This window comes from Aegilops tauschii, chromosome 2 (genome assembly GCF_002575655.3).
Source record: "Aegilops tauschii subsp. strangulata cultivar AL8/78 chromosome 2, Aet v6.0, whole genome shotgun sequence".
NCBI lineage: Eukaryota > Viridiplantae > Streptophyta > Magnoliopsida > Poales > Poaceae > Aegilops > Aegilops tauschii.
Genome location: NC_053036.3, coordinates 598935783 through 599079961, shown reverse-complemented (window position 1 = coordinate 599079961; position 144179 = coordinate 598935783). Strand labels below are relative to the sequence as shown.

Genomic DNA, 144179 nt, shown 5'->3' with positions numbered 1-144179 from the left:
TTAGCCTTGCTGTTTCTTGAGAATCATGTGGGGAGGATGACACTACACTCTTTAAACGAGTAGGGCGTCTCACAGCAACCCACTCGGGTGACTGTCTCATCATAAGTGATTGACGAGGGATACAAAAGAGCATTAGTTTGATGTACGAACATGGTTAATAGACATATGTAGTATGTATCAAAAATAGGAAGGCATGTCATTATCAAAGGTATAATGTGTAAACTAAGCAGATGCAATTTAACCAAATTGGAAGCAATACAAGCTAGACACCATATGCAACATGCAACCACATTTGACAGCACGAAGTTAAAGCAAGCACCTGGGATGGTTGTGTGTGGCAATTGAGATCATCAACTGCAGAGCTATGTTTACTGTCTCCAACTGCTGACACTGCACCCATTAGAGCGCTAAAACGCTTATGCTTATCTTCGAATTACACTGGAGCGACTTCTGTCTTTTCTTTTCTGCATTCATCAACACTGCGTCAGAGTCTGAAATACCCATGCATAAAAAAACAATAGTGTGAGTATGGGTGAAGTGTGTGCACAATTAGTACAGTGTAAAGGTAGCAGATAGCAGGTCGGTGAGAAATAAATGACGGGAGACATATGATAGCTCTACAACATGCATGGCACACTAAATTACTACAGGATTATATGAAAATAACAGTCGACTGAAAGCAAATAGGTCAGTCCATTTTTTCTGCACTGTCCGATGTACAAAGAACGGGCAGATCGCCTTCATCTACCTCCAGCCAGTCAGTGTTGACGATCTTCCTCGAAATGCCAGCGACCACCGGCCCAGTATTCCTCCCCTGCCTGCACCCTCCCCTCGACTTCACCGCACCGTCGTGCTTGGCACCGCCCCTGGCCATCCATTCAAGCCCCGCCGACCTCCAGATCAGGTGCAAGCAGCTCCTGCGCCCCACACCCCTATGATAGACACCGATGTGCCGCTTCCCTAGGGAACAGGCGGACTAGGTGCTCTGCGCGCCTAAGCGGGTGCTGCTTCTTTTAATTGCGGTTACTGACCCTGAATTGAAATCCAAGCGGGCTACTGACCTCTAGCAAAGGTGAAATAGTAAAAGGGAGGAAACCTTGTGCATTTAGTATCATGAAGAAGATGCAGTAAGAAGCGCTCAACTAGTTTCTTTCGTGGGATGAATACGGTGTGAGCGGAGACGTAAGATTTGCACGAATAAGGGAAGAGGAGTACCTCTTTCTGCTGGCAGTGCTGTGTCCTCCTTCTGTTTTTCCAATGATCTTCTTGTGGTTTGCCGGAAACCAGAAGTTGTGGAGGACGGTGCAGCCTTAGATGAACCCATGGCCAAGTTGTTGAGTGTGGTGCGGTGGCCGTCTGTCGGCGGCGGGGAAGCAGATCTGAGGCGGCGAACGACGGCGTAGCGGGAACAGCTCCGGTGTGGTGGACGGTTGCGACAGTGGAGCCGCAGCAGTGAGGCGCAGGACGGCGTGGTCGGAGTGGTTCTGGTACGGTGCACGTCAGCGTCGGCGTCGTGGAGGCAGCTCTGCCTTGGCTTCAGCTGCTAAGTCCTTGAGGGTGTTGCTGTTGCGGTTGCGTTGGACGACGACGTCGGGGTACCGGCTCCGGCGTGATGGAGGAGGGCGGCGGTGGATTGGCCGCTATGGGGTGGAGGACAGAGGAGGCTGGGGTTTCGCGGCTGGTGGAGAGGGCGTTTTCGCACCCACGGAGTATGAATGGGGAAACGAAGGGAGGCGGGGAACTAATGGGGAACAATGTTTCAGTTTGAGACGCGCTTGTTTGAAATTTGGGGAAAGTTACAAACTTTGCCCCCATCTAAAATTCCGGACGTATTGCGGGTTGGGGTAGGACAGTCATGTCAGGTGTCCCAAATGTGGGTGGGATAGATTTCGGCCGAGCGCATGGGTGTTTAGGCGCCCACGGCGTATGAATGCTTCTCGGAGGCGGTTGAGACTGGCGTCTTGGTGAAGTTACAAACCTACCCCGGTTTAGACCTTTGGACATTGGGCCGATAGGCTACACGGGCCAGAGTCAGGACAGTAATTTCCTACCACCAAACATTAGTCTCGCGCGGTTTCGGGTGACCAGAGGCCTATTTGGCGCTTCGTTCAATATTTGGGAGCAGAAGCATTAACATTGTTGGTTCTCTTGAATTGAACTTTCAGGATTTGTCAAACTTCACAAATCTTTACTCTTGAAAATCCTAAAGCTACGATTATTTTGGAATGGAGGGGGTACATTTGAATATACATTGTACACAAGTATATATTAAAAAAATATGCAACTTACCTCAGTTCATGCATGGTTCCAGATATAAACTCCTTGGTTGCAAAAAAAAGTTAGATATGCGTATGAATATATATATAGCATGTTCAAACTCACAACAAAGATTGATGCCCCCTTTTACATCTGATTTACAAATGCCATTATCTCGGGTTCAAATAGATGAATGCACTTCCTATGAATTCGAATCTTCGAAACCCCCTTTATGTTGAATTCGACATGTATTCTATTTCGTAGCTAGCAATTTGGAATGTATCCATGCAAGTGACAAATGTATAAAGTGCTTCACACTAACAACATGGAGTGCACTAATTAATGTTTATATATGAATTGCAAAAGCATCCATTGCCTGTATTTCAAACCGCTCTCACTCTATGGATCGATAATATGAAATAAACACATGCACATGCTAGAATTCAATAGAGTATGGGTGTCTGATAGACCGATTTTCGTCCATACGCAATTTGCAAAATTCATGATCTCATCCAAAAATAATAATGCCATTCATATTTTAATTTAATGCGTAGAACCACCTTTTACACGTAGATGTACTATGCCTCGGCCCGTTCTCACAAACGCGTTATATATCTCTCTATCTAACGCATAAGTGCACACACTTTATATGCATCGGCATTTCTCTTTCACACATGCTCACAATCTCTCTCAGGGTGTCGGGGTGTCTCACACACATGCTCTCTCTGTTTCTCTCTCTCTCTTTCTGACTACTATGTACCACACTTTTCACTAATCTTAGTTGGAAAACACTATTTCTCTCACATGCATATATACACACGCGCGGTCTCTACTAGCCCTCTATATGCTGTTGGGGAACGTAGCAGAAATTCAAAATTTTCCTACGTGTCACCAAGATCAATCTAGGAGATGCTAGCAACGAGAGGGGAGGAGTGCATCTACATACCCTTGTAGATCGCGAGCGGAAGCGTTCAAGAGAACGGGGTTGATGGAGTCGTACTCGTCGTGAACCAAATCACCGATGATCCTAGCGCCGAACGGACGGCACCTCCACGTTCAACACACGTACGGAGCGGGGACGTCTCCTCCTTCCTGATCCAGCAAGGGGGTGGAGAAGTTGATGGAGATCCAGCAGCACGACGGCGTGGTGGTGGAAGTAGCGGGATCCCGGCAGGACTTGCCAAGCGCAAGTGGGGAGGAAGAGGTGTCACGGGAGGGAGGGAGGCGCCAGGGCTTGGGGTGCTGCTCCCATGCGCCTCCCCACTATATATAGGGGTGGAGGGGGCTGGTTTCTTGCCCTCCAAGTCCATTGGGGCGTTGGCAAAGGTGGGCAAAAGAAATCCCATCATTTCCCTTCCCCACTGATTGTTATCCCCCTTTTTAGGGATCTTGATCTTATCCCTTCAGGATATGATCTTATTCCTTCTAAGGTGGGATCTTGGTGCGCCTTGACCAGGGGTGTGGGGCCTTGCCCCCACTACCCACGTTCATGTGGGTCCCCCCATGCAGGTGGGCCCCACTTCGGAACCTTCTAGAACCTTCCCGGTACAATACCGAAAAACCCCGAACATTTTCCGGTGGCCAAAATAGGACTTCCCATATATAAATCTTTACCTCCGGACCATTCCGGAACTCCTCATGACGTCCGGGATCTCATCCGGGACTCCGAACAACTTTCGGTTAACCGCATACTAATATCTCTACAACCCTAGCGTCACCGAACATTAAGTGTGTAGACCCTACGGGTTCGGGAGACATGCAGACATGACCGAGACGACTCTCCGGTCAATAACCAACAGCGGGATCTGGATACCCATGTTGGCTCCCACATGTTCCACGATGATCTCATCGGATGAACCACGATGCCGAGGATTCAATCAATCCCATATACAATTCCCTTTGTCAATCGGTACGTTACTTGCCCGAGATTCGATCGTCGGTATCCCAATACCTTGTTCAATCTCGTTACCGGCAAGTCACTTTACTCGTACCGTAATGCATGATCCCGTGACCAAACACTTGGTCACATTGAGCTCATTATGATGATGCATTACCGAGTGGGCCCAGAGATACCTCTTCGTCATACGGAGTGACAAATCCCAGTCTCGATTCGTGCCAACCCAACAGACACTTTCGGAGATACCTGTAGTGCACCTTTATAGCCACCCAGTTACGTTGTGACGTTTGGTAGACCCAAAGCATTCCTACGGTATCCAGGAGTTGCACAATCTCATGGTCTAAGGAAATGATACTTGACATTAGAAAAGCTCTAGCAAACGAACTACACGATCTTGTGCTATGCTTAGGATTGGGTCTTGTCCATCACATCATTCTCCTAATGATGTGATCCCGTTATCAATGACATCCAATGTCCATGGTCAGGAAACCATAACCATCTATTGATCAACGAGCTAGTCAACTAGAGGCTTACTAGGGACATGTTGTGGTCTATGTATTCACACATGTATTACGGTTTCCAGTTAATACAATTATAGCATGAACAACAGACAATTATCATGAACAAGGAAATACAATAATAACCATTTTATTATTGCCTCTAGGGCATATTTCCAACAGTCTCCCACTTGCACTAGAGTCAATAATCTAGTTCACATCACCATGTGATTAACACTCAAAGTTCACTAGAGTCAATAATCTAGTCCACATCACCATGTGATTAACACTCAATGAGTTCTAGGGTTTGATCATGTTATGCTTACGAGAGAGGTTTTAGTCAACGGGTCTGCAACATTCAGATCCGTGTGTGCTTTACAAATCTCTATGTCATCTTGTAGATGTAGCTACCACGCTCTACTTGGAGCTATTCCAAATAATTGCTCTACTATACGAATCTGGTTTACTACTCAGATTCATCCGGATTAGTGTCAAAGTTTGCATCGACGTAACCCTTTATGACGAACTGTTTTACCACCTCCATAATCGAGAAAATTCCTTAGTCCACTAGATACTAAGGATAAGTTCGACCGCTGTCATGTGATCCATTCCCGAACTACCCCTTGACTAACTCATGGCAAGGCACACTTCAGGTGCGGTACACAGCATATCATACTGTAGAGCCTACGTCTAAAGCATAGGGGACGACCTTCGTCCTTTCTCTCTCTTCTGCTGTGGTTAGGTCTTGAGTCTTACTCAATACTCACACCTTGTAACACAGCCAAGAACTCCTTCTTTGCTGATCTATTTTGAACTCCTTCAAAATCTTGTCACGGTATGTATTCATTTGAAAGTACTATTAAGCGTTTTTGATCTATCCTTATAGATCTTGATGCTCAATGTTCAAGTAGCTTAATCCAGGTTTTCCATTAAAAAACACTTTTCAAATAACCCTGGATGCTTTCCAGAAATTCTACAACATTTCTGATCAACAATATGTTAACAACATATACTCATCAAAAATTCTATAGTGCTCCCACTCACTTCTTTGGAAATACAAGTTTCTCATGAACCTTGTATAAACCCGAAATCTTTGATCATCTCATCAAAGCGTTCATTCCAACTCCGAGATGCTTACTCCAATCCTTAGAAGGATTGCTGGAGCTTTGCATACTTGTTAGCATCTTTCAGGATTGACAAAACCTTCTGGTTGTATCACATACAACCTTTCCTCAAGAAAATCGTCGAGGAAACAATGTTTTGACATCCTATCTGCATTTCATAAATAATGCAGTAACTGCTAATATAATTCTAACAGACTCTTAGCATCGCTACGAGTGAGAAAGCCTCGTCGTAGTCAACTCCTTGAGCTTGTCGGAAAACATCTTAACGACAAGTCGAGCTTTCTTAATGGTGACATTTACCATCATTGTCCGTCTTCCTTTTAAAATCCATCTGCACCCAACAACCTTACGACCATCAAGTAGTTCTTCAAAGTCTACACTTTGTTTTTATACATGGATCCTCTCTCAGATTTTATGGCCACGAGCAATTCATCGGAATCCGGGCCCACCATCGCTTCTCCACAGCTCATAGGTTCATCGTTGTCCAACAACATGACTTCCAAGACAGGATTACGTACCACTCTGAAGTAGTACGCATCCTTGTCGTCCTATGAGGTTTGGTAGTGACTTGATCTGAAGTTTCATGATCACTATCATAAGCTTCCACTTCAATTGGTTTAGGTGCCACAGGAACAACTTCCTGTGCCCTGCTACACATTAGTTGAAGTGACGGTTCAATGACCTCATCAAGTATCCACCATCCTCCCACTCAATTCTTTCGAGAGAAACTTTTCCTCGAGAAAGGACCCGTTTCTAGAAACAATCACTTTTGCTTCCAGATCTGAAATAGGAGGTATACCCAACTGTTTTGGGTATTCTATGAAGATGCATTTATCCGCTTTGGGTTTGAGCTTATCAGCCTCAAACTTTTTCACATAAGTGTCACAGCCCCAAACTTTTAAGAGACGACAGCTTAGGTTTCTGTAAACCATAGTTCATACGGTGTCGTCTCAACGGAATTGCGTGGTGCCCTATTTAAAGTGAATGCGGTTGTCTCTAATGCCTAACCTATAAACGATAGTTGTAATTCGATAAGAGACATCATGGTATGCACCATATCCAATAGGGTGCAGTTATGATGTTCGGACACACCATCACAATATGGTGTTCCAGGCAGTATTAGTCGTGAAACAATTTCCACAATTTCTTAATTGTGTGCCAAACTCGTAACTCAGATATTCATCTCTATGATCATATCACAAACATTTTATCCTCTTGTCACGACGATCTTCAACTTCACTCTGAAATTACTTGAACCTTTCAATAATTCAGACTTGTGTTTCATCAAGTAAATATTCTCAGCATCTACTCAAATCATCTGTGAAGTAAGATCATAACGATATCCACTACGTGCCTCAGCACTCATTGGACTGCACACATCAAATGTATTACTTCCAACAAGTTGCTCTCTTGTTCCATCTTACTGAAAACGAGGCCTTTCAGTCATCTTGCCCATGTGGTATGATTTGCATGTCTCAAGTGATTCAAAATCAAGTGAGTCCAAATGATCCATCTGTATGGACTTTCTTCATGCATATATACTAATAGACATGGTTCGCATGTCTCAATCTTTTCAAAAACGAGTGAGTCCAAAGATCCATCAACATGGAGCTTCTTCATGCGTTTTATACCAATATGACTCAAGTGGTAGTGCCACAAGTATGTGGTACTATCATTACTATCTTATATCTTTTGGCATGAACATGTGTATCACTACGATCGAGATTCAATAAACCATTCATTTTAGGTGCAAGACCATTGAAGGTATTATTCAAATAGACAGAGTAACCATTATTCTCCTTTAATGAATAACCGTATTGCGATAAACATAATCCAATCATGTCTATGCTTAACGCAAACACCAAATAACAATTATTCAGGTTTAACCCCAATCTCGATGGTTGAGGGAGCATGCGATGCTTGATCACATCAACCTTGGAAACACATATCGTCATCTCACCTTTAGCTAGTCTCCGTTTATTCCGCAGCTTTTATTTCGAGTTACTAACACTTAGCAACCGAACCGGTATCTAATACCCTGGTGCTACTAGGAGTACTAGTAAAGTACACATTAATATAATGTATATCCAATATACTTCTGTCGACCTTGCCAGCCTTCTCATCTACGAAGTATCTAGGGTAGTTCTGCTTCAGTGACCGTTCCCCTCATTTCAGAAGCACTTAGTCTCGGGTTTGGGTTCAACCTTGGGTTTCTTCACTAGAGCAGCAACTGATTTGCCGTTTCATGAAGTATCCCTTCTTGCCCTTGCCCTTCTAGAAACTAGTGGTTTTACTAACCATCAACAATTGATGCTCCTACTTGATTTCTACTTTCGCGGTGTCAAACATCGCGAGTTGCTCAAAGATCATCATGTCTATCCCTGATATGTTATAGTTCATCATGAAGCTCTAATAGCTTGGTGGCAGTGACTATGGAGAATCATCACTATCTCATCGGGAAGATTAACTCCCACTCGATTCAAGTGATTGTAGTACTCAGACAATCTGAGCACATGCTCAACGATTGAGCTTTTCTCCCTTAGTTTGCAGGCTTAAGAAACTTCTCAAAGGTCTCATACCTCTTGACGTGGGCACTAGTCTGAAATCCCAATTTCAGTCTTTGGAACATCTCATATGTTCTGCGACGTTTCAAAACCGTCTTTGGTGCCACAATTTTAAACCGTTCAACATTACGCACTGAACAATCACGTAGTCATCAAAACATGTATGTCAGATGTTCGCAACATCCACAAACGACGCTCGAGGTTCAGCACACCGAGCGGTGCATTAAGGACATAAGCCTTCTGTGCAGCAATGAGGACAATCCTCAGTTTACGGACCCAGTCCGCATAATTGCTACTATCATCTTTCAACTAAATTTTCTCTAGGAACATATCTTAGTAGAAATAAAGCGTAAGCTACGACATTATTTGCAAAGACCTTTTGACTATGTTCATGATAATTAAGTTCATCTGATTATTTAATGAACTCCCACTTAGATAGACATCCCTCTAGTCATCTAAGTGATACATGATCCGAATCGACTAGGCCGTGTCCGATCATCACGTGAGACGGACTAGTCATCATCGGTGAACATCTCCATGTTGATCGTATCTACTATACGACTCATGTTCGACCTTTCGGTCTCTTGTGTTCCGAGGCCATGTCTGTACATGCTAGGCTCGTCAAGTCAACCTAAGTGTTTTGCTTGTGTTCCGAGGCCATGTCTGTACATGCTAGGCTCGTCAACACCCGTTGTATGCGAACATTAGAATCTATCACACCCGATCATCACGTGGTGCTTCAAAACAACGAACCTTCGCAACGGTGCACAGTTAGGGGGAACACATCTCTTGAAATTTTAGTGAGGGATCATCTTATTTATGCTACCGTCGTTCTAAGCAAATAAGATGTAAACATGACAAACATCACATGCAAATCATAAAGTGACATGATATGGCCAATATCATCTTGCGCCTTTTGATCTCCATCTTCGAGGCGCGGCATGATCACCTTCGTCACCGGCATGACACCATGATCTCCATCATCGTGTCTTCATGAAGTTGTCTCGCCAACTATTACTTCTACTACTATGGCTAACGGTTAGCAATAAAGTAAAGTAATTACATGGCGTTTTTCATTGACACGCAGGTCATACAATAAATTAAGACAACTCCTATGGCTCCTGCCAGTTGTCATACTCATCGACATGCAAGTCGTGATTCCTATTACAAGAACATGATCAATCTCATACATCACATATATCATTCATCACATCCTTTTGGCCATATCACATCACATAGCATACCCTGCAAAAACAAGTTAGACGTCCTCTAATTGTTGTTGCATGTTTTACGTGGCTGCTATGGGTTTCTAGCAAGAACGTTTCTTACCTACGCAAAAGCCACAACGGTGATATGCCAATTGCTATTTACCCTTCATAAGGACCCTTTTCATCGAATCCGATCCGACTAAAGTGGGAGAGACAGACACCCGCTAGCCACCTTATGCATCAAGTGCATGTCAGTCGGTGGAACCTGTCTCACGAAAGAGTACGTGTAAGGTCGGTCCGGGCCGCTTCATCCCACAATGCCGCCGAATCAAGATAAGACTAGTAACGGTAAGCAAATTGAACAAATCGTCGCCCACAACTAATTTGTGTTCTACTCGTGCATAGAATCTACGCATAAACCTGGCTCATGATGCCACTGTTGGGGAACGTAGCAGAAATTCAAAATTTTCCTACGTGTCACCAAGATCAATCTAGGAGATGCTAGCAACAAGAGGGGAGGAGTGCATCTACATACCCTTGTAGATCGCGAGCGGAAGCGTTCAAGAGAACGGGGTTGATGGAGTCGTACTCGTCGTGATCCAAATCACCGATGATCCTAGCGCCGAACGGACGGCACCTCCGCGTTCAACACACGTATGGAGCGGGGACGTCTCCTCCTTCTTGATCCAGCAAGGGGGAGGAGAAGTTGATGGAGATCCAGCAGCACGACGGCGTGGTGGTGGAAGTAGCGGGATCCCGGCAGGACTTGCCAAGCGCAATCGGGGAGGAAGAGGTGTCACGGGAGGGAGGGAGGCGCCAGGGCTTGGGGTGCTGCTCCCATGCGCCTCCCCACTATATATAGGGGTGGAGGGGGCTAGTTTCTTGCCCTCCAAGTCCATTGTGGCGTTGGCAAAGGTGGGGAAAAGAAATCCCATCATTTCCCTTCCCCACCGATTGTTATCCCCCCTTTTTAGGGATCTTGATCTTATCCCTTCAGGATATGATCTTATTCCTTCTAAGGTGGGATCTTGGTGCGCCTTGACCAGGGGTGTGGGGCCTTGCCCCCACTACCCACGTTCATGTGGGTCCCCCCATGCAGGTGGGCCCCACTTTGGAACCTTCTAGAACCTTCCCGGTACAATACCGAAAAATCCCGAACATTTTCCGGTGGCCAAAATAGGACTTCCCATATATAAATCTTTACCTCTGGACCATTCCGGAACTCCTCGTGACGTCCGGGATCTCATCCAGGACTCCGAACAACTTTCGGTTAACCGCATACTAATATCTCTACAACCCTAGCGTCACCGAACCTTAAGTGTGTAGACCCTACGGGTTCGGGAGACATGCAGACATGACCGAGACGACTCTCCGGTCAATAACCAACAGCGGGATCTGGATACCCATGTTGGCTCCCACATGTTCCACGATGATCTCATCGGATGAACCACGATGCCGAGGATTCAATCAATCCCATATACAATTCCCTTTGTCAATCGGTACGTTACTTGCCCGAGATTCGATCGTCGGTATCCCAATACCTTGTTCAATCTCGTTACCGGCAAGTCACTTTACTCGTACCGTAATGCATGATCCCGTGACCAAACACTTGGTCACATTGAGCTCATTATGATGATGCATTACCGAGTGGGCCCAGAGATACCTCTCCGTCATACGGAGTGACAAATCCTAGTCTCGATTCGTGCCAACCCAACAGACACTTTCGGAGATACCTGTAGTGCACCTTTATAGCCTCCCAGTTACGTTGTGACGTTTGGTACACCCAAAGCATTCCTACGGTATCCGGGAGTTGCACAATCTCATGGTCTAAGGAAATGATACTTGACATTAGAAAAGCTCTAGCAAACGAACTACACGATCTTGTGCTATGCTTAGGATTGGGTCTTGTCCATCACATCATTCTCCTAATGATGTGATCCCGTTATCAATGACATCCAATGTCCATGGTCAGGAAACCATAACCATCTATTGATCAACGAGCTAGTCAACTAGAGGCTTACTAGGGACATGTTGTGGTCTATGTATTCACACATGTATTACGGTTTCCAGTTAATACAATTATAGCATGAACAACAGACAATTATCATGAACAAGTAATAACCATTTTATTATTGCCTCTAGGGCATATTTCCAACATATGCACATATATGTGCCTATGTGTCTCCCGCATGCACATTATCTTTAGGCCTCTCTCGCACACATTGTTCCCCCCAGACACACCTCTCTCTTAGTAGTTGGCAGATATGATTTCGTCATATCATTCGGTAGGATATCCCTGGCTATTAGGCTGGATGGTAATACGAGGCAAAGTTTTACCCTAGTTCGGATCGGACCCTTGCAGTTGAAAAAAGATCCTACTCCTGGTACTGTATATTAGTGATAGGGGTGTGTACAAAGTACACGTGAATACCAGGCATTGTGCGTGTGTGTATACTATCGACGAACTAGCCCCCAAGCTTGTATAACATACTGGGGGCCTAGGGTTACAAATCATATATAGTCGGCTTATCACCAGTGGGAATAGAGTCCTCCGCGACTCTAGTAGCTTCGTGTTGTACGCCGAGTCCTCCACATGGGTCTTCGTATAACATGTCTCGGTCCAACCTATATGTGGCGCAGGATGGAACCGACCCATGAGTCTTCATGTTGACCCACCACAACAAGAAATGATGTGCCCACCACACCACACATGCAATCGGACACTAAGAAAATAAGCATATACAATAGTACAACGGTACCTAGCTCACGATACGTCTCCATATTTTGTTGATGACACCGACGGACTTTGCATTTGATGCGTGCTCCGTATTTTGTTGACAACACTTGCGGCCATTGTATTTGAAGCGAAAGCACGATATGGTCACTGGACTTCAGAATAAGCTCATCACGGTCACCACATACATTTTGTCGTGCTAACCAACATGTGGTTGGATGGTTAGGAGGATAGTGGTTTCTCGAGCCCACCAAGGTTAAAGTCCCGGTGCTCGCATTTATCTTGTGTTAATTTCAATATTTTCCGGCGATGTACGTTCAGTGGGACGAGACGTTCCACTCGACTACGAGGCACCTATGGTGACTTCGTAAAATCTCAGGATCATATATGCTGGCCCACTCTCTCGAAGGTGCTCATAGGGGTAGGGTTCGCGTGTGTGCGCTTATAGCGGCGAGTGCTTGCGCGTATATATGAGCCCTTGCGTCTGTACCGTGTTAAACAAATACATGTCATGATTATACGGCCACTGGCTCACCCGTACAACTATGTATTTTGTTGATGACACAATCAATTGACCAGTCAAACGTTCCACGCGGCATAACTAGTGTTGCACCATCGGGGCACGTAACCGTGGGGCCCACCTGTCAGCCCGTATATGAAAGAAAAAAATGGTAGTTTGAGTCTGTACTGTGTTAATAAAATAGGAGTACATTTTAGGGTGATCATACGGTCATTGGCTCACCATACAACTTCGTAATTTGTTGATAACACGATCAATTGACCAGTCAAACGGTCCACGTTCAGCAGCACACATTACCATCGGGCCCACCCGTCAGCGCGTATATGAAGGACAGAAATGGTAATAAATTAGTGGTCGGTGGGTATTCAAAGTCGTGAGACCTCTGGTTGGCAGTCGCCGGCGGTTGGGGGCATTGATTGGGCGGTGGGGTGGGGATCGGCGAAGAAAAAGCTCGGCACGGGGGGGGGGCTAGAGGGATGGCCGATGTGGCGGCGGACCGGCGGTGGGGAGTGGTTTCGGGGAGGGCGGCGCGGCGCGGGCCGGCAGCGGGCGGCGGGGGCTGGCGGTTCGGCCGGTGGTGGCTGGTGGCTCAGGGGGGTGGAGTTTGATGATAAACTGGAGGCCCTTGATTTCATATCCAACGGCTGGAAAATCTAATGACCAGAGATGAAAAAGTCAGTCGACTGACGTGTAGCCTCACCCCGCACGTACACATGCACGCACGCAAGACACGCACGCATGCAGGCATGCAACACTAACACATACACATAACGTACACACGCACGCATGCTGGCGTGCAACACTGACACGTACACATGCACTCACGAACACACGCACGTATGCACCCATGCATGCAACACTGAAACGTACCCTTGCACGCATGCAACACTCGCACGCCTGCATGCACAAAGCACACTTCGCAAGACACACGCTCAACCTATACGTGCATGCACCCTTTGTTAAGGACATGGATTGTTACGGGTATTAATCAATCTTATCTGTGATAAGAAGAACATTGATGTTTGCAACGGTCTTTATGAATCACAACATATCAAACGGGCTATCAACGTAGTAGGCTTATCTACATGAAAAAGATGATGTCACACTCAATGAACAATGATCGGTTTATGAAATGCCCGCTTCTGACTGCCCTGGCCCACCAAAGGTTCCTCTGTTGTGCGTTGCCTGCGTTGGGTCACTGACATGCAGGCCATGTACCCAAAGAGCCCACTCGTTAATGGTAGAATGGCGTGGTGTCCTAGGTTAGAGTCGAGGGCGCCACTCGCTACACGCCCGGCTAAACACGCCTCCTTGCCGCATTCAAACACCTCCATGAAACCTGCCCATGTGGAAGCCGTGAAATCCACTCTGGACACACGTCCGTTCATGACCGGGCTGGCATTAAACGCAAGGCCGGCCGAGCTCCTCCCGTCTGCCGTCTATTTAATCTCCTATTTAAATGAGGCCAAACGCCGGCCAAGAATCGCACACCTCCGCCGCTCCCCTATCTCCTCCACCATTTTGTCCACTCTTACAATGGCTTACGAAGAGTAGTTATTCCGCATCCAAGCCGGCTGGGTAGCCCGCCGGATATGAGCTATGCAGCTCCCTGATCCACCTCCCTCCCCTCGCCCGACGGAGCCAGTTGCCGCCCTAAGCCGACGCGCGGTTCAGCAACTCGCCGCCCCAGGCCAGCTCGACGAGGAGCGGCGCACGGGCGTCGTTGCTGCCGTCCACGCCGCCGCCTCATACCGCGTCTCCCGTTTCTGTGGCCGAGACTCCCATGTTGGCGGCCGCGCCATGCAAGCAGCAACAGAATCCGGGTGCGCGGAGAGCGACGAGTCGGTGGCCAGCACCTCCGTGTCCACCGCCATCATCGAGGAGAAGTAGAACACGAGAGTCCGCCGTCGCTAGGGTCCCATGAAGGCCACCGCGGAAGCGACGCCGGCGTACACAACAGGTGTCTTGCCGGATCCTTTTGTTGCGAGGACCTTCGTCGACCCCACATGGGCTCCACGGAAGAGGGGAATGTTAGGATGAACTCGAGCCGGTGCCGGCCATGGCGAAGTAGTGGCCGGTGATGAACTTGAACCGGTGCCGGCCACCATCATCTTCGGCACCAGCCAACGATATTAGTTGGGTAGTGCGGAAGCGAGCCGTCCTTTGCGCTGAAGCATATACCTCCGGGGCTCCCGGCAGTCTGGTGATCGTGCTGCCGGACATGAGGAACACAAATCGATCGGCGGGCGACCATTTAGGCCAGGTATTATATACCTGTGTGTTGGAAATATGCCCTAGAGGCAATAATAAAAGGGTTATTATTATATTTCCTTGTTCATGATAATTGTCTATTGTTCGTGCTATAATTGTGTTATCCGGAAATCGTAATACATGTGTGAATACATAGACCACAACATGTCCCTAGTGAGCCTCTAGTTGACTAGCTCGTTGATCAATAGATGGTTACGGTTTCCTAACCATGGACATAGGATGTCACTGATAAAGGGATCACATCATTAGGATAATGATGTGATGGACAAGACCCAATCCTAAGCATAGCAAAAGATCATGTAGTTCGTATGCTAAAGCTTTTCTAATGTCAGGTATCCTTTCCTTAGACCATGAGATTGTGCAACTCCCGGATACCGTAAGGGTACTTTGGGTGTGCCAAACGTCACAACGTAACTGGGTGGCTATAAAGGTACACTACGGGTATCCCCGAAAGTATCTGTTGGGTTGGCACGAATCAAGACTGGGATTTGTCACTCCGTATGACGGAGAGGTATCTCTGGGCCCACTCCATAGGACATCATCATAATGAGCTCAATGTGATCAGGGAGTTGTTCACAGGATGATGTGTTACGGGAATGAGTAAAGAGACTAGCCGTAACGATATTGAACAAGGTATCGGTATACCGACGATCGAATCTCGGGCAAGTATCGTACCGATAGACAAAGGGAATTGTATACGGGATTGATTGAATCCTCGACATCGTGGTTCATCCGATGAGATTATCGTGGAGCATGTGGGAGCCAACATGGGTATCCAGATCCCGCTGTTGGTTATTGACCGGAGAGTTGTCTCGGTCATGTCTACGTATCTCCCGAACCCGTAGGGTCTACACACTTAAGGTTCGGTGACGCTAGAGTTGTAGAGATATTAGTATGCGGTTAATCGAAAGTTGTTCGGAGTCCCGGATGAGATCCTGGACGTCACGGGGAGTTCTGGAATGGTCCGGAGGTAAAGATTTATATATAGGAAGTCCAGTTCGGCCACCGGGAGAGTTTCGGGGGTCACCGGTATTGTACCGTGACCACCGGAAGGGTCCCGGGGGTCCATCGGGTGGGGCCACCTATCCCGGAGGGCCCCATGGGCTGAAGTGGTGTGGGAACCAGCCCCTGGTGGGCTGGTGCGCCCCACCCAAGGACCCAAGGCGCCTAGGGTTGGAAACCCTAGGGGGCCGTTGCCCCCCAAGGGGGCATGCGCCCCCCTGGTTGGAAACCCTAAGGGGGTCGTTGCCCCCCGAGGGGCCGCCCCCCCCCCCTCTAGATGGGATCTCCAAGGGGGGCATGCGCCCCCCTAGCCCCTATATATAGTGGAGGGGAGGGAGGGCAGCCGCACCCTAAGCCCTGGCGCCTCCCTCTCTCTCCCGTGACACCTCTTCCTCCTCCAGTAGCGCTTGGCGAAGCCCTGCTGGAATCCCGCTGCTTCCACCACCACGCCGTCGTGCTGCTGGATCTCCATCAACTTCTCCTTCCCCCTTGCTGGATCAAGAAGGAGGAGACGTCTCCGCTCCGTACGTGTGTTGAACCCGGAGGTGCCGTCCGTTCGGCGCTAGGATCATCGGTGATTTGGATCACGACGAGTACGACTCCATCAACCCCGTTCTCTTGAACGCTTCCGCTCGCGATCTACAAGGGTATGTAGATCCACTCCTCTCTCTCTCTCTCTCGTTGCTAGATGACTCCATAGATTGATCTTCGTGATGCGTAGAAAATTTTAAGTTTCTGTTACGATCCCCAACAGTGGCATCATGAGCTAGGTCTATGCGTAGTTTCGATGCACGAGTAGAACACAAGTTGTTGTGGGCGTCGATTTTGTCAATTTACTTGCCGTTACTAGTCTTATCTTGATCCGACGGCATCGTGCGATGAAGCGGCCCGGACCGACCTTACACGTACACTTACGTGAGATAGGTTCCACCGACTGACATGCACTAGTTGCATAAGGTGGCTAGCGGGTGTCTGTCTCTCCTACTTTAGTCGGATTGGATTCGATGAAAAGGGTCCTTATGAAGGGTAAATAGAAATTGGCATATCACGTTGTGGTTTTGGCGTAGGTAAGAAACTTTCTTGCTAAGAAACCTATAGCAGCCACGTAAAAATTTGCAACAACAATTAGAGGACGTCTAACTTGTTTTTGCAGCATATGCCTGTGATGTGATATGGCCAAAAGGATGTGATGAATGATATATGTGATGTATGACATTGATCATGTTCTTGTAATAGGAATCACGACTTGCATGTCGATGAGTATGACAACCGGCAGGAGCCATAGGAGTTGTCTTAATTTATTTACGACCTGCGTGTCAACATAAACGTCATGTAATTACTTTACTTTATTGCTAAACCATTAGCCATAGTAGTAGAAGTAATAGTTGACGAGACAACTTCATGAAGACACGATGACAAGGATCATGATGATGGAGATCATGGTCTCAAGCCGGTGACGATGATGATCATGGTGCCCCGAAGATGGAGATCAAAAGGAGTAAAATGATATTGGCCATATCATGTCACTATTTGATTGCATGTGATGTTTATCATGTTTTTACATCTTATTTTCTTAGAACGACGGTAGCATAAATAAGATGATCCCTCATTAAAATATCAAGAATTGTGTTCCCCCTAACTGTGCACCGTTGCTAAGGTCCGTTGTTCCGAAGCACCACGTGATGATCGGGTGTGATAGGTTCTAACGTTCGCATACAATAGGTGTAAGCCAGATTTACACACGCAATACACTTAGGTTGACTTGACGAGCCTAGCATGTACAGACATGGCCTCGGAACATAGAAGACCGAAAGGTCGAACATGAGTCATATAGAAGATACGATCAACATGAAGATGTTCACCGATGATGACTAGTCCGTCTCACGTGATGATCGGACATGGCCTAGTTGACTCGGATCATGTATCATTTAGATGACTAGAGGGATGTCTATCTAAGTGGGAGTTCAATAAATAATTTGATTAGATGAACTTAATTATCATGAACATAGTCTAAAACTTTGCAATATGTCTTGTAGATCAAATGGCTCACGCTAATGTTGCCCTCAACTTCAACGCGTTCCTAGAGAAAACCAGGCTGATAGACGATGGCAGCAACTACACGGACTGGGTCCGTAACCTGAGGATTATCCTCATAGCTGCCAAGAAAGCATATGCCCTTGATGCACCGCTAGGTGAAGCACCTGTTTTTCCAGCAACTCAAGACGTTATGAACGCCTGGCAGTCGTGTAGTGATGATTACTCCCTGGTTCAGTGCGGCATGCTTTACAGCTTAGAACTGGGGCTCCAAAAGCGTTTTGAGCAGCACGAAGCATATGAGATGTTCCAAGAGCTGAAAATGGTTTTCCAAGCTCATGCCCGGGTCGAGAGATATGAAGTCTCCGACAAGTTCTACAGTTGTAAGATGGAGGAGAATAGTTCTGTCAACGAGCACATACTCAAAATGTCTGGGTTGCACAACCGCTTATCTCAGCTGGGAGTTAATCTCCCGGATGATGCGGTCGTTGACAGAATCCTTCAGTCGCTCCCACCTAGCTACAAGAGATTTGTGATGAACTTCAATATGCAGGGGATGGAAAAGACCATTCCTGAGGTATATTCAATGCTGAAATCAGCGGAGGTAGAGATCAAAAAGGAACATCAAGTGTTGATGGTGAATAAAACCACTAAGTTCAAGAAAGGCAAGGGTAAGAAGAACTTCAAGAAGAATGACAAGGGAGTTGCCGCGCCTAGTAAGCTAGTTGCCGGGAAGAAGCCAAAGCATGGACCCAAGCCTGAGACTGAGTGCTTTTATTGCAAGGGAAACTGTCACTGGAAGTGGAACTTCCCCAAGTACTTAGTGGATAAGAAGGCCGGCAATACCAAAGGTATATGTGATATACATGTTATTGATGTGTACCTAACCAGCGCTCGTAGTAGCTCCTGGGTATTTGATACCGGTGTGGTTGCTCATATTTGTAACTCAAAATAGGAGCTGCGGAATAAGCGGAGACTAGCGAAGGACGAGGTGACGATGCGCGTCAGGAATGGTTCCAAGGTCGATGTGATCGCCGTCGGCATGCTACCTCTACATTTACCTACGGGATTAGTATTAAACCTCAATAATTGTTATTTAGTACCAGCTTTGAGCATGAACATTGTATCTGGATCTCGTTTAATGCGAGATGGCTACTCATTTAAATCTGAGAATAATGGTTGTTCTATTTATATGAGAGACATGTTTTATGGTCATGCCCCGCTGGTCAATGGTTTATTCTTATTGAATCTCGAACATGATGTTACACATATTCATAGTGTGAATGCCAAAATATGTAAGGTTGATAATGATAGTCCCACATACTTGTGGCACTGCCGCCTTGGTCACATTGGTGTCAAACGCATGAAGAAACTCCATGCAGATGGACTTTTGGAGTCTCTTGATTATGAATCATTTGACACGTGCGAACCATGCCTCATGGGCAAAATGACCAAGACTCCGTTCTCCGAAACAATGGAGCGAGCAACCAACTTATTGGAAATCATAGATACTGATGTGTGCGGTCCAATGAGCGTTGAGGCTCGTGGTGGTTATCGTTATGTTCTCACCCTCACTGATGACTTAAGTAGATATGGGTATGTCTACTTAATGAAACACAAGTCTGAGACCTTTGAAAAGTTCAAGGAATTTCAGAGTGAGGTTGAGAATCAACGTGACAGGAAAATCAAGTTCTTACGATCAGATCGTGGGGGAGAATATTTGAGTCACGAATTTGGCACACACTTAAGGAAATGTGGAATTGTTTCACAACTCACGCCGCCCGGAACACCTCAGCGTAATGGTGTGTCCGAACGTTGTAATCACACTCTATTGGATATGGTGCGATCTATGATGTCTCTTACCGATCTACCGCTATCATTTTGGGGTTATGCTATAGAGACTGCCGCATTCACTTTAAATAGGGCTCCGTCAAAATCCGTTGAGACGACACCGTATAAATTGTGGTTTGGGAAGAAACCTAGGTTGTCATTTCTGAAAGTTTGGGGATGCGATGCTTATGTCAAGAAACTTCAACCTGAAAAGCTCGAACCCAAATCGGAAAAATGTGTCTTCATAGGATACCCTAAGGAAACTATTGGGTATACCTTCTACCTCAGAACCGAAGGCAAGATCTTTGTTGCCAAGAATGGATCCTTTCTAGAGAAAGAGTTTCTCTCAAAAGAAGTAAGTGGGAGGAAAGTAGAACTTGATGAAGTATTGCTTCTTGAACCAGAGAGTAGCGCAGCTCAAGAAAATGTTTCTGTGGTGCCTGCACCGACTAGAGAGGAAGTTAATGATGATGATCATGAAACTTCAGATCAAGTTGCTACTGAACTTCGTAGGTCCACAAGGACACGTTCCACACCAGAGTGGTACGGCAACCCTGTCCTGGAAATCATGTTGTTAGACAATGGTGAACCTTCGAACTATGAAGAAGCGATGGCGGGCCCGGATTCCAACAAATGGCTTGAAGCCATGAAATCCGAGATAGAATCCATGTATGAAAACGAAGTATGGACTTTGACAGACTTGCCCGATGATCGGCGAGCCAGAGAAAATAAATGGATCTTTAAGAAGAAGACAGACGCGGATGGTAATGTAACCATCTATAAGGCTCGGCTTGTCGCTAAGGGTTATTGACAAGTTCAAGGGGTTGACTACGATGAGACCTTCTCACTCATAGCGAAGCTGAAGTCTGTCCAAACTATGTTAGCAATTGCCGCATTCTATGATTATGAGATATGGCAAATGGACGTCAAAACGGCATTCCTTAATGGTTTCCTTAAGGAAGAATTGTATATGATGCAGCCGAAAGGTTTTGTCGATCCTAAGAATGCTGACAAGGTATGCAAGCTCCAATGCTCGATCTATGGGCTGGTGCAAGCATCTCGGAGTTGGAACATTTGTTTTGATGAGATGACCAAAGCGTTTGGGTTTACGCAGATTTATGGAGAAGCCTGTGTTTACAAGAAACTGAGTGGGAGCTCTGCAGCATTTCTCATATTATATGTGGATGACATACTATTGATGGGAAATGATATAGAACTCTTGGAAAGCATAAAGGCCTACTTGAATAAGTGTTTTTCAATGAAGGACCTTGGAGAAGCTGCTTACATATTAGGCATCAAGATCTATAGAGATAGATCGAGACGCCTCATTGGTCTTTCACAAAGCATGTACCTTGACAAGATATTGAAGAAGTTCAATATGGATCAGTCCAAGAAGGGGTTCTTGCCTGTATTGCAAGGTGTGAGATTGAGCACGGCTCAATGCCCGACCACGGCAGAAGATAGGGAAAAGATGAGTGTCATCCCCTATGCCTCGGCCATAGGGTCTATTATGTATGCCATGCCGTGTACCAGACCTGATGTAAACCTTGCCGTAAGTTTGGTGGGAAGGTACCAAAGTAATCCCGGCATGGAACACTGGACAGCAGTCAAGAATATCCTGAAGTACCTGAAAAGGACTAAGGATATGTTTCTCGTTTATGGAGGTGACGAAGAGCTCGTCATAAAGGGTTACGTTGATGCTAGCTTTGACACAGATCTGGATGACTCCAAGTCACAAACCAGATACGTGTATATTTCGAATGGTGGGGCAGTCAGCTGGTGCAGTTGCAAGCAAAGCGTCGTGGCGGGATCTACATGTGAAGCGGAGTACATGGCAGCCTCGGAGGCAGCACATGAAGCAATCTGGATGAAGGAGTTCATTACCGACCTAGGAGTTATTCCCAATGCGTCGGGCCCGATGACTCTCTTCTGTGACAACACTGGAGCTATTGCCCTTGCCAAGGAGCCCTGGTTTCACAAGAAGACCAGGCATATCAAGCGTCGCTTCAACTCCATTCGTGAAAATGTTCAAGATGGAGACATAGAGATTTGTAAAGTGCATACGGACCTGAATGTCGCAGATCCGTTGACTAAACCTCTTCCACGTGCAAAGCATGATCAACACCAGAACTCTATGGGTGTTCGATTCATCACAATGTAACTAGGTTATTGACTCTAGTGCAAGTGGGAGACTGTTGGAAATATGCCCTCGAGGCAATAATAATAGGGTTATTATTATATTTCCTTGTTCATGATAATTGTCTATTGTTCGTGCTATAATTGTGTTATCCGGAAATCGTAATACATGTGTGAATACATAGACCACAACATGTCCCTAGTGAGCCTCTAGTTGACTAGCTCGTTGATCAATAGATGGTTACGGTTTCCTAACCATGGACATAGGATGTCATTGATAACGGGATCACATCATTAGGATAATGATGAGATGGACAAGACCCAATCCTAAGCATAGCACAAGATCATGTAGTTCGTCTGCTAAAGCTTTTCTAATGTCAAGTATCCTTTCCTTAGACCATGAGATTGTGCAACTCCCGGATACCGTAAGGGTACTTTGGGTGTGCCAAACGTCACAACGTAACTGGGTGGCTATAAAGGTACACTACGTGTCGTGGTTTTGTCACGGCAGATGTCCTCATGAAAGAACTTAGTCGTGGAGCCATCGCTACGGGTTAACTCGAAGGGGTTAAAGCGGACAAGGGACGCAAGAGAGTTTATACTAGTTCGGCCCCTTCGATGAAGGTAAAAGCCTACGTCTAGTTGTGATGGAATTGATGGGGTTTCGATGACTAGGGAGCCAATATGCTTCGCCTAGGTCTCGAGTTGTTGTCTGTCCCTGAACCGCCACCGGGTCGTCCCTTTATATACAGAGGTTGACGCCCGGCCGGTTTATGGAGTCCCGAGGCCGACTCATACAAGTGTCCGGCTCGGTTTCCCCCTTTCCCTAACTTACAATGCAAGTTATACAAATATTGCGGTTTATAATTACGGGCCCTAATCCGCCTTTGGGCTCTGGGCCTCTAAGCTTCTTCGGTAAAGCGCCATCTTATCTTCATGGGCTTCTGTGTAGTTGAGCGTGAACCGGACCCTCCTGGCCGGTTTACACTCTGTAACCATATCCTCAATATTAGGCCCCAGATTGATTTGAACTTGTTCATGTTAATCTTCAATACTTAGAAAAATTCTATGAATGTCTTCTAATGATTCTCCGTAAACCACCATGTTGTCTTTTCCTTGTGAACTTTGGTGAACTGCCGTGACGTCATCTTGTGTCACTGCAGTAAATCGTCATGATGTCATCTCCGCATAAAAAGATTCCCTGCTCTTAATTAATTCCCGAAGATCGAGGCGACAGCTGCACCCTCTTTTGCTGCTCCAGGCTCCTTGATTCTCGCGCCTGCCATTTTATCCTCTTTCCTTTATAAATAGAGTCGGGGGGTCTTTCCATTTTCCCCCCTCGCCTCTCGTCTTCCTCCTCGCGACCCGAAGAACTCAAGTGCCGCCGCTGCCGCCGTCAATCCTCGAATCTGCACCGACTAGGCCGCTGCATCACCCTATTCGTACCAGAGATCCTGCGATACTCCTCTGCTGCTGCGTGGCCCTGGTAAGCTTTCTTCCTCAGCTTTGTCAAATCTGCATTAGGGTTTCGAAGGTCTTCAGTGTTCATTCGCATTCCTCAGAACCCATCTGCTTTTCCTCAACCTCTGATTGAATCTTATTAAGCTTGATAGTTTCTTTTTGCGGTAGATCCACAGCCTTAATCTGCTGCACTACGGCATCTTGCTGTTCCTGGAAAAATCCCATCTAGAACTTCTCAGTTCTGCTTAGCACCATTATAAGGCTCAGAAAAATTTCTTTACTGAACCACGGTAGATCCAAAATAATATCACTATTTTGTGAAACCTGTTTCCGTAATACTTAGTAGATCTCAAATCTGCCTCTTTTGTTTAACGGCGGTTTAACCTTTAGTAATTGATAATCCGCCATATACCATTAGCCCTTCTGTTTAAACCACCATCTTGACTTGAGTAGTAATCTTCGGTTTAACTCATACGTGTACCGTAATTCAATTCTCCGGTTTAAGACCGATTAATGCATATCAATCTTCAATCGTAAACCGGCCTTTACTTTCCTTTTACAGTTTATTTTCCAAAATGGCCAAGCAATTCGTCGCTTGCAACTGGGTTCCTTCTCGAATTACGGAAACGCAAATCAATGGATATGTTCTGACTGGCGCTTTAGCCTCAAAATATGTCCTTCATTGGCGAGTCCCTGGCCCTGAGTGCCCTCCTAAACCTCAAGATGGAGAAGTAATTGTATTCATGCAACATCTAGACTGGGGATTCAGCCCTCCCGGATCAAAGTTTTTCCGGGATGTGCTTGCCAGCTTCCAACTCCATCCTCAGGACATTGGACCAAATTCTGTGTCCAACATATGCAACTTCCAAGTGTTCTGTGAAGTTTATCTTCAAGAGGAACCAACTGTTGAGCTCTTCCGGGATTTCTTCCACTTAAACCGCCGAACTGAGTTTTCTGACGGCCCCAATACTGAACTTGGTGGTGTGTCGATTCAGAAAAGGAAAGAAGTTGATTTTCCTCACGCAACACATCACAGTCATCCAAAAGACTGGAATCAAACCTGGTTCTACTGTCGGAACACCGCTCCTGCTGATGAAAACCCTCTGCCGGGTTACCGCGCTCACCGGCTCAGCAACGGCCATCCACTGCCTCCTCGGCTTACTGCCAGAGAACGACAAGCCTATGCACCTCAACTTGCTAAGCTCCGGGCCTTCCTACCAAACGGTTTAACCGGCGTCGATCTTGTTCGCTGCTGGGTTTCATGGGGCATCTTGCCTTTAAGCCGCCGCTCCAGGTTGATGCATGAGTATACCAGCAATGTCAAGGATCCTCAACGGTTTCATGAAATAGAAATAACTGAGGATGAAGTCGCCGAAGCGGTCAAGAAAATGCTGGATGAGCCGATTGCTAAATGCAGCAGAACTGGACTGCCTCCTTTTTACGCCTCCAACAAACCGCCTGCGGTAAGGATTTTAACTTTGTACCTTTTTTTATCCGCCTCCGCTTTAACATTGCTCTAATAAACCTTTGTTTAATTTATCTAGGCCAACAACTCCTTCTGGAAAAGGAAAGCTTCTGACAAACCGCCAAGGGTTCCTCGTGCAAAAAGCAAAGTCACAAAGAGAGCAGCCAAGAAGAGAACCGCCGAGTCCTCTGATCCGCCCAAAGGTGTCGATGAATCGGAACAAGAGGTAAAACTTGATTCCCTTGGCTCACTTTCATACACCTTATTAACAATGACCATTATCAGGATGATGCGGAAGCCAGTCGCGCTGATCACGTTGAGGTAATCTCCCTTTCTTCCGGTTCAGATCATGTGCCGGTTCAAAAACTTCGCCGTGCAGTTCACAAAGTAAAATACTCTCACACTCTTGCTTATTTGGATCCACAATCTTCTTTGAAGACATAGCAACATGAAGGTCGCCGCACAACCCGGCACAGTGGCCAGCAAATTACTTCTTCCGGTTTACCTGATACTCCAAACCGGAAACGTCAATCCAGAGGTTTCTTGCTTTTTCAATAAACCTTATCCCTTGGCGGGTTGCTTCTGATACCCACTTAATCCATCTGATTCGAATTATCAGGTGTCTTCCAATTCATCTGGCGGCTCATCAACCACTCAGCTGCCTCCCCTCAAAACTGTCCCTGGGTAAGTATACTACCCTTCAAGTTTTTCCTTCATCACCGGTTTATCATATTAACCTTATGTGTTTTTGTAGCGCCAAAGCCCGTCTGAGCAAGAAAGCCAAAACCAATGCCCCCACTGATGTTGAAACATAAGGGACCCCAGAATGTGCTGGTGGAAGTACTGAATTTGTCATGGATGATTATGTTCCAAAAGACCCAAACACTGATGCTGATCCGGCTATTCACATTGATCCATCGAGCCTGCATGCTACTCCTCCAAGTCCGGCTGCTGATCCGCCCAGCCCCGCTGCTAATCCGCCAAGCCCAGCCAAGGATACCGCCAATCCGCCAAGCCCGTAAAAAGGTGGTAATGATGATGTAATTATCACTGGTACAGGTCACACCAGCCCAGGCAATCCGGTTGCCTTATCAAAGCATACTGCCAAGGATGAATTTGCTGTTATGGGCAAAGGGAAAGGAAAGACAGATTTATCCAACTATGTTAACTTTTCTGCCCAAGAGCTTCATTCCAGATTCCTGAACCGCCTATACACCAGCCGAGATTATGAATCCGGTTTGGTGACCATGATGAAGGAACGCTTTGAGGTAACTTTAAACATTTCCATCCTTGTTCTGTATATCTGCATTGCAGGCCCCAAGGGTCGGTTTGTCTCTTGAAGATAAACCAGGACTTTTAAGATAAAGAACACTTCAACTAAGTAGCCCCCAAGGGCCGGTTTGTCTCTTAAAGATAAACCGGGACTTTTATGCTGTCAGCTGCATTTTGCCAACTCCTTTGTCTTTGTACTTTCTGATCAAATATGCATTAGCCCCCAAGTGCCAAGATTAATACTTGTATTGAACTTTGGAACTTTTAAATAACCTGTAGGAAAGAAGCATTCCGCATTAGCCCCCAAGTGCCAAGTGTAGAACTTGTTATACGCTTGGGACTTTTGAGAAAAACATCATAATCTTCATCATCTGACTTTTGCAGACTGACATAAACAACAAGGACGCCCAAATTGCCGATCTTCACAAAAATATCAAATCCCAACAATTAGAAACCTCCAAGGCCAAAGATGAACTGAAAACCGCTTTGACAGCCATGGAAGAGCTAAAGGAAGGGTTCAAGAATGAACGTGCTAGCTAGGAAACTGAAAAATCTGCATTGTTAAAGCGAACTGAAGACGCCGAATCAGCCCTGAAACCGGTGGCAGAAGAGCTAACCGGGTTGAAGCGCCAAGTAAATGCCATGACCTCTGCAATATTTGGTAAGCATTCTCGTCAAGTTTTCTTGAATAACCATCCTTAAAATTGTCGGTTTAACATCAAAGTCTTAAATCGTTATAGGTGGCCGTGTTGCTCATCTGGGCTCTGACATGCGGATGAAGCTGAAGGCAGCATATACGTTAATAGAGCAACTGTATACCGGCGCCCAACGGGTTATCTGTGTAGCCTCATACAACAAATCGACACCAACTTTGATCAAGGACACACTAGCAAGGTTATCAATGACACCGGCACAGATAGAAGAGATGAAGCGATCCGCTGCTAGGGCTGGCACTTTGTTGGCACTTACTCGGGCCAAGGCGTGGATATCTGACTTGGATCCAGCTGATATCGCCAAAGGCTTTCCGGATGAACAAGCAGATGGGTCAGCATTTGATAACGAAGCCCTCAAAGTTCTGACAAAGGAGATGCGTCCGCTGTCAAGCCAACTAGCTGAAGAAGCTAACTTGACTGTTCATCGGTCCTTCTATGATGAAAATAACCAACATGTTGACACTACTGTGACAGAAACACAGAACCTTATCCCGCCAATCCGTAAGCACACTTACGCCCCTGATGTTGAACCGTCCAATCTTATAAGTGACGAGGCTGTCTTTCAGGCTTTAGCCCGGATTGACTGGACCACCATTGACTTCCAGCCACTGGGTGGAGAGGAGGAGGGTGAACCGACGCCAGATGATCCATCAACTTCACATCAGCCTGGTGATGAATCTTGATCCGGCAACCGGGTTGATGTTCACAAACTGTGCTTATGTAAGAAGCAATCATTATTATGTGCCTTAAAGCGCCTTGTAATAGGCTAGTTGACATTCTTTCAGCTGGCATCGTGCGCTGATATATGACTATGTTTGATCCGCATGATATTGGTGGCGCTGGTTTATATATCGTCATAATATTATGCAATCCTTGTATCTGCAGAACAAAAGATCTGTCCGGGCGGTTTACCGCCGGACGGGTCATAATGCCCAAAACAAAACTTGGTAGGTAACCAAGGTTGTAAAAATAGCAAAAATAAATCATACCTGTCATATGAAATGATGCTGTCGGTTTACCAACTTGTTTGTATGAAGGGTGAACACCCAACTCTTGTAATGTTCCTAACTTCCTCCATACAGTGCTGGTATGTATCAAGTCACACCGGGTTGTAATGAACACCGGATGATCATACTGGCATCATGTAATCAAAGCCAGGCTGGTTTGAAAGATGCCGGTTCACCATTGAGTATATGCTTAATCAGATGACAACTGTAAGCCACACCGGGTTAAGAAACACCGGTTTGAGATGAAGACATAGTCTGGCCGGGCCGAAAGAGGCTGGTTTACTTTAAAAGTTTAAAAAGATAAAACTTGGAAAAGCAAAAGCAAATAAGACTTGTAGTCGAGGCTTTTCGTGGGCTGCCAGGCCACTGAGTTAAACCATTTGACAGAGCCTTTTAAGATGGGCCTCCAACTAACCAATCGTCGTTTTAACTTTGACAAGTTCAGGGTCTCAAGGAGAGTAACTTGTCAAACGTTCGGCGGGTCGTGCCAGGATTACCTGGATAGGAGTGGCTTACTTGATGAAGGCAGGTTAACCCGGGGTTTTAGGTGAATACACCAGGCTTCCAAGCCGTGGGTCGATACCCAATTACAAGGGTCCTTTCAAACTCTTTGTTACTTTACACAAAGAGCCCCCAAGTAACTTTGTGAGATGTGCTCAATGGGTGCCTATGTTTGAGTCATGCTTGTAGCAACAGAACTCTCTTTGGCCCCTTGGGTGTGAAGCTCCCAAGCTGTATGATGGCATGATAGTCGGTTTAATGAACAAATCGGGTCATCGCTTTGAAAGCAGAAGCCCCCTTGTAACCAAGAAGTATTGGGGAAAAAACGACAGAGGCCCTGCTTATAGCAAGGATGCCGGTTTATTATATTGAACATAATATATACATTGTCATAATATATACATACTGAGAGCCTATGGCTCAGGTGTAGTAAGGCCGAAGGAGAGCTATGTTCCACGGCCGCCGGGTCTCCTCCTCAGAACTACGTGAGTTTTCTCAAACGTCAATGAGGTAGTATGATCCGTTGTGCAGATTCTTGCTGACCACAAAGGGCCCTTCCCAAGGTGGGGATAACTTGTGCATGTCGGTCTGATCCTGGATGAGCCGGAGCACTAAGTCGCCTTCTTGAAAGGTTCTTGTTTTAACCCGACGGCTGTGATAATGCCGCAGGTCTTGCTGATAAACCGCCGAACGAGCCAAAGCCATGTCCCGTTTCTCATCTAACAGGTCCAGTGCCTCCTGGCGTGCTTGCTCATTGTCTGCTTCAACATAATTGGCAACCCGGGGCGAGTCGTGACGAATATCACTTGGGAGGACGGCCTCTGCCCCATAAACCATAAAGAAAGGTGTATACCCCGTAGATCAGTTTGGGGTGGTGTTGATGCTCCATACCACAGATGGTAACTCCTCCACCCAACAACCCGGCGTCCGCTTCAAAGGAACCATAAGCTGGGGCTTGATACCCTTCAAGATTTCTTGATTAGCTCGCTCAGCTTGACCATTAGACTGGGGGTGAGCCACGGACGCTATATCAAGCCGGATGTGCTCTCATTGACAAAACTCCTCCATCTCACCTTTGGAAAGATTCGTGCCATTATCTGTAATGATGCTATGTGGAAAACCAAACCGGAAGATCACCTTTTTGATGAATTGAACCGCCATGGCTGCATCACATTTGCTTACTGGCTCCGCTTCAACCCACTTAGTGAACTTGTCAACCGCCACCAAAATGTGGGTCTTTTTATCTTTGGACCGCTTAAAAGGACCCACCATATCAAGCCCCCAAGTAGCAAACGGCCAAGTTATTGGAATCATCCGTAGCTCTTGAGCCGGGACATGAATTCGGCGAGAAAATTCTGACAAGCATCGCACCGCTTTACCAGGTCCTCCGCATCAGCATGAGCCGTCAGCCAGTAAAAACCATGACGAAAAGCTTTAGCAACCAAGGATTTTGAACCCAGCATGGTGACCACAATCTCCTTCATGGATTTCACGCAAGATGTCTTGGCCCTCCTCAGGAGAAACACAACGTTGGAATACGCCTGAAACGCTGCAACGGTGTAATTCGCCATTATGAATAACCATGGACTTGGACCGCCTGACTATCTGTCTGGCCAGAATTTCAGCTTCTGGTAACTCGCCCCGGTTCATATACGCCAAGTATGGGACCGTCCAATCCAGAATAGCATGTAAAGCGGCCACGAGTTATGCCTCCGGATCAGGAATGGCAAGGTCCTCCTCTGTAGGCAACTGAACCGACAGGTTATGCAAGATATCTAGAAAGGTATTAGGTGGCACCGGTTTACGCTGAGACCCCAGCCGGCTTAAAGCGTCAGCTGCCTCATTTTTGCGCCGATCAATGTGCTCCACTTGATATCCCTTAAAGTGACCAGCAACAATATCCACCTCTCGTCGGTAAGCCGTCATGAGTGGATCCTTGGAATCCCAAGTACCTGAAACCTGCTGGGCTACCAGGTCTGAATCTCCAAAGCATCTTACACGGCTTAAGTTCATCTCCTTGGCCACTCGAAGACCATGGAGTAAAGCTTCATACTCAGCTGCATTGTTAGTACAAGGAAACATTAAGCGAAGAACATAACGAATTTTATCACCTCGAGGGGAAGTAAGGACAACTCCAGCCCCCGAGCCCTCCAATTGCCTGGACCCATGAAAGTGGATAGTCCAGTAGGTGCTGTCCGGTTTGTCTTCTGGTGCCTGCAACTTGGTTCAGTCATTGATGAAATCCACAAGAGCCTGGGACTTAATAGCTGTGCGAGGCATGTACTTCAAACCATGTGGTCCAAGCTCAATAGCCCACTTAGCAACCCGGCCAGTTGCCTCCCTGTTCTGAATTATATCCCCCAAAGGAGCAGAACTGACCACTGTGATGGGATGGCCCTGAAAGTACTGTTTAAGCTTCCTGCTTGCCATAAAAACCCCATACACTAGCTTCTGCCAATGTGGATATCTTTGCTTTGATTCAATTAACACCTCACTGATATAATAAACCGGCCTTTGAACCGGATATTCCTTCCCAGCCTCCTTGCATTCCACCACAATGGCTACACTGACAGCCCGAGCATTAGCAGCCACATATAATAACAGGGGCTCCTTATCAACTGGAGCGGCAAGGACTGGCGGTTCAACCAACTGGCGCTTCAAGTCCTCAAATGTCGTATTAGCCGCATCACTCCAGACAAAATTGTCTATTTTCTTCCACATCTGATATAGAGGGGTCGCCTTCTCTCCCAAACGGCTGTTAAACCGGCTTAGAGCTGCAATCCGACCTGCCAGTCGCTGAACATCATTGATACACGTCGGTTTAGCCAAAGACGTAATCGCTTTGATCTTTTCCGGATTAGCCTCAATACCTCTGTTAGACACCAGAAAGCCTAAGAGCTTGCCTGCCGGAACAGCAAAAACACACTTGTCCGGATTAAGCATCATTTTATAAACCCGAAGATTGTCAAATGTCTCCTTAAGATCCTCTATTAATGTCTCCTCTTTTCTGGATTTTACCACAATATCATCCACGTAAGCATGAATGTTGCGTCCAATCTGAGTATGGAGACAATTCTGCACACAACGCTGATAGGTTGCCTGAGCACTCTTGAGCCCAAAAGGCATAGACACATAACAGAAGGCTCCAAAGGGAGTTATGAAGGCTGTCTTCTCCTGGTCCTTAACTGCCATTTTGATCTGATGATAACCGGAATAAGCATCCAAAAAACTCAAATGCTCACAACCCGCCGTAGCATCAATGATCTGATCAATACGCGGGAGAGCAAAAGGATCTGCTGGACAAGCCTTGTTCAAGTCTGTGTAATCTATACACATACGCCAAGTGCCGTTCTTCTTAAGCACCAGCACCGGATTGGCCAGCCACTCCGGATGAAAAACTTCGACGATAAATCCAGCCGCTAAGAGCCTGGCTACTTCCTCTCCAATAGCCTTGCGCCTTTCTTCATTGAACCGGCGGAAAAACTGCTTCACCGGTTTATACTTAGGATCAACATTAAGAGTGTGCTCAGCGAGTTCTCTCGGTACACCTGGCATGTCAGAAGGCTTCCACGCAAAGATGTCCCAATTCTCACGGATGAACTCGATGAGCGTGCTTTCATATTTCGGATCCAAATTTGCGCTGATGCTGAACTGCTTGGACGAATCGCCAGGTACAAAGTCGACAAGCTTAGTTTCATTAGCCGATTTAAATTTTAGGGCCGGATCATGCTCTGTTGTCGGCTTCTTCAACGAAGTCATATCTGCTGGGTCAACATTATCTTTATAAAACTTCAACTCTTCTGCGGCACAAACCGACTCAGCATAGGCCGCATCACCTTCCTCACACTCCAGGGCGATCTTGCGGCTTCCATGGACTGTTATAGTTCCTTTGTGACCCGGCATCTTAAGCTGCAAATAAACATAACAGGGCCGTGCCATGAACTTAGCATAAGCCAGCCGTCCAAACAGGGCGTGATACGGACTTCTGATTTTCACCACTTCAAAGGTCAACGTTTCTGATCTTGAGTCATGATCATCTCCAAAGGCCACCTCCAAAGCTATCTTACCAACGGGATATGCCGATTTGCCAGGTACTACGCCATGGATCACCGTATTGGACGGTTTAAGATTTTTATCAGTTAACCCCATGCGACGGAAGGTTTCATAGTACAGAATATTGATACTGCTCCCTCCATCCATGAGTACCTTGGTGAACTTATATCCTCCCACCTGAGGTGCCACCACCAACGCCAGCTGACCCGGATTATCAACCCGGGGAGGATGATCCTCTCTACTCCAAACAATTGGCTGCTCAGACCAACACAAGTAGCGGGGCACTGCCGGTTCAACGGAGTTCACGGCCCTCTTATGAAGCTTTTGATCACACTTGTCCAAACTGGTGGTGAAAACATGATAATGTCCACCGTTTAACTGTTTTGGGTTGCTCTGATAACCCAACTGTTGTTGATTTCCCTGATTACCCTGTTGATGGTTACCACCTTGGTTATTCTGATTGCCCTGATTATTCTGAAACCCTGAGCTTGAACCGCCACCACCGTAACCCGTACCGTGAAAGCCTGGACCGGAACCACCAGATGGACCTTGATCATACCGGAAAAGATCAGAATTTTTAAATTCCCTCATGATGTGGCAATCCTTCCAAAGGTGTGTGGCTGGAGCCTCCTTTGTCCCATGCTTTGGGCAAGGCTGGTTTAACAGGCGCTCCAGATTCATTCCTCCACCGCGCTGGGGCGGTTTACCCTTACGGCGTTGCATATTACCCTGCATGCTAGTGTTAGCCACAAAATCAGAATTGTCCGCTTTACGCTTACCATTATTTTCGTGGCCCGCCTGGTTATGCTGTCCCTCTGAACCGACATTCTTCTTCCCCTTCTCCTGTTTCTCCTCATCAGAATCGGGGTCCTTGGTATTATCAGAATCAGCATATTTAACCAGAGCCACCATGAGTGTTCACATATCATTGCAGTGGCGCTTGAGCCGTCCCAACTTCATCTTTAGTGACTTAAACCGGCAATTGCCCTCCAACGTCACAATTGCTGTATCCGGATTGATGCGGCCGGATGAATGCAAAATTTCTGAAACCCGGCGCACCCAATGGGTTGTTGATTCATTCTCTCCTTGGACACAAGCCGCCAGATCCACAATAGACATAGGCTGCTTACAGGTATCTTTGAAGTTTGTGATGAACTTGGCTTTTAACTCATCCCATGAATTGATCGAGTTAGCAGGCAGGCTCTTCAGCCAGGTGCGAGCTGTGCCTTCTAACATCATGGTGAAGTATTTTGCACATGCCGCTTCATCCACATCTAGCATCTCCATTGCCATCTCATAACTCTCAACCCACGCCTCGGGGGGGGGGTGATCAGCGGTATAATTAGGCACCTTGTGTGGCCCTTTGAAATCCTTGGGCAACCGCACATTACGGAGAGCCGGGATGAGACACGGTACTCCCAAAGAACTGAAGGCAAGCCCTGTGCCGCGCTCTACTCACGCCGCTGGCTGAACCGGGGCGGGTTGATGACGACCCGCGTGCTGCGCCGCCAATGCAGCCTCCCTTCGCGCTCTGCCATTATCCACCACATCCTGAGCATTCAAACCGTCGTTCGCCGGATTAGGTCCTCGAGGGGCATCACGACGCCGCGCACTGCTTGACATGGCCGGTTCGTCCATGTGCCTGCTATAACTCTTGCTCGGACGAGGGGTTGAATGTATTCTGTCTCGGCTGTAGGAATAAGCCTGTTGCTGAACAATGGCGGTTTGAAGAAGATCCCTGGCTCGTCGAGTCTCAATTGCTGCTAACGAATCACCCTCCATCGGAATAGCCGCCAAACGTGATACTGCCGCAATCATATTATCCAGGGGGCTGGAAAAGTGACCCGGCGGTGTTGCTACATACTGCGGCGGGTTGTCCGTCCGTCGAGGCGGGTCCATCGCCCGTGGCTGATCCGGCGCTGCCCCAGGTGCCTCGGTCCGGTTTACTCCTGCCGGATTGCTGGGCCCAGCTCCTGGTGTACCGAAGAGATTCAGACCGTCATAAACTTGCGGCAGTCGAGATCGGTATTTCCTTCTCATAACGTCGTTTGACGCGTTCTGATCCAACATAAGCCGGTAATGCGCCTGGATCCATTGTGATTGGGCATCCAAAGCGGCCCGCTCTTCATCCATCCTGACCTCCTCAGCCGCTAAATCTGCTTTGGCTTGAGTTATCTGGTCCCTTAGCTTCGTGACATCCGCATTGTGCTGGACTTGAGTCTCCGGAGTCACCGCTGTGGTCAACAATGCCGTCAGATCGTCCAGTAAACCGGCAAGAACTTGAGCCGGCCGGCGCACCGGGCCTCCTGCCACGGCTGCCGATCCAGAGACCATTGCTGCTGTAGATGAAGATTGCACAGTGGGCTGTGTGCCGACCATGAAGATCGCAACCCGGTTTGTTGTTTCAAAGGAATCCGGAATATTGTCACCATCGGAATATCCCTCAATCCGGCCATCTTGCAATTGGTATAATGACTCTTTCGCCAGTGGACGATTCGTCGCCGGAATAAACGACGGTCTCACCACCTGATTCTGATCTATCCTCATACTCCCCTCCATGGATGACTCCCACGAAGGCACGCTTCACGGCCGGTTTGACCCGGGCGGATCGTGCACGCTGAGCCATTTCGACGAGGTCGGTGCAGCTGTCCGGCTCAGGGCCCGGTTCGGCGATCTTGCCAACTAAAACATGTATGCCACCAAAGGGGACCCGGTACCCGTACTCGATTGAGCCAGCCTCGGGGCCCCACCCTGCATCGTTAATGTAGAGCTTGCCGCGACGACTCTTAGTCATCCGGCCCACAGCGTAACCCTTGAGTCCTTCGAAGCTGCCCTCCAAGAACTTGAAACCATCGTGCGATAGCCCCACGGTGGGCGCCAACTGTCGTGGTTTTGTCACGGCAGATGTCCTCATGAAAGGACTTAGTCGTGGAGCCATCGCTACGGGTTAACTCGAAGGGGTTAAAGCGGACAAGGGACGCAAGAGAGTTTATACTAGTTCAGCCCCTTCGATGAAGGTAAAAGCCTACGTCTAGTTGTGATGGAATTGATGGGGTTTCGATGACTAGGGAGCCAATATGCTTCGCCTAGGTCTCGAGTTGTTGTCTGTCCCTGAACTGCCGCCGGGTCGTCCCTTTATATACACATGTTGACGCCCGGCCGGTTTACGGAGTCCCAAGGCCGACTCATACAAGTGTCCGTCTCGGTTTCCCCTTTCCCTAACTTACAATACAAGTTATACAAATATTGCAGTTTATAATTACGGGCCCTAATCCGCCTTTGGGCTCTGGGCCTCTAAGCTTCTTCGGTAAAGCGCCATCTTATCTTCATGGGCTTCTGTGTAGTTGAGCATGAACCGGCCCCTCCTGGGCGGTTTACACTCAGTAACCATATCCTCAACACTACGGGTATCCCTGAAAGTATCTGTTGGGTTGGCACGAATCGAGACTGGAGTTTGTCACTCCGTATGACGGAGAGGTATCTCTGGGCCCACTCGGTAGGACATCATCATAATGAGCTCAATGTGATCAAGGAGTTGTTCACAGGATGATGTGTTACGGGAACGAGTAAAGAGACTTGTCGTAACGAGATTGAACAAGGTATCGGTATACCAACGATCGAATCTCGGGCAAGTATCGTACCGATAGACAAAGGGAATTGTATACGGGATTGATTGAATCCTCGACATCGTGGTTCATCCGATGAGATTATCGTGGAGCATGTGGGAGCCAACATGGGTATCCAAATCCCATTGTTGGTTATTGACCAGAGAGTTGTCTCGGTCACGTCTACATGTCTCCCGAACCCGTAGGGTCTACACACTTAAGGTTTGGTGACGCTAGAGTTGTAGAGATATTAGTATGCGGTTAACCAAAAGTTGTTCGGAGTCCTAGATGAGATCCCGGACGTCACGAGGAGTTCCGGAATGGTCCGGGGGTAAAGACTTATATATAGGAAGTCCAGTTTCGGCCACCGGGAGAGTTTCGGGGGTCACCGGTATTGTACCGGGACCACTGGAAGGGTCCCGGGGGTCCACCGGGTGGGGCCACCTATCCCGGAGGGCCCCATCGGCTGAAGTGGCATGGGAACCAGCCCCTGGTGGGCTGGTGCGCCCCACCCAAGGGCCCAACCCGCCTTGCAATGCCGAAGACAAAACTGCGCGCCGGACTCATTGTCATTGAAGCCTGGTTCAGGGGCTACTGAGGGAGTCCTGGATTAGGGGGGATCCGGACAGCCGGACTATATACTTTGGCCAGACTATTGGAGCGTGAAGATACAAGACTCAAGACTCCGTCCCGTGTCCGGATGGGACTCTCCTTTGCGTGGAAGACAAGCTTGGCGATCCGGACATTATATTTCCTTCCTTGTAACCGACTCCATGTAAACCCTAGCCCTCTCTGGTGTCTATATAAAGCGGAGAGGTTGGTCCTTAGAGGGACGATCACAATCATAATCATCATAGGCTAGCTTCTAGTGTTTAGCCTCTACGATCTCCTGGTAGATCAACTCTTGTACTACTCATATCATCAATATCAATCAAGCGGGAAGTAGGGTTTTACCTCCATCGAGAGGGCCTGAACCTGGGTAAACATTGTGTTCCTTGCCTCCTGTTACCATTAACCTAAGACGCATAGATCGGGACCCCCTACCGGAGATCCGCCGGTTTTGACACCGACATTGGTGCTTCCATTGAGAGTTCCTCTATGTCGTCGCTGCAAGGCTTGATGGCTCCTTCAATCATCAACAACATGGTCCAGGGTGAGACCTTTCTCCCCGGACAGATCTTCGAGTTCGGTGGCTTCGTACTGCGGGCCAATTCGCTTGGCCATCTGGAGCAGATCGACAGCTACGCACCTGGCCACCAGGTCAGGTTTGGAAACTTGAACTACACGGCCGATATCCGCGAAGACTTGATCTTCAACGGATTCGGGCCTGCGCCAAGGGCGCCGGACAGTCACGACAAGCACGGCCTAGACCAGCTGTCGGATAATGCTCGGGATATCGCCCCTGCAGGAGCCCCGGATCTAAATCCGGAGCAGACCGCGTTGCCTAAGGATGGGTAGATGGACCCCGCCCCGCAGGCCGCACACTCATCGGCGGTAGAGCCGAACACAGGCCTCGCCCCTAAAGAAGCCTGTGACACTGGACCGCCGGACTCGTATCCGGCTGTAGGTTCCAGTCCGCACGCTCGTGAGCCCGCCGAATCTGGCTGGGCTCCTGTAATGGAGTTCACCGCAGCGGATATCTTCCAGCACTCGCCCTTTGGCGACGTGCTGAACTCGTTAAAGTCTCTCTCCTTGTCAGGAGACTCTTGGCCGAACTATGTCCGGCTCGAGTGGGAAGCAGGCGACGAAGGAATTCGTTGCCCACCCACCACCCACTTCATCGCCACGGTCGATGACTTAACCGACGTGCTTGACTTCGACTCCGAAGACATCGATGGTATGAACGATGATGCAGGAGAAGAACAGGAACCACCGCTCACGGGGCGGTGGACAGCCACCTCCTCATACGATATATATATGGTGGACACTCCGAAAGAAACCAATGGCGATGAGGCAACGGAGGACAACCCCTTAGGGAAGAAAGCAAAGCATGGGCGTCGTCGGCGCCGCTCCAAGCCCCGCCATAGCAATACCGGCACAGGAGACGAAAGCAATCTGGAGGGTGCCGAAGATGAATACAACCCCGATGAGCCTGCCCTTGAGCAGGCCGAACAGAAAGACGGGCAGATCTGCCCAGACGAACAGGCGACGGACGGGTATCCGGAGGAGGACAACTACATGCCCCTCTCCGAGGATGAGATCAGCCTCGGCGACGACGAATTTGGCGTGCCTGAGGACCCCGTAGAGCAGGAGCGCTTCAAGCGCCGGCTTATAGCCACTGCAAGAAGCCTGAAAAAGAAGCAGCAGCAGCTCCAAGCTTATCAAGACCTGCTCACAGACAGATGGACTGAAGTCCTGGCAGCCGAGGAACATGGACTCGAGCGCCACATGGCTGACCGGCCACCTCGCGGCCGGGATAAAATGGCGTATCAGCCCGAATACCAGTCCGCACCCCCACGCCAATACACTACGGACTGGGGCAACAGGCAGGACCTGCGTGATATATTGGAAAACAAGGAAGGACAGCCAAGATCGATCTACGGATCACGGGGGCGCGCCCAGACACGTGACGATACTCATCATGCCAGATACACTACCAACAAGTCCGGCCGGGCCGAACACAGCCATCTAGACTCATTCGAACTGCGTAGCCACATAGCCCGGCATAGAGGCGCCGCACACCCCCTCTGCTTCACTGACGAAGTGATGGATCACGAATTCCCAGAAGGGTTCAAACCCGTAAACATCGAATCATACGATGGCACAACAGACCCCGCAATATGGATCGAAGATTTCCTTCTCCACATTCACATGGCCCGCGGAGACGATCTACACGCCATCAAGTATCTTCCCCTTAAGCTCAACGGACCTGCCCGACATTGGCTAAACAGTCTGCCGGAAAACTCCATGGGAAGTTGGGAAAACCTGGAAGACACGTTCCTCGACAACTTCCAGGGCACGTACGTGCGACCACCGGACGCCGATGACTTGAGCCACATTACTCAACAGCCCGGAGAGTCAGCCAGGAAATTCTGGACTCGGTTCCTAACTAAAAAGAACCAAATAGTCGATTGTCCGGGCGCCGAAGCCCTGGCGGCCTTTAAGCATAATATCCGTGACGAGTGGCTCACCCGACACCTCGGCCAGGAAAAACCCAAGTCCATGGCCGCACTCACGACACTAATGACCCGCTTTTGCGCGGGCGAGGACAGCTGGTTGGCTCGTAGTAGCACCACGCCACATTCCGGCGCCTCGGATGTCCGTGACAATAACGGCAAGCCACGGCGCAACAGACACAAGCGACGGAACAACGGCGACAATGCTGAAGACACGGCAGTCAACGCCGGATTCAGCGGATCTAAATCCGGTCAGCGGAAAAAGCCGTTCAAAAGAAACAATCAGGGACCGTCCAGTCTGGACCGCATACTTGATCGCTCGTGCCAAATTCATGGCACCCCGGATAAACCAACAAACTATACTAACAGGGACTGCTGGGTGTTTAAATAGGCCGGTAAAATAAATACCGAAAACAAGGACAAGGGGCTGCACAGCGATGATGACGACGAGCCCCGGCATCCGAACACGGGAGGACAGAAGAAATTTCCCCCCAGGTGAAAACGGTCAACATGATCTACGCCACCCACATTCCCAAGCGGGAGCGAAAGCGAGCACTGCGGGACGTCTATGCGATGGAGCCAGTCGCCCCAAAGTTCAACCCATGGTCAGCCTGTTCGATCACCTTTGACCGTAGGGATCACCCTACAAGTATCCGTCACGGCGGTTCAGCCGCATTGGTCCTAGACCCAATCATTGACGGATTCCACCTCACGCGAGTCCTTATGGACGGCGGCAGTAGCCTGAACCTGCTTTATCAGGACACAGTGCGCAAAATGGGCATCGACCCTTCAAGGATCAAGCCCACCAAAACCACCTTCAAAGGTGTAATTCCAGGAGTGGAGGCCCGCTGCACGGGCTCCATAACACTGGAAGTGGTCTTCGGATCCCCAGATAACTTCCGAAGTGAGGAGTTAATCTTCGATATCGTCCCCTTCTGTAGTGGTTATCATGCACTGCTGGGACGGACCGCATTCGCTCGATTCAATGTGGTACCACACTATGCATACCTCAAGCTCAAGATGCCAGGACCTCGCGGGGTCATCACAGTCAATGGAAACACGGACCGCTCTCTCCGTACCGAAGAGCACACTGCAGCCGTTGCGGCAGAAGTACAAGGCAGCCTTCTTCGGCAAACCATCAATCCGGCGACAACAACCCCGAACACCGTCAAGCGAGTCCGGAGTACATGACAACGGGAGTGCGACTAGAAATCCAGCCTCCGCCCCAGTCCTATCACGGCAGCATTCGTGCCACGCGTACACAATTACGCACTTAAAATACCATGCGCATAGGCGGAGGCGCAATAGTACTGCAGTCCATAGTGCGGTTCAGCCACAACGTATCTTAATAACCCCCTTCATATTTCAGGAACCTGCATTCGGGCAGCCTCTTCGGAGAGCCAGATCACTGGATTCCTTACAGAAGGGAAAACCAAGGAGGCAAAAGGCTTTGCGCACAAAGGGAATTCCAGGTGGTGTCTGTCATTGATAGTTATACCTGTTTTATGTACCTGTATGCGGCCCGCCCTTGGGCAGGACATGTCAAATAGTCCTATTTTTATCTTGCTTAATGCATCAATTGTACACATACGCTTAGACGTATTGTCTTACAATGGGAAACAATATATAGCGTCGGCTTATTATTACTATCCTCACATTTTTTCCTATAAATGTTTATTTAATATCGAATTCGTACATCTTGGTACATTCATTCTGCCAGGGGCTTCTTATGGCGCCCCATAAATATGGCAAGTTAAGTCCGAACACTTTCAACAGTGCGGCACCCCGAACTTATAGCACTATATGCATCAGCTCCGAATCATGTCTTGGGTCAATAGTTGGGTTTGCCCGGCTCCCTTCTTTTGGTACCTTACGTTCCGTTATATCGGCTAAGGTAGCGCAGGGAGAACTACTGCAATTGTGTCCCGGTTCTTCCAGACGAGCACCTCAGTAGAGAAAGCCGAAAACTGACCGGCATGATGCGGCGAGAGCTGGTCGCTGTTCGAGAGGTCTTAAAATCCTTAAAGATTTTTTCCGCTTCAGGCGAGGAATTAATCGGCTTCGCCCGATTTAGGCGTCTATAGCGCCCCAATTCGGCTCTCCGAATTCTAGGGGCTTCGCCGAAATTTAAAATTGTAGACTTCTATGGCTAAGTGAAAGTTATAAAGCCGAATAGTCCGATTGCCTTGTTCTCTGCGCCGAATACCTCCTTAAGGGACCAAAATTTGGATAAAGAGTATCTGGGTTTTTCCAGGAACACCCCGGTACTAGTTGCGTGGGGGCGGAAGCCGACGACTGGCCTACTTTCAGAATTCTATAAACAGCCGCACAGAAGGTAATATTTTAAATCAAAACGCGCTATATAGCGCAAATAACTTTGTCTTTACATTACAAAAACGACAGAAGTACATTCATTCAAAGATCGTGTTCTTGATACATTCCTCGGCCACAAGACGAGCGCCCTTCATAACGCCGTCATAATATTTCTCGGGACAGCGATGCTCCTTGGCCTTCGGCGGCCCGTCCTTCACCAGCTTCCCCGCATCCAGCTTGCCCCAATGCACCTTCGCACGGGCAAAGGCCCGGCGGGCACCCTCAATGCAAACGGATCGCTTGATCACTTCAAGCCGCGGACAGGCATGTACCATCCGCTTGATCAGGCCGAAGTAGCTAGTAGGCAAGGGCTCACCAGGCCACATCCGGACTATGAAATATTTCATGGCCACTTCGGCCGCCCTGTGGCGTTCAACCAACTGCTTCAATTGGTCACTCAGAGGCATTGGGTGTTCGGCTCCAGCATACTGGGACCAGAACAGCTTCTCTGTTGAGCTCCCCTCTTCGGCACGGTAGAACTCCGCGGCATCCGATATGCTGCGTGGTAGATCTGCGAATGCCCCTAGAGAGCTCCGAATTCGAGTAAGTAAAAGAAACGCCTCCTCCAGATGCTTGCTTTGCATAAAAAATGTCTTACCCGCCGCTATCTTCTTGGCCGCCTGGATTTCCTGCTGGGCCTTTTCGGCTTCGGCCTTGGCGTCTTTCATGCTCAACAGGGCCTTCGCAAGCTCAGACTCTTCGTCTTGAAGTCACGCTCCAAGGACTCGAACTTCTTTCCGAGCTCCTGGAGCTCTTGCTGCACCTCGCCCACTCTAGCATCTTGCTTTTCGCGCTCCTTGCGCTCCAAGGCCGCCTTGTCTTCGGCCTCGGACAGCGTTTTCTTCAAAGACGCTTTGTCGTTAGAATACCAAATTTTGTATATCCTTTATTACATGAGAATGGGGAATCACAAACCTTTGTTCTCTTCGAGCTGCCTCTTCGTGAGGCCGAGCTCTCCCTGCGCCTACTCTAGGTCCCGTTTGAGTCCGACGACCTCGGCCGTGCGTACAGCCGCGGCAAGCAGCACTGCCTGCTTATCCACAGGCACACCTAATATTAGACTCCTGCGGATTTTAATTGACCCTCTGTTTGGCTCTTCTTTCCGAACACCAAACAGAGTATCAGGGGCTACTACCTATCGGGTGGTAATTTTACATATTTCTTACGTCAAAGCCTATCAGGAGGCTGGTGCAGGCTTCGGTCAATCTGCTCTTGGCGGACCGAACCTTCTGAATCACCGCACCCATAAGGGTACGGTGCTCTTCTTCCATGGAAGCGCCGCGTAGCGCTTCCAGGAGACTGTCCGGCGCCTCTGGCACAACGGAAGTCATTGGCACGGTCGGCTCGCCCTCCTTAGCGAGGGGCCGCCTGCCCAAATCCGGAACCCTTCAAGGTACCGGTGCGGTGTCCGGTTGAGAGTCCGCCTTGCTGCGGCTCTCGTCGGCATAACCCGAGGGGATCTTACGCCCCGTGTGCCCGGCGTCTGGAATTTCGCCTTGGAGCGTCTCCAGAATCGCCTCCCCCAACTCTGGGAGCCTTTGGGACAACACCTCTGTGTCATCCACAGGCCGAGGGGAAGTGGCCGTTGGGAGCGAATTCATCGCCGAATCGCTCAAAGACCCGTCCGAAGAGGATACCTTGGGATGGACCCTGGCCGGACTGCACATATGTGTTCGGCGTTACAACAAGTTATGAAGCTAAGTCGCACTAAAAATATAACAGAGTGCGGACACTTACGATCTTGCTAGGGGCTTCCCCCTGGGCAGCCACTCCTCCTCGCTATAGGCGGCCGTGGTGGAGTGGCCCGGAAGGGACACCTTCCCCTTCTTCGGCGTCCCAGCCTCCCCCTGTGGGGCGGCTTTCCTTTTCTTCTCCTCCCCCATGGGGGGAGGGGGCATTCCTTCATGTTCCTCCCCATCTCCATCCGCCTCGCCGTCTTCTGACGACGAGTCTATTACGACCTGGCGTCGGGAACCTTTCCTAGTTCCCACGGCCGCTTTCTTGGACCCTTCGGCCTCCCCTGATGGGGTGGCCCTCTTCCTCTTTTTCTCCTCCCCCTCGTGGGAGGAGTGCGTCTCGTCGTCTTCAGACGAGGTGTCCGGTGCGACCTCGCGCCGGAGGCCCTTCCTGGTCCCCGTGGCCTTCTTTTCGGCCTTCCTCTCCGGCACCTTATACGGCGCCGGAGTCAGCATCTTCGTCAGGAGTACGGTCGTTGGATCTTCGGGCAGCGGAGCCGGGCAATCGATCTGCTCCGCCGTCTCCACATACTCCTGATCAAATACACACAATGACTTAAGATTCCCCCATGAGTACATTGGGAGAAACCGCATCCGGTTGTAGTCATAAAACTCACCGGACGGGGTAGCCGCGTGGCGTGGAGTCCGCGGTCCTCGGATGTGGGAGGAGGTACTTCGAAGGCCTTGAACAGAACCTTCCTTGCGCCCTTGTGCGTCATGCCGTAGAGCTTTTGAAGCGTCTGGTGTTCGGCCGGGACGAACTCCCACAGATTAAAAGCCCGTCTTTGGCACAGAAGGATCCGGCGGATAAGCATGACCTGGACCACGTTGACAAGCTTGATTTTCTTGTCCTTCATATTCTTGATGCAGTTCCGGAGTCCGATCAGCTCCGCAGGCTCGCCCCAGGCCAGGCCCTTCTTTTCCCAGGAGGTGAGCCGCATGGGGATTCCGGATCGGAATGCGGGGGCCGCCGCCCAGTTGGCGTCGCGCGGCTCGGTGATGTAGAACCACCCCGATTGCCACCCTTTCACGGTCTCCGCGAAGATGCCGTCTTGCCAAGTGACGTTGGGCATCTTGCCCACCATGGCACCTCCGCACTCCGCTTGCTGGCCGCTCACGATCTTCGGCTTCACGCAGAAGATTTGTAGCCACAAGCCGAAGTGAGGCTCGATGTGGAGGAAGGCCTCGCACACGACGATAAACGCCGAGATGTTGAGGACGAAATTTGGGGCTAGATCATGGAAATCTAGCCCGTAGTAGAACATGAGCCCGCGGACGAAGGGATGAAGTGGAAATCCCAGTCCACGGACGAAGTGGGCGAGAAACACGACCCTCTCGTCGGGTTCCGGAGTTGGAATGATCTTCCCTTCGTCCGGTAGTCAGTGCGCGATGTCTGCGGCCAAGTATCCGGCCGCCCGGAGCCTCGCGATATGCTCCTCCTTCACGGTGGAGGCCACCCACTTGCCTCCTGCTCCGGACATGTTTGGCTGTGCGGAGAAGGCGTGAACTAGGGGCGCTGGAGCTCGAGGGTGTAGGAATGGATAAGCAGAGGAGGAAGAAGGCGTGGGTGAGAATGGGGAATCCTTGTCCCTTTAGAGAGGCGACGGACGGTGCGTCTCCCCACTTTCCCGTTGAAAATCGCTTATTTCCCAAACGCCACGATTGATTGCGCGGTTGGGTTACCCACACCCGTATTGATAGAAATCCCGTAATAAGGGGACATGATCTCTGCTGTGACAAGACGTGCCAAGAAAACCGCCTCGCAATATGCGCTACGGCTGGTTATGGAAAAACGGTTCGAATAATGACCCGACTGTCGTGTCATGTCACTTTGTCTAAAGTTGTCAGCAGGTTATATTTTGTTGAATATCATCCTCTCTACGGTGGTATGTGAAGAGCATCTTGCGGATCCGGACACGGTCTAAAGTGTTCGATAACTACTTTGGAGTATTCGTAGATGGAACCCGCCTTGCAATGCCGAAGACAAAACTGCGCGCCGGACTCATCGTCATTGAAGCCTGGTTCAGGGGCTACTGAGGGAGTCCTGGATTAGGGGGGATCCGGACAGCGAGACTATATACTTTGGCCAGACTATTGGAGCGTGAAGATACAAGACTCAAGACTCCGTCTCGTGTCCGGATGGGACTCTCCTTTGCGTGGAAGACAAGCTTGGCGATCCGGATATTATATTTCCTTCCTTGTAACCGACTCCATGTAAATCTTAGCCCTCTCTGGTGTCTATATAAAGCGGAGAGGTTGGTCCTTAGAGGGACGATCACAATCATAATCATCATAGGCTAGCTTCTAGTGTTTAGCCTCTACGATCTCGTGGTAGATCAACTCTTGTACTACTCATATCATCAATATCAATCAAGCAGGAAGTAGGGTTTTACCTCCATCGAGAGGGCCCGAACCTGGGTAAACAGTGTGTTCCTTGCCTCCTGTTACCATTAGCCTAAGACGCACAGATCGGGACCCCCTACCCGAGATCCGCCGGTTTTGTAACCGACAGCCGTTGCCCCCCGAGGGGGCATGCGCCCCCTGGTTGGAAACCCTAAGGGGGCCGTTGCCCCCCGAGGGGCCGCCCCCCCCCCTCTAGATGGGATCTCCAAGGGGGGCATTCGCCCCCCTAGCCCCTATATATAGTGGAGGGGAGGGAGGGCAGCCGCACCCTAAGCCCTGGCGCCTCCCTCTCTCTCCCGTGACACCTCTTCCTCCTCCAGTAGCGCTTGGCGAAGCCCTGCTGGAATCCCGCTGCTTCCACCACCACGCCGTTGTGCTGCTAGATCTCCATCAACTTCTCCTTCCCCCTTGCTGGATCAAGAAGGAGGAGACGTCTCCGCTCCGTACGTGTGTTGAACGCGGAGGTGCCGTCCGTTCGGCGCTAGGATCATCGGTGATTTGGATCACGACGAGTACGACTCCATCAACCCCGTTCTCTTGAACGCTTCCGCTCGCGATCTACAAGGGTATGTAGATGCACTCCTCTCTCTCTCGTTGCTAGATGACTCCATAGATTGATCTTGGTGATGCGTAGAAAATTTTAAATTTCTGTTACGATCCCCAATACTGTGTTGTCCAAAACTAGCACCGCGTAGTTCATTTGAATGTAATGAAATCCGTCATGTTTGTATGAAAATCCAGTATTTTATATGATTTTCGTCGTTGTTATATGAAATATCAGTTTGTCTACGTGTTTGCGTGAATTTCATCCGGTTGGTTGAGTTGCTATCATAATGTGTGCGGCTACGGTTGGATGGCATAATTTGCGGGTCGCCGGTCGGTCTGCGGGCGGCTCGGGCGGCGTTGTGGGACAAAAAAACACAGCTCGTGTGAGCTCGTCTCCATCGTGCGCGCTGGAGGATGCATGACAGCATGAGCACCCGAGCCATTCCTCGTTCATCGGTGGCAAAGGCACCGGTGGACAAAAGGGTCGCCAATATTTTGGCTACCCCGGGCAAGATCCAAACAGCCCCTCCCAACAGATTCAAATCCCTCGTTCGCCGTGGAATTTTGCCATGTGTTGTTTTCATGGACTAGCAAGATTCCTGTGCATTGCACGGAACATCAAGATGCATTTTTTACAAACTCCCGCATGCATGCAAGGAATAATTAATGTCCTCCTTTGCTAGTACCACGAGGCAAACACCATTAATATTGCGTCGATTAGTGTTAGTGGCCTTGTATATCTGCAAATTTTAATTTTGATAGTGGCCCCTTGTATATAAAAATGGAGGGAGAAAGATGAGAGATAAGGTGAGGAGGAGTGGGGCGTGGTGGTGACTGGTGGTCGGACTGGGCGGAGGCATGGGGATGGACGGCGCATTATGTCTAGGTTTGTAACTCTCTCACACACACCCACGTAGGTGGGGGACGTGCACGAAGTGAAGAGGTGCACGCACGGCGCATGTACTCCCGTCTCTTTCCCAACCACACTCGCGTGAGTACACGGTGGAGCTCATTTCTGTACGAAAAGGTAGCCCACGTGGTAATTTGACACGTGTACTTGTTGTCCACTTGGTGGAGGGAGGATTGTCTACCATGGGTGAACAAACAAATTGCGACGTGACGTGTTATGTTAAAAAAGAGGCAAACCATGTGGGGCCTACCTTAGAGGCAAGGCTCTATACACTGGAGTACTTTTGATGTGTCCCGTCAACTCACAGAACGAGGAGAAGCTTGCTTAGTATGCCGTCTCCCCCACCCACGGGTGCGGTGGCTCACAGGATGAGGTGAAGCTTGCTTGCGAGTAGTAGTAGTACTCCTACTACTGTACGCCTTACGCCCGCTCCCTCGCCCACGCGCGCGGTGGCTCGCAGCACAAGGAGAAAATTTTACTACTCCCTCCATTTACTCCTCGTCCCTACTACGTACCTTGGTTAGTACTCCCTCCATTTACTTATACAAGGCCACTATAAAAAAATACATTTTGCATCTATACAAGGCCACAAATAGTAATCGAGACTAAAGTTACTACTCCCTCCTTTCCAGTTTATGGCTCAATTTCAAAATCTCTCCAACCAAGGTAGACGGTGAGTGGTCGAATTAATTTCGTAGTTTGCACAAGTAATTAGTACGCTCGTTTTTCTCAAGAAGTTATGTTTACCGAGGCATTAATTAGAACGAATGCATGAATGACCACTAAATTTCCATGAACTTCTACATGCATTGGTTAGTTTCCTCTTGACACTGCTTGCGTCGGGTGATCTAACGCACCTCGAAATCCAACATGTAATGGTACTACTACTAGTAGTAGAATTGAGACTTATCAAACGGAAAAATGAATGTTTTTTAGATGAGCCCTATAAACCCTAGTGGGTACGTACTCCGTAAAAACAAATTTTTCCAAAACTAAGCCGCTCCCTTTCATGAATTCTGTAGTATACTCCTCCGTCGACGCTCCCTTTCATGAATTCTGTACTTCCTGTCGCCGACATGTGGGACATATAGCAACCGGGTCAACGTGTCAAGCACCAAATAACAGTGCAGAACAGCAGCGGGGACGCACCCCACTCGTACCGGCCCAGTAGTAGTAATGAGCAATGACACGTCAAATCACAATGCCGCACCTTCCCAGACGGACGAAGCAACCATTATTTCACACTTCGGTTCGCCATCATCTCAAACCATGTAGTATTGCTTCTGCCTCAAGAGGGACACGCGCATCGCCTTGGTACATCATGACACGTGGGACCGCATGACAGGCCATGCCCCCCCGCCGATCGCTCGGTAAAATCACCTCATTTTTACTATACATCCTCCATATCGGTTTACTACATGGCATGCACGTCGTTCTAGGTTGAGAATTTAACTGGCTATATATGTGATGAACAGTACTCTAGCCTTCTAAAAAATGTATACTTTTAAAAAATGAGGTTTCTCCAGTTTATGGTACGAAGGATGAACCATGGATCCTGCCAGGGTCAGCATTGAAGGCTGACGAGAGGGTAGCAGCCGATTCTTCTGGAGGTCGAAGGGGTTGCCTACAATGAGGCCTATCCGACCCAGGACTTCTTTATCGTTCGTAAAGTCTACAGTAACGAATTTGACTAGGCTGCTCTCGAGGAAGTTCTTAAAATCCAGGCATTCAACGTCGGCATGGCATATGTGGTAGACCAAGCATAAGTCATGCACACAAACCTGGATCACGGCGGGCTTCTTCCTCTCTTCGTCCTTTAGATCCTTCTCTCGTCCCAGGACTGTGGTGTACTCAACATCTAGCCCAACGACCCACTCATCATCTGAGTTTTCGAACATGCTTCTGAAGCGAGAAAGGCATCCTTTCACCATCGCGGAAGAACGGGTGTAGATGACGTTGAACTCATGGCCGGTGATGGTTCTAACCTTGTACTCACCGCCGATCGTGGAGATTTGGGACACCATGGATTTGGGAGGAGGGTTAGGATTAGTGGAACTGCCGTAATGTGAAAGGACGGGACGACTAGGAGCGAACCGCCGTAGTATTGAAGGACGTGCGGGGACGAGTAGGAGCGAACTGCCAGCGTGCGAACGGAAGGGTAGTGGCTTTCCATTCTCCCATGATACGGGCTTCCGAGAGCCCTTGGATCTGAGATCGAACGGTTGCATGGCGTGATTCTAGACCTATGGGTGAATATCCTATCCTGGAGGGTTATTCTGCAAATTTTCAGCAACTTAGCATGCGACCGTTTGATCTCAGATCCAAGGGCTGCCAGCAGCCCATATCATGGTCGCGCCTACCACGACCGTCGCGTCGCTCACACGGTCGCACCCTTGGAGATTTAACACGGTGCGTTAGGCTATCTGATGTTGGCATGTCATACATAGTCATCACTTAGTCACTCATACTACAACAAGGTTAGCTATAAGGTTGGCTATAAGTGTATTTTTTTCTCTATCTCTTTCTTCGTACTCCCTCCGTCCCATAATATAAGAACGTTTTTGACACTAGTGTAGTGCCAAAAACGTTCTTATATTATGGGACACAGGGAGTACTAGTATTTATTGCATTTGCCAAGGAGTGACCTCTTCCAATGAAATGGTGTGCTTATTAGTTTTTTGTTGCTAAGTTTGCTTCATTTAATTAGCTATAGACTCAAAATTGTCTTTTCACCTAGGTACATGCGCTTAGCACCGTTTCTTCCTTGGGTCACCAAACTAGTCTCTCTCTTCTTGATTAACTTGCCACATCAGACTTTATGCCTATGTGGCAAGCTTAGCACCTGTAGGAGCAAGTAAGTACAATAGTGCGCTTTACATGGCATTTTTGCATATGTGGAGGAAAGAGAGGCAAGGAAAAAGTGGAGAAGTGGGCTCTCATGCAAGAGCCAGCCTCTACTACATGGTGGAGCATTGGGAGAGGCACCTGTATGGAGGTGGTCAGGAATCAGGAGACTCACGCTGGTCGTAGCACCGCAGTAAAAATGATAATGGCAAGTCAAATCACGGGGACCCACCTGTCCAGCAGTAACTCGCTGTCAAATCACACAGCCCTACGTTTGCAGCAGCCTACTCCCTCGTCTTCTCGCGTCTCTGTCAAACCGACTAGGCGGAACTGCCCCGCCTACCGCATAGGAAAAGCCCCACCCTCAACTTTTAAATACAACTACATCCGCTTAAGAATCCAATGATATACTTTTTGTGAAATAGTAACTCATATTTAGTTAGTCAAATGGATGACCTAGAACTACGTGCAGGCCCTATAAACCGAGACGCCTAAAAATAAAAAACCGAGACAGAGAGGGTAGTACAGCACGTATCTTTTTAGATCAATATAGTCGGGATTCACCAAGGAGCAACACCAAGTGGTAGGTTGCTCCTGTCGTGTTGGCGTAGCAACTCAAGCAGGGTCAGTCCGCACACGAAATGGCAACACACTTAACAAGACCCCTTCGGCCGACATGTGGCTCATCCACCATCTTGTTCCACGTGCGATGCACCAAATTACAGTTCGGAGCAGCGGTTGGAATTGGAGGCACCCCGGTCGTAGCGCCGCAGTAGTAGAAAATGAGCGATGAGGGGTCAAATCACAAAGCCCCACCTTTCCCGCATTAAGATGGACGGACGAAGCAACCATCATTTCACTCTAGGGTGCAAGAGCATAAAGAAAAGAGAAAACAATGATGCGTGCGGCAGTTACCTAGGGCACCCTAGGGTAGGGGTCTCCACTACAGATCCTTTTTTTTGAAAGCGCCTCCACTACAAATCGCCTTCTCCCTCATCCTCTTGAAGAAAACCGATGATGAGTGCGGCGGTAGGGTTTGTAGGAGTACTACGGCGTGCGGGGCCACGTCGTAGTAAACGGGTTCGAGTCGACGCCTTAAATATGTGTGGGCCGCTTGGTTTTACGAGAACGAGGCAGCATTTTGGGTTCGGGGACCAGTGGAGATATAGTACGTACAAAATATTGTGGACGTAGGTTCGACCGAAAGGCAATGATGCATGGGCCCTGCATTTTGATATACCTGGGGCCGCGTGAAATTTGCTACTCTACTCAAAACTAGTAAGGTACACATGTATTGAACGCATGAGATTTCAAAACCAAATTATGAATAAATACACACTATAGCATGTAAAGCTTTGAGTCATATATGCATGATGTAGATGTTCGTTTAGTTCTTATAGTTCATCTCATTCAAAATCAATTAGTTTTATAAAAATGTTAAGATTCATGGGGTTGTGCATTGTAAAGCATAAAGTAAAAAACAAATAATGGCAATTCATTTAGAAAAAAATAATCAACTATGATACAGAAGATTCTAGAACAAAGGAGAAGTGCTTGTGTTTTGAGGTTTGTGCATTATGCTTAAGTACAACCATGGAGTCTTCTAAATTGTACATGTGGCAGATCTGGTGGAATGTTGATGATATCCAACGGCCAGTAGTGCTCGGATTTGCCTATCTCTGCACTATCGGATTAGCTTCATCGAGCGACCATCTTTCAAAGTTATTGGCACACTATATAGTTCTTGTGCCATAGTTGCATGTTTTGGAAAAAAGCTACTAGTGGGTTGTACTATCTATTTAGGAATAGAAGATGTATACATGGAAGTTGTAGGGAAAGAGATGACATGGAGCATCTCAATTCCTATGAGTAGGGATTGGAAAAGAGATGTCATTTGGTTCACATCATAGGAACTTTTCTATTGAATCTAGAGATGACATGTATCTCAATTCCTATGAGGAGGGATTAGAAAAGAGATGTAATTTGGTTCATATGATAGGAACTTTTCTATTGAATATACGCTAATGTTTATTTTCCTTTGAAATTAAGGGAGTATAGGAATCCATTCATATGAACCAAGTGGCTGTAAAGCTATAGAAATGATATCATGTTTATTTCCTTTGAAATGTGGAGTATATGAATCTATTCCTATGAACCAATTGGCTCTAAAGGAAAAAATCCTATAAAAATCATATCATATAGAGTTCCTATGATATTCCTCGACACCAAAGGATGGTTGAAATTGCTGCGGGTGATACGATGGTCTTTTGTAGACTCCTCCCCCATCTCTATAGTTACCTCTCGAAGATGAATGAAATGATATATACAGGGTATTCTACATGTGCAATTTGGTACACGAAAACTCGATAAAAGTTTGCGAGGTTCGAATTTTCAATAAAGCTATATGCACTGCATTTTGGAACGGAGGGAGCATACGGCAGTTGCTAACACTCACGTGGAAGATTTGTGTGTAGGAGGAGTGGCTGTTCTGTTAAATGACATGGCAAAACTGACACTGTCGGATGCCGATCTAACGGTTCTTACGGCGTTCGTTAGGAAAAGGCTTGTGGTGAACGTTTGTCAGATAATGATTTACGGACACATGCATTGCATTGATACGTGTCCCCCTCTCTCTCATGCACACGCACCCTCACGAGTCACGACTCTCCCGAGTCCTATCGCAGACTCGCACGTCGCACCCACCGTCTATCTGCAGGTAGACGTCACACACATATGTGCTCTTCACACCCTACCCTCAGAACTTCTAAAAAACAAAAGACATCGTGCACATTTTATTTTAGCTCACACGTCACACACTTATACTATTACTCTTGCGGCGAACGTTCTTTGGGCATAGTATATTGTACTCTCACGAAGAGAAGCGGTGCACGCACGCACTAGTTCTCTCACACCCACTCGCGGGTACACGTAGGAGCGCATTTTTTTGAAGCTGGTACAACAAAATCACTCCACTATATATATAAGCAGGAGCCTTAGCGCTTGCTTTACAAGGGTTCCTCTCGTTCACTCTCTCATGCTCTCCAGATCTAAGCAAGACATAGGTGGCCACACACACTCTCAGCTCACGGCTGGTCACAAATCCGGCCGGACAACCTTGACCGGGGCAGGGGTGTAGGTGCATCGTTCACGCTGTCGGCGGCGGCGAGGGAGGAGACCAACGGCTGCCCGCGTGTCCCGATCGGTGGCCGTGCCGTTCTCTCCGAGAGAGCGCCGGCTCGGGAGGGCCTCCGACCCCTTCTTCCTCCTTGCGGTATTGTGGCCAACATGCGGCCTCCCGACACCGTCTTTGCCACATGCCGACGACCCTCAGGTATATATTCCTTCGAAACCTGCCTTGCTCTACCGCCCCAGCTCCCTTCGTGTGGATCCTTTTCTACTTCCGTCCGCTGTTCCAAAGCCACCTAGACTTTTACTATTATTAGAGGTAAAGCTAGTTCATACAGTCGACTCTAAGCGTTGGTTCAAACAGGGAAGAAAGTGGGAAAGCTGTAGCATGAATCTAGGACTTGGTTCTAAGAGGAAACGGGGGAAAGTAGTAGATACTTGCTGTCCTACGCCCATATCGCTACCGTTAATGTAAAATCACATGAAGCATTAAGCAATGCCACCTAATGTCACTATAAGTAATGGTCTAGTGCCGTCGATAAATTGAAGCAATGCCACCACCATTTTATGAAGTGCTTCCGTCTTGCTTTATTTCCCATGAATTGTGTTTTTGCAGTTACACTTAAATCTCACACCGCTAACATTGCTTCATCCCAGTGGAACTGCACAAATTTGATTGCACATTTACTGACCATGTGCTACTCTCATGACAGTAATACTAATGCTATTGTTCTGCATGTTAATCTAGTGGCATTGTTGATGTGATGTGATGCTAGTTACTTAAGGACTCTTCATACTGTCAATCTAGTGCCAATTATAACACAACATATGCTGTTGTTAATCATACGCCACTGCAAATATCTATCACTGTTTAAATAACCGTATTTCGTATTTGCGCAAACAGGGATGTCTGTCTCCATATCTTTTCGGGATGTCTGTCTCCGTATCGTTTCTATCCGCGCAATCAAAAGCACACACCTCAGTTTTAGTACAACTGCGCAAAATGAGATGGCTATCCCTCATTGCCGTCATCTAACCTCCCGTCTTCAAGGTATCCCTACATTGGTAGTAACTAAGGTAGAATGACCAACGCAATCTAAAAGAAGCTGATTCGTACGTTTTACTTCCTGATTGCAGTGCAGGGACGAGCGAAAACAACTGCATCCTAGTCTGGAATGCACTTTCTACCAGTTCATCCATGGACCGAGGACTAGCTGGTACGGCTGCACGGCAGTTTTTTGGACAGGTGCGCGGACAAGAGGCATTGTGGTCTCCTTATTTCTACAAATAGCGGTGCTTAAATTTAGTGGAATGCACAAGAATTTTACCTGGTCAGTACACTGCATGGTTCAGTTCAGCATTCCAGCTGAGACCACAATTATAATTGGTTATTCTGGAATGAGAGAACCTAACCCTGGATGGTGGCAACAAGAAAAAACCAGAGTGAACTCGAGGACATTTAAGCCTGCCGGGAGGCCCTTTGCTCAGAGAAGCCTTGCTTGTTTTTTCCTGATTTGTAAACCTTCTCACAACTTTGTCTTTTGTTGTGAACTAGTATATGTTTGTTATGTTCTATGAATCATTGAGATGTATAAAATTGCTTAACTTATGCTTTTCAAGTTTTTTATGAAGACGAGTTTAATGTGACTGTTCCACATGAGCGCTGGACTAGCATGTAAACGTTTGGAATTTATTACATTGTGGCCTCAGTTAACTGCATGAACCACTGTAACAAGATACATAGTTGCTTATATGTCAGACAGCAGATTCTTGATTGTTAGCTGGTCGATAGCCTAGTGTTGAAGCGAGCTGAGCCAATGTGCCGTGTTTTGCACAGCTGCTTACAAGTGGGGTAGCACCAACAGTGTTTACAAGTACTTATGTATACGTCAGCGCACAGTTCTCGAACAAGTGCTCTATTTCATCAAAACACACACTGCTCGTATGATAAACCGTGACAACTTATGTCTTACCATGAAAAAACTAGTGAGGACGCATCTGTTTCGGCAACAATTACGATGGTTCTCACATGATTCACGGGCACACAAAAGTAGCAGCAGTTCCCATAGACGGATTCAAACAGAGTACTAGCCCAGAGGGGTCGATAACAGGCAAGGTTCGGATAATTAGACACAATCCAAACTACTATTAAACACTAGCTGGGGCAACTATTTCATGCCTCGATCTAATTTGGGCTGGACACAAGACGGACCTTGCTATGAACATCATCGAGGACGTCCCGCAGCAGCTCAATCCTGTGAACCTTCATGAAGACAACCTTGTGGCCTTTCCACTGATAAACTTGTTTGTGGAGGCATGCCACGTCATCTTCCTGCGTAAGCTTGACAAGAACAGTATGCCTCACAAACGAAGGAGTATCTTTGAACTTCTTGTGCTTCAGTACACCCTGGACAACACGCCTGACAACGGTGAGGCTGGAATACAACTCTTCATTGGTATAACCGCAAATGGCTTCCAGGATCCAACAGCCTAAGAGCTCTGTTTTCCCAGTGCGTATATTCAGGTCATCCGCCTCATAGCGAGTGACATATACAACCACACAATCCTTGTCTGCATCAGGGCTCTAATTGAAGCAGAAACAAATTCTGAATTACTTTTCAGTATAAGAAACACAAGTTATTTAAACCACTATGTATAGCATGGCATCGAAGCTAATAAAATTTGGCATTATTAATCACCGCATACTTAGATGAAAACCCACAATCAAGATCGGCAAATAAGAAAATCACCTTGGGCAGCTCAGCGGGGGGGACACATCCTCGAAGGGGGAAAACTGCTCCTGCAGTGCCACGGGGGCTGTAACCTCAAACGGGGTGTTGACCATCTCAGTAGTGGCCGTGAGCGTATCTGGGGTCGGCTCGGTGGCTGCCTCCATCTTCTTGGAGCTCTCTGTCTCGTGGGGATCAGCCTCCCGCGTCTGCTCCAATATCGGCAGATCTTTGCCTGGTTCTCCTTGGTCCATCATGAAATTGACGAATACTAGGAGACCACTGAAAGGAAAACACAATCGCAATGACAATGAAACAAAAAAGAGAGTGAGGATCGGTTACTGCTTTGCAAAAGTTCTTCTTTTTCTCTGAACGAAAATATACCAATATCACAGATCCGCTTACCTTCCCTTCGTTGGGAGAGAAGAACAGTGGCAGATGCGATTGTTGCCTTTCTTGAAGACGGTGAGGGAGAAGGGGATTCAGCGAAGAGTGAAATGATGGTTGCTTCGTCCGTCAAACTTAGACTGCGGGGAGGTGGGGTTTTGTGATACGACGGCTCGTTACTGCCGCGCTACGACCGGGGTGACTCTCCGCCTGCATACTGCCTTCTAATTTGGTGGATGGTATTTGGGCCCGCGCGCTGCATGGCCCGCATGTCGGTGAACAAAATTATAACGGCATTCAGTAGAGGGAGACGTTTCAATGACCTAGGAGGAGCCAGAAGCGGTAGAGTGTCTCCACTGTACTAGTAGGAATTGTTTTTCTAGGTAGCTGTAGAGTGTCTCCACTCTACTAGTAGTAATTGTTTCTCTGGGCCCAAGACAAAACAGCCCATCCACACTAGTAAATAGTAAAATCAATTCAAAAGCCCATATATTTACTGAATGAGAGGCGCTACCCACACCCAGCACACCGCCCCCCCAAAAAACCTGGGTGCTCTTCTTCCTCCTCGCTCCCACCCACCTCACATTAGCTCACTCCACTCGTACCCCCAAATTCCTCACCTCACTCCTACAAAAAACCCCAGCTCCCCTTCTTCCTCACTCCTACAGAAAACCCCGAGCTCCCCTTCTTCTTCACTCGCACTACAACTAGGCTCGTCATTCATTACTCTGCTCAAATCCGTGAGCGCGACGCGACGCCCTCGAGGAAAATGGAGTCGGCTGACCCCAGCACCAAGAAGATGAGGCTCCCGCCAGTGGCGACGCCTGTTGTGGATCCCGCACCCAGCAGCGCGGGGAGAAGCGGCGACCCCGCCCCCACCAGATCCCAGGAACCCGTAGAATCTCGGGTGGACTGCATCACCGATCTCCCGGACGCTGTCCTTGGGGAGATCATCTCGCTTCTCCCCACCAAGGATTGCTGCCGCACCCAAGTCCTCTCAATTCGGTGGCGCCCTCTATGGCGCGTCGTGCCCCTTAATCTCGACTGTCGTCAGCTATCTCTCTTCAATGATTTTGAAATCCCCAGAGCCATCATCTCCTCCCACCAGGGCTCCGTTCAAAGCCTCTGCATCCCGTCATGCTACCTGAGCAAGCATACCATGCCCTGCACGGTGGACGCCTAGCTAAAATCCCCTGAATTCACAGAACTACAGCTGCTTGAGTTCTACTATTCCCCTGGAAATCACATACCACATACCGAACGCCATGAACTTGTGCCCTCACCACCGATGTCCATCTCGTGGTTTTCCTCCTCTCTCCACACCGCCGCCTTTGCGCTATGCTACCTACCAGACTGTAACACCCATGATGCGGCTATATCTCCCATGTGTCGAGGCACGACTTAGAGGCATAACCGCATTGTAGGTATTATCGCAAGAAGGGACATCTTCACACAATCCCATGTAATGAACAAGAATGGGATAAAGAGAGTTGGCTTACAATCGCCACTTCACACAATACTTAAATAAGTTCATACATCATCCAAAATACACACATGGACCGACTACGGTCAAATCCAAAAGAAAAGAAGATAAACCCCAAATGCTAGATCCCCGATCGTCCCAACTGGGCTCCACTACTAATCATCAGGAAACGAAACATAGTAACGACCACGGTCCTCGTCGAACTCCCACTTGAGCTCGGTTGCGTCACCTGCATAGGTATCCTCGGCACCTGCAACTGTTTTGGTAGAATCTGTGAGTCACGAGGACTCAGCAATCTCACACCCGCGAGATCAAGACTATTTAAGCTTGTAGGTAGGAAAGGGGTAATATGGTGGAGCTGCGGCAAGCACTAAGCATATATGGTGGCTAACATACGCAAATGAGAGCGAGAAGAGAAGCAACGCATCGGTCGAGAAGCTAGAAGTGATCAAGAAGTTATCCTGAACTCCTACTTACGTTCATACATAACTCAGACCGTGTTCACTTCCCGAACTCCACCGAGAAGAGACCATCACGGCTACACACGCGATTGATGTATTTTAATTAAGTCAAGTGTCAAGTTCTCTACAACTGGACATTAACAAATTCCCATCTGCCTCATAACCGCTGGCACGGCTTTCGAAAGATAATACCCTGCAGGGGTGTCCCAACTTAGCCCATTATAAGCTCTCACGATCAACGAAGGATATACCTTCTCCCGGGAAGACCCGATCAGTCTCGGAATCCCGGTTTACAAGACATGTCGGCAACGTTAAAACAAGACCCGCAAAGCCGCCCGATGTGCCGACAAATCCCGATAGGAGCTGCACATATCTCGTTCTCAGGGCAACACCGGATGAGACATCCTACGAGTAAAACCAGCCCTCAAGTTTCCCCGAGGTGGCCCCGCACTCTACTCAGTTCGGACCAACACTCGAAGGAGCACTGGCCCGAGGGGGTTAAATAAAGATGACCCTCGGGCTCGCGAAAACCCAAGGGAAAGGCTTAGGTGGAAAATGGTAAAACCAAGGTTAGGCCTTGCGGAGGAGTTTTAACCAAAGCGAACTGTCAAGGGGGTCCCATAAATCACCCAACCGCGTAAGGAACGCAAAATCAAGGAACATAACACCGGTATGACGGAAACTAGGGCAGCAAGAGTGGAACAAAACACCAGGCATAAGGCCGAGCCTTCCACCCTTTACCAAGTATATAGATGCATTAATTAAATAAGAGATATTGTGATATCCCAAAACATATCCATGTTCCAACATGGAACCAACTTCATCTTCACCTACAACTAGCAACGCTATAAGAAGGGCTGAGCAAAGCGGTAACTTAGCCAAACAACGGTTTGCTAGGATAGGATGGTTAGAGGCTTGACATGGCAATATGGGAGGCATGATAAACAAGTGGCAGGTAGCGCAAGCATAGCGATAGAGAGAACAACTAGCAAAGCAAAGATAGAAGTGATTTCGAGGGTATGGTCATCTTGCCTGCAAAGTTCTCAGAGTTGTCGAAAGCTTGATCCTCGGTAGCGTACTCAACAGGTTCCTCGTTCACGAACTCGTCTCCCGGCTCTACCCAAAGCAAGAACACAAGCAATGGAACCACAATCAATCACGGTGCAATGCGCAAACAACATGATGCAATACATGGCATGATATGCGAGATGTGATATGCAATGCATATGCGTGCTCCGGAAGGAAATATGATGAACAAGGCATCAACTTGGCAAACCAAGTATGCCGCTAGAAAGATGAGATGATTTTGGTTGAAATCGATATAAAGATCACCGGAAACGGATGCATGGTTTGCAAATGGCAAGCAACACAAGAATGACATAAATCTGCGGTTAACAGCATGATAGCACTTAGAATACATCAAGAAACTATGCTACAGCACCCCAACATAGCAACAAAGCACATGGCAGTGATCTACAGGAGATGCTTGACAAAAGATTAACACAGAGCTATTACTAGATCACACCATAACAGCTTCAAACAAGCATGGCATGATTCTACTCAAAGCATAGAGCAAAAGTCCCTTACTGACCATGAGCCAAAAAGGATCAGAAGATATGATGGCACCCATGTAAACATAGCATGTTTTGTTAACAGATTCAGACTTGGCAGAAAAACAGAGCATGGCATTAACAGAATTATGATAACATCTTTGCGAGCTCGATTCACTCATCGCAAAGCATTGCATGACAAAACAAGCATATCACCAGCAAGATGACATGTTCATGAAGCTAACCATGGAAAGAGCAAGTTCATAGCATGCTTGGATCACTAGCAACAACCATGGCAAAATTGAATATCATGTTAACATTCTGCCAGGAACATTTTATAGCAAAAGTAGAGCAAGATTTAGATATGCTAGGGCACTCCATAATTGCAAACAGTGGAATGGATGGATGGAGCATAACCATATGTCCAAAATATCCTTACTGAAGTATCTCAAAATAAGCATGGATCTCTCTGTAGCATCAAGTTTACATGGCATCAAAATAACAGCAGGTAAAGGACTTAGCAAAATCCTGTCCATGAAATCAGCAACATTGCGATGCCTAGTTTGCATGCTTGTGCTAGTCACCACATTGATCACAAAGATACATGTCAAGCACCTCTATAAAGATGGCATGGCATATCTCAAAACACATGTAGAGCTCATGCTCATAAGATGCACACAATAAATGTAGCAAAAATGACAAATCATCATATTCTGATAAGTAACAGCAGTAAATATCATATAGCACTCTTGCATCAGAGATTTGGGCATCAAGCTGAACTCAAATGAGCATGCCACAATGGAACGAAATGAAGAGAATCTCGTGATGAACATTTTGATATATCACACGCACGAAACAGAGCAGTATGCCAGGAGATATGATGCGATGAACAGAGCAACATATCACAAGATTTTCGGGACTTAGAGAAAAACGAGGGGGGAAGAAAGTCAACCGCTCAGATCTGGATCGGGCTCGTCTCTCGAGGAACGCCGGAGTGTGCTCGCCGGAGCTGCGGGAGGAGGCCGCCGGAGGGAGGGGAGGCCGGATCAGGCCGGCCCCTCGCCGGATCTGCGTCGGCGGAGGCGGTGGCGGCCGGGGCGGCGCGGCGCGGCGAGAAGCGACGGGCGGCAGGCCGAGGTCGCCGGAGGGAGGCGGCCGGCGAGGCGGAGGCGGCGGCCGGCGGCGACTCAGGCCGAGAGGCGCGGGAGGCGGCGGGTGGCGGCTCGGGCCGGGAGGGCCGACCTCGGGCCCCGGCGGGCTGGCGGCGGCGCGGGCGACCGTGGGCCACGTGGCGCCCGCCCGTTGGCTGGGGCGGCGGCGGCGGATGCGTCCGGCGCCGTCGGGACGTGTCCGGCGTGCGGAGGGAGCGGGGCTAGGGTTTCGGGACCCGGAATTTTGGAGGGGTGCACATATTTATAGGTAGAGGGAGCTAGGAGACTCCAAATGAGGTGCGGTTTTCGCCCACACGATCGTGATCGAATGACCGATAGCATGGAAGTGACTTAGATGGGTTATTGGGCTGTTTTGGAGGGTGTTGGGCTGCATTACCAAAAGAGGGCTTTGCGGTTACCCGGTTAACCGTTGGAGCACCAAACGACCTCCAAATGGCACGAAACTTGACAGGTGGTCTACCGGTGGTGTACCAAGGCCACTTGGCAAGGCTCAGTCCATTCCGAGAACGTTTGACACCTGCTCACGAAAAGAGACAAGAGGGGTGCGCCGGTGCATGTGGGAGTGTCGGATTGCAAAACAGACAACGGGGAAAATGCTCGGATGCATGAGACGAACACGTATGCAAATGAGATGCACATGATGACATGATATGGAATGCATGACATGAACAAAACCCAAAACAAAAGACAAAACCCAACCACGGAGGGAATATCATAACACATAGCCGAAAATGGCAAGAGTTGGAGTTGCAAATATGGAAAGTCACATCCGGGGTGTTACAACACTCCACCACTACAAGGGGATCTCGTCCCGAGATCTAGGACTGGAATAACTCCGGATATTCGGAACGGAGGTGGTCCTTGCGTTCCCAGGTGGCTTCTCGGTCGGAATGGTGTGACCACTTCACTTTCAGGAATTTGATTGACGTGTTGCGAGTCTTGCGCTTAGTTTCTTCAAGAATAGCAACGGAGTGCTCATGGTAGGACAGATCTTCTTGGAGGTCAATCTCTTCGAAGTTGGTGGTACGCTCAGGCGGCTTGAAGCACTTGCGAAGCTGTGACACGTGAAACACATCATGCACATTCGCGAAGTTTAAGGGAAGTTCAAGTTGATAGGCGAGGTCGCCTCTTTTGCCAATGATCTTAAAGGGACCCATGTATCTAGGGGCAAGCTTCCCTTTGATACTGAAGCGACAAGTGCCTTTCATTGGAGAGACGCGGAGGTAGACATGGTCTCAGATTTCAAAGGCCACATCACGGTGCTTGTCATCATAATAGCACTTCTGGCGCGATTGTGCGGCTTTGAGATTCTCACGAATGACTTTGCACATTTCTTCAGCTTCTGTGATCAAGTCGTTGCCAAGAAGTTGGCGTTCACCTGTCTCGGACCAATTGAGAGGAGTACGGCACTTCCTGCCATAGAGAATTTTGAATGGGACCTTGCCGGCACTTGCTTGGAAGGTGTTGTTGTAGGAGAACTCGGCATATGGAAGACAATCTTCCCACTTCATGCCAAAGGAAATGACACAAGCCCTGAGCATATCTTCAAGGATTTGATTGACTCGCTCGACTTGGCCACTTGTTTGAGGATGGAAAGCTGTGCTGAAACGAATGTTGGTGCCCATGGCCTTCTGGAAGGAGTCCCAGAACTTAGAAGTGAAGATGCTTCCACGATTTGAAGAAATCAATTGTGGAATGCCGTGCAAGGAGACAATTCTGGAGGTGTAAAGCTCTGCCAACTGAGCTGCTGTCATAGATTCTTTGATAGGAAGAAAATGAGCCACTTTTGTAAGCTTGTCAATGACAACGAAGATAGCATCATTTCCACGCTTGGACTTAGGAAAACCAATCACGAAGTCCATCTCGATATGATCAAACTTCCATTCTGGAATAGCAAGAGGTTGGAGGAGACCAGCTGGTCGTTGGTGTTCTGCTTTCACCCTTCTGCAGACATCACATTCATTCACGAATTGAGCAATTTCTCGCTTCATTCGAGTCCACCAATACGACTGCTTGAGGTCATGGTACATCTTCGTACTTCCAGGATGAATGGATAGAAGTGAATTGTGTGCCTCGTTCATAATGACTTTTCTCAGATTGCCTTTAGGAACCACAATACGATCCTCGAAGAAAAGGGTATCTCTGTCATCAATGTGGAAGCACTTATATTTGGAAATTCCCTTGTCGATACCACGTTTCACCTTTTTCACCATGGCATCCAGGAGTTGAGCCTCACGAATTTGGTCTTCCAAAGTTGGAGTGACTAGGAGGTTGGCAAGAAAACCTTGAGGAACAACTTGAAGATTGAGTTTGCGGAAGGCTTCACAAAGATCCGGTTGAAAAGGCTTGAGAATTAAACTGTTGCAATAAGCCTTTCTGCTCAAAGCATCTACAATCACATTGGCCTTGCCTGGAGTATATGCAATGCTTGGGTTGTACTCCTGAATCATTTTGACCCATCGAGTTTGCCTGAGGTTGAGATTGGGTTGAGTGAAGATATACTTGAGGCTCTTGTGATCGGTGAATATGTCCACTTTCCTTCCCAACAAGAGATGTCTCCATGTTATCAATGCATGGACAACTGCCGCCAACTCAAGATCGTGAGTGGGGTAGTTCTTTTCGTTGGGCTTCAACTGGCGAGAGTTATAAGCCACAACTTTCTTCTCTTGCATCAACACAGCACCGAGACCTTGAAGAGAAGCATCACAGAAAACTTCGAATGGCTTGGATTCATCAGGAGGAGTCAAGACAGGAGCTGTGACAAGCTTCTCTTTGAGGGTGTTGAAAGCAACGTCACACTCAGGCGTCCAGACATACTTGACATGCTTCTGGAGGAGGTTGGAAAGAGGCTTTGCAATCTTAGAGAAGTTCTCAACGAATCTTCGGCAATAGCTTGCAAGACCAAGGAAACTGCGGAGCTGCTTGACATTCTGAGGAGGTTCCCAATTCACAACTGCAGACACCTTCTCGGGATTAACAGCACTGCCCTTGGCAGAGATGATGTGACCAAGGTAAAGAACTTCATCAAGCCAGAACTCACATTTGGAAAACTTCGCATAGAATTGATGCTCTCTGAGCTTGTCAAGCACCAATTGCAAATGTATGGCATGATCCTTCTTATTCTTGGAGAAGACCAAGATATCATCAAGATACACCAGGACGAATTCATTTGTGTAGGGGTTGAAGATGAAGTTCATCATTCTAGAGAATGTTGGAGGAGCATTGACAAGGCCGAAAGACATAACAGTATATTTGTAAGAACCAAAGCTTGTTCTGAATGCTGTCTTGGGAATATCTTGTTCACGAATGCGAATCTGATGATAACCCATACGAAGGTCAAGCTTGGAGAATACTTTAGCACCCTTTAGCTGCTCGAATAGCTCATTGATGTTGGGAAGTGGATACCTGTTCTTGATTGTCATCTTGTTCAATGGACGGTAATCGACGCAAAGTCGGTCCGTGCCATCCTTCTTCTGGACAAAAAGAACTCCACAACCCCATGGAGAAGAACTCTGTCTGATCAAACCCAGACGCTCTTGTTCATCGAGCTGTTTCTTCAATTCTTTCAGCTCCTTGGGTCCAAGCTTGTAAGGACGCTTGCAAACGGGTTCGGTGCCAGGCTCAAGATCGATAACGAATTCGACTGGCGGTGAGGAGGCATGCCCGGAAGCTCTTCTGGAAAGACATCTTGGTACTCACAAACGACTAGAATTTGAGAAAATAGCATCCAACTCGCCCTTCTCATTGAGAGAAAACAACTGAATGGTTTCATCACGAGCGGCATAGATGATAACATCCCCAGAAGGGTGTGTCAATTGAATTTGTTTGGCAGCACAATCAAGCTGAGCCTTGTGCTGAGAAAGCCAGTCCATCCCGAGAATTAGATCAATATCAGAGTCGCCAAGAACAATTGGTTTAGCCAGAAATCTATAGTCGCCCATCTTGATAGAAACATTGGGAGCAACCAAACTAGAAGTCATAAGCTTTCCCGGAGAAACAACTTGCATAACTTTGGACAAAACCTCTGTGTCAACATTGTGCTTCGATGCAAAAGGATATGACATGAAAGAATGCGATGCACCGGTATCAAATAAGACTTTTGCAGGAATATCATTAACTGGAAGATTACCCATTATCACGTCAATAGATTCCTCCGCTTGCGCTGCATTCATCATGTTCACCTTTGCAGACTTGGAATTATGTTTGACCACTGCATTGCTTGCTGAACGAACAGGAGGAGGAGGCGGAAGGCGCCTTTGGTTGAAGCACTTGTTCGCATAGTGACCTTTCTGCTGACACTTGTTGCAAGTCACCTCTGAGAGCGAACGATGATAAGGAGCACTTGACCTTGGAGCTTGGTTCTGAGACTTGTTCTGATGAGCTGGGTTGGGTGGGTGGGAAGATCCATGGCCACCTTTGATCTTTTGCTAGAAAGGCTGACGAAACGGAGGAGGAGGAAGCCAAAACTTCTGTTGCTTAGCAGCCACTTGACAAGAAGAAGAAGAAGATTGAACTGCATCCCTGATTCTCTTCTTAGAAGCCTCACACTTGAGCTGAGCACCTTCTTGCTTGAGGGCCATGTTATAGAATTGATCAAACTGAGTAGGCTCAACAAGAACGAGAGCTAACTGCAGATCCTCTCTAAGGCCACCTCTGAAGTGATAGATCATGCTCTTTTCATCAGGAACGTCTTGTTTAGCGAAGCGAGCAAGTTTCTGAAACTGGATGTTGTATTGATACACAGACATGTTGCCTTGTTTCAGATTGCGGAACTCCTCACGCTTGCTCTCAACAACACTTGTAGGAATATGGTGAGCTTTAAAGTCCCGACAGAAGTCAGTCCAAGTGATCACATGACCTCCTCTGGAATCTTTGTATTGTTGATACCAATCAGCAGCTTGGTCTTTGAGTTGAAAGGAAGCGAACTTGACATAGTCCTCGGGCCTGACATTGCTACATTCAAAATGCTTGTTGATATCCACGAGCCAATCATCGGCGTCTGTGGCTTCGGCACAGTAGCTAAAAGACTAGGCTGGTTTGCAAGGAACTGGTTGAGGGTAGCGAACTGAGGCTGATGGTTGTACTGCCCTTGACCTTGATTCCCTTGATTGCCTTGGCCTTGGTTACGCTCTTGCATTAGCTGAATCAGCAACTGAGCATTGGCGTTTGTGGCTGCCATCAAAGCTTGCCATGCCTGCGGAGGCGGAGGTGGTGGCGGAGGGTTCGCTTGACTCTCATCATTGCGATCCGAATTCTGACGCGTTGGCGGAGCCATCCTGAAGAGGGTGACATCCGTTAGCATCTTGATAGACAGATAGACAAGTTGAATCAACGGATAGAAATTGCAACATATAGTCTTCACAATAAACATTCGAACAAGGATGAATGAATGAATTCCAAAGCTAACATCACACGTCCATTAAGGTGAGAAGCCACTTAATAAAAGATTGATGAATGAAATAACAAGGTGCAACTGGAACAAATAAGTGGTAAGGATTACCCAATCAGAAACCAAATATCTGCGGGAAGAAATGCTAAGAGCTACTTGAATCCCACCTATAAACTCCCGAAACTTTCTGGTTATGCAATCTGGTGTTGGGGATACAGGGGACACAAAATATATCACCCAAACTAGCAATCCCAAGATCCAGCTGTATCCATCCGTCAACACATAACCAAGAAACCTTCGGAAATTGTGTACCTCAACCTTCGAAAAGCATCCGTTATACGAGTTATGGCAATACTCCCGAACTCCCGCCCCAGTACTGGGTGGCGTCGAGGTGATCTCACCAACAACTGCATAAAAGAGATTTTCGATGTCGGTGAAACTCAGGTATTCCAGAACTGCAACGATAAAATTCTGACGACAACACCTCGGAGCTCAACTCCCTGGGACACTGCCACAACCCCTAAATGTCAGGAGGCACCAAGAACAATGTTCTCGTCACAAAACTATCGAAACGATTCCAAGATACCCGCGTGATCCTAAAAAAAAAATTAGTGAAATTTGAGGAGAGAAGAGTCAAAACTTCTACGTCAGGAGACCTGACCAGAGCAACGAAGGGACTGAGGAGTAAAAAGAATCCTACTCTCCGATATATATAATCCTAAGACTCAAAACATTTTTGTTCTAGACTCAACAACGCCAGCGATTCGATCAAGCAGGGGGCTCCTAAGTCGGGGATGGCTCTGATTACCAACTTGTAACACCCACGATGCGGTTATATCTCCCACGTGTCGAGGCACGACTTAGAGGCATAACCGCATTGTAGGTATTGTCGCAAGAAGGGTCATCTTCACACAATCCCATGTAATGAACAAGAATGGGATAAAGGGAGTTGGCTTACAATCGCCACTTCACACAATACTTAAATAAGTTCATACATCATCCAAAATACACACATGGACCGACTACGGTCAAATCCAAAAGAAAAGAAGATAACCCCCAAATGCTAGATCCCTGATCGTCCCAACTAGGCTCCACTACTGATCATCAGGAAACAAAACATAGTAACGACCACGGTCCTCGTCGAACTCCCACTTGACCTCGGTTGTGTTACCTGCATAGGTATCCTCGGCACCTGCAACTGTTTTGGTAGAATCTGTGAGTCATGAGGACTCAGCAATCTCACACCCGCGAGATCAAGACTATTTAAGCTTGTAGGTAGGAAAGGGGTAATATGGTAGAGCTGCGGCAAGCACTAAGCATATATGGTGGCTAACATACGCAAATGAGAGCGAGAAGAGAAGCAACGCATCGATCGAGAAGCTAGAAGTGATCAAGAAGTGATCCTGAACTCCTACTTACGTTCATACATAACTCAGGCCGTGTTCACTTCCCGGACTCCGCTGAGAAGAGACCATCACGGCTACACACGCGATTGATGTATTTTAATTAAGTCAAGTGTCAAGTTCTCTACAACCGGACATTAACAAATTCCCATCTGCCTCATAACCACGGGCACGGCTTTCGAAAGATAATACCCTGCAGGGGTGTCCCAACTTAGCCCATTATAAGCTCTCACGGTCAACGAAGGATATACCTTCTCCCGGGAAGACCCGATCAGTCTCGGAATCCCGGTTTACAAGACATTTCGACAACGTTAAAACAAGACCAGCAAAGCCGCCCGATGTGCCGACAAATCCCGATAGGAGCTGCACATATCTTGTTCTCAGGGCAACACCGGATGAGACATCCTACGAGTAAAACCAGCCCTCAAGTTTCCCCGAGGTGGCCCCGCACTCTACTCAGTTCGGACCAACACTCGAAGGAGCACTGGCCCGGGGGGGTTAAATAAAGATGACCCTCGGGCTGGCGAAAACCCAAGGGAAAGGCTTAGGTGGCAAATGGTAAAACCAAGGTTGGGCCTTGCTGGAGGAGTTTTAACCAAAGCGAACTGTCAAGGGGTCCCATAAATCACCCAACCACGTAAGGAACGCAAAATCAAGGAACATAACACCGGTATGACGGAAACTAGGGCGGCAAGAGTGGAACAAAACACCAGGCATAAGGCCGAGCCTTCCACCCTTTACCAAGTATATAGATGCATTAATTAAATAAGAGATATTGTGATATCCCAAAAAATATCCATGTTCCAACATGGAACCAACTTCATCTTCACCTACAACTAGCAACGCTATAAGAAGGGCTGAGCAAAGCGGTAACTTAGCCAAACAACGGTTTGCTAGGATAGGATGGTTAGAGGCTTGACATGGCAATATGGGAGGCATGATAAACAAGTGGCAGGTAGCGCAAGCATAGCGATAGAGAGAACAACTAGCAAAGCAAAGATAGAAGTGATTTCGAGGGTATGGTCATCTTGCCTGCAAAGTTCTCAGAGTTGTCGAAAGCTTGATCCTCGGTAGCGTACTCAACAGGTTCCTCGTTCACGAACTCGTCTCCCGGCTCTACCCAAAGCAAGAACACAAGCAATGGAACCACAATCAATCACGGTGCAATGCGCAAACAACATGATGCAATACATGGCATGATATGCGAGATGTGATATGCAATGCATATGCGTGCTCCGGAAGGAAAGATGATGAACAAGGAATCAACTTGGCAAACCAAGTATGCCGCTAGAAAGATGAGATAATTTCAGTTGAAATCGATATAAAGATCACCGGAAACGGATGCATGGTTTGCAAATGGCAAGCAACACAAGAATGACATAAATCTGCGGTTAACAGCATGATAGCACTTAGAATACATCAAGAAACTATGCTACAGCACCCCAACATAGCAACAAAGCACATGGCAATGATCTACAGGAGATGGTTGACAAAAGATGAACACTGAGCTACGGCTAGATCACATCATAACAGGTTCAAACAAGCATGGCAAAAGTGCAAAAGATATCAGCATCACAGACTTAGTGAAAATACTAACATGCCAGAAATAACATCAGGAAGCCATGTTTAGAGCAGGCAAACAGCATGCTACAAGAACTTAACATAGCAAAACAAGGCACGGCATGATTCTACTCAACGCATAGAACAAAAGTCCCTTACTGACCATCAGCCAAAAAGGATCAGAAGATATAATGGCACCCATGTAAACATAGCAAGTTACGTTAACAGATTCAGACTTGGCAGAAAAACACAGCATGGCATTAACAGAATTATGATGACATCTTTGCGAGCTCGATTCACTTATCGCAAAGCATTGGATGACAAAACAAGCATATCACAAGCAAGATGAAATGTTCATGAAGCTAACCATGGCAAGAACAAGTTCATAGCATGCTTGGATCACTAGAAACAACCATGGCAAAATTGAATATCATGTTAACATTCTGCCAGGAACATTTTATAGCAAAAGTAGAGCACGATTTAGACATGCTAGGGCACTCCATAATTGCAAAAAGTGGCATGGATGGATAGAGCATAACCATATGTCCAAAACATCCTTAATGAAGTATCTCAAAATAAGCATGGATCGCTCTGTAACATCAAGTTTACATGGCATCAAAATAACAGCAGGTAAAGGACTTAGCAAAATCCTGTCCCTGAAATCAGCAACATTGCGATGCCTAGTTTGCATGCTTGTGCTAGTCACCAAATTGATCACAAAAATACATGGCAAGCACCTCTATAAAGATGGCATGGCATATCTCAAAACACATGTAGAGCTCATGCTCATAAGATGCACACAATAAATGTAGCAAAAATGACAAATCATCATATTCTGATAAGTAACAGCAGTAAACATCATATAGCACTATTGCATCAGAGATTTGGGCATCAAGATGAACTCAAATGAGCATGCCATAATGTAACACAATAAAGAGCTTCTCGTGATGAACATTTTGATATATCACACGCACGAAATGGAGCAGTATGCAAGGAGATATGATGCGATGAACAGAGCAACATATCGCAAGATTTTCGGGACTTCGAGAAAAACGAGGGGGAAGAAAGTCAACCGCTCAGATCTGGATCAGGCTCGTTTCTCAAGGACCGCCGGAGTGCGCTCGCCGGAGCTGCGGGAGGAGGCCGTCGGAGGGAGAGGAGGCCGGATCCGGCCGGCCCCTCGCCGGATCTGCGCCGGCGGAGGCGGCGGCGGCCGGGGCGGCGCGGCGCGGCGGCCACCGGGGCGACGCGGCGCGGCGAGAAGCGACGGGCGGCGGGCCGAGGTCGCCGGAGGGAAGCGGCCGGCAAGGTGGAGGCGGTGGCCGGCGGCGACTCGGGCCAGGAGGCGCGGGAGGCGGCGGGCGGCGGCTCGGGGCGGCTGGGGCCGGGAGGGCCGACCTCGGGCCCCGGCGGGCTGGCGGCGGCGCGGGCGGCCGGGGGCCACGTGGCGCCTGCCCGTTGGCTGGGGCGGCGGCGGCGGATGCGTCCGGCGCCGTCTGGACGTGTCCGGCGCGCGGAGGGAGCGGGGCTAGGGTTTCGGGACCCGAAATTTCGGAGGGGTGCACATATTTATAGGTAGAGGGAGCTAGGAGACTCCAAATGAGGTGCGGTTTTCGCCCACACGATCGTGATCGAACGACCGAGAGCATGGAAGTGACTTAGATGGGTTATTGGGCTGTTTTAGAGGGTGTTGGGCTGCATTACCAAAATAGGGCTTTGCGGTTACCCGGTTAACCGTTGGATCACCAAACGACCTCCAAATGGCACGAAACTTGACAGGTGGTCTATCGGTGGTGTACCAAGGCCACTTGGCAAGGCTCGGTCCATTCCGAGAATGTTTGACACCCGCTCATGAAAAGAGAACAGAGGGGTGCGCCGGCGCATGTGGGAGTGTCGGATTGCAAAACGGACAACGGGGAAAATGCTCGGATGCATGAGATGAACACGTATGCAAATGAGATGCACATGATGACATGATATGGAATGCATGACATGAACAAAACCCAAAACGAAAGACAAAACCCAACCACGGAGGGAATATCATAACACATAGCCGAAAATGGCAAGAGTTGGAGTTACAAATATGGAAAGTCACATCCGGGGTGTTACACAGACAATCTGGTACTAAACCTTCGACTCCCATTTCTCAAGAAACTTTCACTTGTACGGGTTCGTATATTGGAGGCCTCATTGCACAGCATCATCCACTACAGTTGCCCTGCCCTGGAGTGCTTGGTGCTTGTTTTCACAGTTAGAATCGGTTGTCTCCAAATAAAGTCGCCTAACCTTGTAAGAATTGGAATTTCTTTTAACGGAAGGCAGCTCATCATCCAAGATGCCTCTTCACTTCAAAGGTTGATCCTTGATTCTAGTTATTCACCGTTGCAAATAACCGTCCTCTCTGCGCCTAAACTGGAGACCTTGGGTGTAATACATGATCTATGTGCTCATTTCAATATGGTGTTTGGCTCCACAGTTCTTCAGGTACTTTATATTATCATCTACACTTGTAACCATAAGCTGCATTTTAAATTTCTGCGTATAAGTTATATATCATCTTGGAGTACACATTTTGTACTAATATTATGTTCTATGCTCAATGAAGAGTTTCTCCATGGATGGCCTATCAATGGTGCTGGATTGTGTCAAGATCTTATATATCCAAATGAATAGTTTTGATCTGAACAAGATTATTGGCTTGCTGCAATGCTTTCCATGTCTGGAGAAGTTGTATATAAAGGTGATAATTTCACGCACATTGGAAGCCCGCATATAGTGTACTAGAATTAACCGTTCAGCTGTTGCTCTTTGGACACTCTTCTTTTAGACCTTAACTATTTTCAATCTTCATGACTATTTAGGCAACAGGACGGGGTAAGAAAGTTATAACCAATCGGTGGATTTGTAAGCATCGAGATTTTATCACTTCTCATGAGATTCGATTGAAGACAATAACGCTAGAACGATATGTAGCCAACCGTGCAAACACTAGATTTGTCACATTCTTCCTGCTGAATGCGAGGTTACTATTGTCCATCAGGCTTAAGTTTATCAGCAGCATCGTTTTGACGGATGGGTATGTCGAAGAGCAAAAAAAAGGAGTTTCAGGTGGGCAAAAGAGCTTCTGAACGTGCCGGGCTTCTATTTACAACATATTGGGTCATAATCCAGTAAATTTACGACCCAGGATGTTCATTGTATGGACCTGACCGATCCATTTGACTGTGACTGACGAAAACAGTGCTGGAGTTAGATGTTGTTGCCCTTTTCAACCTGGGTTTTTTTGTAAACCTGATGAACAATTAACCCTTGTGCTTTTGTACAGTTTGTAAGCTGGAGTTACATGTTCCTGCCCTTTTCAACTCGGCTGTGACTGTCATATTTTCTTTGAAACAAGGCAAATGGCTTGCCATTCGTTTAATTTAGAGTGAAATATTGTAACAAATCCCAACCAAGGGAAATAACATCACTCTCGCCGGCTGCTTGAGCTCACTGTGCATTACGGAAGCCAAGTGATTAGCCCCCACCAGCACCCAGAAACTTATTTCGAACTAGCACATCAAATGGGCTGTAAATTTTCATAGGAAAGGCTGCATGACCGTGACAGATTTGGATTCTGACATTTGGGACCCGCGAGGAAATAGCCTATCCAATGTGGTGTCGACTTACTAGCCAGTCAACAAACGATTCTGCCTACCAGCCGTTGGATTGACATCCAACATCTGTCGTGTATCTTCTATCTCTTGTCTTCTTCTTCCTCCAGCCGCCCAAACCAAACCACCCCGTCGGCTCCGCCTGCTCCCGCCTCCCATGGCTGGCTGCGCCTCCGCCGCCCTACCGTACGTACCCTCCAACGTTGGCCAGTCCCTCCCTCTATTCCCCCACACGTCCTGTTATTCTCCGGCGACGTCAGCCCCAACATGTACCCGCGCCCGAACCAGTCAACCCTCGTACTCCCCTCCGCCTGCGACTGGACCGGCGCATCTTCCACGGCTCCTGTTCGTTCTGTCCGAGGCCTCGCCGTCGTCCTCCGCCTTGCGGCCTTGGTTCGCTCGCCGTGCGCGGTGCGCCGCCCTCTTGCGTTGTCAACATCGTCAACAACTGAGAGGAACAAGGAGATGACTACGTGGAGAGGATGACAGTAGGGACCCACCAGCATCATGGCAGTACGCAAGCAAGTGCCTCTATATTACAAGCCCAAAAATATGGTTCCTCCTAATGGTTGGACATCTGGGGCTCACGCCATTGTCAACATAGTCAATAAACGAGAGAATTACACTACGAGCGGCTGACACCAGGGACCCAGCAGGTCACGCAGTTTTTTTTTTGAGGAACAAACAATTGTTATTTATACTAGTTTTAGCGACGGATCGGGGTAACAACGGGGCTGTGCGGGGGCTGTGGCCCGTCTAGCCAGGGTTTTATTTATGTTTACCACATCCTGAGCCCAGTTGTGTTTTTTTCTTGCTGAAAATGGCTACCCCAGTTCTATTTTTTTAAAGAAATACCCAAACAAGGCCTACTTGCTTTATCGGCCCTGCTGGGCTGCAAATCTTTCAAGACAAGGAGAGTTTCATTCGGTTTTCCCAGAAATGGGCTGTACATTTTTAAAACACATCAAACCGGGAATTAGTTTCAATTTTTTTTCATTACAAGATTTTAAATTCCATTGATTTTTATGCGTGGACAATTATTTGGATTTTATATTTATATAAATTATTTTTCAAAATAGTTTGAATGTGAATCGATATTTCTGGATTAAAAATAGTTGACCGCACCGGAATATGCAAAATTTCATATACTTTTTAACCGTGGCCACAATATGGGGTGTAATGCTAACAAAAAGAAGATGGGCTCCAAAAAAATTCTTAAGAATTAGGAAATGGGCTGTACATTATTAGAAATAATGGCAGATGGGTTGTATGCTGTTTTCCACAGATTTGAGGCTGACTTGTGCGCCTACTACAGGTTGACGCGTATGCTTTCATAAAAAAAGGTTGACGCACACGCAACACCCTGTCAACTTAGTCAACACACGAGAGCAGTGACTGTTGGATGTCCATCCAACGGCTGTCGTGCTTCTTCAATCTCTGCTCTTCATGCTCCAGCCACTCAAACAAGCACCGGCGGGACTGCCTGCTCCCTCCTCCTGCGGCCGGCTATGCTGCCGCGCAGGCCTCACGGCCCCACCGTACTCCCATCGCTGGCCTAGCCATCCCTCTACTCACCCACACATGCTGTTATTCTCTGGGGACGGCAGACGAACCAGTAAACCCTCGTACTCCTCCGCGTGGGAAACAACTGCCGAGTATTCCCTGGCTCCGTGTTGTTCCCTTCCTAGGCCTCGCCGTCGTCCACCGCCCTGGTGCTCTCGGCGCGGCCTGGTCAACGTGGTCAATGAACGACATCCATCGGAAGTGGACTGTACGTGGAGAGGCTGACAGCTGGGTCCATGGCCGCACACAAGGAAATGCCTCCTTATTACGCACAAAATAATGATTCCTCCACCAGACAGCTAGGACCCACAGGAAGGGCCTCTGTATTTTGCAAAAAAATGTTCCCCCCGCTGACAGGTCGGACCCACCAGCTATATCTTCGCACGCAAGGAAGTGCCTCCTTATTACGCCCCAAAAAATGAATACCCCCTGCTAGCTGGGACCCACCATATTGTTGGGCTGACTTGTGGGCCTACTAAGTTGACGGGGACGGAGGGCTTTGTCAACTTAGTCAATACTCCAGTGACCGTATGATGTCCATCCAACGGCCATAGTGCTTCTTCAACCTCTGGTCTTCTTGCTCCAGCCGCCCAAAGCAACGCCGGTCGTGCCGCCTGCTCCTGCCTCCCGTGGCCGGCTGTGCTACCGCGGAGGCCTCACCGCCCCCATACTACTCCCACCACTGGCCAGGCCATCCCTCCACTCACCCACACCCCCTGTTATTCTGCGGCGACGGCAACCTCACACCGCAGCCGAACCAGTGAATGCTCATACTCCTCTCCGCGTGGGCATCCACTGCCGCGTCTTCCCCGACTCCGCGTCATCCCCTTCCTAGGCCTCGCCATCGTCCACCGCCGTGGTGATCTCGGCGCGGTGTGGTCAATGTGGTCAACGACCGACTTCCATCGGAAGAGTATTGTACGTGGAGAGGCTGACAGCTGGGTCCACGGCAGCCGCAAGGAAGTGCCTCCTTATTACGCGGAAAATAATTATTCCTCCACCTGACAGCAGGGACCCACCGGACGGGCCACCAGTATTTTGCAAAAAAAACGTTTCCCCCTGACTGCTGGGGCCCACCGGACGGGCCACCGTATTTCACAAAAAAAGTTCCCCCAGCTGTCAGCTCGGACCCACCGGAAGTGCCTCCTTATTACGCACAAAAAATGAATACTCCCCCGGCTAGCTGGGACCCACCTTGGTGGGAGGCTGACTTGTGGGCCTACTAAGTTGACGGGGACAAAGGGCTTTGTCAACTTAGTCAATATGAACGATTCTAGCTCCAGTGACCGTACGATGTCCATCCAACGACCGTAGTGCTTCTTCAACCTCTGGTCTTCCTTCTCCAGCCGCCCAAAGCAGCGTTGGTCGTGCCGCATGCTCCTGCCTCCCGTGGCCTCACCGCCCCCTACTATTCCCACCGCTGGCCAGGCCCTGCGGTGACGGCAGCCTCACACCGCATTCGAACCAGTGAACCCTCGTACTCCTCTCCGCGCGGGCTTCCACTGCCGCGTCTTCCCCGGCTCCGCGTCGTCCCCTTCCTAAGCCTCGCCATCGTCCACCGCCATGGTGCTCTCCGTGCGGCGTGGTCAACGTGGTCAAGGAATGACTTCCATTGGAAGAGTACTGTACGTGGAGAGGCTGACAGCTGGGTCCACGGCGGCCGCAAGGAAGTGCCTCCTTGTTACGCGCAAAATAATTATTCCTCCACCTCACAGCAGGGACCCACCGGACGAGCCACCGTATTTCGTGAAAAAAACGTTTCCCCCCTGACTACTGGGACCCACCAGCTACACCTTCGCACGCAAGGAAGTGCGTCCGGGCAAAAAATACGATTCTGCCCCCTGACTGCTGGGACCCACCAGCTACATTTTCGCACGCAAGGAAGTGCGTCCGGGCAAAAAAAACGATTCGCCCCCTGACTGCTGGGACCCACCAGCTACATCTTCGCACGCAAGGAAGTGCGTCCGAAAAAACGATTTGCCCCCCTGACTGCTGGGACCCACCAGCTACATCTTCGCACGCAAGGAAGTGCCTGACAGTCGGGACCCACCTGGTTGAAGCGTACGTAGCATTGTCATTCTGGTCGCGAACGTGTACGTACATACTGGTGGATGTAGAGGCGCGCACGTGTCATAGTAGAGGCGCGCACGTGTCGTAGTAGAGGCGCGCATGTAGCATGTACACGTACGTACAACGGCCAGGGTGCAAGAAAGAAAATACGGCCACGTACGTACATACGGGCGGGGTCTCGAACGCCTACTCGCGCATACGTACGGCCAGGGCTCGTGTACATGGCTGGGTCGGAACGGAGAAACAGCGTCTTCGTCGTGTTCATGGGCAGGCAACGCAATGCGTCGTGTTCATCAGGAGGCAACGGAACGCGTGGGAGCCAACCGGCTTGGATGGAATAGGCGATGGAAATGAGGCCTGGCGTACCGCAGAATGGAGGTAACGGCCTTGTGTTCGACCGGCCACGTTCGAAACGGGGTCCTGTTCATCGGGAGGGGTCTAGCGTACCGCAAAACGGAGGAAACGGACCTCCTACAGTCGAAACGGGGGTCCTGTTGATCGGGAGGGGTGTGGCGTACCGCAAAACGGACGAAACGGACTTGTGTTGGAGTGCTACGGTCGAAACGGGGGTCCTGTTCATCGGGAGGGGTGTGCCGTACCGCAAAACGGGACTCCACGAGATACTGTTCATCTCCATCGTCGACCTCCTCCAGCCTCCACGGGCTACCGTCGACCTCCTCCAGCCTCCACGGGCTCCTCTTCATCTAGCCTCCACCGTGCGCTACTCCACCGGCTACTGTTCAACCACCCCTCCACGGGCACCCCTCCACCGTCTACTATTCATCCAACCCTCCACGGGGTCATCCTATTCATCCAGCCCTCCACGGGGTCCTGTTCATCCAGCCCCAACCGGCTCGATCGAGGCAACGCCACGGGGTCCTGTTCATCCACCCCCACCGCTCACTGTTCATCCAACCCCCCCCCCCCCGCAACGCTCACTGTTCACCCAGAGAGGCAGCATCGATCGACTTCAGTTAGCAGCAGTAGCGAAGGACTCGCTCGATCGGGTTTAGTTAACAGCCATCGATCAATCGCTCGGGTTCAGTAACGCGTAGCCTGCAGTGCAATCGCTCGGGTTCAGTTAGAGCCCAACGCCTCACTCGGGTTCAGTTAGAACAAACACCTCGCACACACGCGCGTACGTGTACGAGAGAAACGCGCATCGCTCGGCCCCTGACCACCCACCGTAACTGGGAACTCCCCGAAATTTTCCTCGCCCTCGCTTCTACCATGGTTTTTTCCGTCATGGACGGCCCAAAGAATGTCATGCAGCTGCGTCTCCGGCCCGCCCAGGACGAAAAGCCCATTTTCTGTCATGATTTTTTGTCATAGAAGTAGGATCCCACCACATCTATGATGATACCGGGTTTTGTCACAATTATCGTCATAGAAGTGTCATAAGTATGACAGAAAAAAAATGTTCGGCCCAAAATGTCACGGATGTGTCTTTTTTTTGTAGTGGACCCATGCGTCCGCCAACACACTTTTGTGCATCTAGAAGGTTGATACCCATGCCTGACGTCCCCGCCTATAGAGGCTTCATACATATACATATACATATATTGCGTTGTACTCTCTTGGATGGGTACCTGTGGTGCCACGCGCTAGTGACTCTAGAGACTTCACAACCGTTCCTATCTATCAGGTATGTGGACGGATGCCTCTGCTACCATATTCTTGTGCATGCAGAGGGTTAGTACCCGTGCCTCGAGAGGGTCGACGTGCGTGCCTGTAGAGGCCTCACTTCATGCCTCCGGTGCCTGCATCCACGTGCCTGTAGTGGCTTGGGTCCTGTATCTTTTTTTAGCCAGTGTCACTACACTAAAATTAAAAAAATGGTAGCGTTCCACCGACTAACATAATATGCTAGCAAAAAAAAACCACAGCCAGGCAGCACGAATATTGATGCTCAAATGGATGGTCGAAGATTAGAGACGATCGAAGTTTAGAGATGGTTGCTGCATGCCTTATTATTTGTCACGCCCGTGCTTGTGTGGTGTTAATTGACATGGAACAGTTGAAAAAACTGCCGTTGCTGTTATAGCTTTGATTGGATCATTTTTATTAGCTTACCGAGGGAGAGACGGTGTGAATCTAACTAGGTGAGGCACGGATCAGTTTTGGCCTTCGTATCTAAGGTGTACAGTAGGCTCTTTGTTTGCCTCATTGGGTTCTTCTGTCAGTGGTCTTTGTTCAATGGAAAAATTTATGACCGATGTGACGGCTGTTCGATGTGACTATTCGGTGTGTCAGTTACCGTAAAATAAAGTTAGAGGCTCCTCGATTTCTCCACGACATCAAATATTTTTGCACAACCGTGACTTTAGGAAGTGCATGGTTTCACGAGATGCAGAAGCACAACTGTCTATTTGTTGTTCCTAGTTCACATGTTAATGCGCATGGTAACTGAAACATCCTTCGCCAAGGTTAAATATTGGCCATGTTTTTGAGGTCTCCACATCGCATTGTAGCCACAGAACATCAGGCAGTTCCACCGTCCTCACCACTCCCCAACCTCGTCGTAGAGTCTCAGGAATCTCCATTGGCACCTTGCTGCTCGCTGCCATGGACGACTTTTTGAACACCACCGAGTACCATCCGATAGTTGCCGATGGTAACACCAAGCTCGACGTGTGGTACATGAACGAGCCTTCCAAGGTGGAGGAGACCATTGCCTTGTACGAGGACTGGTTGCGCGAGGAGAAGTACAAGTTTTTTGGTCTTGGCATGGAGTACACACGAAAGGATTGTTATGGGCGTAGAAAAGTCGCCGTCATGCAACTGGCTATGCAGAATCATGTTTTGGTCTATCACTTCTGCAAGGCCAGGACGGAGTGCCCTGCCCTGAAGGATTTCCTTGAGAATAGAGGTATAACTTTCTCTAGTGTGGACATCAGGAATGTTAGAGATGCTCTTTTTCAAGATTTTATCATAATTCCAGAAGAGTACCACATCGACATCCAAGAGAAATTCATGATCAAAGGCGGCGAAGAAAGGGACTCCATGGAGGACTTAGCAGGAGCCATCATTGATGAATCTTACTCGAAGCTGGAGTCCTCTTTTCCAGAACTTTTGAGTCACTACTGGGATTGGAAGCCACTTACCTTTGATCACCTGAAATATGGAGCTACTGTAAGTGAAGATTTCATTTTCGTTAGTTTCTGCCTTTGTTGCAAGAACAGTATGTTTTTTGTATATTTATGTTTTCATTTGCTTTTCCTTCAGGAAGGGTATGTGAGCTATGAGCTATACCGCCGGTTTCTGTCGATGAGGGACATCCTGCATCGTCGCTGTCTTCCTGATCTTAGATGGCGAGGACGTTTCTAAGCAGGATTCCAGGTGGAAGTGTTGCGAAGATGGATTGTTTGATGAATTGGTTAATTGATAGTTATTGTATGGGGTAATATTACATCGACTGATGAATTATAATTGTGGTGGTTTTATTTTGAACCGGATGGAGTTGACTAGTTTGGAAATTTAAGTTTATTTTTGTTCTTTATGTTTTTCTTGTTTGGATGCTTTCAAGAATATTTTCCCCTATGATTTGATGGTACGCGTTGGTATAAGATGAGATGTATTAAGAGGATCACTCAGATGTGCACGTTCGTGTATCTAGGCAGCGCACGGTCGTCTGCTCAGGGAGGCATTGTCCTTGTTTTAGGCAAGGCACGCTCTGGTGTTATTAGTAGGCACGGTCGTGGGTTTGTGTTCCTATTTTATTAGCTGAGTCGTCTATATCAGTGCGGATTAGAAGTGTGTGTTTTCATCCGTGGTTTAGATGGCTAGCTGCTTCAGTTCTTCTCTCAATATGGTCACACGGACAGGTAGGGGCGTTACTTTCACTTTGTGTTCGTACTGTGTTTGGCACGGTTGTTTCTATATCGAATATACGTTTGTGGTTGTGTGTTTGAATTTTTTTATGCAGGGCTTGAGTGTGTTTAAGATTCTTCAGATTTCCTCTCTGTGTTGTCTGTTTCAATATATGATGTCTTTTTTAGGGACAGTTATCCAGTGTGAGAGTTGTTGTGGGAGTATTGTGTTAGCAACGGTTGTGTTTCTGTGTTCCAATTGTTGTGGTGGTACTTTGATTGGGAAAGGCACAGCCGTGAGGGTAGTGGATGCACTGCCGTATGTTTGGCAGAGGCGTTGTCCTTCCTTTGGGTACTAAATTCGGAGAGGCACTGCGTTATGTTAGTATGAGTTACTGTCATGGTTGTATGTTTTGTAATATTTCTAGTTAGTCTGCTAGTGGAGTCACGTCTGTCGAGTTAGTGGAGGCATGTCCTATGTTATGTAGGGTCAGAGTTCTGTCTGTCATTCGCAAATGCTTCCTCTGACACGTTCGCTCGGAGAGGCACGTCTACAATGTTATTCATGGCATGGTCGTGCCTTTCTTTTGAAATGTTTTCACTCACTGCTTTGCTCAAAGAGGCTCATCGGTGAAACTTGTGAGGTCACGGACCTTTTACAATTGAAGTCACAGTCGTTCTTCTGTTTTGGTATTTTTTTAGTTTAGTCGTCTATCCTAGAGGATGGATCTTCTTTCGTAACCTTGAGTCACGGCCGTGCTTCCCTGACTCGTTGGCTTGGAGAGGGACCGGTGTTAAGCTATCGAGGGGACGGTCCTGTGTTAACTGGTGGTGCACTCGTGTGTGTGTGTTGTTATTTTTTCAGCTTAGTTGCCCATGTCAGAGAGGCACGTTCTATGTGGATAAGAGGCACTGTCATGCCTCTGTGACCCGCATTATTGGAGGTGAGTCATTTACCACCTTCGCCAGATGCTTACGAACAGATAGTATTGTTCCTCTCTGTTACAATTGTTTCTTTTATTATGTCTAGTCGAAGTGAGTGATGTTCTAGTGCAAGGAAATGATGTCTTGAGTATCATGTTTACAACTTCTTTTGGAAAAATATGATTTTTATTTATAATGTTTGTTGTTCAGGATTTGAAGACTTGAACATTTGAACGCAGATCTGTGTTTAATGGGATCCATAACAGATATCTTGGACCGACATAAACATAGCTGAAACACTTTTGTGATTACATGAGTCAAAATAGCTGAAACAATGTTCGGATGGCTACAACTAAATTAAGGCAGAGTTATGCAGTAGTCATCTTCTTCCAACTCTTCTTCTTTCGCGCCGGATATTGTGCTTCTCGAAGACGATGCTCGGTGCCTCAAATACAGGGCCTGTGTTGTAGTTGGATGTTATCATTTTGAAAGTTAGTTGTTCTCTCATCGGTTTCACATAGATCTGCAAACACATAACCGTACAAACTAATAAAATTTATTGTAAAACATAATGTAGAACTGGCTCGGATGAACGTATGTTGATGTCTTGTCAATGAGAGTGAACTTACATTATTGATAAAAATGAATTATTATTCAAATTAATGAGTGGCATCAAATGCATGGTGTAAATAACACTGTCATCCCTGAAAATTGAGAGCATTATGTTAGTGATTAGAAGGTGAATAGTAGATATGGGGTATGTAGTGGAACAAAAAATGATGGTGAGGTAGAGCTACAGTTACAAGAAACTCACTCTCTGTCTGAGTTACATACACTCTGCACAGGTTTAACACGAAAGGAGGCTATGGTCTGCGGATGGGTGTTGTAAGCAGAATGGTAAGCTCTCTTGAAGTTTTCGATGACAATGTCTGGGTGTTCCTTTATACCGTCGCAATTGATAGAAGGACGCTTCTGTAAGTTCTAATGTGAGGATACTATATGCTTGGGAAAAAATGTTGGCGGTCCGTGAAACTGTTCTTTCATCAGCAACGCTGAGTAAGCATCAACGACGAATGAGTTAATATATCCGTAGATCTTCATCGACAAACCTAAAGTTTGATGATCGGCCCAGCGTCGTTCGACGAAGAATATACTCTTGCTGCCAAAAAAATAAATGCCTTTTAAACCGTATGATTTTCTTATTTAACATTAGAGGTGATGAGTATTCAATTATAGTAGTAGAAGAATCGAGCTGAAACACTTGAATATGATAGCTTCAGGCAGAATACATTAGAGTAGAAAAAGAAGGGACCAAAACTTTACTGTAACAGGAACAACCAATTCATTACCTATAATTTTGACCGATGCCTGGCGTATTGTCGGCGATTGTTTCATACACGTCTTTTTCCTCCATTGTAGAATCTCTTATTTCCAAAACTTGGCAGTGATCTTGATGGTCATTCGCTTGGTCAGTGAATTGAGTCTGTTCTAGCTGAGAATGATGTTGATGAGGCTGGAAGACATGACCACCGGAGTTCATTTGACCATTACTAAGTTGCAGATGTCCCTCATTATAATTGTTGTTTCTTTGGACCATTAGGCATTGTGGTTGGTGCTGCATGTGTAGTTCTAATGTTCTGATAGTTGGATGACCAGTTGAGCTCGAAGGAATATCTGTTGGAAAATGCTGTAGAGGATGGTCGGAATACCACATGCTGTTGAACTATGGTTCTAAGGTACTGTAACTTTGCCCATGAGACTCGCCTCTGTGTGGTTGCTGATGGTTCTGCTCTTGAGGTTGGTGTTGTTGGCACCGTGTACCGCTGTTATTCTGAACATCATTGTGTTGGGAGTAGTGGACATTAGAGACAGGGGTTTGTTGCTGGTACTGTTTGTGACTTTGGTTGTTCATTGCATAAGGTGAGTGCTGGCTGTTGTTTGAACCGCTGTTATTCTGAGCACTAGGACATTGGTAGAAGTGGGTTTTGAAACTAGGAGCTGGCTGGTGGTAGTGTTGAGACAAAGCAGTTGCTGGAAAACTTTTGGACAAACAGTTTGAGTTAAACATATAGAGTATGACGTATCAAAAGCCTGTGAGAGGTGGCTACCGCTTGACATTGAGCCTGATCTGCTGGGCATAGGTGGCTCTGGATAGTTAGAAAGGGAAGATCTTGCCGACGAGCTTGAATTCTTGGCCAAGTGCGAGACAATATCAGGTTGGCATTGTTGGGATGCTACTTGGTTTTGAAAGGGTTGCTTCTTCTTTTCTTCAATGAATCTGTCAAATTGTTCATAGATAGATGGATCGCACCATATTTTATCATCATCAATGAATCCACAATCAAGGAGGCCTCTACGGTTGTCAGCATGTAGAGACTTATTGGTTGCAGTTTCTGTTGAATTATGTGGAGGCTCTAGTATCCTAACTCTTTTCTTAGGAGGCGCCGTACTCCCGTTTCCTGGATCTTCTGACTGTTGTAGGGATCTCTTGTGAGCTTTCATTTGTGCTTTCGATTCTGGAGAATGTGCGCTTGTGGTAACAGGTACGCGGTCTATGGGATCAATATGTGCTTGCTTGGTACATTGTTCATGTTCTTCTGCAATGATATTGTCTTCCGCATCGATAGATGCGGCAGCAATGAATGGAGCATGACTAGTGGATGGAATTTCTTTTCCTATGTCCGGTACCGTGCCAGAACCGCTGCCAGAATCACTGGGGATTCCTACTGTAGGAGCAAGGGAGGAACTGGCTTTGGAGCGTTCGGTTTCATCAATGTTCTTCTCATCTCTCAAAGTTGAAACAACATGGACCTCAGCTTCCAGCAGCGAAGAAGAACGTTGTTCGGTAACAATGTGTAACTTTTGTGCAGGTTGGGATACAGTAAGGCTCTTTTTGTTGGTTGAAGAGTTGTTTTGAGCGCTATCAGAACCACTGGACCGTGCAGTAGTTGCTGACATTTTCCCAATCAGATAAACAGGTGCTTCAAGTGTATCGTTTGAGATTGGATCAGTCAGTAATTGTTTGTCAACCGTAGAGTGTGAGGTTGATGTTTCAGTTGCAGTAGGTTTTGCTGTTTCCTCCAAGAGCTTCTCCAGTGGGTTTGTCAGATAGTTGTGGTCTGCAGATCCTCCAGCAGAATTTTGGGCTTCAGTCGGTACAGAACACTAAGTCAAATTTTCACCTGTTAGTATAATTGCCCCGCTCTCCAACATATTAGATGTTGGCACGAAGGGCTCAAGAACCGGCAAGCCATCAAGGCAGTTGTGCAGATGGTTATGCACTTTATCCAGATGAATCTTGGCTTGTTCATCAATGTCCTCTTTGTTGTGGTCGATCTCGTTCACCTCCAGTAGCAACTTAATCTGAGTTGATGATTTTAGGAGTGAAGATAGATAAATTTGGGACTGCTCCTTGTCGTACGGATTCTGTGAGTCTGGGTTAGGGGTATCGCAGCAACCCTTTGAATCTTTTAGGGAGTATGATGTGGCGTGAAGGACAGTGGTCGAGCCACTGCTGGAAGAACTTTGACTGCTAGTTTTGCTAGAACTTGGAAGCGTAGAATATGTTGAGGGGAGTGATGAAAAAGTTTCTTTTTCATTCGAGTTGTCCTATTGCAAGTTACAATAAACGCCCCGGTCGCAGGTCTTGATTTCTTTTGCACTAAGATCCCTACCAAGAGAGAGGAGCTTCTCCAATTTCTGCTCGAGAACTGGTTGAAATAGTGAGAAAAGTTATGTGTACATCTCATTAATAACTTTGGCAATTTTCACCTTGGCCTGGAATTGAAAAAAAACATCAGAAATTATTAATACCGAAAATGAAAAATGGGTCTTTTACATCTATGTCCCTAACTCAAACCCACTACTCAGATTTTCCCCTAATTTCGAAGTCTGCTCAAATTTGCCCCTCTGCCGTTAGGTGCCATTATAGAAATGCCCTTCTGTGCCGTTTCCGTCCGGTCAAAGGGCTTTGACCGCTATCTGGTCGTTTCTTTGACATTTTTGCCCCTGTGTCCCATGTGCCACTTACTGGTGGGTCCCACTCTCAGAAAAATAAAATGAAAAACACTTTCTCTCACCCCTCTCTCTCACACACACTTACATGTGGGCCCCCTCATTCATAGAAAAATAAAAAGGAAACACTATCTCTCTCACCTCTCTCTCCTCCCCCTGCCGAACGACGGGTCGACGGCCACTACCTCTCAACTCCGGCGAGAGTACTGAACGGACACCGCCTCTGTCACTGGCCTCCCCTGACGTCGTAGTCCTCTGTACCTCATGCTCTCTCCGCCGCCCGCCCTCGTTCCTCTCCCGCCCTCTCACGCAAGCACGCCAGCGAGTGCCCCGTCGCCGGCGTCAGTCAAGGACGTGGCCAACGGCAACTTGAAGCGCCGCTACCTCGCCAGGAAGATCATATGCCATGACCTTGTCCAACCAGCTAACGATTTTGACGAGAGATGTCCAGCACAGAGCGCCACAATGCATCTTCCCCGCCTCTGAGCTCGGACCGCCGCCTTCGATTCGACTCCGTTGAAGCATGTTGGCCGATCCCGGCGGCTCCTATGGCATCCTTATGCACCACAGAAGACTTGGGAGTCCTCCATAGCAAGCTCCATGACCTCGGGTCGTCTTCCCCATGAGCTCCGAGCTCTTCCATGGCCGCCATCGTTGAAGTCATCGCTTCGGTCACCCCTGAGCCCCAGCGGCGTCGACGTCGTGCTCCAAGTGTGCTCCCTATTGTCACACAAACAGTTCCCCTCTCTCTACCCCTCGCATGGTTGCTGCCCCACTTACGTTGCCCGGAGCCCCCGCGGGAATGGCCGCCGCCGTTTGCTCCGGCGACCATATGGTCCGACGACCACATCCCTGGATGTGGTAGAGCCATGCCTATAGCCTGGTTCCCTCGGCCGTCCTCCTCGCAGCATCCCGGCGTGCCTCCGCCGCGGGATTTGGTCGCTGAGGGAGTCCTGGATTGAGGGGTCCTCGGACAGCCGGACTATATACTTTGGCCGGATTGTTGGACTATGAAGATACAAGATTGAAGACTTCGTCCCGTGTTCGGATGGGACTCTCCTTTGCGTGGAAGGCAAGCTTGGCAATTCGGATATGTAGATTTCCTTCTCTGTAACTGACTCTGTGTAACCCTAGCCCCCTCCGGTGTCTATATAAACCGGAGGGTTTAGTCCGTAGGACAATAACAATCATAATCATAGGCTAGCTTCTAGGGTTTAGCCTCTACGATCTCGTGGTAGATCAACTCTTGTAATACTCATATCATCAAGATCAATCAAGCAGGAAGTAGGGTATTACCTCCATCGAGAGGGCCCGAACCTGGGTAAACATCGTGTCCCCTGTCTCCTGTTACCATTAGCCTTAGACGCACAGTTCGGGACCCCCTACCCGAGATCCGCCGGTTTTGACACCGACATTGGTGCTTTCATTGAGAGTTCCACTGTGCCGTCGCGATAAGGCTTGATGGCTCCTTCAATCATCTTCAGCCACGCGGTCCAGGGAGAAGTTTGCCTTCCCGGACAGATCTTCATATTCGGCGGCTTCGTACTGCGGGCCAACTCGCTTGGCCACCTGGAGCAGAACGACAGCTACGCCCCTGGCCATCAGGTCAGGTTTGGAAGCTTGAACTATACTACCGACATCCGTGGAGACTTGATCTTCGACGGATTCGAGCCCATGTAAGGTGTGCCAAACGGTCATGACGAGCATGACTTAGATCTGCCATCGGACAGTGTTCGGGAGATCGCGCCTGCAGCGGTGCCAGGAATCAATCCGGAGCAGATCGTGCCTTCCGAGGACGGGTGGATGGACCCCGCTAAGGGAGTCCTGTATTAAGGGGTATCCGGACAGCCGGACTATAAACTTTGGCCGGACTGATGGACCGCGAAGATACAAGACTCAAGACTTGGTCCCGTGTCCGGATGGGACTCTCCTTTGCGTGGAAGACAAGCTTGGTGATCCGGATATTAGATCTCCTTCTTTGTAACCGACTCTGTGTAAACCCTAGCCCCCTCCGGTGTCTATATAAACCGGAGGATTTGGTCTGTATAGGGATAATCATAATCATCATAGGCTAGCTCCTAGGGTTTAGCCTCTACGATCTCGTGGTAGATCAACTCTTGTAATACTCATATCATCAAGATCAATCAAGCAGGAAGTAGGGTTTTACCTCCATCGAGAGGGCCCGAACCTGGGTAAAACATCGTGTCCCTCGCCTCCTGTTACCATTAGCCTTAGACGCACAGATCGGGACCCCCTACCCGAGATCCGCCGGTTTTGACACCGACGCTGGTGCTTTCATTGAGAGTTCCTCTGTGTCGTCGCTGCAAGGCTCGATGGCTCCTTCAATCATCAACAACAATGCGGTCCAGGGTGAGACCTTTCTCCCCGGACAGATCTTCGTGTTCGGCGGCTTCGCACTGCGGGCCAATTCTCTCGGCCATCTGGAGCAGATCGATAGCTGCGCCCCTGGCCATCAGGTCAGGTTCGGAAACTTGAACTACACGGACGATATCCGCGGAGATTTGATCTTCGACGGATTCGGGCCTATGTCAGGAGCGTCGAACAGTCACGATGAGCACGGCTTAGACCTGCTATCGGACAATACTCGGGAGATCGCACCTGCAGGAGCCCCGGACCTAAAACCAGGGCAGATTGCGTCGTCCGAGGACGGGCGGATGGACCCCGCCCCGGAGGCCGCACACTCATCGGCGGTAGAGCCGAACACAGACTTCATCCCCAAGGAAGCCTGTGTCTCCGGACCCCCGGACTTGTGTCCAGTTGTAGGTCCCAGACCGCGCGCCCCCGAGCCCGCCGGTTCTGGCTGGGCTCCGGTAATGGAATTTGCCGCTGCGGATATCTTCCAGCACTCGCCCTTTGGCGACATGCTGAACTCATTAAAGTCTCTCTCTTTGTCAGGAGACTCTTGGCCGAACTATGTCCGGCTCAAGGGGGAAGAAGGCGACGAAGAAATTTGTTGCCCACCCACCACCCACTTCATAGCCACTGTCGACGACGTAACAGACATGCTTGACTTCGACTCTGATGACACCGAAGGTATGGACGTCGGCGCAGGAGACGATTCGGAACCACCACCGACGGGGCGCTGGACTGCCACCTCATCATATGATATATACATGGTGGATACTCCTAAGGAGGACGATGGTGACAAAACGGAGGATAAAACCCCCGGACAAAAGCCAAAACGACGACGCAGACGCCGCTCTAAGTCCAGCCACAGTAAACATAGCGATAACAGCGCTAGAAAGATCAACACCCCAGTCAACTCCGAAGGCAACAACGACCATATGGACCCAGCGATGGAGCAGGATGATCCAGGTCACGCCGAACAGAGCCTGGAGCAGACGCCTGATCACAGTGATCCCGAGGGACGAACTCATCAAACCGCGCCGGGACAGGAGCACAGTCCGGACGACGACGACGCATTCATCATCCCGGAAACACGTGCGGAACCAGATAACCTCCACAGAAGGCTTATGGCCACTGCGAGAAGTCTAAAGAAGCAGAAGCAAAGGCTTAAAGCCGCACAGGAAACGCTCAATCGCAGATGGAATAAAGTGCTAGACACTGAAGAAAAATACGGCAACGATCGCCACACAAAGAGCTACCCAAAGCGCAAGCTGCTGCCAGAATTCGATGACGATGCCGTTCCACCGAAGAACAATACGGCCAGTAGGCCAGACCAACCACCTCATAACCATAATAGAGCAGCTACTGACACCGCACGCGATTTACGTGGGCTCCTGGATAAAAAGGCCGGCGTGACTAGGTCCATCTACGGATCTAGAGGACACGCCCCGGCGCAGGACTATGGTCACAAAAACAGTCAGACTGATCGAGTACCAGTTCGGAATCAGCACCGGACACAACAACAACCGACGGCACGCCACAACACTTCCAGATACAGAGGAGCTGCTCACCCTCTGTGCTTCACCGAAGAGGTACTGGACCACGAATTTCCACAAGGTTTTAAACCTGTGAACATAGAGGCCTATGACGGAACGACAGACCCCGGGGTCTGGATTGAGGATTTTATCCTGCATATCCACATGGCTCGTGGGGACGACCTCCATGCCATCAAATACCTTCGCCTCAAGTTGAAGGGACCAGCTCGGCACTGGTTGAAAAGCCTCCCCGAAAATTCAATCGGAAGTTGGGAGGAACTCGAGGATGCTTTCAGGGCCAATTTTCAAGGGACCTATGTCCGACCTCCGGACGCGGACGATTTAAGTCACACAATTCAACAACCCGGAGAGTCCGCCCGCAAGCTATGGAACAGATTCCTCGCTAAGAAGAATCAAATTGTCGATTGTCCGAATACCGAAGCCTTAGCAGCCTTCAAGCACAGTATCCGGGACGAGTGGCTTGCCAGACACCTCGGCCAAGAAAAGCCGAGGACAATGGCAGCCTTAACAAGCCTTATGACCCGCTTTTGCGCGGGTGAAGATAGCTGGTTGGCCCGTAGAGGCACCAGCAACCCAAGTACATCCGAAATTAGGGATGGCAACGGGAAGCCACGGCGCAATAAAAACAAACGTCGAAACAAGGAAGAAAGTCCGGACAACACAACGGTCAACGCCGGATTCAGGGGCTCTCGACCTGGTCAACAAAAGAAGCCATTTAAAGGCAGCAAAGAGGGACCGTCCGGACTGAACAAAGTCCTGGACAGACTGTGCCAAATTCATGGCACCCCCGAAAAACCTGTGAACCACACTCACAGAGAATGCTGGGTCTTTAAGCAGGCCGGGAAATTAAATGCCGAACACAAGGGAAGGGAAACACCAAGTGAAGACGAGGATGAGCCTCGCCAGCCGAACACTGGGGGACAAAAAAAATTCCCACCAGAGGTAAAAACAGTAAAACATGATCCACGCGACTCACATACCCACGAGAAGGCGCGAACGCGCGCTCAGAGACGCATACGCCATAGAGCCCGTCGCCCCCAAACGTAACCACTGGTCGGCCTGCCCGATCACCTTCGATCACAGGGACTACCCGACTAGTATGCGGCACGGAGGATCAGCTACCTTGGTGCTCGACCCAATAATCGACGGATACCATCTCACTCGCGTCCTCATGGACGGCAGCAGTAGTCTTAATCTAATATACCAGGACACTGTCCGCCGGATGGGGATAGACCCATCCAGAATCAGCCAAAGTAACACCACCTTTGAAGGGGTGATACCAGGCGTTGAAGCCCGCTGCAGGGGCTCCCTCGTGCTGGAGGTGACATTCGGTTCCCCAGGCAACTTCAGAAGCGAAGAACTACTCTTCACCATCGCCCCCCTCCAATGTGGTTATCATGCATTGCTCAGGAGAACGGCCTTCGCCCGCTTCAACGCAGTACCGCACTACGCCTACCTTAAACTCAAGATGCCCGGTCCACGTGGCGTCATCACCGTCAACGAAAATACAGAGCGTTCCTTACGCGCGGAAGAGTATGAGACGGCTCTAGCAGCCGGACTCTAAGCGACCTCTAATACCAAAACGCATGATTGGTCGTTAAGACCATGGACACGGTTAGACGAGTCCGGCAGCCCAGATAAACCTGATCTGGGCGCCACACATGTAATCCCATAGAGGACACTAGGGGCTACAGATATTTAATAAAGCCCAACTCTTGGCTTGACCTCATTAACAGGCCAACACCTTACACTTTCACTATACATTGGTGATAGCCAACTCTTCGCACGCTTACGTCATACACTTCTACATGAGTTTTCCTTTTTACAGACACCATTCGTGCGACACCCTCCCCGGACACGGCACAACAGAGACATAGGCGCAGACGTGCAGCAAGGCCCCGCTCAAAGGTTTCCCTTTAGATTAAGCCCCTGTGTAAACCTTCTTTATTGTCTCTTGTTGCTTACACATCCCATGGGTACTACACCCACAGAGGATACTGCCGTTATTGGCATTTCGCCACGACAGACTAATGCACGTACCTGGAAATACAGGGTTCATAATAAAGGGCGTTACTCAGCCCAGTATATGTTATAAAGTCCGAATACCTTCGGGAGTGTTCGGCGTTGCGAGTTTGGCCTTATATGCATCAGCTCCGAATCATGTCTTTGGACAAATGTTGGGTTTGCCCGGCTCCTAGGTTTGCCGCCTTACGTTCCGTTCTTATCGGCTAAGGCGGCCAAAGGAGAACTACTGCGATTGTGCCCTGGTTATTCCGGATGAGCACCACAGTAGAGAAAGCCGAAAACTGACTGTCATGATATAGCGAGAGACTGTTCAACCACTCGAAGACTTATCGAAATCTTTAGGATTCCTCCGCATTAATGAAGGACCGTTTCCCGGTCATGTACAGATGCGCCCGTATTCGGATGCATGCAAAGGTACAAGGGGCTACATAGTAGCCCCACCGTCAAACTCCTATGGCTAAGTGAAAGTGTTAAAGCTATATAGTTCGGTTGCCTAGTTCGCCGTGCGGTCACCTCCTTAATGGACCAAGACGTTGGATCAAGTGTGATTACGCACATTTTCGCGAACACCCCCGCATCGTATGCGTGGGGGCTGAAGCCAACGACTGCTAACTTTCAGATTACATATATACATAAAACGGCCGCACAGGAGGCACAATAGCACTTTCGGGCAAAAAGTATAAACATAGCCTCATAATTAAAATTGTTTTTACAATAAAACGATTTGTCACTCGAACATGACATTCTTCGAGCACTGAGCCTCTATTAAACGAGCACCTTCTGCTACCTGCTCCAAGATGTGCTCGGCCGGATCCTGGCTTCCCGCCGGATTCTGGGTTGCTATGACGATGGCCTCCATATCTGTCCAACATGCCTTAACACGGGCAAGAGCCATCCGTGCACCCTCTATGCACGCTGACCTTTTCATGGCATCGATTCGTGACACGGCACCAAGGAACTGTTGCACTAAACCAAAATAACTATCCGGCTTCGGCCCCTTCGGCCATAGATGGTCTATTACAGACCTCATTCCAAGACCGGACAACCCATGGAGCTCGGCCATAGCAGCCATCCTCTTGCTCAATGGCAACGGGTGCGTTGGAGCACTGAATTGCGACCAGAATAGCTTTTCCACTTCATTATCTTTTCGATCCTCGAAAAACTTGGCCGCATCAGCCGTACTCTTCGCCAGATCCGCATACGCGTCTGAAGGGCTCCAGCGTCGATCTAGAGGAGCATACTTCGGATCTAAGAACTTCATCCACAACAAATAGGGGTTTCCAGCCGCGATTTCTCCGGCCTGTCAAAGCTCCTCCCGCGCATCCCTAATTTCGGAACGCGTCTCCTTGGCTGCATCAAGGGCCTTCTTCAGGTCAGCCGAATCAGCCTTATTCTCTTTTTCAAGGAGCTCATACTGGTCGGCGGCATTTTTTAGCTCCACAGCCATCTCGGCTATTTTGTCTTCGCTTCGGCGACGAGCAGCCTGTTCGGCTCTCAACTCTTCAGCCACCTTTAGGGCAGCCGCATTGCTAGCCCGGGCTTGTTCCTTGGTCAGGGAAAGTTCTACCCTCAGGGCTTCCACGGCAGCAGCTCCGTCTACAGTCCAAGCATATAACATTAACATAATGCTCCTCTTAGTTTTTCCCATAACAAATAAGGAAAGCAGAGCACATACCTTGTGACTCGTTAAGCCGCTTGTTCACAAGTGTGATATCGGCATCAATAACTCCAATCTGTCGCCTTAGTTCGACGACTTCAACGGACCGGTCGGCTGCGGGACCCTTCGCCACCTGTGCATAAACACAGTACGATCATTACTCAACGATGTGATCCTCCGTTTGCCGCCTTGGGCTGGCAACCAGAGTCTCAGGGGCTACTATCCATATGGAGCACACCTAGCGCGTGCGCCACAATCAAGAATTATATATTTCGTACATACCTCAAAGCCTCTGAGCAGGCTTGTAAAAGCTTCATTCAACCCGCTTGTGGCGGATGAAATCTTCTCAAGCACCGTGCTCATCAATGAACGGTGATCCTCCGAGAGAGCAGCTCGCTCCAGAAGGCCCGTCAGCATATCCGGCCGATCGCCGAACTGTGTCGGACCTTTCTTATCGCCCCCCGTGGGAGCCGAACGCTCCGAGCTCAGGGCGGCCGAAGTACTAGCTTCTGGCCTCGGCAAATCTGGACTCCTCCGTGACGACACCTCGGGGTCGCCCGCCCCATGAGGCGGAGAGGTCGGTGGGGTTTCACTCTCCATCATATCCGGAAGGAGATCCCCTGAAGACGAACTCTGTCGAGAAGAGCTGCTAGCCGGACTGCAAAGAACGGATCCTGGTTACTGTTCTCGGAGGAGGAAGCACTAGTTTTGTATTTACGATTAACTTACAGCTCGGCTGAGGGCTGGCCCGTTTGCGGGCATGGCGCGGTGAGGACGCCCTTCGGGGCAGGGCCCCCTGGTGAAGTTTTCTTCCCTTCTCTGGGCACCTCCGTCTCCAAGTCTTCAGAGGCGGCCCTCTTTTTCCCGCGAGGGGAGGAGACCTTAGATTCCCCTCCCCGACTATCCTCCTTTGGGGAGGTAGCAATTCCCCCGGTTTGGATGTGCAATGTGTGAAGTTCTGCTTCTCTGTTCTTCCCTTCGCCTTTCCCCGAGGGCACTTTACTTAGCACACGACCAAGCATCTTGGCTATGGCGGGACTAGGCAAGCCTTCGGGAAGTGGCGCCGGACACCTGATTCTCTCCGCCTTGCTGAGCCATTCCTGGCCACGGAGGATTTTTCAGAATAGTGTTATGATAAATATAAATGAAGTGTTCGGTTTCTGGGTTACTTACCTGGGTATCCGGGCGGTTGCAGATCAGGCCCGCATCCTCGGTGGTGTCCGGACATTTTACTTGTGGTCCGAAGAATAACTTACACATCCCTTCGAGCGTCAAGCCGAAGAAGTGCAGAATAGTCCGCGGACCTTCCGGATTGAACTCCCACATCCGGAGAGGCTGGCGTTTGCACGGCAACATCCGTCGGACTAGCATCACCTGAGTTATGCTGACAAGGCTAATGTCCCTCTCAAGAAAGCTCCCGGATGCGGCTCTGCAATGTTGGTACATCATTAACAGGCCCCCAATCCCGTCCTACATTGGCCCATGACGCCAGTTGAGGCGGAGGGCCCGAACGGAAGTCGGGGGTGGCCACCCACTTTGTGCCCCTGGGAGCCGTGACGTAAAACCACCTCCGCTGCCATAGATCGGACACCTCTGGGAAGGAGCCCTCTGGCCAGGGGGCGTCGGCATTCCTGCTTATTACAGCACCTCCGCACTCCGCGTGTCGCCCCTCAATCATCTTCGGCTTCACATTGAAGGTCTTGAGCCATAAGCCGAAGTGCGGGGTGACGTGGAGAAAAGCTTCGCACACAACGATGAATGACGAGATGTGAAGGATGGCGTCCAGAGCTAGATCATGAAAATCCAGCCCGTAATGGAACATGAGCCCTCTCACAAAGGGATCAAGGGGGAAGCCTAAGCCGCGGAGGAAGTGAGAAACAAATACGACGCTCTCGTTGGGCTCGGGAGTAGGGATGACCTGCCCTGGAGCAGGAAGCCTGTGCTCGATGTCGGCGGTCAGATATCTGACCTCCCTAAGCTTCGCGATGTCCTCCTCTGTGACCGAGGAGGCCATCCACCGGCCGTGAAGGTTGGATCCAGACATGATTGAAGATCTGAAGTGCTTAAGCTTGGGCTTCGGGTGTTAGAACTCGAGATGCGAAAAGGCGCAAGCGTGGTAGAAAAGAGGGATAGGCCTCGGCCCCTTTATAAAGAGGGTGAATATCAAGCGTCCTCAGCGTAACCGCACGGGGCTTACCTAAAAACACAGAGTCATACCAACAGGCGTCGTGGGGATGCACGCCCCCGTATTGATGAAAGATCCCGCGATAAGAGGAACACGATCTCCGTTCTGGCGAGGCGTGCCAATGAAAAACCGGTCCGTGCTGGGCCAGGCCACAGGGCACGCCGTTAAAAAAAATTGTTGTCAGCAGATCAGATTTGTGAAGTGTTAGGCTCTCTACGGTGGTGTGCGGAAATTATCTCGCAGAGCCGGACATGATCCTTAATCTACTTTGGAGTATTCGGAGATGGAACCCGCCTTGCAATGCCGAAGACAAACTGCGCGCCGGACTCATCGTCATTGAAGCCTGGTTCAGGGGCTACTGAGGGAGTCCTGGATTAGGGGGTATCCGGACAGCCGGACTATACACTTTGGCCGGACTGATGGACTGCGAAGATACAAGACTCAAGACTTGGTCCCGTGTCCGGATGGGACTCTCCTTTGCGTGGAAGACAAGCTTGGCGGTCCGGATATTAGATCTCCTTCTTCGTAACCGACTCTGTGTAAACCCTAGCCCCCTCCGGTGTCTATATAAACCGGAGGGTTTGGTCTGTATAGGGACAATCATAATCATCATAGCCTAGCTCCTAGGGTTTAGCCTCTACGATCTCGTGGTAGATCAACTCTTGTAATACTCATATCATCAAGATCAATCAAGCAGGAAGTAGGGTTTTACCTCCATCGAGAGGGCCCGAACCTGGGTAAAACATCGTGTCCCGCGCCTCCTGTTACCATTAGCCTTAGACGCACAGATCGGGACCCCCTACCCGAGATCCGCCGGTTTTGACACCGACACCCGACACGGAGGCCGCACACTCATTGGCGTTGGAGCCGAACACTGGTCCCACCTCTTGCGAGGATGGTGCCATCGGACCCTCGGACTCGTTTCCGGCTACAGGATCTGAACCGTGTGCATCCGTGCCTATCGAATCTGATTGGGCACCGGTCACGAAGTTCACTGCCGCGGATATTTTTCAGCACTCGCCCTTGGGTGATGTGCTAAGTTCATTAAGGTCTCTTTCCTTGTCGGGAGATTCTTGGCCGAACTATGTCCGGCTCGAGTGGGAAGCGAACGACGAAGAAATTCGTTCCCCACACACCACCCACTTAATAGCCACCGTCGATGACTTAACCGACATGCTTGACTTCAACTCCCAAAGAAAGCAATGGCGATGAGGCAACGGAAGATAACCCCTTGGAGAAGCAATCTAGGCACCGGCGTCATAGGCGCCGCTCCAGGCACCGCCATAGCAAAAATAGCGATACCGGCACAAGAGCTAACAATCCGGATGGTGCCCAAGACGAAAACAATCCTGCCCAGCCAGGCTTCGAGCAGGCCGAGCAAGAAGATGGGCAAGCTAGCCCTAAGGAACAGGCGACAGATGGAGAATCAGAGGACGATAATTACATGCCTCTCTCCGAAGACCAAGTAGGCCTTAGCGACGAAGAATTCATCATGCCTGAGGATCCCGTCGAGCAGGAGCGCTTCAAGCGCCCGCTTATAGCCACTGCAAAAAGCCTGAAGAAAAAGCAGCAACAGCTTCAAGCTGATCAAGGTCTGCTAACCGATAGATGGACCGAGGTCCTGGCTGCCGAGGAATACGGACTCGAGCGCCCTAGCAAAAATTACCCAAAGCGTAGGTTGCTACCTCAACTCAAGGAGGAAGCTTTAAAGCCCACGCTACCAGCGCATGATGCGACTGACCGGCCACCCCGTGGCCGCGACAAAGCGGTGTACCAGCCCGAAGTCCAGACCGCACCCCGTCGCCAATCAAACGATAATACTAAGGCCCGGGGCTACACGAAGGACCTGCGAGAAGTATTGGAAAACAAAGCAGGATGGTCAAGATCGATCTACGGATCACGGGGGCACGCCACAAGACGTGACGATGACCGTCACGCCGGATACAATAAACAAAAATCCGGCTGGGCCGAATACAATGAAGCCCGGCACAGAGGCGCCGCACATCCCCTATGCTTCACTGATGAAGTAATGGATCATGAATTCCCAGAAGGGTTTAAACCCGTGAATATTGAACCATATGATGGTACCACAGACCACGCGGTATGGATAGAAGATTTTTTCCTGCATATTCACATGGCCCGCGGAGATGATCTACATGCTATCAAGTACCTCCCACTAAAACTCAAGGGACCGGCCCGGCATTGGCTGAATAGCTTGCCGGCAAACTCCATCTGGAGTTGGGAGAACCTGGCAGACGCATTCCTTGACAACTTCCAGGGCACTTATGTGCGACCACCAGATGCAGATGATTTAAGTCACATAACCCAGCAGCCCGGAGAGTCAGCCAGGAAATTTTGGACCCGGTTCCTAACCAAAAAGAACCAAATTGTCGACTGTCCGGATGCAGAAGCCCTAGCGGCCTTTAAGCATAACATCCGTCACGAGTGGCTTGCCCGACATCTCGGCCAAGAAAAGCCAAAGTCCATGCAGCCCTCACAACACTCATGACCCGCTTTTGCGCGGGCGAGGATAGCTGGTTGGCTCGTAGCAGCAACACAGCAAGCAATCCTGGCACATTGAAAGCCAAGGATAGCAACGACAAACCATGGCGCAACAAACACAAGTGCTGCAAAAATGGTGATAGTGCTGAAGACACGTCAGTCAGTGCCGGATTCAATGGCTCCAAGTCCTGTCAGCGGAAAAAGCCATTCAACAAAAACAATTCAGGCCCGTCCAGTTTGGACCGCATACTCGACCGTCCATGCCAAATTCATGGCACCCCAGGAACACCAGCTAACCACACCAACAGAGAATGTTGGGTCTTCAGACAAGCCGGCAGGTCAGATGCCGAAAACAAGGGGAAGGGGTCTCAAAGCGATGATGACGACGAGGAGCCCAGACCACCGAACATAGGAGGACAGAAGAAATTCCCTCCCCAGGTGAAAACGGTGAATATGATATACGCAAGCCACATTCCCAAGTGGAAACATGCACTAAGGGAAGACTATACAATGGAGCCAGTCGACCCAAAATTTAACCCATGGTCCTCTGGCCCGATCACTTTCGATCACAGGGATCATCCTACCAGTACCCGTCATGGCGGCTCGTCCACACTGGTCCTCGACCCCATCATTGACGGATTCCATCTCACACGAGTCCTTATGGACGGAGGCAGCAGCCTGAACCTGCTATACTAGGATACAGTGCGCAAAATGGGCATCAACCCCTCAAGGATCAAGCCCACAAAAAACACCTTCAAAGGTGTCATACCAAGTGTAGAGGCATGTTGCACGGGCTCAGTCACACTGGAAGTGGTCTTCGGATCTTCGGACAATCACCGTACCAAAGATTTAGTCTTCGACATTGTCCCCTTTCGCAGTGACCATCAGGCACTGCTCGGACGAACCGCGTTCGCTTGGTTCAACGCGGCGCCACATTATGCCTATCGTAAATTAAAGATGCCGGTCCGCACGGCGTCATCACGGTCAATGGCAGGTCCGAACTACCCCTCACTGCCGAAGAGTCTACCACCACTTTAATAGCAAGAGCAACGGATGGCACCTTCCAGTCGAACCTCGAGTCGACGTCCAAGCTCCCGGACACCGCCAAAGGAGTCCGAACTACTGCACGGCAAGATAGCCCGGCTCGCCCGGAGCTTAATTAAAAACACTCCGGGAAAAGATAATACAAGCCACATACCACGGCTCAACCGCCCTGTGGCGCAAAACCATTTCTTGCATTTTCTTTGCAGGTTTACCTTTACGTAGGCCAGGATGGATGGCGTGGAAACAGTTCGAGCGCATAGGGGAATCTCTAGATATTCCCCTCTACGATCATCCGACTACACCTCGGATCCGAACACAACCTCTTCACGCCTGGTAACAGCAGGTTCCGCAAACATACTTCTTTTTATCACATCATCTGTACTCATACGCATTGACGTATCATTCAAATACAACATGTGAATTTATGTGAGGCTCATCTGCTGCTATTTCTTATTTAAAACTCTTTTGTTTAAAGGCGGCTACTTATCGCGATATGCCTTAATATGCCAGGGGCTTCATCATGCCCATACTACGGCAAAAAAGTCCGAACACCTTCACGGCAGTTCGGCACCCCGAACTTATAGCATTATATGCATCAGCTCCGAATCATGTCTTGGGTCAATAGTTGGGTTTGCCCGGCTCCTATGTTTTGGTACCTTATGTTCAGCTATATCGGCTAAGGTAGCACTGGGAGAACTACTGCGATTGTGTCCCGGTTCTTCCGGACGAGCACCTCAGTAGAGAAAGCCGAAAACTGACTGTCATGATGTAGCGAGAGCTGGTCAGCTGTTCGAGAGGTTCTAAAATCTTTAAGGGTTTCTTCCGCATAATGCCATAACCAATGCAGCGTGCGATGGATCAGCCTCTTCCGATCAGGCGCTTATAGAGCCCCTCGTGCGGTCTTCCGAACACCAGGGGCTGCGCCTACCTTCCTTGTAAAAACTCCTATGGCTAAGTGAGAGCGATAAAGCCTTATAGTCGGATTGCCTGGTTCGCTGTGCTGAACACCTCCTTTAGGGACCCAAAACTGGGGTAAAGAGTGCTCAGGTTTATCCCGAACACCCCCGTACTTACTACATGGGGGCGGAAGCCGACGACTGGCCGACTCTCAGGATTAGTATATAGAACGGATGCACAGGAAAAACTTTCAAATGACAAGCAATAAATAATAGAAAATGACCTTGTTCAAACATTACAAAGGACAAACATGACCGTATTCATGGAAATATAATGTCCTTGGTGCTTTTGTGGTGCTCCTTCCCCTCTGGCGGTCCCTCGGTCATCAGCTTTTCCGCATCCATCTTCCCCCAATGCACCTTTGCACGGGCGAAGGCCATTCGCGCACCCTCTATGCAGACCGGCCGCTTGATGACTTCGAGTCGAGGGCAGGCACTCACAAGCCGCTTCACAAGCCCAAAGTAACTGCTCGGAATCGGCTCAGCAGGCCACAGCCGGATAATTAAATCCTTCATGGCTAGCTCGGCCGCCTTATGCAGTTCGACCAGCTGCTTCAGTTGATCGGAGAAAGGCACCAGATAATTCGGCGCCAGATACTGCATCCAGAAGAGCTTATCCGCAGTACTCCTCTTTTCGGCTCGGTAGAATTGGGCGGCATCAGATATGCTGCATGGCAGCTCCGTGAATACCCCTGTAGAAATCAAAATTCAAGCTATCAAACTTGATTTTCTCCTCCCAAATACCCGCTTTGTATAGAAAAAGCCTTACCAGCCGCAATCTTCCTCGCCTCCTGGATTTCCTTCAGGGCACCTTGGGCTTCCCCCTGGGCATCACTGGTGGCTTGGCGAGCCTGGGAGAGTTCAGATTATTTCCCTGATAAGCTCTACTCCAAGGACTCGCATTTCTTCACGGCCTCCTGAAGCTCGCGCTCAGCTTCAATAACTCTGGCCTCATGCTTCTCACGGAGAACCTGCTCTGCGGCTCTCTTCTTCTCGGCTTCGGCCACAGCCTTCTTCAGAGCCTCAATTTCGGCCGTCGCCCCTAGAGCACATTATAAAAATATTTTCATCATGCACATTTATTCATTTGTGCTAAATAAACAAGGTTTCTGCATACCTTGGTTACCCTCCAGCTGTTTCTTCACTTGGCCAAGTTCTCCTTCGGCCCACTCCAGACTATGCCTCAGTCCGGATACTTCCGCAGCATGATAGGCGGCAGTCGCTATAGACGCCTGCTTATTAAAAAGAGTGATAGATGTCATCAAAATGAGTCTCCTGCAAAACATAAAAATTGATCCTCTGTCCGGTTCTTTCTTTCACCGAACATTGTATCAGGGGCTGCTATCTATACCATGACACTCTTCCAAACTTCATAAAACATACCTCAAAGCCTCTTATGAGGCTGATACAGGATTCATTCAGTCCACTCTCAGCAGACTGGATCTTCTCAATCATGGCATCCATAAGGGTACGGTGTTCATCAACAATGGAGGCACCCTTCAGCGCCGCCAATAAAGCATCCGGCACCTCTGGTTGGACAGAGGTCACCGGTGGAACAGACACACCTCCTCCAGCTGACGGGGCGATCTCCCCCCCCCCCTCCGTGGCCTGGGTCCTTCTGGGACGAAACCTCGGTTTCAATCATATGTTTGGGGGTGGGGGCCTTCGGGGGTGTCCCGCTCCCCATTGCATCTGAACCCAGTAAATCCTCTGACGAGGATTGTTCGGCGCGGGACCTCGCCGGACTGAAACAAGTATGGCTCAGATTAAAATATCACGCCATGACAAGTATGGACACATGAGCGTGTTCGGATTTTATACTCACGAGTTGACCAGGGGCCCGGCCCTGGGATCCCACTCCGGGCTGCTATCGGCGGCGGCGGTGGACTCCTCTTGAAGAGGAGTTTTTTCCCTCTTAGGCGAATCGGCCTCCAAGGATGTGGAGGCCATCCTTTTCTTTCTTCCCCCGCGGGGGATTCGTCTTCCTCCTCCTCCTGTTCGGAGGAAGAATGGGCATTGGAATCTTTGGATTTCGTGTCTGAGGCTCCACGGCGACGGAGGCCGCCCCTGGTCTTCATGGCCTCCTTTTAGGCCTTCTTCTTCGGTGCCTTATAAGGCACCGGGACCAGCATCTTCATAGAAGTGGGCCGGCCGGTTCTTCTGGCAGCGGGGCCGGACAGTAGATCCGCCCCGCCTTCTTCGCCCAGCCCTAGGAAATTGATGGGAAATACGTTAAGTATTTTTCCAAGAATGTGCAGATAAAACACATGAATTGTCAACATACAGTTACTTACCGAACTTGCGGGGCGGGACAGTTGGTAGCCGCGGTCCTCGGCAGAGTCCGGCCACGGTTTGCCGGACTTAAAAAGCACCTTCTAGATGTCCTTGTGCGTAGAGCCAAAGAGCTCTAGTAGGGTCTGGTGCTTGGCCGGGTCGAACTCCCATAGATTGCAAGCCCGGTGTTGACATGGTAGAATCCGGCGAACCAGCATCACCTAGACTACATTGACGAGCTTGATGTTCTTGTCTTCCATGTCTTGGACGCGTGTCTGGAGCTCCGATAGCTCGTCAGACGAAGCCCAGTTCAGGCCCTTCTTGTGCCAGGACGTAAGCCGCAGGGGGGGACTAGATCTGAACTCTGGAGCGGCGGCCCATTCCTTGCCACGCGGCTCAGTGATGTAAAACCACTGCTGCTGCCACTCCTTGACAGAATCATTAAAAGTACATGTTGGCCATGTAACATTGGGCATCTTGCTCACCATGGCGCCTCCGCATTCGGCATGCTCGCCGCTCACTACCTTGGGCTTCACATTAAAAACCTTCAGCCATAAGCCGAAGTGCGGCGGGACGCGGAGAAAGGCCTCGCACACGACGATGAATGTCGAGATGTTGAGGAAGGAATTTGGGGATAGGTCATGAAAATCAATCCCGTAATAATACATGATGCCGCAAACGAATGGATGAAGGGGAAAGCCTAGCCCGCGGAAAAAATGAGGGAGGAATACCACCCTCTCGTGGGGTTCCGGAGTGGGGATGATCTGTCCCACCGTCGGAAGACGGTGGCCAATTCTCTTGGCCAGATACCCAGCCCCCCGAAGCTTTTTGATATCCTTCTCCCGAATGGTAGAGGCCATCCACTTGCCTCCTGCTCCGGATCCGGACATCTTCGAGAAGCCTTTTTTGGGCGGAGAAGAGGAGCGCTTGGGCACTAGGGCTCGAGCGAAAAGGAATGGATGAGCAGAGAAGGGCATGGGTGAAAAAGGGAGTTCTTATCCCCTTATAAAGGCAGCAGAGATCCTCCGCCTCCCCACTTGCCTGTTAAGATCGGTTATTCCCCAAACGCCATGATTGATGGCACAGTTGGGTTACCCACACCCGTATTGATGAGAATCCCGTGATAAGGGGACACGATCTCTGCTTTGACAAGACGTGCCGAGAAAAATGGTTCGAATAATGACCGGATCGTGGCGTGATGTCATAAAAAGCTGTCAGCAGATCAGATCTGTGGAATATTGTACTCTCTACGATGGTATGTGGAATTTGTTTTGCAGAGCCGGACACAATTCTCATGTTCAAAATCTTCTATGGAGTATTCGGAGGAGGAACCTGCCTTGCAATGCCGAAGACAATCTGCGCGCCGGACTCATCGTCATTGAAGCCTGGTTCAGGGGCTACTGAGGGGTCCTGGATTAAGGGGTCCTCGGACAGCCGGACTATATACTTTGGCCGGACTGTTGGACTATGAAGATACAAGATTGAAGACTTCGTCCCGTGTCCGGATGGGACTCTCCTTTGCGTGGAAGTCAAGCTTGGCAATTCGGATATGTAGATTTCCTTCTCTGTAACCGACTCTGTCTAACCCTAGCCCCCTCCGGTGTCTATATAAACCGGAGGGTTTAGTCCGTAGGACAACAACAATCATAATCATAGGCTAGCTTCTAGGGTTTGGCCTCTACGATCTCGTGGTAGATCAACTCTTGTAATACTCATATCATCAAGATCAATCAAGCAGGAAGTAGGGTATTACCTCCATCGAGAGGGCCCGAACCTGGGTAAACATCGTGTCCCCTGTCTCCTGCTACGATTAGCCTTAAATGCACAGTTCGGGACCCCCTACCCGAGATCCACCGATTTTGACACCGACAGTCGCCGCCGGCCACCGTCGACCCAATCCACAGTTAAGGATTAATTAAAGCACTAATTAAAACAAAATATTTCTGGAAAATATTAATAAGGCAATGACATGTGGGCCCAATATCTGTTTGAAAAGTCCTTTTTTCCTTTTCTTTTTTTATACTAGCCCCACATGTAAGTGTGTGTGTGAGAGAGAGAGGGTGAGAGAAAGTGTTTTTCATTTTATTTTTTGAGAGTGGGACCCATCGGTAAGTGGCACATGGACACAGGGGCAAAATTGTCAAAGAAACGGCCAGATAGCGGTCAAAGCCCTTTGACTGGACGGAAACGGCACGTAAGGGCATTTATGTAATGGCACCTAATGGCAGAGGGGCAAATTTGAGCAGGCTTCGAAATTAGGGACAAATTTGAGTAGGTGGTTCGAGTTAGGGACAGAAATGCAAATGGCCCATGAAAAATATCTTGTGGCCTACTGTACGTTCTGTCAAGAATTGTAGAAAAGGCATGAAATAATGTGCGCAGAAGCACACATGATGTGCTGCGGGAAGCGCGGCTAACAAAGTCCACGAATCATAGTCAACACAATCCTTGAAGGAGCACAACAAACGTAGTGGACGAAGCACACCCGACGTACTGTACGAAGCATGGTTGACCTACCGCCACAGGGAAGCACTGCTATATTTAACACAAAAGCACAGCTAACGTACTATAGGAAGCACTGATATATTTAACACAAAAGCACAGCTAATGTACTATAGGAAGCACTGCTATATTTAACACAAAAGCACAACTAACGTACTATAGGAAGCACTGGTATATTTAACACAAAAGCACAGCTAACATACTATAGGAAGCACTTCTATATTTAACACAAAAGCACAACTAACATACTATAGGAAACACTTCTATATTTAACAAAAAAGCACAACTAACATACTACATGAAGCACTTCTATATTTAATACAAAAGCACAGCTAACGTACTATAGGAAGCACTTCTATATTTAACACAAAAGCACATCTAACGTACTATAGGAAGCACTTCTATATTTAACACAAAAGCACAGCTAACGTACTATAAGAAGCACTTCTATATTTGATACAAAAGAACAACTAACGTCGACAGGAAGCACTTCTATATTTAACACAAAAGCATAGCTAACGTACTATAGGAAGCACTTCTATATTTAACACAGAAGCATAACTAACGTACTATAGGAAGCACATCTAATACGCTGCAGCAGGCATAGGTTACATTTTCAAGCAGTCACAGGAAACCAACTGGAGAAGACTCGTAACCTACTTTATGAAGTATGTCTAACCCGCCGCAGGGAAGCGGAGGTATAAGCATCATGGTAGCACACATTAGCTAACGCAGGGGGACATGTATCTGTTTCGTAAAAACTTAGGGAACATCATTTCAAACGTAAAACCAAGTGCACAAGATGGAAATCACTTACAGAACAAAGTTTTTCTTGAGGCACAAATTCTTCTATGTAGGCCTCTAGTCTGGGACTCATTTGAAAAAATGGCCCCTGAAAGCCAGGCAGTGGGTGGAAAGGCGTGCACCTAATGTCTTTCAGCTGCCATGCGGAAGGAAACAATGACAATCAAGTCAATTAATATATGGCAGCTAAGTCATTATGTTGAGTTGAAAACTTCACCAAAGGAAAATGATGAAAAGTTGACTCACCGTGTGTATCCCAAAAATTCCGTCCTCTGTTGACAGGCTGTCTATGTTAGCATAATTCTTAATGACCTCTGTGTCCCATATGACAAGCCTTGCAGGAGTGTCATATTTCAGGTCCATAATCTTTGTATCCAGGTACTCAAATACGTTATCTGCAAGGGGGAAGAGATAAAAATGAATCATGTTCTTGTAGCTGCTTCTGGGTATAAAGAAATGTACAAGTTAATGAACGAACCACTGGAATCAGGAGACAGCCACACAGGGCGCCTATGAATCCTTTGTCCATGAAGGTCTGGAGTGATGCCACCAATTTCTTTGTGACAGCATTGGACCAATCATATGATGATATGTTACTTGTTGGTCCTTCTAGAGTGGCTAAGTAGTCGGGGCTAACGCAATCATATGTCGTTGGGCATAGAAATACCATTGTCGCAAACATCACGAAAACCCGCTGAAACACTTCTCCTGTCAGCTGCAGGGTTATGAGATCAGTTAACTCTCTGATGTTTGGAGCGTGCCCAACACACCGAGTCTCAGACTTAACCTAACATCTGAAAGCTTCTAAGCATTTTCTAGGGATAATCTGCCCGCCTAGTGGAATTCATAAGATCCGGTGCATGGTGTATGAGTTGATAAGGAATCTGTATCCACTAGGTAGTATGAAACACCTGGACATGCAATCAAAATAGCGGACAAGCCAGCGAACGAAACACCTTGGAAGCTCGCGGGAGCACAGATCGAGAAGGTATCCAAAACCAATATCTCTGAGAAGCTGCTTTTGTGTTTCTGTTAGCTTCTCACAGACAGTAATGGATTTCTGCAAGCTCAGTTTTGTGCTGAACTCTTCTTCATATTCAGCCATTATAACAGCCCCGTGGACAAAGATAAGAAATGACCTTTAACAAATGTATTGTTGAACCACGTGCTTTTCTGGGAGAAGCTTACATATAAACGCCGAGTCAGCAAAACAGACACAAATATTTAAGCCGTGATTAAAAATGCAGCTAGAATGAGAGGCATTGATTTCCAAAGAAATTTCAACGACACACGCGAGATGCATGAAAAAACACATACTTCGAGGCAGCAAGCTGCTTCTTTCTCCTGTACTCCTCAACAAGCTTTTTGTGCGATGCACGTTTTAACTCGATCCTTAGTCTCTCTGTCTCTAGTTGGTCATGAACCATGAAATCTTGCGTGAAAATCTCTGTGCCATCGACAGACTAAGACTGAGTCTCCGACAGCTGTGGGGTGGAGTCCATCTCATCGAACTCTACATAAGAGGTCATGAGACATCATTGTTACCAGGTCAGCTACGTAAGACAGTTGTTAGCAGACCATGTGAGACCATCATCAACAACTCGGTTAGCTAAGACGGATTCTAACTCTGAGTTAGTAACTGCTTTGCAAAAACGAACGTAAGTCCTTTGGATCCCTCCTATAAATTGCGGATCTATACAATCATTTGACCTGTGACCTCATGCTAGTGATCAGTATAGTGAATTTTGACTGTAGTCTCATTGAGCTGTACAATTAATATAATCTGTGGTCACGAGAGTCCTTAAGTTTTGCATGGCTGGAGATATAACTCAACTTAGTAAAACCACGACGCAAACATGGAGCTGGCAGGATTAAAGTGAGGTCAGCTGAGTCAGAATTTTAAATCTGCAACCCTTCTCCCGTTAACAAGGTGCAACAGTTAGAGTATGGTCCAGCTAAAAATAATTGGATCCGGAACGGATATTTAAAACGCGCCCCACCTGTCGTGTTGCGCACATGCAATGTGTACCCAGCCCGCGGAATTGCTAGCACCGGATTTTTTTGTTCAAACAATGAATCAGTGGGATAATCACGACGAGGAAGTAATGGATTACCTGAGCAGTAGATCCACGCCGAGTGAGATGAAGGAGACCGATAATTTTTCAGTGACAAGCGAGCGTTATGGAGGGATTAGGACGAGACTATAGGTTTTCCTTTGGAGAGCTAGAATATCCTTCACGTGTCGCCACCGACGCTAGATGGAGAGAGATCTGGAACTCATCTGCGCACGACCCCACAAGTTAGTCGAAATACTTAGAGGAACTATTTGAGAGCCCACATGTCAGTCTGATGATGAAGTCCACCTACCACATCTTCTCACGCCAGATGAAGGTAGTCCTCCTAGAACTCATATACGGCCGACCCCACGAGTTAGTGAGAGACTTAATTGAGAGCCCACTTGTCAGTTCAACTGTCAAGTGAAGTCGACCTAGCTACCACATCTCGTCACGCCGAAAAACATGTGCATCTCTCATGCACCGCAAAACTTACCCCACCTATCAGGTGATTCTTTTCCTGCATGCAAAAAATCAAAGCAGTCTCTCTCTCTCTCTCTCTCTCTCTCTCTCTCTCTCTCTCTTCCATATTCAAAATTATCCGAGGAGATCGCTGACAAACTGCAGGGAAGCAGATCCCCCACAAATTCGAAAGGTGTGAGTTCCGAACAATCAGCGCATAAGATTCGGCAATCAAAGGTTAGTAAAAAATTTATCAACGCACCTTCGCGTGGCGATTCCTGATACACGAGATTCAATTTTCGCGATGTTGGTTTTGGGTCTGTGCCGAAACCTCACTTCATTATATCTATGTTGTCGTGGTACATGTTGGATGGTTTTTTAGTTTCCCAGTCCTTCTTTTACGGCAGTAGGTAGTGTGGTTCTTAATTCAACATTGCGCTTCTGTTAAAAAATATTACGATGTTACTGCCTAAGTTGGTCCTCGGGAAGCTGCAGACAAAAATTCTTTTCCCTAAGTGTTATTGCTTAGAATCACTGTGACGGTGTTGATGAAATACTTGATGTTGGAATGCATAGTACAAAACTGCTTGGTTGTATGTTGTTGATGAATTGATTGTGGTTGGGATTCATAGATTAAAACTGTATGGTTTTACACTGCAACTCTGATTTGTGTTTGTTTTTTGTTTTCTGTGTTCTCATCCTTGTAATATCAGCTTGTTCCTTTTGTTGGGATTCATGTTAGGATTCTTTGTGTTAAGTGTTGCACAAGCAAACTAGCATCAGGATCTCCCTTTGGTTGAGGTTGCAGTGTAATTAAAAATTTATATATATAGGACAATCATTTGGGACACCTAGGTGCCCAGGCTCCTTACCTAGATGTCGTTGGATCATACTTGATCTCGCTGTTAAAATAGGTATAGACTTTGCATGCATACCCGCATTATTACTTTCCTATTCGTTTGCATAAAGGTACTTCTATGGAAAGTAATAAAGGTTATGTAATTGATACGTGTCATTATTTCTCTTCACGATATTAAATTGTAATTGATTATTTAGCATACTCGTTGCCATGTATGGCAGGTGCATAGTAATTCATTAGAAAAATACCACACAATTTTTTTACCACGTATACCAATCTGTACATATTTTCATTGGGTATAACACTAACATGTATGTATTTTCATTGGGTATGACACCAACACACACATATTTTCATTAGGTATAATACCCATTAACTGGTATTACGGTCTAAAAAATATACACGTGGGTATCTCAGGTACATATACCGCTTGTAAAATGTGTGATATTGATGGGTATATACAAAAAACATCAAGGTATGTATATTTATGTTTATATTTTTATTGGGTATACACGTGTATATTTATTTGTATATCCGCATCGAGGTATATTTATGTGTAAATTTTCATTGGGTATAACATCAACACATACTTAAAATGTATGATATTTATGTGTATATTTTCATTGGGTATAACGTTAATGCATACAAATTTGCGTTAGATATAATACCCATTAACTAGTATTTCGGTCTAATAACATATACACGTTGGTATTTCGCGTACATGTACATGTATACGTACCCAAGTATAAGTGTTCAGACTATTTTTGTTATGGAAAACAATCATGACTATTTAAGATACTAGTACATGCAAACAAAAGATGGAAAGTCATTATCTTGTCAAGTATACACCATGCACTAATGAATAGTACTTGCCATAACGCGCCTAGGTGCCTGGACACCTAGGTGCCCCAAACAATTTATATATATATATATATATATATATATATATATATATATATATATATATATATATATATATATATATATATATGAAAATTGGTTAGTACTCCTAGGAGTACGTACTCCCACCTCTAAATTGCTTTTCCTGCGCACTAACGGGTGGCACCATACATGCTGGTTAGCTTTAAAAAAAGAAATAGGTAATAGGTAAAAAAGAAATAGATACTAACCATGTCCCGGCCGAGTCTGTTTGCATGGATAACTCTCATGAAAAAAAATGGTTTGCGTGAATGTAGGGATGCTGGTGTGCATTGCATGTCAAATATTAATACTAGACAGCTTTCGTCGATGGTGTTCGCCCAAAACAATCTCGACGGCATCGACGAGGCCTGTACTATGCTCCTCATCTGCGGCGGTCGCAAAAGAAAAATAACTAGATATACTGCACACAGGAAGAAAACAACTGAAGTTTCATGTCAACTCCTAAATGGTCAGAATGAAGTATATGCTTCTTTGTGAATTAATCGTTTATGTCAAGATGGTTCTTTGTCCTAGACTGCTAGTAATATAGTTACGAGGTATATATACCTTTTACCAACTTACTTTTTAATAAACATCTAATGTGATTTGGCTCCTCCATATTTATATTGATACTCATTTCACACCCACTATACCTGATATGCGTATAATATTTTACCTAAAATAAAATGATAATCCCTTGTAAAATCAACATTATATACTTATCTTAATAAATCAGTATATACTTACTTGGGGAAATTGGTATATTTATGGAACAGAAGTATATACCATTTTAATTGCCAAGCAGAACAAAGTTCTGAACTAAGTACCAGTACATATCTCTCTCCCTAAAAAAGGTACTAGTCTATATCTCTACACTAAAGAAGGCAGTATATGACTCTTAAATTCAGAAACAGTTTATACCCTTGAATAAAAAGTAGTATGTATGCAAAACAGTATATACTTCTTTCGTGAAAAAATAATTATTTTTTAAGTTGGCAAGAAGTACATACTCTTTCATGTAAAAAAAGTATGTACTACACACAATATACTGCACTATTTTATTTTTATTTTTTTTGCGGCTATATACTGCTCTATTTTGTGTTATATACTGCATATAAATTCCAGAAAATAAAGGGGACTCTTTTAAATAAGACAGTGTATGGCTGCGAATAAGTCTATTCGGCAAGTCATAGAGAAGGACTGGATATAAGCTATTCCCCGGTTCTTCATTGGATCCTTTTAGTTTAATATTACTTTTTGGAAGCAATCTCATAATAATATGTATTAGGGACAGCATTTAGGATAGCAAAAGCATTTTTGAAGCAGCCGCGGTAAGACGGGGGGGGGGGGGGGGGGGGGGGGGGGGGGGGGGCAAGTGTTCTTCGGAATGACTGGGCGTAAAGGGCACGTAGGCAGTGAATCGGGTGTACGTGAGTTTGCATCTCACTCCTACCATCTAGAAGCAGTTACGTTTAACTAGGGAATAAATTAGCCTTTTTAAATAACTAGCACGGCTGGTTTGTTACAACCGATTTTTTCCATAGATCTCTCAACCTTTTGACCAATCCACGGGAAGGAGTATGTACTCTTGGGAGTATAAAATAGGAGAGTATATATATATATATATATATATATATATATATATATATATATATATATATATATATATATATATATATATATATATATATATATATATATATACACACACACATCTGGGCTATTCTGTTTCGCGTAACAGAATATTATTCTGTTACCCTACTTGAACTGATGGTTTCAGGCGGTTATACTGATGATTTTCATCTCGTTGAACTGATCGTCTTTTCGTCGAAATGGGGCGTGTAATATATCGTTAGAAAGCTCTTGACATCTACATTATAAATATATAGGAATTTTTTGCAAAACCATCATGGTTTAAGAGCAGTTTTGAAAAAAAGGTTTTTTCAAAACCAAAAACGCGAATCGTATTTTAGACTCAATTTTCAAACAGTTTATCGGAAGAGAAAATAAGATGGTGTTGGAAAGCTGGTAAAAATCCGCATCTTCCATATATCTACTATTTTTTCAAATTATATACAATTTAAAAGTAATTTGAAAAACGGTGAAATTCTGGGCGAAACGTATTTTCGCATTTTTTTTTCTCAAACGATTTGTCGGATTGATGCAAATGATACGGCATTGGAAAGCTATGGAAAATGCGCAACTTTTTTGTATAGAAATGTTTTTCTAATTCCTTACGTTTAAAAACGAATTCGAATACGGTCAAATTTGATTTTGAACGCGTTTTTTTAAGTTTGTCGAAATGGGGCAAATAATATACCGTTGGATAGCTATCGAAAATGCAAAACTTAGTCATGTTGAACGTTTTCTCAAATTTATAATCATTGAAGAGTACTTTTGAATATGGTGAGAGTCATCATGTTGTTTTTCCGTCAGAAAAAACAGAGTCCTTGTACTGATCTATGTGTGTGTCTGTACTGATGTATTATTCACAGAATAGTTCCAAAAAAAAGTACTTGAACAGATGTCTATATGGTTTTGTACTGAGCATGTTTGCACAGACTAGACTTACTCTGTTTTTTTGGTATGTTTTTTTCTCGTAACTTTTCAACGGTAAAAAGAATACTTGAGCGGATGTCTATATGGTTTTGTATTCAACAGTTCATTGTATCATAGTCCTGAACTTGCATGCTTTATATCATTGAACTGAATGATATTTTTTCAAATAGAAATTTTTCTTGTGTTTATTTTTTTAACTCAATTTTTTTGCAGTGATGTTTTGGACTTCTCTCATTTTACAACATGAACTTTTATCATTTGAATTTCCGTGGGGTTTTTTCTTGTTTGAGATTATTTCCCAGACGTCGTGTTGAACTTACAACATCCTCACCACAAGAAATAGAAGCTGCAACCGTAATATATTTTTGCACATACAAGCATACATAAATTTACAACATAGTATATCCTGATACATAGTTGGATGGATGCTGAGATTTTTAGAACTGATGAGGAACAAACATTAAAAATCAACTGGGATTTTTAGAGAAGTTCCATGCTGCAATGAGAAAGTCCAACACAGCTCTCAGATAGTCACTCTGTAGATCTCCAAAACATGAAGCATGCTGAGCTACCAAACGGTAACATTGGAAGGTTACAGTTTCACATGTCTCAAATGTAGGTGTCATTAAATGGCCACAACTTTTGAGTGGCTAGTTGGAAGTAAAGTCATCTTATCAGTGGCTAATTGGTTAGCAGAACTTTTGAAGAAAAATGGAAGCAGAGGCGCTAGTGCTTTTGCGAACCCGACGATGAGATCATTGGCGCTTAACCTGGAAATGGGGTCGGAAAGGCTCATGCCATGCTCGGCAGCCGTCTGGCACCCTACCTGGTGGCGTTGCCTTGTGGTTGGCCCAGTGCCTGGCTCGCTGACAAGCTCCAGGGGCTAACCAATTAACCACTTCTAACCCAAAGACCCTGCAAAATCCTGACCAAGAAATCACTTTTTTCACACACAACAGCCACCAATTAGCATGCACAAGTTCATGTAAAAAGAACAACAAGTTCATGTACAGTAACACTACATGTTCACAAGAATCTCAACAAGTAATCTTTTAAACTCGAACTTCTCCAAAAGAGATTTTCCAACCAAAGAATAAACCTTTCAAATAGCCGGCACTGAACTGAACTAAAATAAGAAAATGATTCAAACTAAGATAGAACTGAACTGAAGTAAATTTTAGAAATGTACTGAATTCAAATTAGAATTCGAACTTGCAAACTTTCCAAACAAGTACTTAGCTCACTTGCCATACAACGCTTTTTGAATTTGTCATGCGGTACTCTTTGAACTTGTGCAATTCGTTGGTGGCAGCAAGCAGCAACTAGAAGTATACAATTGTTGTATAACATCCTAAACACTGAACTGTATTATAGAAGGACTAGTCAGGGTCTCGGGAATCAACTAAATTTTCCACTTAAGTCTCTATTCATCAGTACTAGTAGGACTCAAATGTGAGCTAATTTTCAATAGAGATTCACTAAAATGGCTTCTAATTTTTTTGAAACATCTAGCTTCTAATTTTTTTCATATAGGAAAATACACATTGAACCGATAATAATATATTGTTTTCCCATATAGGAAACATGTTCTTCTCCACATGAACTGATACTCTAACACACAGAGAATTGTTTCCATGCTTTTCTAATAACCGGGGATAAAATAAATAGTGTTTTTCCAGGGTCTCATTGCAACCTTGCTTCCTATTCAATTAAGGATTCATGTGACACTTGCTTCCCATTTCATCAGTACTTGTAGCACTAAACAATAAGTTCAGAACTGTAGACGGCATCCTTGTCAGTACGACTCATCAGTACTATATGGATGTTACATTTAACATTTAAGAATAGTACTGATCGGTACTAATATTGTGTAAGTTGTACTGATCAGTACTACTACTTGTCGTACTGCTGAGCAGTACTGATCTAGCTAACATAGAGATTTTTTCATCTAGTGGACTTTTAACATTATATTAGAAAAAGAAATCTAGAGCAATTATCTTGTAGAACCAATAGAGAAATATAGCGGAGCAGCTCCAAACACAACAATGTAGACATGGCATCTTCTTTTACCGATGCCAAATTAAATAGATTGGTACAAACTATAAAAAGCTAGTTCAACATATGCTCTTTTTTCCATGATTTCAGACTGAGTTCTCCAGACAATAGAACTTAATTTTTTTCTGCAAATATAATAGTGCACCAGAGCAAAAGTATTTTCTACATAGAACCGCATTACTGAGTTTTGAACTACAGAACTTGAATAAGATTTGTACTGAACATAAATAATAAATTGAACTGATCTATTATGTTTTAACACACAGATTGTACTGTTTCTGCAGTTCATTACGGACTGTTGATATAAATACATATTGAACTTCCACACTAAAAGAAAATTCACTAATAAATAACACTTCTCTTGAGCAATCAAATAAGTGTTGCATGAAATACATCAAATACTGAGAGCAATCTAACAAGTGTCACATGAAAATGGAGGAAAGTGCAAGAACTATTAAAGAAAGGAATACGTTTGAAGTAACCAGGAAGACGGCATCAAGAATTGAACTAAAATAATTTTTAGTATTTGAACTGAACAAAAGAAATTGGATGCGTGATGACTCTCACTCTCAGCCATGATCGCATGATAATGTTTTTGAACTGAACTAAGCATCCCCCCAGCTGCTACTACATGATAATGTTAGCATGCCTCATTCTCTGTCACAAACACACACAAGGGACGAATGACTCTGACTCTCAGTCGCTGGCTAGCTTACCTAGATGATAGGGAGAAAGTTGACCCAGGTCCAGGGGCGGAGCTCGGGGTGGCCTGCACGCAGCTCCTTGAGCGACCAACGGTGGAGCATGTAGTTGGACTATCGAGCTAGAGGTCCTCGATCCAGCGACTCCCCTCCTAGGCTCACTGTTTTTCCGCTGAAGCGCAGGGTGTTGGAACGAACAGAACAAGGTAGAAACAATCAAACAATCGATGAACCCACAAATAAATTTTGTCAGAGTTGTATGATGTATAGGCCACAATGTATTGTATGATGTCAGTGTTGTATGATGTATAGGCCACAATGTGATACCTCATATAACAAGAGCCACACCTAAATGAGGCACAAAAGCTAGCAGCATTAGCATACGAGAACTACACACATAACTTCGAAATAAACTTCAACAGGAAGATCAACTCATCTACTAAACCTGCATTCCCAGAGAACAAATCGATCGAGCGCCACCTCACCTTTCTTAAGCTTTGACAGCCTTCCCCGGAATGCGACCGTCGCAGTGCCTCACCCCACCTCCGCCTCCCCTTGTAGCATCAGCAGCGGAGCGCTGCTACTGCTGAAGCAGCAGCCTTCCCTGCTGATGCAGCTCGTACTGCAGCGGGGGAGGTTGGCGACGCTGGGGGACGGGCTCGTCGCCGGCGCGTGGTGGAGAGGGAAGGAGGTGGCTGGGGGCGTGGCGGCGGGAGAGGAAGGCGGCCGTGGCGAAGGAGGGGAAGGTGGCCGGCGCACGTGGAGGAGCGGGTCGGAACTGGAGGCGGAGGTCGCGGCCCGACCGTGCTGAGCGCTAGGAAATGGGAGATGGACGGCAGCCGCGCGCTGGGGGAGGGAGACGGGCAGAGGCAGCGCGCTGGGGGGAGGGATACGGGCGACGGCGGCGTGATGGGGGATGGAGCCGGGCGGCGGCGGCGCGATGGGGGATGGAGCCAGGCGGCGGCGGCGCAACGGGGGACGGAGCCGGGCGGCGGTGGCGCGACGGAGGAAGGAGCCGGGCGGCGGCGGCGCGGCGGGGGAGGGAGCCGGGCGGCGGCGGCGCGGCGGGGGAGGGAGCCGGGCGGCGGCGGCGGTGGGTAGTGGGGAAGGAGGATCGGGTTCTGTCTGGAGACGGGGCAGTGGGGTGGGTGTTTTTTTCTTCGTTTTTCTTTGGGCCGGGAAGGATTGGGTTCTCTCTTTTTTTTAGTTTAGCAGATTCGGGTCCGTTCTATTTTATATAGGGCACGGGGTAACAGAATATTATTCTGTTACTAGTAACAGAATAGTCTAACCCTGATACTAGTAACAGAATATATATATCTCAATTCTATAGAACTAGAAATATATCTCTGTTGTGTGGTAAGTGTAAAATGTTAGTAAGAACGATTGAGATCGACTTGGAAAAGGTTACAACACTGATGCTGCAAGTATAACCTTTATTTTTATTATGTCTCTTTTTCTGGGAGATGTTCAGGACTGCGTCATCTGATCAGGACAACAGGGACGGTCGGTCTTTGAACGACATTGGCAAGGATTATGGGAGGAAGGTAATAGTAAGGCAGTTGAACATTAGCGTTTGGGGTTATTTGGTCTTTCATTTCTGGAATGTTTGTTGTCAAAGTGCCACCACTGAACACCAAAGAGTAGATCATTAACAAAAAAATGATCAATATCTCCTGGATGAATGGTGTAATATCTGTTTATCCTGTTCATCTACTCTGCAGTTGAGTATCGAGAGGTGGAAGAAAAAAATTACTACAAAATGAGAAGAAGATCAAGGATGCAGATGTCGTCCAACAGGCACATGCCATGCGGGCTGGAATAATTGGAGTCAAGAGTGAGATACAAGTTATTGGCAAACGTCCTAAACAGGAGCATGGTGTGCAACAGACACCTGCGAAGAGGAGCATTCTAAGTAGCAGAAACTCCACTAAGCAGACTGTGCAGGTAACGATGAAAACTTCAAACCCTGGTTTTGAATGTGCGTGGAAGTTTTACGTGCTAAATCTTCGTAATACTCGCACGTGCATCTAATTATTTTGTGGTTTCAAGACACAGATGTCCACAAAGGCGCAGAGTGGGCGCTGTGATGGCTCAACGTTTGAAGGCGGTCATAATGAAGAGGTACAGGGTAACAGAATTTCCTTTGATGCAAGTAGAAGGATCATTGGCAACAAAAACATTGATGTTCAAGGATTCAGTACGGTTTGCACAAACAAGAAGAGCCCAACGACAAAATCAAACATAGGAGGAATAAACTTTACCGTACAGCAGCATCAGAAAGCAATACAGGTGACAGCAAATACGAATGTGCAACAACATTTAAAGCAAATGTATTTTTTTGTCAGCAATTTTTTCTTTGTTTTCGCTCGGTATATTTAAATTATAGTTTCTTGCACACGCAGGCGTACGAGCAAGGAAGCAAGTATCACGGTAGTCCACGGTTCATTGAAAACATAAGGCAAGGGCCTTTGAAAGGATCACATGTGGCGTTCAACATGAGGGGTCCTTCCAAAGGATCTCCGATGGCATTCGGAATTGTCAACGAAATCACCAATTCACGGAGGATGTCGCCAAGATTTGCTGGACAAGAGAGGCATGGGAAAACAAAGGTGACGTCGGAACTATGCTTTTTCAATTCAACACACAAACAGTTTTTTGCAAGAACAGTGTAAAGTGCAAAATAGGAGGACTGCTGTCCGTCTGGTACGGCTGTATGTGCAGTTGTTCTCCTGTATAGGATGCTACCAGAAGCACTATTGTTGTGCCTCTCCGGTTGTATGGTGCAAACAGAAGCACAGTTGTGCCTGTGGTCCAGATGTATGTGTAGCATGGTCACATCTGTGCTGCTGGGTATAATTTGAACAGTGCCTCTGGTATACCACTTATACTTGGAGCAGAGGCATGGGTGTGGTTTTGGTATACCAGATGAGCCCTGATGAATCATATAAATCTTTCGTTTAGAGAATAAAAAAATGCATATGCTTCAACAGGCTCTGGACATCTAATTTGTTTCGTGCCATGTGTTCAGGACATGGCGGAGGGGATAACAGATGAGACAAAGAAATATCATAGTCCTCCATCCATCATGAAGGGAACACAACGTTCACATCAACAAGTAGTATACAGCGGCATCACAGATTGCATGGTAGAAGCAGCACAGTCCCTTGGATGCACGAGTGCCGGAGAAACATGTAGCAGCATTCCACAATGCGACAGTGGAGAAGCAGAATCATTTATGGATTTGACCGTGGCATGCAGAAACGACACTGCTACATGTGACAAACAATAGAGCAGCAGCAGCTCCGTTGTAAGTGGACCTGTGGTTGGCGATGAAACTAATGTCGTCATAAGTGAATGCGATCAGACGAACGAAGATACGGTAGACAACATCATCATGGTGCCACCGGCGATTGTAGAGAAAGAAATGGACAACATGTTCAAAGAAGGCATATACCCAACAATTCAGGAGGTCACCGAAGCGCTCGAACCAGAGGGTGGTATGTCATTCGGATCATTGGATGATGCCTTCTTCTTTTTCTGCAGATATGCGAGAAGGGTTGGCTTTGCTGCCAAGCGATCAACGAGCAGAAGATCGACATATGATGGGCAGCTTGACAAACAGGTGTTCCAGTGCACCAAGGAAGGGCAGAATAAAACAACTGAGAGACTTGTTAAGGAGAGAAGGAGCAACTGCCCAGTCCAAATAACAACCAAGAGGGATACAGATAGGAGGAAATGGCATCTGAAGAACGTACGCCTAGAGCACAACCACCTACTTCACCCATCTGATTGGATGCTGAAGTTCATGAGATGCTATAAGAAGATGACACCTCAGGAGAAATTCTTTATACAAGTGCTGCAGAAGGCAAGGTTAGAACCAAGGAAGGTTATGCAGATTTTTACTGCCATGGGGAAACCGAGGCGAGAAATTATGTTCGACACGATTGACATAAGCAACATTGCATGCCGGGACAGGGCTGGAGAGTGCAATACTGATATCGAGGACACCATGAAACTGTTTGCCGATATGCAGAGGCAGAGGGCGGGATTCCACCATGTGGAAGAGATAGAGAACAATATAGTGAGGAGCCTGTTTTGGACAGACTCCTTGTGCAAGATGAATTATGATCTATATGGAGATTTCGTGTCTTTCGACATGACATTCTCTATGAATATATATGGCTTGCCATTTGCACCAATTATAGGTGTCAACAACCATGGGTCGACCGTCCTGTTCGGAGTAGGCCTTTTGAAGGATGAGAAAATAGGGTCATTCAAGTGGCTCCTAAGCATGTTTGTCGAGGCAATGGGAGGAAAAGAGCCGAAATACATAATAACAGACCAGGACCAGGCGATGAATACTGCAATAAAGGAAGCCCTTCCGAGAACGAGGCACAGGTTCTGCTGGTGGCATATTAGGAAGAACATGAAGGAAAATAACGCATCAGTGTTTGCGCAGCACCCAGGGATGTCTGATGATTTATTTCGAATCGTCAAAAACTCACTAGATCAAGACGAGTTTGAGCGTTCCTGGAAAGCAGCAATTTCTATGCACAAGGCGGAAGGCAACAAACACCTGAACACGCTATGGGAACTTCGAAATTTTTGGGTGCCGGCCTACTTCAAGGACTGCTTCTATCCTTTCTCATCAACAACCGCTCGCGGTGAGAGCACAAATTCGATGTGGAAGAATTACGTGGACCACAGGGACACTATAACAAGGTTTGTTGGTGCATATCACATGATTCAACAAAATTGCCTTGCGACGCTTGACAAGAAAAGACACCGAACAGTCGAGAAGACACCATCACTAGAGACAGGTTTTCTGATTGAAAGACAAGCAAGTGAAGTATACATGAACGAAATTTTCAGGAAATTCCAGCTGGAGCTACGGAACCAGACATACTACAAGTGGTCTGACCTGGCAAAGGGGAGGCAGTATTTTTTTTAAAGGATTACTGAGCCTGGAAGAAAAGAGTGGAAACCATATCAAAGCGAGGAATTTGACAGGTCTGAGTTTAGGGTAATGTGGATGAGCAAAAGGATATATACGGTTGCAGCTGCAAGAAAATGAGTAGGGATGGCATTCAGTGTTGCCGTGTGCTTAAGGTGATGGACCAAACAAGCATGGTCGATCATCTTCCAAAATCCTTCATCATCCCCAAATGGACTAGGAATCTATCACAGAGCTTGAAAGTGTTGTCTACAAGTCAAGATAATAGCATGACCACACAAGATGATGAAACTATGAGATTCGGCCTCGCTTATGCTGAGTTGTCAGATATCTGTTCAAATGCTTGCAGAAAAGAGAAAGCATACAGTGTGCTACGTGAGTGTACGCTAAATATGAAAATAAAAGTCATGGCGGCACTTGCTGAGGAACCAGACGCAGGAATTCTTGCCGAAACTCTCAAGAACCCTCCCATGAGTGGCTCAAAGGGCACGAAAAAAGGAGATCGAATCAAAGCTGGTTCCTTGAAGAAAGGAAAAGGCAACAAAGCCACATCCAAGTGCGGTCGTTGTCGAGAAAAGGGTCACAGGAAAACAAACTGCGCGGGAAACCCAGAAGTCCAGGAGAGGATGAGGATTGAAGAGGAGAAGAGGAAATTGCAGCAGGAGAAGAGGGCAAGGTCAATGAAATGGCCGACAACACCAACAACACCATCGAGGACATCAAACGGCTCAGGAGAATGCACTCCAAGCCTAGGAGGAAGACGTCATACGCCAGCAACTCCAACCACCCCACTGACAACATGTAGCATTTACCAAAGTCTTGCATGTACGCCAGAATCCAACACCACACAAGCCAGGCACACAGAATGCGCGCAGGGAAGCCCGGGACAAGGCCCGGAATCTGCACAGTCCACTTCCAGAAAGGAAAGAACCGAGTGGAGACTGTTTGGTACCGGAGAACAGTACGAATAAAAAATTAAAAGGTAATGATGCAGCTTAAACTGGACATAAGCAAAAAACTGTGATGACCGCAATCTTTCTCATTGTTTTTTAGTTTTTTTGTATATTAATTTTACAGGTAAATAGGTTGAATAACTACGCACAAGGGTGGAGACACACAAGGGTGGATAAGGAAGAATGGATCACCGAAGATTCAAAAACAAGGCCGCATGTGGAGCGATGAAATAGCAAGTGACCGGTGAGGAGGGTGGGCGGGTGTTGATTGTTTAATTTTTCGTGCTGTGGTTATAAGAACGGCTTGTAAGTTAATTTGCTGCAGTTATAGAAACAAAACAAATTTAAATAAGAACACCTTTTGCTTCTTATGTATTTTTACTCGGCGGAGAAAAATATCAGAGGCACAGGTTTCCTTGTTATTTTCCGCAGCTGTGGGTTTCTGAATGTGGATGTTGTAAGCATACAAGCATGCTTCTCTGCTGCTACATAGAGAGATAAAAATAACTGAAGGGCACACACAGCCACGGCCATGGCACTAGCGAGTGTTCAAATGTGACTCTCACGATTGCATGGTCACGCCCATCGTCGTTGCACGGAAATATTTTTAAGCATAGAATCTGGGTCGTGCTTCTGGGGGCCGCATAACCGTGGCTTTCTTGGTAACTATGCCTCTCCTGTTCTCACGCATGTTCTTCTGTTATGAATGCATGTCTGTAAGTAATTGAATATAGAGCAGATAACCGTGCTTGTGATGTGTGTCGAACCGTGCCTTATGTGCCTTCATGGCGTGCTTGTGTGATGCAAAGATTTCAAACACAACGGTTCATAGTTGTGTTTGTGTTTCTATTTCACAAATGGATATAGTGCCTGGCAGTAGGTTCACGGCGTTTCCTGTGAGAGAATCACAGCTTCACATGCTACTGAAGCACGAGGAATGACGGCCGTGCCTGTGTGGCATGTAGAACAGTGCGTCTCGTATCACTTCACGACCGTTGTGTGGTACATGACAAACCGTGCCTCTGCCATGGCCGTGCCTGTGTGATAGGTAGAACAGTGCGTCTCGTATCACTTTCCTACGAAGGCATGACCGTGTGTGTGGTACGTGGCAAACCGTGCCTCTGCCATCACTTCACTTGCTTGCTTTTGTCTGTGAGCATTTCGGCAGAATCATCTGCAAGGCAGAGGCACAGCCTTGAATCCCCCTTAACTTTGAAACTGTCTTTATAGTGACTTCATGGTTAACGTGCCCGTGGAAAATTTTGCCTCTCACGGAGGCAAGATGACTGCAGAACCGTGCTTCCGGTGTCGAATAGATTATTCTAATGAATATGTGCGGTAAATAATTAAAACACGGATGGGCACTCCCGTGCTTGGTCTGCTTGTACAACAGTGCATCTCGTTCGATGAAAGCCGTGGCTCTATTTAATGCTTCAAGCAGCCATCTACCATTTACTTGCTACGATTAGTAATTAACCCGGAGCCTCCTGTAAAAAAAGAGGTAATTAATCTGGACCCCTCCGCTCCCCGTCGGTATTTAAGTCGTTTTGTGGATTGACAGGTTGTAATCCATTTTTCCAGATCCACCTCATTGAGCACTAGTCGTGGGCGGCGCCACCCAGCAATGGAGGTGGAGATGGAATGCACTGCTTGTAGCACCAAGAGGGCGAGAGTGATGCCACCGGCGACGCCGCCTTCTGGTGGTGTGCTGGTCGTCGGAGGGGAGGGAAGCGGCAAGCGTGCTCTCCCTTGATCCAAGTAGGAAGAAGGGGAGTCTCGTCCAGACCTCATCAGCGACCTCCCGGACGCCGTCCTCGGTGAGATCATCTCTCATCTCCCCATCAAGGAGGGCATCCATACTCGAATCCTTGCTTGTCGGTGGCGTCCTTTATGGTGCACCGCTCCTCTAAATCTCGACTGCCGCGAGATCTCTGTCTTTCCTCTTTTAACGATGGGGAAACAGTTCATATTGAGACCATATCTCAGTTGTCCGCCGTCACCGAGGAGCGCGTCCGCAGATGCTATTTCGGAACTCGACGCTCTTGAAATTATGTCACTGATGTTGTTAGTCTTACGGAATCCATTCTGTCCAGCCATGAGGGCTCTGTTAGCCGCCTCTCTATCCCGGCGTGCTACCTACGGTGCAGACCCTCCACCGTTGATGCCTGGCTGCGATCCTCAAAGCTGAACAATATTCAAGTTCTTGATTTCTACTACCTCTTCCCAGGATTTTTGACACAAGAGGTCACACTACTGGATGTATGTACTTCATCTACGCCCTCGGCACCGGAGTCCGTGTTTCGGTTTTCCTCCTCTCTCCACACCCTCGCCTTTGCTCTTTGCCAAATACTAGACAATTACGTAGGGACGCTTAAGCTACCACTGGTCAAAAGACTCTTGCTTGTGGAAGTTGATATATCAGACGTCTTGCTGCAAAGCATAATCCACTCTAGTTGCCCTGCACTTGAGTCTCTCTGCTTGTTTGCAGTAGAGGAGGTCGTCGCATCACAGTAAACTCGTCTAACCTTGGAAGCATTGGCATTTGTTGTGCACACGGCGAACTCATTATTGAGGATGCCCCGTCGCTTTGACGGTTGATCGACGATGGTCTGGTCGACGACTGTTCGATAACCGTTGTCTCTGCACCTAAACTGGAGATGTTGGGTGAATTCGTGTTCGTGTCTCCCTCCACGTGTCTTGAGGTACTGACTTTCCTTGATACTGGAACAGAGCTGCACTTGTTCCAATGTTTGTTCTATTAATTTGATGATCTATGTTCTATTCGTCATGCAGAGTTAGGACTTCAAGGTAACCGGTGTGTCTGCACCTAAACCGTATCCATGTGGTCTCACCTATCTTGCGGTATTGAGTTTTCACGATACTTCCAGATTCAATTTGTTTGTGAGGAAACAAGTTTTATTTAATCCAACCTTTATTCTATTAGTTTTGTGATCCATCTTCTGTTAATTTTCATGAAGGGTTTGGAGGCAGTCAGTCTAACAACAATGCGTCAATCTGTTAAGACCTTTGCTTATCTACATGTATTATAAAGTGGACATCGTCGTTGAATTGTTGCAATCCTTTCCAAAACTGTAGAACTTGTTTGTCGAGGTGATGATCTTCGGAAATGTGCATATTGTAGTACTCGTTCCATTTCAAAATGCTTGTCTTAAATTTGACTGGAATTGATGCACCCGTATCTACACATGATTTATTGTTGGATACACATCCATATCTAGACAAGTCTATGTCAAACTTCTTGTTACGGAGGTGGTAGAATTAATTGTTTCATTTGGTTTTTCGATGGTCTGTATCTCTTTTTATAGACGCTAAGTATTTTCAACCTATCATTTATATTTTAAGGACGGTTGATTTTTCATGGTGAAAAAACAAATGGCGTCTTAAGCACCGGCAGTTTCTCAAACATCACGACATTTGTCTAAAGACAGTATCGCTGGAACATTATGTTCGCTCCCGAAGTTACAATGAATTTGCGATGTTCTTTGTTCTGAGTGCAAAGGATATGGAGACCATCACCATTAAGTTTATCTCCCCTCCCGCAGAGTTCACGGGAGTATTTTACGAAGAGCAACAAAGGGTTCTGGAGTGGCATAAAAAGGCTTCTAAACGTGCTCATCTTAGATTATCATCAAGTTGCAGCCACGTGCGTCCGCATTTAAGAAACATGAGTGTTGAGTACCTGGATTTGACGGTTCCGTTCAGGTGTGGATGCTGAAATCAGGTCTGGTGTTAGTTGTTCAGGTGTATGGAGTTATTTGTTGTTGCGATCGTTTGAGCTCGGGTTTTATGTAAACTTTATCAGACAACCGTTGTAGTCTTTGCACCGTGTGTAGGCTTGTTTGTTTTTGTGTTCCGTGCAGCCATGAAGGAGCTCCCAACTGCTAAAATCTACCTAGTTTTGTGTGTTTTTGAGTTGATGCTACAACATGTCATGGTCCCCAGCCCCGTGGAAATGTGCGAGAAAACGTGTGCCTCTTTGTGTGTAGTAAATGAGCGACCCCTCCATTTTCGGTAATAGAGGCACGACCGTTCATACTCTTATCTACTGTTGTGTCAAATGTGGAGTTTGGTAGCTTTGTACAGGCCGAAGGACTATAAAATGTTGTGGCACCAAGATTAAAAGACATAAAATAGATTTATTTTTTCAGTGGAGAGATGCATGATGTATGTGTAACCGTGCCTGTGTTATATGTACGATAGTGCCTCTTGTATGTACATGGCATGCACACAATGCATGCACAACCATGCCTGTATTGCAGGTAGAGCAGTGCTTCTCGTATGTACCTGCCATACGCACTGAGGCAGCTACAGTTGAGCCCTTGCACTGAGGCAGCTGCAGTTGAGCCCTTGCACTGTTTCTGCTCCTCGTACTGTGGTTATAAAAGCGGCTTGTAAGTTTATTTGGTGTAGTTATAGAAACAAAAAAAATTTAAGTAGAACAGATTTTTCTTGTTTAGGTATTTTTATTACTCAACAGAGAAAAAATTATAAGGGCGACATGTTTGCTTGTAAATTTCTGCAGCCGTTGCTTTATGAAGGTGAATGTTGTAAGAATACAACCATGCCTCTGCTGCGTCACAACGTAGAGAGCCACCACCATGGTCAACCAAACGTGTTTCCCGGGGCCTTACGTAGTGCCTCTGGTGACCGCACAACCGAGTTTCTACTCAACAGGCCACACCCAGATGCGTCTCGAGGATTGAAGCCATGACACTGCAGACTCACAACCTTGCTTTCACCTTGTCGTGGCATCGTGACATTCGTTCTCTGCTTGAAAAACGTGCGTTCCATAGCCACCCGACTGTGCGCCTAACAAAGGAGCAACGCTAGCTGATAAAGTGCCTCTTCTACTACTAAAAGCGTGGCCGTCATTGCTTCACTTCCATGCCTCTGACAGTGGCTCCTTGGTACAGAACCGTGGTGGTAGAGACTTCTTGCCCGTGCTTTTAGGAACAGTGTCTCTCGAATCGGCCATTCTTTCCCTCACAAAGTAAACAGTGAGGGTTCACATCTGAATCCAATTCCGTTGTGTTTGTGCAGTAGACACACGAATGTGACTCTATGTAATACTAAACCGTGCCTCCAAGGGTTCTCGTCCGTGCCTCTCCGTCTGAACGAGTCGACGGAATCATTCAGAACACAAACACAAGCGAACATGACTCTATATAATACCACACCATGCCTTTATGGCTTCCCACCCGTGCCTATGACCCGAAACACTGAAACACAGAATGCCAGGAACGTCCACGCCTTCATGAGTGGACAAGTCATGACTCTAGTTGGTACACAGAACCGTGGCTGTAGAGACTTCACGCCCGTGCTTGATACGTCTCCAGCGTATCTATAATTTTTGATTGCTCCATGCTATATTATCTATTGTTTTGGACTATATTGGGCTTTATTTTCCACTTTTATATTACTTTTGGGACTAACCTATTAACCGGAGGCCCAGCCCAGAATTGCTGTTTTTTTGCCTATTTCAGTGTTTCGAAGAAACGGAATATCAAACGGAGTCCAAATGGAATAAAACCTTCGGGAACGTGATTTTCTCGTCAGATAAGATCCAGGAGACTTGGAACCTCGGCCAAGAAAGGAGGGAGGCAGCCACGAGGGTGGAGGGCGCCCCCCTAGGGCGCGCCCCCTGCCTCGTGGGCCCCCCGAAGCTCCACCGACGTACTTCTTCCTCCTATATATACCTACGTACCCCCGACAGATCAGATACGGAGCCAAAAACCTAATTCCACCGCCGCAACTTTTTGTATCCACGAGATCCCATCTTGGGGCCTATTCCGGAGCTCCGCCGGAAGGGGATTCCACCACGGAGGGCTTCTACATCATCACCGTAGCCTCTCCGATGAAGTGTGAGTAGTTTACTTCAGACCTTTGGGTCCATAGCTAGTAGCTAGATGGCTTCTTCTCTTTTTTTGGATCTCAATACAATGTTCTCCCCCTCTCTCGTGGAGATCTATTCGATGTAATCTTCTTTTTGCGGTGTGTTTGTTGAGACTGATGAATTGTGGCTTTATGATCAAGATTATCTATGAACAATATTTGAATCTTCTCTGAATTCTTTTATGTATGATTGAGTTATCTTTGCAAGTCTCTTCAAATTATCCGTTTGGTTTGGCCAACTAGATTGGTAGTTCTTGCAATGGGAGAAGTGCTTAGCTTTGGGTTCGATCTTGCGGTGTCCTTACCCAGTGGCAGAAAGGGTTGCAAGGCACGTATTGTATTGTTGCCATCGAGGATAACAAGATGGGGTATTTATCATATTGCATGAATTTATTCCTCTACATCATGTCATCTTGCTTAAGGCATTACTCTGTTTTCATTAACTTAATACTCTAGATGCATGCTGGATAGCGGTCGATGAGTGGAGTAATAGTAGTAGATGCAGGCAGGAGTCGGTCTACTTGTCTCGGACGTGATGCCTATATACATGATCATACCTAGATATTCTCATAACTATGCTCAATTTTGTCAATTGCTCAACAGTAATTCGTTCACCCACCGTAAAATACTTATGCTCTTGAGAGAAGCCACTAGTGAAACCTATGGCCCCCGGGTCTATTTTCATCATATTAATCTTCCTACGCTTTTATTATTGCTTTGCTCTTTACTTTGCCTTTTATTTTATTATGCATCTTTATACCAAAAATACCAAAAATATTATCTATCATCTCTATCAGATCTCACTCTCGTAAGTGACCATGAAGGGATTGACAACCCCTATTCGCGTTGGTTGCGAGGAGTTATTTGTTTTTGTAGGTACGAGGGACTTGTGCGTGTCCTCCTACTGGATTGATACCTTGGTTCTCAAAAACTGAGGGAAATACTTACGCTACTCTGCTGCATCATCCTCTCCTCTTCGGGGAAAACCAACGCAAGCTCAAGACGTAGGAAGAAGGATTTCTGGCGCCGTTGCCGGGGAGTCTACGCAAAAGTCAACATATCAAGTACCTATCACAATCCCTTATCTCTCGCATTACATTATTTGCCATTTGCCTCTCATTTTCCTCTCCCCCACTTCACCCTTGCCGTTTTATTCGCCCTCTCTTTTCCGTTTGCCTTCTTCCCGTATGTATCTTTGTTTGTGTTTCCACGTGCCTTCTATTTGCTTGCATCTTTGCTTGCTAAAAATCTATTGATATGGATCCACTTAAAGTGTTCTATTTGGATCATCTTCGATCCTTATGCGCTCGTGCTGAAACCCCAACTAGCCTAGTTAATGGGAAATCTTTAGATGAGCATGCTCATTTTGTGCGTCATCGTTTGTCTGAAAAAGGGAGACTATTACGGTATCATATAAATAGTTTGCTATGCTATGCTTGGAATCTTTGTGAAATGTGTGATTTTACTTGTTGCTCTAAGAACCCTAAAAAACACCTTCCCTACCTATGTGAGTTCAATGATAATGAAATCGTATCTTCTTATGCAAAGGGTGTTTATAGTTACTATGATATCGAACAAATTGAAGAATTTTTCGTTTTTAAGGGTGCTCATGAAGTTGCTTCTTTGATTGAAAAATATGATTTTACTCTCAACAAATCTGAAAATTCCGTCGTACTTAAATATTGCAATGAAAACCTTGCTCATAATGTCTATGTCCAAGAATTTATTGAAAGAATGACTATTGCTTTGGAAGAAAATTATGATATGCATGAATCTATAAATGATGATTCCGATGATTTGATTGAAATATCCCTTGATGAACATGATGCTTGCTATTCTTGTGGCCATGATGCCGATATTTGTGAAGACGAATTTGCTATAATTCCTTATGTTAAAAATGAGATCGTTGCTATTGCACCCATGCTTGATAGTTCCCTCGATGAAAAGTATGATCAATGATTTTACTATGAATTCTCTTGATGTCAATTGTGCTAATAATATGCAAAACCCTAAGCTTGGGGATGCTAGTTTTGCAATGTCTACTACTTGCTGCAATGATCATGATTGGGGTGATTCTTCCTATGATCTTGAAAATTTATTTAATCCCCATGATGAATATGAGATTGATAATATTGTTTGCAATAATATTGAAAGTGGGTTTGGAAGAGTGTCAACTTTAGATCCCACATATTTGGAGAATATTCAATCTTATGAAATTTTTGATAAAAGTGGGTTTGGAGAGGTCATGACTTTAGTTAATGTTAATCCCACTATTTCGGAAGAGTGTCAACTTTGCATGCATGTGGATTGTGTTGAAAATATTTTATGTGACAGCTATTTTGTTGAATTTTCTTATGATCCCACATGTAATTATTATTAGAGAGGAAAATATGGTCGTAGAAATTTTCATGATAATAAATTACCTCTCGTTATGTTGAGATTGCTATTGTTTCTTTCCGCTTCCTTGCATATGCTAGTTTTTGCTTGCTATGACAATTTGTTTGCCTATAAGATGCCTATGCATAGGAAGTATGTTAGACTTAGATGTGCTTGTCACGTGTTTCATGATGCTCTCTTTGTGCTTCAATTCTTGTCTTTCTTGCGAGCATCATTAAAATTATCAATGCCTAGCTAAAAGGCTTTAAAGAAAAGCGCTTGTTGGGAGACAACCCAATATATTTCCTTTCTGTCGTTCAATAAATAATCCATCTACCTTCTGTTTAGATGTGGTTTTATCTTTTAATTAGTGTTTGTGCCAAGTTAAACCTATAGGATCTTCTTGGATAATAGTTATTTGATCTTGTTGTAATTTCCAGAAAATTTCTGTTCATGAAAACAATTTTTAAAAATCACCAGAACGTGATAAAATAGTGATTCCAATTGCTGCTGATCAATAAACAAATTTCCTAGGTCTTTCTATTTTGGCTGAAGTTTTGGAGTTCCAGAAGTTTGCGTTAGTTACAGATTACTACAGACTCTTCTGTTTTTGACAGATTCTGTTTTTCGTGTGTTGTTTGCTTATTTTGATGAATCTATGACTAGTAAAATAGTTTATAATCCATAGAGAAGTTGAAATACAGTAGGTTTAACACCAATATAAATAAAGAATGAGTTCATTACAGTACCTTGAAGTGGTCTTTTGTTTTCTTTCGCTAACGGAGCTCACGAGATTTCTGTTGAGTTTTGTGTTGTGAAGTTTTCAAGTTTTGGGTGAAATTATTTTGATGGATTATGGAACAAGGAGTGGCAAGAGCCTAAGCTTGGGGATGCCCATGGCACCCACAAGATAATACAAGGATACCAAAAAGTCAAAGCTTGGGGATGCCCCGGAAGGCATCCCCTCTTTCGTCCACTTCCATCGGTAACTTTACTTGGAGCTATATTTTTATTCACCACATGATATGTGTTTTGCTTGGAGCGTCTTGTATTATTTGCGTATTTTTAGTTTACCACAATCATCCTTTCTGTACACACCTTTTGAGAGAGCCACACATGAATTGGAATTTGTTAGAATACTCTATGCGCTTCACTTATATCTTTTGAGCTTTATAGTTTTGCTCTATGTGCTTCACTTATATCTTTTGAGCTATATAGTTTTGCTCTAGTGCTTCACTTATATCTTTTAGAGCATGGTGGTGGATTTGTTTTAAAGAAACCTTTGATCTCTCATGCTTCACTTAGATTATTTTGAGAGTCTTAAATAGCATGGTAATTTGCTAAAAATAATAATATGCTTGGTATTCAAGATTTGTAAAACTTTCTTTGGAGTGCGTCGAATACTAAGAAAAGTTTGATGCTTGATAATTGTTTTGAGATATGGAGGTAGTAATATTAGCGTCATGCTAGTTGAGTAATTGTGAATTTGAGAAATACTTGTGTTAAAGTTTGTGATTCCCGTAGCATGCACGTATGGTGAACCGTTATGTGATGAAGTCGGAGCATGATTTATTTATTGATTGTCTTCCTTATGAGTGGCGGTCGGGGACGAGCGATGGTCTTTTCCTACCAATCTATCCCCCTAGGAGCATGCGCGTAATACTTTGCTTTGATAACTTGTAGATTTTTGCAATAAGTATATGAGTTCTTTATGACTAATGTTGAGTCCATGGATTATACGCACTTTTCTCACCCTTCCACCATTGCTAGCCTTTCTAATACCGCGCACTTTTCGCCGGTATCATACACCCACCATATACCTTCCTCAAAACAGCCACCATACCTACCTATTATGACATTCCCATAGCCATTCCGAGATATATTGCCATGCAACTTTCCACCATTCCGTTTATTATGACACACTCCATCATTGTCATATTGCTTAGCATGATCATGTAGTTGACATCGTATTTGTGGCAAAGCCACCGTTCATAATTCTTTCATACATGTCACTCATGAATCATTGCATATCCCGGTACACCGCCGGAGGCATACACATAGAGTCATATTTTGTTCTAAGTATCGAGTTGTAATTGTTGAGTTGTAAGTAAATAAAAGTGTGATGATCATCATTATTAGAGCATTGTCCCAGTGAGGAAAGGATGATGGAGACTATGATTCCCCCACAAGTCGGGATGAGACTCCGGACGAAAAAAAAGAGGCCATAAAAAAAGAGAAAAGGCCCAAATAAAAAAAATGAGAGAAAAAGAGAGAAGGGACAATGTTACTATCCTTTTACCACACTTGTGCTTCAAAGTAGCACCATGATCTTCATAATAGAGAGTCTCTCATTTTGTCACTTTCATATACTAGTGGGAATTTTTCATTATAGAACTTGGCTTGTATATTCCAATGATGGGCTTCCTCAAATTTGCCCTAGGTCTTCGTGAGCAAGCGAGTTGGATGCACACCCACTTAGTTTCTTTTGTTGAGCTTTCATATACTTATAGCTCTAGTGCATCCGTTGCATGGAAATCCCTACTCACTCACATTGATATCTATTAATGGGCATCTCCATAGCCCGTTGATACGCCTAGTTGATGTGAGACTATCTTCCCCTCCTTTTTTGTCTTCTCCACAACCACCATTCTATTCCACATATAGTGCTATATCCGTGGCTCACGCTCATGTATTGCGTGAAGATTGAAAAAGTTTTGAGAATGTCAAAAGTATGAAACAATTGCTTGGCTTGTCATCGGGGTTGTGCATGATTTAAATACTTTGTGTGGTGAAGATAGAGCATAGCCAGACTATATGATTTTGTAGGGATAACTTTCTTTAGCCATGTTATTTTGAGAAGACATAATTGCTTAGTCAGTATGCTTGAAGTATTATTATTTTTATGTCAATATGAACTTTTGTCTTGAATCTTTCGGATCTGAATATTCATACCACGATTAAGAAGAGTTACATTGAAATTATGCCAAGTAGCACTCCGCATCAAAAATTCTCTTTTAATCATTTACCTACTCGAGGACGAGCAGGAATTAAGCTTGGGGATGCCTGATACGTCTCCAACGTATCTATAATTTTTGATTGCTCCATGCTATATTATCTATTGTTTTGGACTATATTGGGCTTTATTTTCCACTTTTATATTACTTTTGGGACTAACCTATTAACCGGAGGCCCAGCCCAGAATTGCTGTTTTTTTGCCTATTTCAGTGTTTCGAAGAAACGGAATATCAAACGGAGTCCAAACAGAATAAAACCTTCGGGAACATGATTTTCTCATCAGATAAGATCCAGGAGACTTGGACCCTCGGCCAAGAAAGGAGGGAGGCAGCCATGAGGGAGGAGGGCGCCCCCCTTGGGTGCGTCCCCTGCCTCGTGGGCCCCCCGAAGCTCCACCGACGTACTTCTTCCTCCTATATATACCTACGTACCCCCGACAGATCAAATACGGAGCCAAAAACCTAATTCCACCGCCGCAACTTTCTGTATCCACGAGATCCCATCTTGGGGCCTGTTCCGGAGCTCTGCCGGAAGGGGATTCCAACACGGAGGGCTTCTACATCATCACCATAGCCTCTCCGATGAAGTGTGAGTAGTTTACTTCAGACCTTTGGGTCCATAGCTAGTAGCTAGATGGCTTCTTCTCTCTTTTTGGATCTCAATACAATGTTCTCCCCCTCTCTCGTGGAGATCTATTCGATGTAATCTTCTTTTTGCAGTGTGTTTGTTGAGACCGATGAATTGTGGGTTTATATCAAGATTATCTATGAACAATATTTGAATCTTCTCTGAATTCTTTTATGTATGATTGAGTTATCTTTGCAAGTCTCTTCGAATTATCCGTTTGGTTTGGCCAACTAGATTGGTAGTTCTTGCAATGGGAGAAGTGCTTAGCTTTGGGTTCGATCTTGCGGTGTCCTTACCCAGTGACAGAAAGGGTTGCAAGGCACGTATTGTATTGTTGCCATCGAGGATAACAAGATGGGGTATTTATCATATTGCATGAATTTATTCCTCTACATCATGTCATCTTGCTTAAGGCGTTACTCTGTTTTCATTAACTTAATACTCTAGATGCATGCTGGATAGCGGTCGATGAGTGGAGTAATAGTAGTAGATGCAGGCAGGAGTCGGTCTACTTGTCTCGGAGGTGATGCCTATATACATGATCATACCTAGATATTCTCATAACTATGCTCAATTCTGTCAATTGCTCAACAGTAATTCGTTCACCCACCGTAAAATACTTATGCTCTTGAGAGAAGCCACTAGTGAAACCTATGGCCCCCGGGTCTATTTTCATCATATTAATCTTCCTACGCTTTTATTATTGCTTTGCTCTTTACTTTGCCTTTTATTTTACTTTGCATATTTATACCAAAAATACCAAAAATATTATCTATCATCTCTATCAGATCTCACTCTCGTAAGTGACCATGAAGGGATTGACAACCCCTATTCGCGTTGGTTGCGAGGAGTTATTTGTTTTGTGTAGGTACGAGGGACTTGTGCGTGGCCTCCTACTGGATTGATACCTTGGTTCTCAAAAACTGAGGGAAATACTTACGCTACTCTGCTGCATCATCCTCTCCTCTTCGGGGAAAACCAACGCAAGCTCAAGACGTAGCAGTGCTTTCAAAAACATTGTCTCTCGAATCGGCCATTACGTTCCTCACAAAGTAAACAGATAATGTTCACATGATGTTACAAAAGTTTCCACACAACGATATTACGAAAGAAAAAAAAGAGAAACTTCAATCCACTGCGAACCAACATTGCCTCATTACAACGATACTGGAAACCAAAATACATTTGTTAACAAATTTACTGACAACGAAATTTCACAACACAAAATAAGAAACTTCTAGTCCACTGCTTAATTGCTTCAGGTACAACGATCAGGGCCGCTGCTATCTATCTAGTCCCCAGAGACTGCTTGTTCGTTTGCTGGGCGCACAATCCCTCAGACTCCATTTTTCATACCCTCTGATTGCTCCACCAGCCGGTCGCGCTCAACGGTGAGCATCGCCTTCTCATTCATAAGAACTGCGATGAAGGCTTTGTTCTCCTTATAGAGCTTCCTCCAGTGCTCGACGACCCTCAAGAGCTCAGCATTCGTAGCCACCTCCAGTTCATAATGCCTCTTCCAGGACTTGATGACGTCAACCGCATCATTCTTCTTAATTAACGCAATGGTGTCGTCGAGGATCTTATTCATCTGGTCAAAGACAGAGCTCTTAGGCTTATCGCCTCCGAGATGAAACTGCCTGTGTGACTTAGTTCCCAGAGACTTCTCGTTGGGTTGCTGGGCGCGCAGTTCCTTGATCTCCATTTTCAAACCCTCTGATTCATCCACCAAACGGTCGTGCTCAATGAGGAGCTTCGCCTTCTCATTCCTAAGATCTGCGATGCTGGCTTTGCTCTCGTCGTACAACTCCGTCCAGCTGTAGAGGTTCTTCTCCAGCATCGCTATCTCACAATGGCTCTCCTCACGGAACTCCCTGCAGCCATCGACGACCCTCAATAGCTCATCATTCTTGGCTTTTTTGCGCTTGTAAAGATTCTTCCACTAGTTGATGATGTCCACCGAATTATCCTGCTTAACTACGACCCAAACGTAGGTCTCAGACTGATCGCGCCCGAGATGATTCTGCTTGTGCGAACCATCGACTGGTCCTAAGAGTTCACCGTCGCTACGGGAGCTGTTAGATCTTCCTAACGACACCCAGCACACCACTCCCTTCCTTTTTCTCAACTTTGAGTTGCTCCTTAATTGTGCGACGGGGCGGTTCTGAACGAGTTCGTGATGGAGCCTAACCCTATCTTCAATTGACTGGGAATCAGTATCAGGAAGACACACCCTCATCAAATTAGGTGAAAGAAAAAACGAATGAAGCAGAAGCGGAAGCAGAGTGGACTTACAGATGAGGGGCCCTCGCCATCTCGGATCTTCTCCCACGACAGGACACGACGCTCCGGAGTAGTCTCCTTGTGCCCAGCCATGGCGGAGATGGTCAGAGGATAGAGAGGAGTAAGAGGAATGGAAGGCATGGCGGCGGACAAAGGGAGGAGTAGGATGTGGCTAGGGTTTCGAGACTCCGTCCGTCCGCCTTAAATAGCCGGAGCTTCCCCCCGGGCAACAAGCTAGAGCGGCGTCACCGGAGGAGACGCCCATCGGACCATTGGGTTTCCGGAGCGGCGCCACGTGGTGTTCACACCCGAATACGAGGAGACGCCCGTCGAACCGTTGGGTTTCTGCAATAAACGCACAAATGTGACTCTGGGTAAAGCATAATGATGCCTCTCCGGGGTTCACGGCTGTGCCTGTCCTTGCGAACGGTTCAACAGAATCATCTGGAACATGAAGACAAACTAGCGTGACTCTTCACAATACCACGCCATGACTTCCTAGGACTCACGACCGTGCGAATAATATACCATAGCAGCGTCTATCAAACAGGCCATTCCGTGCCTCATAGAGTAAACAGTGAGTGTTCACATCCAAACCCATTCCGCAGGGTTTCCGCAATTAAAGAAATGAACGTGACTGTGCGTAACACCAAACTATGCCTTTGTGGGCTTAACGCCCGTGCCTCTCCATCTGATTGAGTCGACGGAATCATTCGGAACACAAACACATGCGAGCGTGACTCTATATAATTCCACACCATGCCCGTGACCCTTAACATTGAAACACAGGCAGCCACGAACATCCACGCCATTGTGAGTCCACAAGTCATGAGGCTACTTGATACAGAACCGTGGCTGTAGAGACTTCACGCCCATGCTTTTAAGAATAGCGTCTCTCGAGTGGGTCATTGCGTCCCTCCACCAGTGTCAATATAAACGCCTCCCCACAGCGGCCACCCCTTCCCAGACACTCCATCAGCGGCCACCGACATCAAACCCTAGAGATGCAACCTGATCCTGATATGGGATATGTAACACAGGAGGAGGGAGAGGCCATGGGGGTGAGGCCTCCAGCAGCACAGCAGAGGAGGAGGAGGAGGAGGTGCATGCAGAGGGAAGAGGTGGCCGCCCAGGATGAGCAGGAGCAGGAGTACAACCGCCGGCTCTCTGATAAGGTGCTGGAGAAGTGCAACGATGAAGACTTGAACTTGTTTTCCCTGTTGGAAGGGGAAGGAGCTTCATGCAAATAGTTGCTTGGGCGAGGAGAAGAGCAGTCATGGCTCCGCATCCAGCTACTAGGGCAAAGTGGGATCGTTTCTTCCAGCGTTATGACTGATCTGTTTTCTCTATGTATGTATCTATCTATCTATCTATCTTCCTATCTATCTATAAGTGGTGCTCTTTGTAAGATCTGAATGAGAATGAATATGTATGGTACTATGTGCTACTCTGAAATTATTTATGAACATCCCTATGTATGCTACTCCGGATCTTTGTGTGCTTCTCTGAATGAATATGAATATGAATATTTCTGAAACAAATTCTAGTGACTTCATGGTTAACGTGCCCGTGGAAAATTTTGCAGATCACAGAGGCAAGATGATTGTAGAACTGTGCTTCTGGCGTGGAACATATTCTTTTAATGAATTTGTGTCGAAAATAATTAAAATATGGAGGGGCACGCCCGTGCCTGGTCTACGTGTACAACAGTGCATCCTGTACCATCAAAGCCGTGTCTATATTTAATGTTTCAAGTAGGCATCTACCATTTACAGGACAAAAAAAGAGAGGTAATTAATCTGTACCCCTCCCGCCCCCTCAGTATTTAAGTCGTTTCTTGGGTCTACAGGATGTAATCTATTTTGTAGATCCACCGCACTGAGCACTGGTCGTGGGCGGCGCGACCCCAGCAATGGAGATTGAGATGGAATGTGCTGCTCCTAGCTCCAAGAGGGTGAGAGTGGCGCCACCAGCGATGCCGCATTCTGGTGGTGTGCTGGTCGCCAGAGGGGAGGGAAGCGATCGATCCAAGGAGGAAGAAGAGGGATGCCGTCCGGACCGCATCAACAATCTCTCCGACGCCGTCCTAGGTGAGATCATCTCTCGTCTGCCTATCAAGGAGGGCATCCGTACTCGAATCCTTGCTCGTCGGTGGCGTCCTTTATGGTGCACCGCTCCTCTGAATCTCGACTGCCGCGAGATCTCTGTTGCCCGTCTTTTTAACGATGGAGAAACAGTTCATATCGTGACCATTTTCAAGCTGTCCGCCGTCACCGAGGGCGTCCGCGGATGCTATTTTGGAACTCGGCGCTCTCAAAAATCCGTCGGTGATGTTGTCAGTCTTCTGGAATCCATTCTATCCGGCCACGAGGGCTCGGTAAGCATTATAAATATAAAGTTCACATTATTGGTCCTCGAGAAGCGACTCTAGAGGAATTTGAGAAAGAAAAGTTAGACATGGATCAATTTGATCAATTTGAAGCAGATCAAGTTCTTCGGGAAAATGAAGAGGCTGGAAACGAAAGAAAAATACAATTTCAGGAATATCATGTTCATAAGTCGGCAATCGTAAGCATTTGTTAATAACAATTTTTTCAGTTTTACAAGTTGCAATATTAAAACAATTACAAAATGCAATTCCTAGGTAGCTAGGATAAAAGAAGTCTTCAACGCCATAATAGGACAAGCAATGAATCCCAAGAATACAAGATGGCAGTTTCATACCGTGCAAGATGTTCCAGTGGTAGAAAAAGGTGAATCACCATTTGCTCTTTAAAGCTTGCATTCCTCTACAATGGTGAAAAGTTCATCGAAGACCTGGAATATTTGACAGTAAGTTCTCAATGAAAATCTTCTCGACACAATACATATATATATATATATCTATATATATATATATATATATATATTACTTATATATATTTTTATGCACCAATTGGAATATATATATTTTTACTTATATACAACTTTTATGCACCAACTCTAATAATATACTTCTCTTCTCGGCAAAATTTCACAGGATGAAGTCGAAGACTGGAGGGCAGAGGCAATGTACATTCTTTTACTTAGCGAGATGAATCAAGTCAAAGCTAATGCAATGGGTGACGAGATTAGCAAGATCTTCGGCAAGAATGAAGACTAAAACTTTTGATTTAGCCAGCGAGGCTAATTCCATCAAGACGTGACAAAACCGTTTAACAATGACTCATATTTGTATGTAATCTAGTTACAAATTGCGTGTTCATGTTGGAAAGAGAACATTATCAGAGAGTGCCACTACACTATAAACAACAGTGCCTCTTTTTATCTGTACGGCAGCAGTGACTCCCAAAACGAACTCCTACACATGACTTTGGAGACCACCCGCCCGTGCCTCCAGAGGCGACATGGCCCTGTGCCTCCAAAGCCTGCGTGACCATGCCCCCGGACTATATCCACACACACACACACATACCAAAAGCGCCTCAACCGTGGCTAGCTTCTACGCACACATGATTGGAGATGCTTCACACCCGTGCCTCCGCATGCGACAAGGCCCCATGCCTCCGGAGAATATACACATGTGCATGCACACACATACCTCTACTACCTAAACCATGTGCTAGCTGCTACGCACACGTGACTGCAGATGCTTCAAACCCATGCCTCCGGAGGTGACATAGCAATGCCTCAAGAGGATCCACACATGTACATGCACGCACATACCTCTAGCGCCTCAACCATGGCTAGCTGATAAGCACACGTGACTGCACATGCTTCAAACCCGTGCCTTTCCAAGCAAAGGAGCTTGGATTTTGCACGACCTGTATAAAAATTAAACGAGCTGAAGGCGAGCAGGAGGTTCCCAAGCGCCGGAGGCGCCGTGTCACACCACGACGGACAACACGCCGCACGAACCAGCACGCTGCACGACAAACACACACTTCGACCTATGCCCCCCTCCAAGATGTTTATGAAAATTAAACGAGCCGAAGGCGAGCAGGACGTTCCCAAGCGCCGGAGGCGCCGTTCTCCAATTTAGTAAAGTTAAACAAACCATGCCTCTGCTAGTATACACCTGTGCCTATAGAGAACTCATAGGATTGAACGATGCCTCTGCAGTCATCACGACCGTGCGTTAAACCATGCCTTTTCTTCGTTTGTATGAAAAAGTTGTTGTTTTTTCCTTACTTGAAAGGTCACATTTGATAGTGTTGGTAGTCCCTGCCCGTAACGACCCCATAAATCTCCATTTCTCGGAAATATAATGGGAACGGAAAGGGAAACTAAAAGGGAAATAGGGAACCAACGCGGTTGGCCGGTATTTTCTTTGTGTTATCACGCGGAAAGGGAAAAATGGAAAATTATGGAAGTTGGAGGGTCAAACTGCAAAACGTAAGAAACCACAAACCGGAAAGGAAAAACTGGGAACCAACCGCGCCGGGTGGTTTTCCCTTGCGGGAGCGCTTCGCACGCGACACTTGTCACGCGCGGAGCGCTCCCGAACCGCTCGTTACGAGCGCTCAACGCTCGTTAACTAGTTGCTCTCCATATAGGGAATCAAACTCAGGATGATATGTGAATCAAACTCAAGACTCCCTAAACAATAGCAATGGCCAACTCATCTAGCCTAGTACCTGTAATAGTGCCTATGAACATTTCAAATGCCTACAACTGAGCTGCAGTGATCGACTCCTTGATTGGTTGGAAGTGAGCGACTTTGGTGAGCTTATCAGTGACCAAGAAGATAGCATCATTGCCTTTCTTGGATTTGGGAAAAACCGGTGACAAAGTCCATCTCAATGTGATCAAATTTCCACTCAAGAATAGGGAGAGGTTGAAGGAGTCCTGCTAGACGATGATGTTCTGCTTTCACTCTGTGACACGCATCACACTCATTCACGAACTGATCAATCTCCCGCTTCATGCGAGTCCACCAGTAAGTTTGCTTGAGATCATGATACATCACTAGTGGAAAAAGTGCTTGCCACAACTTTTGTTGATGGCGTCTCATTTTTAATCAATGACAACACTAGTTTTTTCAAATAGTGTTGGCGTCGGCTTAAATCATACGTCATAGCTATGTGCTTATTGCTGGCATAGGAATTTTAGGAAACGCCATCTGTATGTGGCCCCATCATCCTCACCGTCCGTGGAGTACTTCTGGCGTAGCAAAAATACTCACGCCAACACTGTATCTGATACTTGTGGCATAAGATTTTGTAGCAATGTTACCAGTATTTTAAGTGGAGCCCATAATCAGTTCACAGATATTGTGCTGGCATTTCCAAAAGGTCGCACGCCATAAGTATATGCAACTCTCTATATAAATAGCTGTGCCTAGCTAGCTCAAGCTCTCAACATCATCTTTTATAATTTTTGTCAATCTTGTTTCTCTTTGCAGATCCTAAATAATACATGTGGTCGTCCGCTGGCCTCGACCGATTTCATCTATCGATCTAATCTATGTAATATGCCCAATTTTCGGTTTTACATTTTTTAGCAAAAGGTATAGTCATGCTAAAGACTCTTTTTATAGAAAATGGTATGAAGTGAACGATTCTTACATATATATATGGGTCGAACTATGAATGAGTTATTCGAGGTGGCGTTGGAAGATATGAATCACAAAGGCGAAAAAGAGATATTATGTCCATGTAAGAAGGGCGAAAACGGAGTTTTAATTGACCCTTCCATTGGTCGTGTGAAGATGCATTTGTTGAAACATAGTTTCATGCCTGGTTACACATGGTGGACAAGTCATGGTGAGGACGCGAAGGATGCCGAAGTCAAAGGGGCGGCACATGATGATGAGACAGAAGGAGGCATGAAGAAAGAGGTCGGACATGGAAATCAGCTGGACGGAGAGGAAGTCCATGCAGAGGTTCAGAAAGTGAGAAACCTTTTGTACAAAAGGCAGAAAGAACAGAGCGATAAAGACATGTTCAAGAAGAAAGATCTAGATGACCATGACGACCAACAATCTGACGTCTATCAAGAAGTTGGTGAAGTCTAGCTCAAAACAAAGTGTACGAAAACAAGCCGAAACACGTTGTTGGTGTAGAAAGTTCCGTCGAGAGAATTCAGAAATGACGCCGCACTCTATTGTATATATCTTTTATTATTCAGTAGCACTTTGTGTATCGACTGTATTTTAATATTAATAAAATAAATATTCTCACGTATCTTTTGTATGTAAAAAATAGGGCTAAACGAAATTTTACGTGTGAACATTTGCCCCAAATCGGCTAAGGCAATGTGTAGCTATTTTTCACATTGCCTTAGCCGATTTGGGGCAAATTTCGTTTCGCGCTAACACACACTCCACTTCTATTGGGTCGCCGCCGCCACCCTCATCACCGCCCACCACCGCATCTCCTGCCGTCGACGCCCCCGTCGAGCTCCTCGGCCAGTGCCGCCGCTGGCGCCGCCCTCGCCCCCTCCCCTACCGCTTGATCGGCCGCCACCCTCATCACCGCCCACCACCGCATCTCCTGCCGTCGACGCCCCCGTCGAGCTCCTCGGTCGGTGCCGCCGCTGGCGCCTCCCTCGCCCCCTCCCCTACCGCTTGATCGGCCCCGCCCCCTCCCCGACCCACCGCTCGCATTGCTGCTCCTCCCCCACCGTCGCACTGCCGGCCACAACCACCTCGACCTCGCCTCCGGCATCTTGGGTAAAGCGTCCGACGTCGCTCTGCCCAGGCGCGTAGACCGCGATTCTGCCAGTAAGTGAGATCTCTCCCCTTTTTTAAGTTCATTGACATATTTGTTACAATTGCTACACATGTGTATTTTAGAGTAAATTACTTCTAGTTGTAACATTGTGAGTTGTTTTGGACATGGATTTGAGGAAATGTGGTTGAAATCATGAAGATTTAATTGTTCATAGGCAAATTTGTTATAATTCTTGTCAAATTTTAAAGGAAATGTGGTTGAGATCATGTATTGTTGGTGATGATTTGTTTGCAGGGACTGTATAGGGTTGCCATTGTTTTGTCGAAACGTTGATTAATTTCTGTTTCGTCAAATTTCTGGCAACCAGTATGTTCTACTTTTAGCAAAGGTCATGCCGAAATTTTGTATTTTGTATACGAATTAATTATATGTCCTATTTGCTTGTAGATGTCCGACGTGGGCTCTTCTTCGACACATTCGGCCAATGGCGAAGCGACATTTATGGATGCGCAGGGAAACGACGATTATGATGAAGGTCTTCAATAGGAGGAGATAAATCTGGATGGCTGCTATTTGAGAGGCGGTGGCTACAAAGATATTCCTGATGAGGACAGTAATCTTGATAAGGGCGCTGGTACTGTTGAAGATGATACGGATGACTATTGTGCTAAGGATGAGGAGCAGGTAGAGGATGCTCTAAGAACCAACGAAGCAGGGGAAACCTAGGCGCCGAAATGCTATTGGCACTGACAGGCTTGTGGTCACTCAAGTTAACTCCACTGGTGAGCTTGTTAGTCCACGGAAGGTCGCGTCTCACTACGGCAACGCCCTAGGTGGCATCCTTCAAGAAGTCTGCTCCATCAACGAGTCCATAAAAGGGATTTAGGCAAACATAATCTGCGAGAACTCCTCATGAGAAGGGTGCACACAAGATTTAAGTTTCCTGACTAGTACGGCAAGCTATCGTACCCAAAGAATCAGGTGAACAACCATGCAATCCATAAGTTCTCAAAGAATTTGAGTTCTTGGAAATCAACTGCAAGAAAAGTGGTTCACGAAGATTACTCCATGATCCAGAAGAAGTGGCCTACCATTAGTGAAGATGACCGAAACATTTTCAAGATGAAAAATCAGGAGGACCATGTGGTGCATAGCCAGTCGACATGGGGGAATGACATGCGATCAAAGACATTAAGTAACCACACCCTTGGAAGCCATGGTTTTGTTGGCAAGAAGCCCATGTGGGACAAGCAGGACGCTATACTTGCAGCAAAGGGCATCCCAAACCACTTCGAGCAATTCAAAGGCCCCCTCGAATATTACTATGTCAGGGGCCGGTACCATTATGATTATAAGTCAGGATAATTCTCCGCCGATCACCAAAAGAGAAGACTTGAAGAAGAACTGGCAAGGCAGCATGCAGAACCTCAGAGCTCTCAAGGGTCCACGGCCAGGTGGAACACTTCTCTTAACCGGTCGATCAATGTGACCCTCGGCAAGGACTCATTGCATCCGCCGACGAGTGGCCGTGTGAACGGCGCCGGATGCGGAGCCAAATGGGAGCATCATTATTGTTGGGGAAGGTAGTAATTTCAAAAAAATTCTACGCACACGCAAGATCATGGTGATGCATCGCAACGAGAGGGGAGAGTGTTGTCCACGTACCCTCGTAGACCGATAGCGGAATCGTTAACACAACGCGGTTGATGTAGTCGTATGTCTTCACAATCCGACCGATCAAGTACCGAACGCACGGCACCTCCGAGTTCAGCACACGTTCAGCTCGATGACGTCCCTCGAACTCCGATCCAGCCGAGTGTTGAGGGAGAGTTTCGTCAGCAGCACGACGTGGTGACAATGATGATGTTCTACAGACGCAGGGCTTCGCCTAAGCACCGCTACGATATTATCGAGGTGTAATATGGTGGAGGGGGGCACCGCACACGGCTAAGAGATCAATGATCAATTGTTGTGTCTATGGGGTGCCCCCTGCCCCCGTATATAAAGGAGCAAGGGGGAGGCCGCTGGCCAAGGAGGAGGGCGCGCCAAGGGGGGAGTCCTACTCCCACAGGGAGTAGGACTCCTCCTTTCCTTGTTGGAGTAGGAGAAGGGAAGGGAGAAGGAGAAGGAAGGAAGGGGGCGCCCCCCCCTCCCTAGTCCAATTCGGACTAGTCCATAGGGAGGGGTGCAGCCACCCTTTGGGGCCTTTCTCTCCTTTCCCGTATGGCCCATTAAGGCCCAATACGAATTCCCGTAACTCTCCGGTACTCCGAAAAATACCCGAATCACTCGGAACCTTTCCGATGTCCAAATATAGTCATCCAATATATCGATCTTTACGTCTCGACCATTTCGAGACTCCTCATCATGTCCCTGATCTCATCCGGGACTCCGAACTCCTTCGGTACATCAAAACACATAAACTCATAATATAACCGTCATCTAACTTTAAGCGTGCGGACCCTACGGGTTCGAGAACTATGTAGATATGACCGAGACACGTCTCCGGTCAATAACCAATAGCGGAACCTGGATGCTCATATTGGCT

At 47.2% G+C, this 144179-nt stretch overlaps 2 protein-coding genes and 1 long non-coding RNA gene across 6 annotated transcripts; 2 read left to right on the top strand and 1 right to left on the bottom strand.

The window, feature by feature from the left end:
- Window positions 1-79189: 79189 nt before the first annotated feature.
- On the top strand, window positions 79190-79951 carry LOC141041321 (uncharacterized). Its single transcript, XM_073507459.1, has 2 exons — window positions 79190-79756; window positions 79850-79951. The coding sequence occupies exons 1-2, from the start codon at window positions 79190-79192 to the stop codon at window positions 79949-79951; spliced, it is 669 nt and encodes a 222-aa protein (XP_073363560.1).
- Window positions 79952-112438: 32487 nt separating this feature from the next.
- LOC120973800 (uncharacterized) lies at window positions 112439-115995 on the bottom strand. Of its 4 annotated transcripts, none has more exons than XR_012203415.1 (3): window positions 115340-115995; window positions 114870-115026; window positions 112439-113023 (listed from the first exon to the last, which is right to left on the bottom strand). It is a non-coding gene; the product is annotated as an uncharacterized lncRNA (long non-coding RNA). The 4 variants fall into 4 exon arrangements; XR_005769232.3 differs by having other exon boundaries at window positions 112439-113013; window positions 115340-115885; XR_005769231.3 differs by lacking the exon at window positions 115340-115995 and having other exon boundaries at window positions 114870-115333.
- A 948-nt stretch (window positions 115996-116943) lies between these two features.
- On the top strand, window positions 116944-120892 carry LOC109753111 (protein FAR1-RELATED SEQUENCE 5-like). The gene is made up of 4 exons (XM_020312036.1): window positions 116944-117059; window positions 118401-119579; window positions 120161-120487; window positions 120889-120892. Exons 1-4 carry the CDS (start codon window positions 116944-116946, stop codon window positions 120890-120892), a joined length of 1626 nt encoding a protein of 541 aa, XP_020167625.1.
- The last annotated feature ends 23287 nt before the right edge of the window (window positions 120893-144179 follow it).

What these genes read in the sequence shown, in the direction of transcription:
- LOC109753111 (XM_020312036.1), top strand. Translation starts at nt 116,944, where the DNA reads ATGGCTCAACGTTTGAAGGCGGTCATAATGAAGAGGTACAGGGTAACA. An exon ending in ATGTTCAAGGATTCAGTACG is followed by an intron (nt 117,060 to 118,400) that starts GTTTGCACAAAC and finishes CTTTTTCTGCAG; the next exon opens with ATATGCGAGAAGGGTTGGCT. An exon ending in CACAGGGACACTATAACAAG is followed by an intron (nt 119,580 to 120,160) that starts GTTTGTTGGTGC and finishes AAATGCTTGCAG; the next exon opens with AAAAGAGAAAGCATACAGTG.
- LOC141041321 (XM_073507459.1), top strand. Translation starts at nt 79,190, where the DNA reads ATGGACGACTTTTTGAACACCACCGAGTACCATCCGATAGTTGCCGAT. An exon ending in ACCTGAAATATGGAGCTACT is followed by an intron (nt 79,757 to 79,849) that starts GTAAGTGAAGAT and finishes CTTTTCCTTCAG; the next exon opens with GAAGGGTATGTGAGCTATGA.